This window comes from Microplitis mediator, chromosome 8, assembly GCF_029852145.1.
Source record: "Microplitis mediator isolate UGA2020A chromosome 8, iyMicMedi2.1, whole genome shotgun sequence".
Classification (NCBI taxonomy): domain Eukaryota; kingdom Metazoa; phylum Arthropoda; class Insecta; order Hymenoptera; family Braconidae; genus Microplitis; species Microplitis mediator.
The window spans coordinates 23,812,572-23,931,326 of record NC_079976.1 but is presented as its reverse complement, the minus strand read 5'-3'; the positions used below and the strand labels follow the sequence as shown (position 1 = coordinate 23,931,326).

General features: G+C 30.8%; 7 protein-coding genes across 7 annotated transcripts; 3 read left to right on the top strand and 4 right to left on the bottom strand.

Moving 5' to 3' along the window:
- The first annotated feature begins 17,948 nt into the window (after nt 1–17,948).
- Nucleotides 17,949–24,603, top strand: LOC130673525 (uncharacterized). The gene is made up of 2 exons (XM_057478547.1): nt 17,949–18,011; nt 23,383–24,603. Exons 1-2 carry the CDS (start codon nt 17,981–17,983, stop codon nt 24,279–24,281), a joined length of 930 nt encoding a protein of 309 aa, XP_057334530.1. The 5' UTR covers nt 17,949–17,980; the 3' UTR covers nt 24,282–24,603.
- A 1,726-nt stretch (nt 24,604–26,329) lies between these two features.
- On the bottom strand, nt 26,330–35,630 carry LOC130673956 (probable multidrug resistance-associated protein lethal(2)03659). The gene is made up of 5 exons (XM_057479167.1): nt 35,600–35,630; nt 33,583–33,845; nt 30,529–30,968; nt 29,554–29,683; nt 26,330–26,509 (listed from the first exon to the last, which is right to left on the bottom strand). Exons 1-5 carry the CDS (start codon nt 35,628–35,630, stop codon nt 26,330–26,332), a joined length of 1,044 nt encoding a protein of 347 aa, XP_057335150.1.
- A 472-nt stretch (nt 35,631–36,102) lies between these two features.
- Nucleotides 36,103–42,533, bottom strand: LOC130673954 (ATP-binding cassette sub-family C member 4-like). Its single transcript, XM_057479166.1, has 5 exons — nt 42,432–42,533; nt 42,056–42,361; nt 39,614–39,808; nt 39,022–39,535; nt 36,103–36,233 (listed from the first exon to the last, which is right to left on the bottom strand). The coding sequence occupies exons 1-5, from the start codon at nt 42,531–42,533 to the stop codon at nt 36,103–36,105; spliced, it is 1,248 nt and encodes a 415-aa protein (XP_057335149.1).
- Nucleotides 42,534–49,804: 7,271 nt separating this feature from the next.
- On the bottom strand, nt 49,805–77,579 carry LOC130673192 (ATP-binding cassette sub-family C member 4-like). The gene is made up of 16 exons (XM_057478133.1): nt 77,321–77,579; nt 75,689–75,799; nt 75,240–75,621; nt 72,130–72,261; nt 68,174–68,365; nt 67,785–68,093; nt 65,588–66,064; nt 62,528–62,833; nt 61,275–61,493; nt 60,681–61,200; nt 57,867–58,097; nt 57,540–57,776; nt 55,581–55,843; nt 55,037–55,476; nt 52,714–52,843; nt 49,805–52,649 (listed from the first exon to the last, which is right to left on the bottom strand). Exons 1-16 carry the CDS (start codon nt 77,392–77,394, stop codon nt 52,434–52,436), a joined length of 4,239 nt encoding a protein of 1,412 aa, XP_057334116.1. The 5' UTR covers nt 77,395–77,579; the 3' UTR covers nt 49,805–52,433.
- Nucleotides 77,580–86,796: 9,217 nt separating this feature from the next.
- Nucleotides 86,797–93,795, top strand: LOC130673487 (uncharacterized). The gene is made up of 4 exons (XM_057478506.1): nt 86,797–87,007; nt 88,199–88,378; nt 89,521–89,683; nt 93,542–93,795. Exons 1-4 carry the CDS (start codon nt 86,936–86,938, stop codon nt 93,643–93,645), a joined length of 519 nt encoding a protein of 172 aa, XP_057334489.1. The 5' UTR covers nt 86,797–86,935; the 3' UTR covers nt 93,646–93,795.
- Nucleotides 93,796–95,882: 2,087 nt separating this feature from the next.
- On the bottom strand, nt 95,883–98,634 carry LOC130673486 (uncharacterized). The gene is made up of 2 exons (XM_057478505.1): nt 98,313–98,634; nt 95,883–98,215 (listed from the first exon to the last, which is right to left on the bottom strand). The coding sequence occupies exons 1-2, from the start codon at nt 98,409–98,411 to the stop codon at nt 96,935–96,937; spliced, it is 1,380 nt and encodes a 459-aa protein (XP_057334488.1). The 5' UTR covers nt 98,412–98,634; the 3' UTR covers nt 95,883–96,934.
- Nucleotides 98,635–99,837: 1,203 nt separating this feature from the next.
- On the top strand, nt 99,838–102,351 carry LOC130673465 (uncharacterized). The gene is given in 2 exon segments (XM_057478482.1): nt 99,838–100,033; nt 100,128–102,351. Coding segments are annotated over 2 exon segments (2,031 nt in total). The 5' UTR covers nt 99,838–99,940; the 3' UTR covers nt 102,066–102,351.
- Nucleotides 102,352–118,755: the final 16,404 nt, after the last annotated feature.

Here is a 118,755-nt window from a genome sequence, read left to right as displayed (position 1 = left end):
TTTAACTATTTATGAATTTCTTTTAACTGTAAAAACGGGTGAGGCAGACAATATAGGGCGGCAATGTAGGTTACTTAAAATTTACGAAATTAAAAAATTTGAAATCAGCCTGACAAATTTTTATCAAAATAATTTTATTAGAATTTCTTTGTATAATTTATAGTCAAGGTTACCTTGATAAATAGCTTTGAAAAATAATTATTAGTTCAATTATTTTTCAATTAAAATCTTATTCAGTAGGACAGGACATTCAAAATAATAGCGTACAGGCCTATTTATTATTTTCTTTATTTTCTTCAACATCTTAAGTCATTAATATATTAATATAATTTTTAGAATATGTAAAACTTTAGAAAATTTACTTCTACATTATAATACAAATAAAAGGATCTGACAAAAAAAAAATGAAATTTCATAGCTCATTAACTTTCTACCCAATCCGTTTTGTTTGGGGACTAAAAAAGTAGAATTAGAAAAAGAAACTCACACTATTGACTTTTTTCTTTGAGGGATAATTTTTTTCTCCTTTTTTCCTTTTATGACAATATATCCGGGACTATTTTTTTATCGTCAAATTGGGTATCATTAGGAACCTAAACCTTCCATTGACTCTATACACAAAGAAAAAAATTATTCAAGTCATTACTCAATGTTATTTTTTGGGTGAACAATATTACCTTGACAGAATAAAGTCACTCATGTTGACTGTATATTTGTTTATTCTATAAAGTAAGATAATCTATAATAGTTTTTTTAACTTCCCGCTAAAAATATTGAAAATTTTCAAAAATTATTTATTATATTTTGGAAATAACTTATATAAGTTATTGGTTTCGGTTCGATTTTTGGAAACCCAGCTTTCATCAGATGTCGACGTTTTGAGGTCCTAGGAAGCAAGTCTGACTATCTTTAGGATGATGCCTCAGTGTCTGTATGCGCGCGCGCGCGCGTGTGTGTATGTGTGTGTGTGTGTATAAAGGCCCATAAACATTCGCAGAATCCCTAGCTTTGGTGTAAGCCAACGTGTCAAAGCAGTGATAGAGGGAGTCTTCCACCACCAACGTTGCCCTTGGATAACAGGCATCTTCCATTGTATAAGTGCCTTATCCTACACAGTGGGCTCTGAAGGATGGACCATAATAACACCCACATTAACTTCTTAGGAGACATAATTTCGGATGACAAGACCCCCCGATGACAAGGACACGACGTATGATTAGCTAACGCCAGGTCCCAGTTCTTCCTGAACTAGTGGGGACTGCTGACAGCGACTGTGTCCCGCGTCGTGTTTTCTTGGACTCGGGGCGGGGAATCAGCGAAATAAAAACTATGTCTCCTCCACCTATAAACTCACAAACAATAGTATCTACAGTAGTCAAGTTATAAATAGCTGTCGGAAGGACAGTGGGCTTAGCAAGTTCGTTGTTAGGCGGACTGGCAATAAAGCAAGACCTAATGACAATGATCACCAGGACCACGATCCTCTCCAATAACTATAAAATTGTCCTCAATGGGCCCGGGCACAATAACTAACACAAGCTGAGTGTCCGGTTAAACCAACTAAATTCAAATTCAAACTAAATTCAATCAGCAAAAAAATTAAATAAAGACAGTTTTTAACGATTTTCTCGGAGATTTTATATATTAGCGCTCTGATCCGAGCTTAGAACTCATCCAAATCCTTTTTTTGAACATGTACATTGATTTCTGTCTGATTAAATTTATTTTATTGAATATCATTGTGAATAAAAATTTATAAAACACTTGCTCATTAATTATTTTTGATTCTAAAATTTTCAAGCTTTATCATAAAACGTAACTTGTTTTAGCTTGAAATTTTATAAAAAAAACCGGATTCAAAAGCATTTTTGAGCTCAAGTAGTTCGAAAACAGCAGGAAGTTTTAGGGCTGGCCAGGGCCGTCGCCCAGATTTATTTTATCTATTATACATAATGGTCCATCATACACCCAATACGTTGTTGGGATATTATATTCTATTACTCAGAAGAGTATTTTAGTATAATGATCATGTATGTTGTAGTTGTGCTGACAATCTGTATGAAAAATAAAAAAAAAATAATAATTATTATAATAAGTTATTGAGACGGAAAGTATTCAAGCTGACCCAACGCTACTCTTTTAATTACGTAATCGATTTAATTTGATATTAATCAGTTTATTAAATTTTTTAAGAACTACATTGATATGGACTGTGTTTTTTTTTTTTTTTTTTTTTTTTTTAAGGTAGCTCAGACGATTTTTATGCAACAAATTAGCTAAGTAACATGAATCGGCAGAGGTGTACTGCACTTTCAAACTTGTCCGAAAGAAATATTATTTTAACCCTTCGTCACTCGCTCAATGAGCGCGGCGCCGCTTTTTTTACAATTATGCAATTTTCTCATAATTACGGTGACGGATGACGTCGAAAAAATTAGAATGCTTGAATTAGACATTCTAAAAGAATTTCTAGCATTAGCCGCTCCTAAGAAATAAATTATTTTGTTAAAAAAAAATATTTTCATGCGAAAGAAATTGAAAAGCGGCGCGACGCCGCCCAGTGCGAGTTAGTAACCGATAAATGTCCGCCGCGCGCTGCTGCCAACTTGTGTGTGGTAATATTTTCTTGTACGATATAGATATATAAATATTTAGGTTTGACATTTAGGTATTCTCTCTTAATAGAGATACATTATTTATTAATAATTAAGAATAATTCTACGCGTAATAAGTATTTTGTCACAAACAAAAATATGTTATTTAAGTATTAATTATTATATGTACAAATATATGTTTATATTATATGTAATTTGTGTATAATATTTAAGAAGAATTTCGAGGTTATAACTACAACAGGTAATTGAATTTTAGTTTGTTTTTAATTAATTTTGAGTTAAAATAATGAAAAAATTCTAGTAACAATAGAAGCATTATTAATAATTATAGAATTAATAATATTAACAATAATAATAATAATAATATCAACAATAAATAATTTATTAAAATACATTTGAGTAATAATTTTATGAGCAAGCGATTTTTTAAATAAAATTGTTGTTAAAAAAAATTTAATTTTAATTGAAACGGAGTAATTCCTAATAAAAAAAAAATTAAAAACAAAATGGAAAATCTATCTTTTACTTTTTAATTTCGATAAATTAATTATTAAAAAAAATTTCATTTAGATTATTTTTTATATAGATTTAGCAATCTGAAAAATGTGGCAACAGCGCGCTTGATTTAACACGGCGGCGCAGCGCTCACCGCGCGAGTGACGAAGGATGAAAAAGTGATGCGGGTGACGAAGGGTTAATTAGATATTTGTTGACATGCAATGATAAAAAATCACAATGAAAATTGATCACGTAAATTAGCATTAAGTCACTTAAATAAAAATACTAAAAAATCATACAGATATCAAAAGTCGAGTATCAATTGAAAAAAAATGACAAGCAGTGAACATTGTATGTTGCCTATGTAATAGTTCCATAGAAAATTGTTCCATCTGTAAAATTTTTTTTTAATCGTACAATACATTATTTTTATAACACAATGTTAAAACAATTATAATACTGTAGGAAATATGTATACTTCAGATTTGATTCGTGGATATCGGAAGTATGAAAGTTTAACTTTGTGAACAATGGTTTCTGTTCTTTTCATCTGTAATAAATAAATAAATATTTAAGTTAAGTAACTACCCTAGTAGACCTGAGTTACCGTAAATTTACGGTATTTTTACCGTAAATCTACCGTAGAATACCGTAAAATTCGAGTAGATTTACCGTAAATTACGGTAAATTCACCGTAAATTACGGTAAATCCTCCGTAAATTACGGTAAATTCACCGTAAATTAAAGTAAACCCACCGTAAATTACGGTAAACCCACCGTAATTTACGGTAAATCGGTACTTTACGATGGATTACCGTAAATTACGGCGGGTATACCGTAAATTGACCGTCGAATACGATAAATCTACCGTAAAAAAATCGGGTGGATTACCGAATTATTGTAATTTACGGTGGATTACCGTATTTCCGTATTTTACGGTAAATCCACCGTATTTTACGGTAAATCCACCGTAAATTACGGTAAATTCACCGTAAATTACAGTAAACCCACCGCAAATTACGGTAAACCCACCGTAAATTACGGTAAATCGGTACTTTACGATGGATTACCGTAAATTACGGCGGGTATACCGTAAATTTACCATCGAATACGATAAATCTACCGTAAAAAAATCGGGTGGATTACCGTATTTCCGTATTTTACGGTAAATCCACCGTAAATTACGGTAAATTCACCGTAATTTATGGTAAATCGGTATTTTACGGTGGATTACCGTAATTTACCGTAATTTGGGTCTGTTAGGGATACAGTTGAATTCCATTAACTCAGAAGTTAGTCTACGGAGGAGCAGTAATTTTCTGGAAATTTTGGCTTATCAAATGCCCCTTCTCCTTAAAAGAGTAAACTACAACGCAAGTGCTCTAACATCGACATGAATAAGGCATATATTAGTACATTGTGTGACAAGGGATGAAACAAGACGACTTCAGACTAGGGTGAGGTATATTTTTAATTACGTATATTTTTGAATTACGAATTTGCTAGCAGTTGTTCGCAGCATCGGCTTGAAATACGCTTATTTCGACGGGCTGTAGAGACACTGAAACTTCAAGTTTCGATGCTGCTATCATGAAAAAATATATACAAATGTATAGCATTGGGTGGGAGACAACGTAGCTCGTAATGGGGATCAAGATCGAGGGAAAGTTCTAAATTAATGGAATCTGAGTTAATGAATCTTGACTGTAATAAGATTTTATGACAATTATTTATGGATACTTACTTCAGCGATAGTTTTTGTTATATAACTCGTTACAATTACAATAGGAATAATGTTTCTTAAGATCCACAATAATTCGACACATATATTAAATATTAACAACCAAAAATGATCATGGTCTTCTGGATTTTGTATTTTCTGTTTACAGTTTAAGATTGATAAATATACACTCAATATTATGTTGGCGCATTGAAAAAGAATTGCAAGCAGAATGGGTAAAGAATAAAAATCTGATAACTCCCAAGCTACTTCATAGACCGAACGATGAGTTTTACGAATAAAAACAATTTTTTTGATATTGTCAGTGTACAAACTATTATTAGAATGTAAAAATTCAACGGGGAGTTCATCAGTTTTGTTGGCTAATAACAGAAGTGATTCATTCAACTTATGAATTTTTGTTCTTAGAAAGTGAATGAAAAGTGCATATTGAATTACAAGACTTTCGATGGTAAATCCTAAAGTGATATAGTAGCTTACATATATAGTATAATCATCCGCGTTAACAGACCTCAAATTAAGTAGAAAAGGTATAATAATATGAATTAAAACTACTAATATTTGATATTTGTAATCTCGCCATTGATTAAATTGGTTTAGATTTTTCTGAATTTCACTGTCGACACTAATTATTTTATTGACAATCGATACTATAATTTTTTGTTTGAAGCAAAAAATAATTACAATAGTTGTTGAAATACAGTGAACACCTATTTCAATTAATATCAAATACAACGTTTGTATATAAGCTGTTTTGAAGTTTAACACGTTTTGTTTTTTTGTGTATCGAACATAGATCACTGTTATAACAGAAACAAATGAAATAAAAATATTGTATAACGATCCCGTAATTGAATAAGCAGTATGTACTGTAGATTTATTATTTTTCTCAGTATTTGATGTCCGTGGAAAAATGAATGTGAATGGAGCCAACCCGAGCATTTTCAAAATTATTATAAGAACTCGCAGGAAAAAAAGATTTTGTTGAAAATGTCGGTTTAAACAATTCATTTTTTGTCATAAGTTTTTTTTTTATTATCAATAGAAACTATTACTGACTAAACCACTTACGTACTAATGTAAGTTTTTGATGTTAATATACACGTGTATACAGATCGAAAATTATGTTGTTTTGTTATACTTTCTTGTAAATCATAATCAGTTTAATGTATCGAAACCATGCTAATGTAGATAATTTATGGACATAGGAAGAAATAATAATATTCCATTCAATTTCTGGAGACCGTGGAAGCTCAATTTTTCTAAGTGGTTATCGAATAACTACTGAGAATAAATAATTTTATTTATTTTATAAGATTCGAAGTACTCGGGTAAAATATGGCAGATAAATAATCAAGTTAACAAAAATATTTTACTACTTTTGACGAATTCTATAGTTATTAATAATTAGATCATATTTTTTACATAAATCACAAGTCGTTTTTTTACGAGTCAGTGACATAATAATAAAGTTACACTGAAAAAAAAGTTTTTTTCCTCCCAGGATACAAAATATTTTTATCCGAGTATTTTAATATCCAGTATAAGTTTCTCAATATTAAAAAACTGGTATTTTTCCCCTGAGAATACCTAAGTTTTTTCTAGAGCTAAAACTTAATGCTGCGTTACCATAGCAACCGCAGTAATTATAATTACATCCTAATCACTACATTTTATAGAAATTAAATTTTCCAGTAATTTTATTATAAATACAACTTTTAAAATTAGTAGTTAATTTAATATTATTAAAAAAAGGCTCGTAGTAAAATAATCATTACTTAAATATATGTCAACTGAGTGAGGTTAAGTCAGCCATATTTTTTAATTTGGTATTTTGCTGAGAAGGAAACCGAGTTTTTTAGCAATCAGAATACTTATTAGTGTGGGAAAAAAACTTTGGTATTTTAAAAACTAGAATACCAGGTTCTTTACGGGAGGGAAAAATTTTCTAGGTGGAAAAAAACTTTTTTTTCAGTGTATACTTTCATGTAACAAAAGTTAGTCATTTTTTTATGTACGTGCTGTGTCACTGTAATGACATGCAAATGACACAAAATTTGTTGTAGGGGAGCGTAAGACAAAAAGTCCTCCCCACAATTTTTTTAAAGTAACTTGTATTTTAAAAATTAATTATCCTTTTTGTTTGAAGTAATAAATAAATTTTTTTTACCAAATGGACCAATTTTTCAATATATACCCGGGAAAAAATGATCAGACCTGACCATGCCTGTTCATGTATGATCAGGCCTGAAATTAGACCTGATCATGCCTGTTCATGTATGATTAGACCTGAAATTAGACATGATCAGGCCTGATCATACCTGTCCATGCCTGTTCATGCCTGGTCATGTCTGAAGCGTTAAATACGCTCATGCCTGATCATACCTGTCCATGCCTGTTCATGCCTGGTCATGTCTGAAGCATTAAATACGCTCATGCCTGATCATACCTGTCCATGCCTGGTCATGTCTGATCATGCCTGTTCATGTCTGAAGCGTTAAATACGCTCAGGCCTGATCATACCTGTCCATGCCTGTTCATGCCTGGTCATGTCTGAAGCGTTAAATACGCTCATGCCTGATCATACCTGTTCATGCCTGGTCATGTCTGAAGCGTTAAATACGCTCATGCCTGATCATACCTGTCCATGCCTGTTCATGCCTGGTCATGTCTGAAGCATTAAATACGCTCATGCCTGATCATACCTGTCCATGCCTGGTCATGTCTGATCATGCCTGTTCATGTCTGAAGCGTTAAATACGCTCAGGCCTGATCATACCTGTCCATGCCTGTTCATGCCTGTTCATGTCTGAAGCGTTAAATACAGTCAGGTCTGATCATGCCTGTTCATGTCTGATCAGGTCTGATCATTTTTTCCCGGGTTTTTTTATCCTCAAACTTCCGAATGTTTCGGACATCAATAACCAGATTTGGGAGCTTCAATGCAATTAGGACTGCAGAAGAGATCTTCGGAAGTGACAGTTTTCCAGCAACCAAATCTGGAACTCCAGAGATCACTAACTCAGATGTGACTCTGGGTGTGATTGATTTCGCAGGAATAGCAGAGTGATTGTCTGGGCGAACTAATTCGCTCAGATCAGATATCTTTCGATTTAAAAGATTCATATCATTCTTACGAGCTTCCTTTACGTTCTCCAGGCCCATGTTTAGTTGAGCAGTAGATTCCGCTTGAATTTTTACATTATTCTTTACATCAGACAGTTCCTCTGCTGCAGATTTTTTCGACTCTTGTAGGTCGGCATCTTGGTGCCTAAATCTTCAAGTGCTTTATTTACAATACTATCTGATGTTAAGAACTTGAGCATTGATGCCGTCATCTTTTCATAAAGTGGTAATAATAAAATATTAATATACTATTAATTAAAAAAAAACATAAAATATTAATTCACTCCCGATTGTTTGAGTGTAATTATTATGATTTAGTTAATTACCTACACTGATAGAAAATTTATATTGACTCAAGAAATATTTTCTTGAGCCAAGAATTTATTTCTGAAGAAAACCAATTGTCTTGCTTCAAGAAATTCTTGTCTTGATTTAGATTTTCTTGGCTCTATAGATTTTGTATCTTTGATGGATAACTGTCGTGTCTTGATCCGAAACTATATTATCTTCAATCGATACTATCGAATTCTTCAAGCAAGACCACTTGTCTTCAATTAAAAATGTCGTATTATTATTTTAAGAACTTTAAATTTTTGGTTCAAGTAATAATTCCTTGATAGAAGATGTTTTTAAAGTAATGAAAAAAAAAATTTTTTTTTAAATAAATTTCTACTTTAACATATCTGAAGTAAATGAATGTAGTCCTAAAAAATCACTTTAAAACTTTTTATTTTTAAAATAAAAAAAAAAAGTTTTTTTTCAAGCTGAGTAAATTGATATCTTGATTTAAAAACCGCGCCATTCTCGAAACGAGTCGGTAATGTCTTAAACCTAGATTTTGCCTATCTTAATCCAAGAGCAAGAAATTCTTGAGCGAAATATGTCAGAATTTTGTTTCAAAACAAAAAAGGCTTTATCGAAAAATCAAATTCTCAAACAAAGAATTTTTTTTCTCTATCCGAGAATTTCAATTTTTTGGTTCAAGGACTTATTTCTTGAATTAAAACAATTAAAAATTTTGAAACAAGAACCACATTTTGAAGAAAAAATTTTTCTTGAATCAAGATAGTTTTTCTATCAGTGTATAAAATAATTAAAATTTAATGAAGTCATGAAACATTAATGTCTAGTTTACAAAAAAATAAATGTAATTAATTTTAATTATTATAAAATACATTTGATGACCATAATTAATATCATAATTATATTTTCAACTTTATTGACGTCATCTATTTCTTTAATTAAATAAAAAACACAAAACAATAACATCAATACTTTGTTTTTGTTTATGTACGTTATTATTTTATATGAAAGTAAAACTTTTAACTTTTCTTTATCAATATATATATATATATATATATATATATATATATATATATATATATATATATATATATATATATATATATATATATATATATATATATATATATATATATATATATATATATATATATATATATATATATATATATATATATATACACGGAAAAAAGCGCAGCTCAAAATTAGCTAATAATTATAGTCGTCAAATAAAAATTACTTTCTTAAGAGAAATTTCCAATCTCAAACCAAAAATTACTATTATCAATGGAAAATTACATTTTTTTGTTGATTCTTACAATCAGTATTGTAAATTTTACGATTTGTAAAAGTTATAATACAAATTAGCAAAAATTGGATAAAGAATGGTAGTAATCCATAATTATTTTACAACAATCATTCTGGAAATAACAAAATTCAAAAATCTCTTTGATAATATTACAATTCTGCGTTAAAAACATTTGTAAGAGTATAAATTGAATATTACAAATCATTAAGAATAAATTACTATAAAACTTATATGTATTTTTATCTATTCTATAAAATTCAGTAGATAAAATAAAAAATATTAGTATAGAGTAGATAGTGATTTTCATTTGAAAACAACAGAAAAGTCACTCATGACTCAAGTTATGTTTACATGAATTTCGCAAAAATTATTCATTTATATCCTGATTATTACAATTTGTAAGATTATTAATTTTATTTTATAACATTTTAAAACTATTACTGAAAACATTGTAAAAAGAACTCTGGTATTCTAAAAATTATAATATCAAATAAATTTTGTTGAGGTATTGCATTTTTTAAAACATCGATAACGTGAATTGCTACTTAGCGGGTAAAAATTGCTATTTGTCTGTAACTTTTAACACGAGAAATATAATATCGACTGCGTTGTATTTTATTCATATTTGGCATATACCTCGAGAAATTAGAAGGGTACCTGTAGCCGAGTGGTTAGCATGCTTGCACTTTAACTGGAATATTCGCAAGGCGTAGGTTCGAATCCCACAGTGGTAAAAATAAAAAAAGATGGTGGATTTTAAATAGGTATTGAGATATATACATAAATATATATACAGATAAATTCCGACGATATGTATATATATATATATATATATATATATATATATATATATATATATATATTAGGGTGGCGCAAAAAAACCGACTATTTTTTTTTTTTCAATCTCGCATGAAAATTTGTTGGTTTACGATGTTTTAAGAAGCCTCTCCACAAATCAGCTCGATAAAAAATTTTTAAGAGGTCGCTCACGAATTTTGAAAATATCGAAAATGATCGAAAGTAGGATTTTTATTAAAAAAATTTTTTTTTTCTCGTGGCAGCAATAGTTTATATTTGTAAAATCATGACTATGCTGAAAATTTCAGCCCAAAATTTAAATATTTAAACGGCGCTCAAGAATTTCGAATATTAACTGATAATATGTAATTAATAGTTTGAATTAGTTTTTATAACTCAATTGTAGTCATTTCACTTCAATATAACTTTTGCATACCCAAAAATATACAGAACAGTCTTAAACAATGAAATTCGGTCAGTTTTGAATAAGCGAAAAAACCTACAAATTGAATTAAAAAATAAAAAAGTATGTAAATAACTTATTATTTCTATTTCTCGGGTTATATTTCCATTCATTGTCATGCAAATTGATGGTGAAAAAATCGAGAAGCTTTATTATTAATATTTAAGGGTCGCTCAAAAACGTCCAAGAGACTGCGCTCGGAAACATTCAAAATTCTTGAGCGCCGTTTAAATATTTAAATTTTGGGCTGAAATTTTCAGCATAGTCATGATTTTACAAATATAAACTATTGCTGCCACGAGAAAAAAAAAATTTTTTTAATAAAAATCCTACTTTCGATCATTTTCGATATTTTCAAAATTCGTGAGCGACCTCTTAAAAATTTTTTATCGAGCTGATTTGTGGAGAGGCTTCTTAAAACATCGTAAACCAACAAATTTTCATGCGAGATTGAAAAAAAAAAAATAGTCGGTTTTTTTGCGCCACCCTAATATATATATGTTGGAAAAAAAATTTATTATTACACACAAGGAGACGATTTTTACTATCTGGATTAGTAAAAATTCAATAGCAGTCTCAGTGAAAGTTTTATTCTTAGATAGATTTTTTATTGAATCAAATGGTAAATTTTATTGAATGCTTTAGTTTTGTACTCTAAAACTCAAAGTAATTTTACTTATAATTTAGTAATTCATAGGATTAAGCGATTATAATTTTTACTCATTTAAAAGGAAAATTTCCACATTATTGGACCGTTTCAAGTTTGCCTCGAGGAAATAGTAATTTTTATTTGAAAATTACCGAACATTACCAAATTTTTTTCTCCGTGTATATATGGGTCATTCCATCTCAATTCAACGACATTGCGACGGTGACCCTTTTCGATTTTTTTTAATTTTCTAATATGTTTTCATACATGTAGAAAGAAGTCTTGAGCTAAATTTTTTAGCTCTTTATCTCCACCCCTTCCGGAGTTAAAATTTTTGCTTAAAAAGGATATAACTTTGACTATAGTTATGATAATCTCCCGTCATGGGGGGTCATTTTGTTGGATTTTTATTAGTAATTTCAAGGTGGATTTGCATATTCATGAGCTCATAAGTGAATTAAAAAAAACATCGGTAATATTAGTATTTTCTATGTATGTTCGACTGCAGATGAAATTCATTAAATGTGAGAATTATAAAGCAATAAACCACATGAAAAATATTCAAATAAAAGTTTTAAAAGTTTCAAATTAGTTCTAAAATTAAGTGATTTAATATTTTTGCATTGACTAAACTTTGTCAATAAAATTTATTTTTTGCAAAATAAAAATTTCAATACTTGAGTAAAAGATAAAAAAAAATAACAATCGTGGCATAAAATAGAGTTTTTAATATAATACGTAAATAATACAATTAATTATTGAGTATAAAATAAATAAAAATATTGAAATTTCAAATTATTTTTAAAAAGAAAACGCATTTTCCTTGAGCTCGAAAACAACGGGAAGTTTCGGGCTGACCCGCAGAGTCAACCGTTTTTCAATTTTTTTTTTTACATTTCATGAAGGTAAAAAAAAATACAGAAATATTTATCTAATGTAATATTAAAATTAATGAGTATCCGTGTGGAATAAATATTTTTATTACATACTCACGAATCGATCGTTTTGTATTTTTCCTGGATTGAATTTTATTTCACCATTACTGAGTGTTCGTGAAGATTAAATATTTTTTTAGTACTTATGAATCATTGGTAATCGTAAAGCTTATTACTTTTTAACGGAAATTTTTTACATACGTCAAAATTACGTGACTTGTAAATGACAAAATAAATATAAATTTACAATATTAATGATATAAAAGAAGCGTATTTTATTTAACTTCGCTATGAAAATTATAAATTTTTTAAAATTTGGGGAGTTTTTTTCACCCCGATTTTCGAACATCAAGTTTCCATCAGGTATTTCGGGTTTTGAGGTTCTAGAAAACTACTTTCATCATTTTCAGAATGATGTCCGATTGTCTCTATGTATGTATGTGGATGTGTGCGTGTGTATTTATGGATGTAAACTCTTCATATCTTTTTAATGAATTAACCGATTAAGATGATTATTGCGGCAATCGAAAGAGTTTATTGGTTGTCCACTTTCCTGAAACTTTCAGATCGATCTATCGAATAGATGTTAGAATATAGAAGAAATACGAAAAAGAAAATTTTTTTCAATTTTTTTTCAATTTTTCGACGAATTTTCTCCTTTTGAGTAGCAGTTTGGGTTCTGCGATTTGCTTTCGATATGCTCCTAACAAATTCGAAAAATTGTGCTTCTACACGGAAAAAAAATTCTAGTTAAATTTACAATGCTAACATCGCAATTTGTCCTATTAATTATTGTATTGGTGGACTAGACTTTTCACATCGTAATTTTTACGATGTAGGGTTGGAAATTTCATTTAAGAAATAATACTTCAGACAAACAATACGAAGTCTTAAGCTCTTTAATATAAATTACGATGTAACATCGTAAAATTTGAAGAGAAATTTTAAATAAAAGATTAAAATAATAATCGTTCGGCAGTTGGATTCGAACCCGAGTCCTTTCGAGTGCGAAGTGTCCGACGCCTTGGACCACTCGGCCACTGAAGGACCTACACTATAAGTTATTTTTAAGATCCATATAAACGACCTGCGGAGGACCCAGTTACTATTTAAAAAGTACGATGTAACATCGTACTTTTTATAGCTTCCATCGTATTATAACAGAGGCAGCACTGTAATATTTATTTTGTTAAAAAGTAAATAGAAATATTAAATGTACGAATAAATATAGTTTTTAAAGTGTAATTTTTATTTATTTTTTTTTACGATGTTAAATTGTAATTTTTGCAGTAATTTTTAATCCTAAAAGTCTTTGTTAAAATTACGATGTTAAATAGTAAAAAATATAACCCACATAATAAATTTTGAAATAAAACATTTAAAAATTGACGTTAATAAAAGTCTAGTCCGAGATTACGATGTTAACATCGTAAATTTTGGTAGAATTTTTTTTCCGTGTAATGACTTCAAATTTTCTGACAACGTTTCTCATAAGCTATAGTATCAAAAAAAAATTTTTTTAAAAATCGGTTTTCCAACCCTTCCCTCTCCCCCGTAATAGTGCAAACCTTATGTTAAGCTGATAAGGTCTTCGCGGTGCTTCAGATAAATCAGGAAAAAAATCTAGTCGGGTTTGCTTAATACCAAGTTTTCTGTATTGATTTGATATCTATATTCCTTCCAATTATTTTTAAATTATTTCCATTAAAATTATCACTTGTAAGTACGTCATGATTGCTATTCAATGCATTGTTAAACGTATTATCTATTTCGTGCACGATGTCTATAATTGGCTTCATGTTATCAAATTTCGAAACATAGTTTGTTATTCTAATCTTTATCAAATTTTTTTTAATCTATCATTTTATAGATTACTAGACAGTAGAGAAGCTTCTAAGTGTCTTAATAATTAATTAAACAGCCAACTAAATCGATAAAAATTCTTTACTTATAATATCTAAATCTGTTGGCCACAAACGATAATTTAATATCGGTATTTTTTTTTTAAATTAGGTTACATAAATATGTATGGGGCATTCCACGCCAAATCGACAACTTTTGAACCCGACCCCTTTAGATTTGGCTGAAAATTTTTTCCAATCAGTCGAATTTTGAAAAAGTTATAGCTATTTAAAAAAAAAAAGCCATTTTTTCAAAAATTTATAACTTTTTTTTGGTTGGGTGAAAAAATTTGAAAAAATTATAAGAAACGTGTTTGATGAGGTAGAAAGAGAGATAAAATTTTCAGCCAAATCTAAAGGGGTCGGGTTCAAAAGTTGTCGATTTGGCGTGGAATGCCCCGTATAGATACATGTTTATTCATTTATTATTTAAATAATGTAACAAAATTCGAGTAACTTTATTAAATTAAAAAAAAAAAAATCAGAAATAGTCGTATATGTGTACGTTTTATTTTTAAAATTAGTAGATTCGAGCACGTTACACCTTACTATAATAAGCTCGGATGGCTTACATTGAAAACGCGAAGAAATTATTTTCTCTCTTGCATACTGTACAAAGCTATTAACTTAGATCAATGTCAATTATTCCGTGATGAACTAATTTTTCTGCAACCTATGTTGCGTAGAGGAGATGTAAGACAAGATTATTTAAGACTTCCAACTAGCCATCTTGCTTTTTACGATAAGTCATTTATCGTATCAGCAATACGCATCTGGAATACATTACCACCGAATCTTACAAATCTTGATACTTTTAATGAATTTCGTAACGCTGCATTCAACTATTTTCGTAGTCAAGAATCGATTAATTAAGAAATTATATAGTTATTTCTAACCTGGAACTGATTAGATTAAATTAATCTAATTTAACTTAGCCCTAATTAAAAATATTCATTTCAATCCTTCTGAATGAGTATTTTTAATCAGGAAAATTTAAATTCATATTTTATATTTATATTAATATTAATATTATGTACTAAACCAATGTAAAAATGTATCTATTCTTATGTATGGCCACAAGGGATTATGATCTCATGGCCAAATAAATAATATATCTATCTATCTATAAAATTTCTTAACTAACACTGGTCAATTATGATTGTTATTAATGATGCAGTGCAAAAAAATATGCCGATATTTGCCGTCTATGCATATCAACCCATGACGTTATGGAAATAATTTGGCATTATCGGATATACGCCTATAGTTTTTCAATGTTATGGCAAAAGTCACCATAATACTATGGTGATGATTACTACTATTCTTAAAAAATTCAGAAATTTTTCGTGTTATGGGAATTCACTATTACCATTCAATTATAGTAATCTTTACCATATTATTATGGTAACCATAACCATGGTGTATGGTAATGTACATTATGGGAATCGTTACCAGAGTATATTGTAACGATTATCATAGTAGCATGGGAACGATTACCATAATGACCCCGTATGAAAAAGCAATATATGAGCTTCAGTATAATTCGAAATATATGATAAATTATATGGAATTATAAGAAGTCATATATGGAGCCATATACAAAATTTTGCCGAAATATTATATGATTTTATAATTTGCAACATATATATCGGTAATATATTTTTTTTTACATGCTAACTTATAAATATTGCTTATAATATTTTATACTATACTTTAAGTTATATGATAAGATATATGATTTAAATATATGACTGACTTATAATATTTATACATGTAAATTTATAATTATATAAATATATGTTCACATATATTTGTATAAATGTATGTAAATATATATTTATATAGATATATGTTTATATATATTTGCACAAATATAAAACTAGAGTTTTCAAGCTATAAAATGTTTTTTTTTAAATCACGATACGATTATTTTTCATGAAGTTACAGTCTTGCAAAAATCATTAAAAAATTTCTAAAATTTTTTTGTTCCTTTAATTTTTGGTATGAGTGTATTTTTTAAATTATTTATGAATAATAATATCGAAATTATTATAATATTGAAATTATAAGTTTATATATAAAACGAGAATATAATTTGAGATGTAATATCATATGTATACAATTACATATATTATAAATTATATGGATGATAATAATATTGAAATTATAAATTAATTTATAAGATGAAACATATATTTTACGTTATAAATTAATATATAAAGCGGACATATAATTTTTGATACAATATCACATGTATATAATTACATATACTATAAATGATATGGATTATTATAATATTAAACGTATAAATTATTATATATGATAAATCATATATTAATCAATATTAATTATTTTGCCGCCATATATGTTCAGTTATTTACCATATATTTTTTTATATATTATCGACAGTATATGGTTTTTTCATACGGGACGTGAGAAGTATTACCATAATGTTATAGGAACTATTCCGATATTATTTTGCAATGAAATCTATATAGATAGGAATGGTTACCATAATTAGTTTGGATGTTATTCCCACATAGGGGAGGGTGGGGCAGAGCGGCCCCCCTAAGCCAATTATTATTTTTTGTGGCTTTCAACCATAAGATCACTTTACTTTTGTCCTATTTCGAACAAATTTATGGACATTTTGCCAAAATTCTAAAATTTTTTTTTTTTTTTGTGGGGCAGAGCGGCCCCCCTTCAAAAAGTGATAAAAAAATTTTTTTTTTCGTTTTTTTTTTTTTTAAATTGTTTTCATCATTAAGAATGTATTTCTTTCTCTTGACAACTATTTTTGGTTTTATATTACTGGAAAAAAATTTTTTAAAGCGTAAAAAATCGTTCACTCTCGATTATCTTAATTACTAATTGTTATTTAATAAAAAAAAAAATTAATTCTATAATTTTACTTTATTTCAAAAATTTATCAACTAAAAAAAAAATTTAATTTTTATAAATTTTTAGTGACCAAATTTGCCTCTTACATCGAGAAACGGCCGAAAAATATGAAAAAATAATTTTTTCGGAAGTTTCGGCTGGTCCATTTTGCCCCAGGTGTTATGCGTAGGGCTAGAAATGTGGAATTATAATAATTTTTTTTTAATTTGACGATAAAAATATGAAAAAATCACTTTTTCAAAATTTTGGGCTTGTCCATTTTGCCCCAAATGTCATGCGTAGGGGTAAAAATGCGCAAACATATCGGATTTATAGTAATTAGTCGAAAAAAAAAAAAATTTTTTTTTGGTCAAAATTTCAGGGGGGCCGCTCTGCCCCACCCTTCCCTAGTCAATATTTGAAAAAAAACCTACTACCATACAAAATGGGAACCATTCCCATAATATATGGTAATTGTTACCGTAAATTTCTTTCCGTTTTGAGTGATTTTTTTTGAATAATAATATTTTTAAAAAAATATATGTTCCTTTGATTGTTAAATTTTTCAAATTGTATTTGTATATTTATCTATCAACATACACATGTATACTAGAGTTATCTCTGACGATATTGTTAATAGTTTTTTCTTTCGATTGTCATTGGATGTATTCGGTTCCCCCCTCCAAGAATAAAAAAGAAGGCATTTGTGTAAAATGACTATAAAAACGAACTCGATGATGGCTCATACATCATTCTGTCAAAATGGGTCCTCGCAAAAGCTTCATTATTGCTGGTAAGAAAATCCATTCTTTTTAATATTGTTTTTATCTATGAGCTGTAATAAAAGAAAAAAAGATCTGAAAAACGCCTGAACCTGCAGGACAGCTCTGGTGGAAATTTTTCGGAATTTTCTATGAAAAACTCAGTTCTAAAGTTCTAAAGACTTTTTCCGAGTTTTTCAGAGAAAAGTCCGAAAAATTTTTCATTAGGAAGGCCAAAAACTTTTCGCTATTTTCGACCTCTTAAACTTGAAAATACTATAGTTAATAGACTGATTCAAAAAAATCGACTAATTTTTTTTTTCTTCATTATATCGAAAATATTGTTGGAAATGACGAAAAAAAAATACTGTGAAAGTTTGAGCTCTTAATATTAATATTAACAACTGCCGCATCGCAATTTTCTATTTCCCGTTTAAATAACATGGGAAAATTTATTTTTTAAGCTTTGGAATTTCGTAGCTCTCGGTGGGACCAATACTTTTGAATGTTCAAGACATATTCTTATGGGAAATTTGACGCTCTACAAAAAAGGTCTCTTATAATTTTTCGATATTTTTATTTCTTCAAAAGTTATTCGAAGTTAAAGTTAGATTGACGATAAATTTTCACATTTTTTAAATTTTTTGACGCAACCATCAACTTTATCCGAAAATTTTAAAGGACATTTTTTGTAGAGCATTTTATTTCCTCCAACTTATCTCAGAGAAAATTTTCGATATTCCTCATAAGTCGTAAGTTATTTGCAATCAACTGAAAATTTAATATAATTAATTTTAAGCAACAAAATTTAGATTATTTAAGAAAATTTTCAGTTAATTGCGAATAACTTTCGACTTATGAGAAATATCGAAAATTTTTTCTGAGATAAGTTGTAGGAAATAAAATGCTCTACAAAAAATGTCCTTTAAAATTTTCGGATAAAATTGATGGTTGCGTCAAAAAATTTAAAAAATGTAAAAATGTATCGTTAATCTAACTTTAACTTTGAATTACTTTGGAAGAAATAAAAATATTGAAAAATTATAAGAGACCTTTTTTGTAGAGCGTCAAATTTCCCATAAGAATATGTCTTGAACATTCAAAAGTATTGGTCCCACCGAGAGCTACGAAATTCCAAAGCTTAAAAAATAAATTTTCCCATGTTATTTAAACGGGAAATAGAAAATTGCGATGCGGCAGTTGTTAATATTAATATTAAGAGCTCAAACTTTCACAGTATTTTTTTTTTGTCATTTCCAACAATATTTTCGATAAAATGAAGAAAAAAAAAATTAGTCGATTTTTTTGAATCAGTCTAATAGTTAACACATTTTTGGGCTCACACAGCTTGAAAATAGTAAAGTCGAACTTTCCATTGCGACAATCAAAGTATTAGACAATAACAAAAAAAAAAAAAAAAAACAATGAATAATAACAATAGAATCGACTATTTTTTTTTCGCCGACACGCCTAAATAATTGTGTACACAATTCAAGGTTGAAGTTGAGTCAAAACGGTTTTAATAACCTGAATAACTTTCGAAGGAGTGAATTTAGCAAAAAATTTTAAGAGACCTTTTTTGTAGAGCATTAAATTTCCTTCAAGAATCTGTCGTGGTCTTTTTTAGAAATTTATTGATTCCTCAGTTACAAAATTCAAAAGTTTAAATGTTAAATCGAAAAAATATATATTAATTTATTAAGCTTAATTAATCGAAAACGGCTTGTCTGACGAAAATTTTCAATCAGACCTTTTTTGTAGGGAATATAATTTTACATGAGAATAAGTGGAAATGAATTATTTTTACTTCAATGTTTTAGCAGTTCTGATATAAAACATCAAATTATGAATTAAAATTAAAAATAGCGATGATAGATCTTTTAAAATTAATATTTAAGGCGCAAACTTTTATGAAATTTTTTTTTTGTGATTCTGAATAACATTCTCGATATAGCTAAGAAAAAAAAAATACTCAATTTTTTGGCCCAGTCTAATGTAGATTGTATCAGCTTCTAAAGTCAATTTTTTTACCTTTTTCATAAATTTTTGTTAATAGTGAAAAAACGGTTTATCTTGCAAAAAACATGCATAGAACCAATCTTTTAGGAAATTTTATCCTCTATTAAATTTTTTATTGCTCTTATATTGCTGAAGTATATTGGTCATAAGATACGCGCAGTTGAACATTTTACAATAAAATAGTACACGGAAAAAAAAATATTGTGTTTATCGCTCACCAACGGAGAGCGACAAGTGTATCGTGACTAGTTCTAAATTGTATTGCTACTACCACAATATATATATCGATATGAATGAAACACTAGATACTTATAATAATGATCCTACGGATTGTGCATATACTTAAATGTATAGTGATCGTCAGTTAACGTATCCATATCGTACCAAAACGGATCGTGATTATCGCGATCTACTCAAGCGCCACCACTCATAACCAAATTATTAAACTTTATAATGCATATCTTGCAAATTATACAGTGTTTATTTATAAAATTATTAATTATTTAAAGTGCACAACGACAATGAAAAAACACTAATTATATATCTAATGCAAGAATTGCTGTTTTTTATCGATTAATTTTTTAATTTATCTTTGAAACAAAAAAAAGACTGTAAAATTTACATCAATTAATTACGTATATTCTATTACTTAACATTTCTTGATATTAAATAATAATTTTTTATTGCACCTATTAGAATTATTAATATGTGATTATTAATGCCAGCTAAAAATAAAATTGTAATGAAGTTAAAGTTGTAAATTTATCTATTTTAACCTCAAATTAGTTTTAATAACAAAACGGATCGTTACTATAGCGAAACGATCTTATGATTTCGGGATCCGCCTGGATCGTGATAATCACGATCCGATAGACCAGCACTTTCCGTATACAACGGATACCCAACCGAGGAGAGTGAATATCACGATACCGTTGAGTGGTGAGCGCAATATTTTTTTCTCCGTGTAGTTTATCTATCGAGTGCGAGCGTCTTAGACTCGATTGTACTAGATAAATACATTAGTTTTTGTGACAGATATTTGAAATTTACTACATTTAGTGCCTATAAATGGCAGGTTATAAATCCGCGTTTATTTATTTGGTAAGATTGTTTTGAGTATTTGTTGAAAATTAGAGAGAAGTCGGTAAGTGGACGAATTAAAATGATGATACATTTTGTCACAAGATGGCTCGTTGAGTTACTTCAATATTTTTTGGTCGTTTGCTATCGCACATGTAAGCAAAAAATATTTTTTGATCCATGATGACGTCACTATTAGAACGGTAAGGTATCTTTTTTACCAGCTGTATCTTATCTAATATTTTTAGCTGCCGGCTATAGGCGCTAAATGTCGTAGATTTCAAGTATCTGTCACAAAAATGAAAATATTACAAGTTCATGGTTTAATCTAGTTTCGTCCCTGCACATTTTCAGAACTAAAACTTTTTAAAGTTAAAGAATTAATTTAGTTTTGTCTGCCCGTAATGCAATTGCTTTTTAAAACAACAGATCAAAAACAGCTTGAAATTTTTACAAAAGATCAGAAACAGCTCAAATAGTTCAATCAGACTAAAATCATATCAAATTTTTCAACTCGGGTTATGTAGGGGAGAGTGGGGTCAATTGAACCAAAAATACTTTAACATTTTTTTTTTAGATGAATAAAAGCAACATGATAACTTTTTTTTTTTACGAAATTATACTTTATTATATAGACGATCATTTCTCATATGCACATAACTTAAAAAGTGATGAAAATTTTTAATAAATACGAAATTGTACAACTGCATCAAATGGTTCAATCGTCCCCTTTGCGGGGGCAATTGAACCAAGAGTATTAGAACCACAAACGAATGACTTTAATAATAATTTACTATTAATTACAGCTTAAAACTGAAATTACAATACTTTTAATAATATTGATCATTTTATATAACATTATATGTTATAACAATCACTTTTACAACTTCTGGCAATATAATTATTTTTTTTCTTGGTTAGTTTAGCTTTTTTTTCACATTCAGTTAAGATGCGCGCGCATGTCTGATGCTCACAGTGTGATTCGTGTGGTTCAACCGACCCCGAGAGTACTGGTTCAATTGACCCCATATGATTTTATTGAAATAATTAGTTTAAAAAAAAATATTCAAGAACTATTTTACTAGATGTAGAGTTAGAAATTTATGACTAATATATGAAAGAAGGTATTACAAAAAAAATTTTAAGATTACATTTGAAAATTAAAAACTTATTAAACAATTTGTCAAGAGCTGAAAAAAAAGTTCAGATGCCTAAAAACACAAAAACTTGAATTTTTTAAAATTAAATTATCATATTGGTTCCAAATTTTGGTCAGACTAAAGTTTAGTGTATTAAAATATAATTCCAAGAGGACGACTCATTTTTCTATTTTTTTCGATTTTTTAAGCTTACTGGTTCAATTGCCCCTTGGTTCAATTGACCCCATTCTCCCCTATGTTTTTCGTAAGATAAGCCATTCTTTCAGTGTTGGCAAAAATATATAAAAAAGTGCAAAAATTGTCTTTTGGAGCTGCTCTCTAAAACTAAATTAGTGAAAAACCACTAATTACTTGTGAATATTCACTAATCTAAATTGTCCAAAGTATACGACTATGAATTAGTGACTATTCACTTTTTGAATTAGTAAAAAAAACAACATATAGAATTAGTGAAAATTTCACTGATTGAATTAGTCAAAAATGTACTAATTCACTTGTTGACGAGGATTTATTTGGAAAAATATTGTATCGTTGCTAATAATATTGTATCAAAATATTATTATTAGTATGATTATTATTTGTAATTGATTATAAAATTTTTTTAGCAACTTGATTGACTAAATTAACAATTAAAATTACTTTCATACAGTAAATATTTATATCATAATTATAACTCATAACCTGAATCTATTGTCAATGATGGTTTTGATTCAGGTTCGGTAGAAAAAGTTGGAGTAAAAATATAAAGCTATTAAAAAATAACAAGATGTATTATTTAGCAACTAAATTAGGTTTTATTTAATTAACTTACTTGAATTAATACTGTTCAGTTGTATTTAAAAATTATCGTAATTAATTTTGCCCTGAATTTGATAATTCAACGATAGAATAAAAAGTCCTTAAGCGAGGCGCCACTAGTAATCATTGTAGAATCCGGGGAATCACTAATGAATTAGTGAATCTAATTCAAAATCACTAATTTTGTCGTGAATTTTAAGATCACTATTTCAATTAGTGAAATTTTCACTTATTTAATTTTAGAGAGTGATACAATCATTTAGGTGTGTCATTAAAAAAAAGAATAGTCGATTTTTTTTTAAAACATCCTAGTAAAACATTATAATAATTTTTTATTATTATTAAGATTTCATATTGGGCGTCATCTGCATTATCGCTGTCATCGGAGAATCACAGCAACTTCCAACAGCAACCTCCAACAGTTCAGGACAATATAACAACGTTACTTTTGAATATAATCATAACGATAAAGTTATAAATACAAAAACTGTAAATGGAAAACCTGTGGACGTTGTTATTTTGCCGATCAATAAAATGGTACCGGTTGATTTCATGCCATCAAAAAATTTGGATAAGTTACATCAATTCCCGGCAATCGCATCTAGTATAACGTTATTTCCTCCCTCTCATAATCAACTCATTGAAATATTAACAATTAAGAAAAATCAAGCCGCAGCTTCCGGCGATGGTGATGAAATGACAACATACAAAACTCGCATTTACTCTAATGCCAGTAGCGATAGAATCATGTACCACGGGTACGATGGACGTTTAGTATGGAGTCAACTTATGAGTCTTGTACTCAAGAAAGAGGTTGCGGACACGATCTACAAAGGCGCGCCGATATTCTCGTCTGATACAAAAAAAATTATATCCTTTGTAACTGCTCGTGAAGAATACACATCTGCGGATGGTGAGAAACTTGTTCTTTTTCCACTGACTGGAATCAAACCTCAAGGTTATTCTTCAGGACAAAGCCTACACGAATCCACAGGAGATATTTTACAATACGACACTCAGGGTAAATTTTCTGTATACGGTAGGCGTATGATGCCGTATCGCGAATTAAAAGCTTACATTGAAACGGTCGTGACTCCGGAAAATATCCAAAACAGTCGATCGAAAAAACACGAATCTGTCGTATTTTATGGTAAGAATGATGTTACTCTCACATGTGTTCAGGGTGACGTTGAAATTGCAAGAACTCGAATCGGATGCAATTTAATAAAACCCTCTGTGCAGTAGTTTTTTTAAAAAAAGGAAAAAAATTATCTGGATCTTTATCGCAATAAAATTTCGTTTCACTTAAAAAATATTAAATATTCTTGAGAAAATTTAGAAAAGGATTAAAACCCTATAAACTATATAGGAATTTGAAAATACCCGATATACATTTCAATTCAATATTATATCCGATTGTAATCTATGAAATAACAAGATAAAAAAATTGAGCAACTTTTACTTAAAAGTATAAGTTAAAACTACAAAAATCATATTGTAATCGTAAAACGTTATGGAAACTGTGTAATTGTTACTATCTTGAGAATAAAATTTGTGTTTACATTTAGTAATTTTTATTATTTAAATATGAGAAAAAAAATATAAACGGCATTAGTAAACTTGACTATATATTTAGTAAATTTTACTATCCCGAAATAAAAAATTAAATTTTTATTGGTTTTTCAACTTTTTATTATTACTACTGTTATTATTTTGATTATTATTATTACTTATGTTATCTATTTTGATGTTGGAGTCAATTCATATTTTTAAAAAATCATTTGTTTTAACCGAGATGCGAACCCTATCATCTCTCGCGCCCGAGTCCTTTCCTATGTCTGACGCCCGATTTTTCCTTTGAATGAAGGTCTCTCAACTTGTAATACATATTCCTATACGCTATCCCTACCAACTTTCAATCGTTTCGAGCTGCTTTGGAAAAATTACAAACTATTTAGTAATTTTTAGTTGCTGTAATAAATAGTAATCCAGAGAGGAAAGTACGACAGGCCCAGACTTAGCCCAAGTACACGGAAAAAAAATTCTAGTTAAATTTACAATGCTAACATCGTAATTTGTCCTATTAATTATTGTATTGGTGGACTAGACTTTTCACATCGTAATTTTTACGATGTAGGGTTGGAAATTTCATTTAAGAAATAATACTTCAGACAAACAATACGAAGTCTTAAGCTCTTTAATATAAATTACGATGTAACATCGTAAAATTTGAAGAGAAATTTTAAATAAAAGATTAAAATAATAATCGTTCGGCAGTTGGATTCGAACCCGAGTCCTTTCGAGTGCGAAGTGTCCGACGCCTTGGACCACTCGGCCACTGAAGGGCCTACACTATATGTTGTTTTTAAGATCCATATAAACGACTTGCGGAGGACCCAGTTACTATTTAAAAAGTACGATGTAACATCGTACTTTTTATAGCTTCCATCGTATTATAACAGAGGCAGCACTGTAATATTTATTTTGTTAAAAAGTAAATAGAAATATTATATGTACGAATAAATATAGTTTTTAAAGTGTAATTTTTATTTATTTTTTTTTACGATGTTAAATCGTAATTTTCGCAGTAATTTTTAATCCTAAAAGCCTTTGTTAAAATTACGATGTTAAATAGTAAAAAATAAAACCCACATGATAAATTTTGAAATAAAACATTTAAAAATTGACGTTAATAGAAGTCTAGTCCGAGATTACGATGTTAACATCGTAAATTTTGGTAGAATTTTTTTTCCGTGTATGTAGAACCTTGGGCCAAGCTTGTAAACCTAATAAATAGCCTAATTTGCGACTTGTAGCACAAGAAGTATTGTCCTAGCACATGCATGTGAAATGTAGCCTAATTTGCGATAAGTAGCACAATCTGGCAACCCTGAAGGAACACAAAGTTACGCTACTACTCTTACATTACACGCATACGAATCCACGACGCTTTCTGATTCACGCTCTCCCCAGTCAATACACACCGAGACGTTTCAGGACTTTCAAACGCTACAGGGCTTAGCTAGATACCTTAATTGAGGCCTACTAGAAGAGCCGAAATGAAATCAGTATTCTTTTGACATTGAAGGCCATCACACTTCAAGGTTTAGTGTTTACTATGTTTATTATTTGTAACAACAATATTGATAAATATATATTCTATAGTTACTCATATATATAATGAACATTTTGCTCATTAATATTTTCATTTAAAGTTTTTTTATTATTAAAGTTTAAAAACAAATACTTGATAACAAAAATAATTTTCAGTAAATCGATAACATCCATCTATTTTATACATTATTTAGTCTTGATAAATTATTTTTTCTTAAATTGTAACGCCTTTGCTGATGGTGATATTTTATAACTTCTTGAAATATTTTTTCAATCACTACTTTATCATATTTATTAATCATCTGACCAAAAATACTTTTGGTTTTTATAATTAATAATTCATATGGACTTCCGAACTCCTAAATAATAATAATAATTAAAATTGTAAATCTTTTGAAGCTTGCTGTCAAAATAAACGAAGAATAGTATTTATTACCGTACCTGCATCGAAAGTCTAAATTCATGCCCTGTTTGAAGGGAAGAAAGTCGTTCTATTCTTTTATGAGAAAACAAATGATAAAAATTAGTGCATGCACCATTCTTCCTCCAAACATAGAACACAAATTCGACTTTCAGGTGCAGATCAGGTGAAAAATAGTATACACACCATGGAGGAAGGTATCCAAGTAAAAATTTTCAGTACAATTTGCTTGTCAAGGCACTGATGCTAAGAATTTTTTGATACAGATACCCTAGTAGCAATGGAATTGGGCAAGATTCTTCGGCAAGATACTTGGAGAAGCACTTTGTAAAGAATTGTTCAATTCTCGACCAAGACACTTGATCAAGAATCTTTATCCGGACTGGCTGCAGACTTGGGCCAGTCTGTGACCAGAATTTGACCAGATTCTTGACCCAGAGTTTTGACATAGACTTGCGCGAGAAACGCAAAAGACGACGAGCGCGCACCTATTTCCCTCCTTTTCACTTGAATGTAAAAAGTATAGTATTGCAGTGGTTCTCATTTATAGTTGAGTCAACAAGTTTAAAAATGTTATTTTTTTAAATTACGCATTGAGTTTGTAGTAATGCCTAGAAAAATTGATTTCCAGAATTTTCTAGCACTTAAAAAATTTCGGAAGTTTTTGAATAGATTAAGATGAATAATTAAAATTATAAAAAATGGGAATAGAATTCCGAAAGTTGTGACAAATAGAAAATTGCTTCTTCTTTAATAATCGTTTTTTAATTTTACGCTTCCTCTATTAATTTTTGAGTTATTGCTAATAATCAGAGTCTCTCGTTTTTTCTACTTGATTTTGACTTATAAAAATTGCTATTTTTATTTGTAAAAAAAAATGTCTTGTCAAATTTAATGACGAATTCAATAAGCTGTCGCTCGCATTTTTAAAAAAACTAGATTCATTTTCTACAGAGAACTCAATTCTCGACTACAGTATTATAAATGAAACTAATGTAGAATGAGAACCTCTACTCTATGAGATAGTCCCAAAGTTTAGCAATAGACAGCTCCAGATTTCTGGTCAAATTCTTGACAAATTCTGACTACAGTCTGGCTCAAGTCTTGACCAATAATCTTGGTCAAGAATCTGGACCAATTCTTGATCGAAAATCTTTTTAAAGTATCTTGATCCAGGCTGGTACAAGGCTTTGACAAAATTGCTACTAGGGTACTACATGAACTTGCCCAATATAACGTACACGAGACAATCTTGTATACGGAAAAAATTTTTTGTTACCATAAGATAAGGTAACTTAAGGTAACAACATTCTGCCTTAATATACGGATAACGAAGCATTAGTTGTGATTACAATGTTTTTATAATGCTAGCAAATTATTTCTTGGGTCAAGCAATGGTTTGTTACTGGAATAAAACTGTTGTGTTCCAATAAAAAAACTGATTTGTTAAAGTAACAGAATGATTCTGTAGCATTAAAAAAAATTTTTGTAATCATAAGCTAAGATTACACATGGTAACAAAAGAGGTCTGCTTTGAAATACGACTACATTGTTATAAAATAAACATCATGTGTTCTCATAACAAATCGACTTCTTAATTACTATAAGACGAATTCATTTGTTACCGTAAGCTAATCATGTTTGTCATTACAACAAAATCTTTCGTTATCCCGTCTTGTTATGATGGTGAAACTCTTTTTTCCGTGTAGTAGTCTTGTACTATTTTTATGAAAATATCTTCCGAAAGACTCCTAGGTGTCTATGTCTTTATATACCTATCAATCTGTCACAAGAAATTAATGCAAGACTCTAAGACAAGATTGTTGCAGGACTTGCACATAAATTGCAAAAGAACATTGAAGATGTCTTGCTCAAGATGTGTTACACTGTAAAAAATAACCGGGGTAAGTCCAAGCGGGGTAGGCACTGCTGCCAGAACGCGGACGAAAAGTTCCCTTCCCAAACATCGTTTAGGCTGTATGTGATGCTAAAGTGATGCTTGGGAAGGGGTAGTTTTCGTCCGCGTTCTGGCAGAAGTAGGTGTAGGTGTTAAAATTTGCGGTGTTAAATTTCAATACCGAAGGCGTTCAATAGAATTTCCGGGTGTTAAAATATATGACTTTCGGAATATTTTTACTTACTCGATCACTAGAGTTAAACAGTGTGTGCGTGTGTGTGTGTGTGTGTGTGAAGATATTTTTTGCGTTTTATAAGCTTTCCAAAGTTAATACTCTGAGTGGACGCAGTCTACCCGGCTTTTACACCGGTTTAACACCGCACGGAATGAGTCCATTTTTAACACCACTCTTTTTACAGTATAGTAAAACTACTTATGCGTATCTTGAGCGAATCTTGCAACAGAAATTACTTGCAGACACTAACGCATATCTTGCGCTAGATCTGCGCAGGAAGTGACATATTACACTATCTAAATATCCTACTCCTATCTCTGTCACTTTATCCCAAGATCTTGTATCGTATGCCAATCGAGGAGATAAAGTAACAAAGACAAAAGTGGGATAGATTGGGTAACATGACACTTATTGCGCAGATCTGGCGCAAGATATGCGTTAGTATATGCAAGTAATTTCTGGTGCAAATTTGCTCAAGCCATTGTACCAATGCACCGTGAACAAGATATCTTCAATATTCTTCCACAATTCTCGAAGTAGGAACAATATAACGTAAAGTTCTCTTTTACTCTTTGTACAAGTCACGCAATCTAAGACTTTGTACGAGTGTCTGCAGGAAGATCCATAATTATGTAAGGACGTAGACATCTAGAGTACTGGTGACTAGGTTCAGGCAAGATTACAATCAGATTGTTATATGAATAGGACGTCCCAACCGGCATATTTGCAACCCTCGTCTCGGGTTGGCAATTACGCACGCGGATTGAGATGTCTTACTTTTCTCCTTTGGTGTGTATTATACTATTTCATAATTACCTGCATTACCTCAAAAAAATTAATAAATATTTACCACTAAGCATCCATTGTCCATCACAAGAATAATATCACTGTTTATTATTGAGTCCAAATGATCCGTTATAGTGATTATCGTACAATATTTAAAATATGATTGGATGACTCTTTGGATTATTACTTTTGTACTAAAAAAATTAAATTAAAATGTAATAGTACACTGATAGAAAAACTATCTTGATTCAAGATAAATTTTTTCTTCAAAATGTGGTTCTTGTTTTAAAATTTTTAATTGTTTTAATTCAAGAAATAAGTCCTTGAACCAAAAAATTGAAATTCTCGGATAGAGAAAAAAAATTCTTTGTTTGAGAATTTGATTTTTCGATGAAGCCTTTTTTGTTTTGAAACAAAATTCTGACATATTTCGCTCAAGAATTTCTTGCTCTTGGATTAAGATAGGCAAAATCTAGGTTTAAGACATTACCGACTCGTTTCGAGGATGGCGCGGTTTTTAAATCAAGATATCAATTTACTCAGCTTGAAAAAAAACTTTTTTTTTTATTTTAAAAATAAAAAGTTTTAAAGTGATTTTTTAGGACTACATTCATTTACTTCAGATATGTTAAAGTAGAAATTTATTTTAAAAAAAATTTTTTTTTTCATTACTTTAAAAACATCTTCTATCAAGGAATTATTACTTGAACCAAAAATTTAAAGTTCTTAAAATAATAATACGACATTTTTAGTTGAAGACAAGTGGTCTTGCTTGAAGAATTCGATAGTATCGATTGAAGATAATATAGTTTCGGGTCAAGACACGAGAGTTATCCATCGAAGATACAAAATCTATAGAGCCAAGAAAATCTAAATCAAGACAAGAATTTCTTGAAGCAAGACAACTGGTTTTCTTCAGAAATAAATTCTTGGCTCAAGAAAATATTTCTTGAGTCAATATAAATTTTCTATCAGTGTATTCTTTTGCACATTATCAATAATAACATTGATATTTTTAATCACTAAGAACAATACTAACTTTAAATCGAGATCATTAGTGATGTGGTCAAGGACAAGTATTCGATTACTCCGTAGCAATGCTCGGGCAAAACAAATAAGTTTGCGTTCACTACTACTGAAGTTGGTACCACCATCAGAAATCCATTGATCGAGTGTCATATCGTTTAGTTCAACTTCTCCCAATACCCCCCACATAGCTTTATCTGTATACTCTTGAAAAGGGTCAAGATTATATCGTAGTGTCCCAGTGAATAGATAAGGGTCTTTTGGAATAATCGATATATTCGATCGTAAATCCTGAAGACCAACGCTCTTTGTATCCAAACCGTCAATTATTATATCTCCATGTAAATCATTATCAACTAGACGAAAGAGCGTTGATATTAATGAAGATTTTTCAGTTCCAGCTCTTTCAACAACTCCTACTTTCCAACATGGTTCTATCATTAGATCTATATTCTAATTGTGCATAAAAATATAATTTTATTTGGTCAATAAATTTTTTTTCATTATATTATAGAGTAGGCAGCGCAAAAGTTGCAGTTTAAAAAATCAGTGAAAAAAATTTATGTTATCTTTGAAGAATTTTTTTATGTTCATTCAACCTCACACTGAATCAACACTTACTAAATTTAGTCTAAAAGAATTTGGAAAGTTGTAAATTGTGTCATTTAAATGCTCATAAAATAATCGCTATCCAAAAATTCCCATAGAATCCACTCAAATGCGACAAAAACCGCATAGGATCCTATAGGCTGTACCCGCATGAAAAAACTTTATATGTGAAAACATATATGAAAGAATATATGAATATTGTAATGTGATGTATTGTACAATATATAAAATAATATTTATATTTTTGCCGTATTAATATATGATAACATATTGAAAAAAAATATATTGCTAGGATATATTATCAATATATTTATCAATATATGACTTTTTATGTATGTTTTACATATATATTTTAATATATCTTTTTTATATTGACATATTATATTGAAAGTAGTATATTAATCAATATATAGTATTTTTTATATTTTTTATATATATTTTCCAATATATTGCGAAATATATGGTTTCCAATATATTGTAAAATATATGGCACTTTTTTTACTTTTCTTACACGGACAGAAAATTATGGCAGCGGTTCCCATAATTTTGTGAAATTTTTTCCTATACCATCATAAGAATTACGACCATAAATTATGGGAGCGGTTCCTATAATTATAGGAATGTTTCCCATAATTATAGGAATAGTTCCTATAATTATGGGAATGATACCCACAACACTATAGGAATGGTTCCTATAATTTATAGGAATACTTCCTATAATATTATGGGAATCATTCCCATAATATTATGGGAATGGTTCCTATAATAGTATGGGAACTATTCCCATGATATTATGGGAATTATTCCCATAATGCAATTAGAATGGTTCGTATACCATTATGGGAATCATTCCCATAATATTATGGGAAGAGTTCTCATACTATTATAGGAACCATTCCTATAACATTATGGGAATGGTTTCCATATTATCATGAAAAAAATGATTTAAAGAAGTGTGGTAATCACTTCTACAATATACAGAAATATTATTAAACATAAAAACAAAAATTCAAACATTGAAAAAAAAATCGTATTTGGCAAAAAAACAATAACATTTTTAACAAGAATTTTTTGTCAGCACAAAACATTCAAGAAAATTCAAATTTTGGGAAATTTCTACACTATTGTGCAAAAAAAAAAATTTATGATATTATAGGGATGGTTTCCATAACATTATGGGAATAGTTCCCGTAATATTATAAGAATAGTTCCTCTACTAATATGGGAACCATTCCCATAATAGTATGGGAATGATTCCCATACCATTATGGGAATGGTTCCCATATTGGTATAGGAACTATGCCTATAATATTATGGTAACCATTCCCATAATGGTTTGGGAACCATTCCCATATCATTATGGGAACCATTCCCATATCATTATGGGAACCATTCCCATAATGGTATGGGAACTATTCTCATACTATTATGGGAATGGTTCCCATAATATATGGAAATTATCCCTATAGTAGTATAGGTACTATTCCCATACCCTTATGGAAACCATTCCCATAATGCATACCAAAACTTCCCATAATTTTCTTTCCGTGTAGGTTATTACCAGTAAATATAAGGTCAATGAAAAGAAGGAGAAAAAAGAATAAATTTGACTTTTTTTTTGTGGAATTGTGTAAAAATTGAAAAAGTATATTAAAAAATAAAGTTTTCAATATATTGCGAAAAATATAAGTTTTAATATACTGGAAAAATATAATTCCAATATACCGCGAACCATATATTTAATCATATAAATTCTTTCATATATAATCAATTATATAGAGACCATATACCACTAATTATATGAGTCAAAATATATGGATATATATATCAAGTTTATTATATTATACTTATAAATTATATATATACTATCCATATATGATAAGAATATATTGAGCATTATATGAGATAATATATATAGAAAAATACAAAACATTATATACAAGTAAATATATTATGATAAATATATAATCCAATATATGTAAAAAAACATATATTTTTCAATATAGATATTTTTGCCGCTATATATTTATCACATATTCACCATATATTTTTTATATACTTTTAACAATATATAGCTTTTCCATGCGGGTATTGGTTTCTATTCGGTTTTTGTCGCATTTGAGTAGATTCTATGAGAATTTTGGGATAAGGATAAAAATAATTTATTGAATTTTATGAACTATCATAGACAAAATTGAAACTTCGATTTTTAGATGAAAACTTAAAATTTATTAAACTTTAAAATAAAACGAAGTTGTTTGAACTTGGGGTACAGTCATACCGATGGTCTGAGGATGAAAAGGTCAAAGATTTTTTCTAAACTTAAGTGGAAAATGAGACCAAGAAAAACAATTATCAGTGAAAAGTAATAAAATGATACCGATCGTAAATTTTTTTTTAACATGCCTATTTTGCTCTGGCCTACCTTATAGCGGTTTGATAAATATATCGATTGTACTTTGAAAACCGGTAAACCATTTTTTATATAGTTTATGGAAATATTTTCCCATCTTATTTGTCCACTTGACGGCCAATTGGCTGGTGGTGGGTTCGATGACTCAACTGGTCCTTCCTTAGGAACATCAACATACTGAAAAATTCTGCTCATTGATTTCAAGTGACACGGTACTTCAATGATTTGTTTGACACTATTTTGGAGTATACTAAACAAAATCAACGATTGAGATAAAGCAAAACCAACAGATTCATTAAAAGTTTTTTCTAAAAAATAAAAGGACTAATTAACATAACTATAACACCTCAGAAATTGTAAATGAAATTCAATGACTGCCCGGGTCAAAAAATTAGATCTGTTTTAAAATAAATGATAAGTTCAAATATTTTTCCTTTAATTCAAGTATATAAATCGTATTTATTTTATATAAGAATTTAATCTGTTTTTGCCCGTACTATTCCTTATCCAGGCCAATATCAGACTTATTTTCGTATGATATTTAGTCTGTTTTAAATCGCGCTTAGACTAAAAACAGACTTTTTTATTATAATTATTAGGTCTGTGTTCAATTGTTTTTAAGGACAAATACAGAACTTTTTATAAATATAAATAATAATAATAATAATCTAGATTTATTAATTTATTTTAATTTTCTTGGTATTTAAAACATGCTAATGCGCTTCCATAATAAGATGTCACAGAGAGAAAATGTTGGCTCGAAACCTACCAATTTTTACAATGCTGTCGACTAAACTTGAAACAGGGAGTAAAGCATCCAAAAAATTATCGTGCTCTTACAAAAAATGATTATACTGTATCACATTACTTATTACGCGCGAGAAACTTATCGATGAGCTTCAATATCAATTACTTCCATACATTATAATAATTTTGATGCAGCATAATAATTTTTTATAAGAGCATAGTATTTTTTTGGATACTTTACTTTCTGTTTCAAGTTTGGTCGACAGCATAATAAAAATTGGTAGATTTCGAGCCAACATTTTTCTCCGTAGCACAAGAATTTTGATGTTTTCTTATGCCAAAATATTTTCAATTTTATTCAGTAAATGAGAGAAAATTCTTGACATTTTAAGAGTTATTTTATCACTTTTATTCAATGATATAAATATTCAATGAAGACAACTAAAAAATTAAGCTGTCAAATTTTCATTAACTGCCGACATTTTTAAACAAATGATAGTAAATAAATAGAAAATAAAACATAATCAATTCTGCAACTTAATATTTTTTCATAAATATTGCCCATAAATAAAAATTTTATAAGTCCATGATTTAATCTAGTTTTGTCCTTGTAAATTTTCAGAACTAAAATTTTTTAAAGTTCACGAATTAATCTAATTTAGTCTGCTCGTAACGCGTTTGTTTTTTAAAGTAGCAGGTCGAAAACAGCTTAAAATTTTCATAAAAGATCAAAATCATATCAAATAGTCCAATCAGACTAAAATCAGGTCAAATTTTTCAGTCCAGGTAGATCAAAAACAGATTAAAATTTTTATCGAAGTTCAATAATAGACCAAGTAGTCCAAATACAGTCCAGTTAGACTAAAATCAGATCAAATTTTTCGACCCGGGAGTTTAATATATGATTGTACCCTGATGCATAATAATTAGTAAAAAGTAAACAAAACTGACGAAAATACAAAAAATCAACTCGATTACGAGGCTATACGCTGACATCATAGATACTAGTAAATATCGTGCTCCAGAATTTATTTCCTGATAATAATTAAAATTTTTACGTAACATTAACAGTCCGTCTTTATTGTGACTCCTGATAGTTGTCAAGCCATTCAGTGTTGCACTGGTATACAAAACAATAGGTTTTTTTGCTAAAACAATTAAAAAATCGTTATTCACATGAACTGTGGATTGTTTTTAATCAAGTACACACACAAAAATGGATTCCTTGGCACAAAAAATTTTTACTTGGGGCGAGAAAGCAATTCTTGTGCCAAGAAATTTTTTTTTTCTGTGTACATTGAAGTTTATTACTTACTCATATTTTCTAATTGCTGTACATTTTGCATTATTTTCAAAAAATGTAACGTGAGAATATACAAAATTGGTCCTATTATTATAACTAGTATCATTATCCAAGGAATAACAGTAATAATGTTTATTATAATTCCGATAATTTGAACAATTATAATCATAATTTGTATAGTTGTTGGTATGAATAAATCATCCATTATTTTGATATCTTTCAATAAAGTAGTTGAAATTTTCTCTGAAAAAAGTTATTTAATTATAGTCTATGAGATAACAATTATTTTCCCTGTCATTATAAAAATAACCACTTTGTCCACATTAAAGTAATCTATATGTGAACGTAAAACCCTGATCTTAAATTCCGATTGGATCTGATGGAAAAATTATAATTAGAAAATAATTGAAAAAAAATTATTATTATTCGATAATTTCCAATGGTGTTCCGATATAGGAATCTATGGTATATTTTGAGTAACCTACCCCGGGAAAAAAAATTTAGATCTATTCAGATCAAATTAGATCTGATGTTTCAGATCTGAACAGATCTGATGTTTCAGATCTGAACAGAGCTGATGTTTCAGATCTGAACAGATCTGATGTTTCAGATCTAAACAGATCTGATGTTTCAGATCTGAACAGATCTGCATTTTGGCCAGATCTGTTTAGATCAAATTAGATCTACTCTGATCAGAATAGATCTGCTTGGATCTAAACAGATCAAGGTGAATAAAAAACACTCTTAGATCTGCTCAGATCAAATTTGATCTAATTCGCTAGATCTAAATCGATCTGTTTTTTTATCTCTATCCTAATAAAAATTGATATGTCTGATTAAAAATATATAAAATATATCACAATAATATAAAATATATAAGATTGAAGCCATTTATTTTAATTACGATAGACTTTTTAGAATTATCACCATTTAGGCGAATGTGTCAAAACTCTCAGCTAATTAATCTTATAATTATAATATAATGTGAAGAAATATTTCTTTATAATCTGTACAGATCTAATCTGATCAAAGCAGATCTGAACTTTTTGTCCCGAGAAAAAGTTATATTAGCTCAGATCTGGTTTGATCCGTACAGATCCAATTAGATCTATTTATATTTACTTCATAAATTGATCGTTTAATCAATGTTGATCTATTTTGATCTGACTAGATCTAGGTTGATCTGACTTGATTAGATTTGATCAGGGTAGATCTGGACTATTTTCCCCCAAAAAAAAATTTCATATCTGATCAGATCTAGTTTGATCTGAACAGATTAAATCAGATCTACTCTGATTTGGGTTCAATATAAATTATGATCAAATTTGATCTGAGCTGATCTAAATTGATCTAATTTGATCAGAACAGATCTAAATTGATCTAATTTGATTAGAACAGATCTAAATTTTTTTTCCCGGGACGTATATTTTCTATAAAAAAATTCAGAAACACCGAATTCAATATACGTTTTTTACATAGAAATCCAAATACTCAGATTCCCATATGGATTTCCTATATAGAAATCCAGATACCCATATTTTTGTACATGTATTCCTATATAAATCTATACATTTCTCCCGTATGAAAAAACCATATACTGTCGATAGTATATAAAAAAATATATGGTAAATAACTGAACATATATGGTGGCAAAATTATTAATATTGATTAATGATTTATCATATATAATAATTTATAAGTATAACATTATAATAATCCATATCATTTATAATATATGTGATTATATACATGTGATATTGTATCAAAAATTATATGTCCGCTTTATATATTAATTTATAACGTAAAATATATGTTTCACCTTATAAATTAATTTGTAATTTCAATATTATTATCATCCATATAATTTATAATATATGTAATTGTATATATATGATATTACATCTCAAATTATATTCTCGTTTTATATATAAACTTATAATTTCAATATTATAATAATTTCGATATTATTATACATAAATAATTTAAAAAATACACTCATACCAAAAATTAAAGGAACAAAAAAATTTTAGAAGTTTTTCAGTGATTTTTGCAAGACTGTAACTTCATGAAAAATAATCGTATCGAGATATAAAAAAAGCATTTCATAGCTTGAAATCTCTAGTTTTATATTTGTGCAAATATATATAAACATATATCTATGTAAATATATATTTATATACATTTATACAAATATATGTGAACACATATTTATATAATTATATATTTACATGTATAAATATTATATTTCAGTCATATATTTAAATCATATATCTTATCATATAACTTAAAGTATAGTATAAAATATTCCCGTATGAAAAAACAATATATGGTTAAAATATATAAAATCATATATGTTTGCAACAAAACAATATATGATATATTATATTGTATATTATAAAAAATTATATAGAGATTTTCGCCGATTTAGTATAAAATTATATACAGTAGTAAATATATGTATTCCATATATGAAACTTATATGCTTATTATATTTTAACCTATATATACATTTACATTTACACTATAATATATTGTATTGATATATTTTCTTTTATATTTAAAAAATATAAAATTTATATATGAAATGAAATATATGGTAGCATATAATTTATATTATATATGGCACCATATATTTTCTTTGTTATATTTAAGCATATATTTTATTCGGTGTATGTATATGTATATGGGGATACTATATATTCGCATCAAATTAACTAATTTCGAAAATTTAAACTGCAATTTAAAGAGTATATTAAAATTTAGATCTAATTTCATTGGAGTTAGTCATACGAATAAGAAATTTTTTTTTTTTTTCCATACACAATATAAATATATGTTTTTATATATGATCATAATATATTTTTCCTATATGATAGAAATATATATTTTTATGTATGATAAAAATATAGTTTTCGTATATGAAAAGAATATATATTTTCATATATGATAAAAATATATTTTTTGTATATGATTGACATATATATTTTTATACATGCTAAACATATACGGACTCGTATATGATGAGTATTATATTTTTTAATATAAAAAAAAATATATCAGAAAATATAGTTAAATTCGCTACATATATTTATCATATATTTATCATATATTTTTACATATATTTTGACCATATATGTTATTTTCATACGGGTTATAAGCAATATTTATAAGTTAGCATGTAAAAAAAATATATTATAGATATAATGTTGTAAATTATAAAATCATATAATATTTCGGCAAAATTTTGTATATCGCTCCATATATGACTTCTTATAATTCCATATAATTTATCATATATTTTGAATTATACTGAAGCTCATATATTGCTTTTTCATACGGGCTATATTGATTCCCATAGAATTCTGCATGTATTTTTTGATAGGGAATAAAAGTAACATCCCAAAGTAAACATAAATTTTGTTTCTCATATTTACCTGATAAATGCAAATTAAAAAAATGCATTCTGGCCTGGAGTAAGTTAGAAAATATCAAAAAATATAGTTTTTGTCCTGTGCTTATAAAAATATTTATTTTTAAATAAACTATTATCAAAAGTAATCCAATAAGACCCATAATAAATACTGTGTAAATATATATTGCGAAGTTGGCTGCTAATAATTTGTGCTCATTCAAAAGTGGTTTTATTATATTAATATTGACCATTGAGTTTAATTGATTTTCATAACCAATGCATATGTCTTTAGGAGCTTGAATGCAAGTTCTAATTGTCTCTACAGTTGTCCAGTAAGACATCCATTGGTCGGCAACAATAGTCGTTAATTGTAATAAAATATATAAAACCAATAGTAAAATAAATATGGAAATTTTTCTACATGAGTTTGAGTAGCGTCGGTTGATTCCTTTCAAATCATAGCTATCGCTCTTTTTTATTGGTCTATCATTGACGTGGTTTTGAATTTTCATTTCCACTAATTCTTCGCGTGGTATCTGAAGAAAAAAAAAAACAGATGATTTTATTTAATTGTTGCATAGTAAAATTTTATTAACTAATAAAATTTAACATACAAACTGACAACCATATCGAGATTGAACAAAAGTTGATTTTTTATCTTTACTAATTTCGTTTTCTTCACTTATATTATTTGTAAATATTTGAGTATAATCTTGTACCTCGTTGTGTCGTATTGTATTTAACATTTCATTAAATTCGAAACTTGTCTTTGTTAGAATGTCAAAAGTTCCTTGAGTTTTTATAAATCCCTGGAAAATAATAGTGATTCTGGTAAGTTGGTGAGAGGTGCTGCAATTGTAATAAGGGGCAATTGTAACACTCAATAAAAAATCTGTCCATCGGTTGACCCTGCGGGCCAGCCCCAAGACTTTCCGCTGTTTTCGAGCTCAAGGAGCTAGAAAACATTGTTGTAGAAACATTTCCGAGCTCTTCGAGCGAAATTCGAGTGAAAATTAAGAAAAACAAGCAAACACGATAAACTCATCGAGGCGCCATCCTGAAACTCCTTCAGTCGAGGAATAAATTCGTGAAGCAAAAAAATTGAATTTTTCAAAATAGTATTCTTGATTCAAGAATATTTCACTTGAATCAAGTCAATTTTTTTTTCTGTGTAGAACTGATTAGATTTTGAAGTTAATCGTATGAGTCGTTTCTGAGAAATCAATAAAAAACTAAAAAAAAAAAAATTTTTTTATCGTAATTCGCCAATATTATCGAGTCTACTTGATCGAATGATCTGAAATTTTCAGAAAAGTTGATGGCCAATAAGCTCTTTCGATTGCCGCCTTAACCATCCAAATCGGTTAATTAGTTGAAAAGTTATAGACCGGTCACACACATACACACACACACACACACACACACACCCCGGGTCGAAAAATTTGATCTGATTTTAGTCTAACTGGACTGTATTTGGACTACTTGGTCTGTTATTGAACTTCGATAAAAATTTTAATCTGTTTTTAATCTACCCGAACTGAAAAATTTGACCTGATTTTAGTCTGATTGGACTATTTGATCTGATTTTGATCTTTTATGAAAATTTTAAGCTGTTTTCGACCTGCTACTTTAAAAAACAAACGCGTTACGAGCAAACTAAATTAGATTAATTCGTGAACTTTAAAAAATTTTAGTTCTGAAAATTTACAAGGACAAAAATAGATTAAATCATGGACTTATAAAATTTTTATTTATGGGCAATATTTTTGAAAAAATATTATGTTGCAGAATTGATTATGTTTTATTTACTATTTATTTACTATCTTTTGTTTAAAAATGTCGGCAGTTAATGAAAATTTGACAGCTTAATTTTTTAGTTGTCTTCATTGAATATTTATATCATTGAATAAAAGTGATAAAACAACTCTTAAAATGTCAAGAATTTTCTTTTATTTACTGGATAAAATTGAAAATATTTTGGCATAAAAAAACATCAAAATTCTTGTGCTACGGAGAAAAATGTTGGCTCGAAATCTACCAATTTTTATTATGCTGTCGACCAAACTTGAAACAAAAAGTAAAGTATCCAAAAAATTACTATGCTCTTATGAAAAATTATTATGCTGCATCAAAATTATTATAATGTATGGAAGTAATTGATATTGAAGCTCATCGATAAGTTTCTCGCGCGTAATAAGTAATGTGATACAGTATAATCATTTTTTGTAAGAGCACGATAATTTTTTGGATGCTTTACTCCCTGTTTCAAGTTTAGTCGACAGCATTGTAAAAATTGATAGGTTTCGAGCCAACATTTTCTCTGTGTGACATCTTATTATGGAAGCGCATTAGCTTGTTTTAAATACCAAGAAAATTAAACTAAATTAATAAATCTAGATTATTATTATTATTTATATTTATAAAAAGTCCTGTATTTGTCCTTAAAAACAATTGAACACAGACTAATAATTATAATAAAAAAGTCTGTTTTTAGTCTAAGCGCGATTTAAAACAGACTAAATATCATACGAAAATAAGTCTGATATTGGCCTGGATAAGGAATAGTTCGGGCAAAAACAGATTAAATTCTTATATAAAATAAATACGATTTATAAACTTGAATTAAAGGAAAAATATTTGAATTTATCATTTATTTTAAAACAGATCTAATTTTTTGACCCGGGACACACACACATATGCATACATACAGTCACTCCGGTGTCTTCTTAGCGGGAAGTTAAAAAACTAAAAATTATTGTTATCCTTTTTTAAATATCCCGAAGTAAGAGTAGCTATCTACAAGTATATTAAGTAATTCTGCAGCAAATCTGACTTAATGGGTCTTACGACAGTATCTTAGCTAAATACTGCAACAGATTTATTTTAAACATCTTACGGAAACATCTTGCCTTAGACTTCCCCATGACTGATCGTGCAGACTTGCTTAAGACCTAAGATTCAGATTTACATAAAACTTCATCCTGAAGAATGATACTAGGGTATGATTTTTTCTGGGTAAGTTTTTGCAGAATTTAAATAATCGTTGATATTGTTACCTGTTCGAATAAAGCAATAGTGTTGGCATACTTGAGAGAGTAAAGTTGGTGAGTAACAAGGATTCGTGTTTTTCCTTGGAGGAACTTGACAATACATTCCTTGAAAATAATTCGCGCGACACTTGCATCGACCGCACTTAGAGGATCATCCAAAAGATATAAATCAGCTTGCCTATAAATAGCTCTCGCTAAATTAACTTTTGCTTTTTGACCACCCGAAAGTGGTTCTCCATGTTCTCCAATGGTTGTCATGTCACCATTGGGTAGCTGATTGAAGTCTCTTAAAAGTGAACATACTCTTGTTACCTATGATTATTATCTATCATTAAGTTACCATACATTAAGTTTAAAAAATAAAAAAATTTGATATTTCAACCTGTCGATATCGCATTGGATCATAATCAAGTCCAAAGAGAATATTTTCTCTAACAGTTCCTGAAAAGAGCCACGGATCTTGACTTGCGTATGATATTGTCATGTCGGGGTTGTCTTGTATAAATCTTGACTTGGATTTAGAGTCGATTGAGTTTTCAATTTTGAACTGAAAGAGTCCAACTGTTCCAGCACTAATTGGTATTTCTTGCAGCAGTAGATTTAACAGTGAAGATTTTCCAGAGTTAGTAGGACCAACCAAAGCACACAAGTCTCCGCCATTGATCTTCAACGTTACGCCACTTAATGTTTGAGGCAATTGATCAACTTTCCAACTAGCTGATACGTTATTCAACTCAACCTTCACTGCATGAGCTGTTTCGTTTTGACCAGCACAATGGAGATTGGTTTCATTCACAGGTTTTTTTAAATTGTTCAAAAAAAATTTGTTCGAAATTTGACAAATTTCATCAAGTAGAAGAAAATTCTTTAATAAAGTAATGATTCGAATTATTGGTATAAAATAGTACCTTGGATAACCAGTAGCTTCGAGGATAATACTCAAGTTCTGAGCTTGGAAACACAATCGTCAGCCAGAGTTACCAACTGAACAAGAGTATTTTACTCGATGTCACTAATTCTCTACGATATTTTACACTGATAGAAAATTTATATTGAGTCAAGAAATATTTTCTTGAGCCAAGAATTTATTTCTGAAGAAAACCAGTTGTCTTGCTTCAAGAAATTCTAGTCTTGATTTAGATTTTCTTGGCTCTATAGATTTTGTATCTTCGATGGGTAACTCTCGTGTCTTGACCCGAAACTATATTATCTTCAATCGATACTATCGAATTCTTCAAGCAAGACCACTTGTCTTCAACTAAAAATGTCGTATTATTATTTTAAGAACTTTAAATTTTTGGTTCAAGTAATAATTCCTTGATAGAAGATGTTTTTAAAGTAATGAAAAAAAAAATTTTTTTTTAAATAAATTTCTACTTTCACATATTTGAAGTAAATGAATGTAGTCCTAAAAAATCACTTTAAAACTTTTTATTTTTAAAATAAAAAAAAAAGTTTTTTTTCAAGCTGAGTAAATTGATATCTTGATTTAAAAACCGCGCCATTCTCGAAACGAGTCGGTAATGTCTTAAACCTAGATTTTGCCTATCTTAATCCAAGAGCAAGAAATTCTTGAGCGAAATATGTCAGAATTTTGTTTCAAAACAAAAAAGGCTTCATCGAAAAATCAAATTCTCAAACAAATAATTTTTTTTCTCTATCCGAGAATTTCAATTTTTTGGTTCAAGGACTTATTTCTTGAATTAAAACAATTAAAAATTTTAAAACAAGAACCACATTTTGAAGAAAAAATTTTTCTTGAATCAAGACAGTTTTTTTATCAGTGTACATGATGAATGCTTAAAGCTGAAACGCCGTTAAGTGCCTAAAATTGGTGTCATGCAATCGCAAAGGAAATAAGGTTATGAACTTAAGATGTTGCATGATGATCTACACTGCGATCATTTGGTGTTAAATTTAAAGTACATGTGCAATCTAGAGAACTTTTCTTTGTTAGTATTTGGCTCTGAGTAAAGGCGAGTTCCCTTCGGTAAACTATTTTGTACATTTCAGTAACTTGGATTATAGACTGGAAACGGGAAGGGAGGTATAAAGGATGTAGAGATGAAATATATCACGCCCATTTTTGTCAGGTTTCGAGGTAGAAGAGATGCATTAGTTTTAAAAAAATTTAACACACTGTATCCGACTGATCAGAAATGATCAGAGTTTAACCCTTCGTCACCCGCATCACTTTTTCATCCTTCGTCACTCGCGCAGTGAGCGCTGCGCCGCCGTGTTAAATCAAGCGCGCTGTTGCCACATTTTTCAGATTGCTAAATCTATATAAAAATAATCTAAATGAAATTTTTTTAAATAATTAATTTATCGAAATTAAAAAATAAAAGATAGATTTTCCATTTTGTTTTTAATTTTTTTTATTAGGAATTACTCCGTTTCAATTAAAATTAAATTTTTTTTAACAACAATTTTATTAAAAAAATCGCTTGCTCATAAAATTATTACTCAAATGTATTTTAATAAATTATTTATTGTTGATATTATTATTATTATTATTGTTAATATTATTAATTCTATAATTATTAATAATGCTTCTATTGTTACTAGAATTTTTTCATTATTTTAATTCAAAATTAATTAAAAACAAAATAAAATTCAATTACCTGTTGTGGTTATAACCTCGAAATTCTTCTTGAATATTATACACAAATTACATATAATATAAATATATATTTGTAAATATAATAATTAATATTTAAATAACATATTTTTGTTTGTGACAAAATACTTATTACGCGTAGAATTATTCTTAATTATTAATAAAAAATGTATCTCTATTAAGAGAGAATACCTAAATGTCAAACCTAAATATTTATATATCTATATCGTACAAGAGAATATTACCACACACAAGTTGGCAGCAGCGCGTGGCGGACATTTACCGGTTACTAACTCGCACTGGGCGGCATCGCGCCGCTTTTCAATTTCTTTCGCATGAAAATATTTTTTTTTAACAAAATAATTTATTTCTTAGGAGCGGCTAATGCTAGAAATTCTGTTAGAATGTCTAATTCAAGCATTCTAATTTTTTCGACGTCATCCGTCACCGTAATTATGAGAAAATTGCATAATTGTAAAAAAGGCGGCGCCGCGCTCATTGAGCGAGTGACGAAGGGTTAATGAAAAAGTTTCTAAGGACGATGTTAGGCATTTAAAGGCATTTCTTTTAAGCATGAACGATATAAGAAATTAAATGGTGGTAAAATACAATGAATAAAAATTATTACTTGAATTTTTTTAACCATAGTGTTGATTTCCATTACATGGTATATTGACAGCGGCAAATATATTACCGTGAGTAACTGAATAATATGATAATAAACGTAAATATTATACGTTACTTTAGATTGAAACATATTTCCATCTAAACTAAAGATAACAAGCGTCATAAAAACCATTATTTTATGAACAAAGCCTGGTAAGCATGAATAAAATACTCGAATATACAATGAACGTTGTAATTGTTTCACTTCTTCCAATCTTATTTCAGACATAATTTTATCAAAATATTTTTCCAATACATACATTTTAATTATCTAAGTAAAAAAAAGAAAATTATTATTAATTTAAATGAATAATTTAACGGCGTTTATTTTGAGCATGTATTATATAAAATAAATTATTAATTATAAAAGTTTGGTTCAAAGTACTTTAATTCCAACCGCTATTTCTTTTATTATTTGATTCCGTGTGTCAGTTAATTTAGTAATTCTTTTTCTGATTGCTTTGTCTAGCATTTGGATGCAGCTTTGCGTAGGAATAACGATAGTCAGAAGAGTTCCAAAACCTACTATAGTATACATACCGATACTTTGCCATACAATAGAAAAAATAATAACAATCTAATTGTCAAACATATTTATAGTTAGTAAATTGTTGATTTAGAACATTGTCATAACAAACAAAATACTTTACCTGGATTGGAGTTATCCATAGAAAATTGAGACTTGATGGCAACAAATCAAAAATGTAAATATCGTCGTTCAAAAGACTTATTATTGGATCAATTGTCGTTTTTTTGAATCCCGATTTATTGAGCTTCAAAATTTTTTTATAAATCAACGAACAACATGCTACTCTAATTTCAGTTCCCAGTATCTGACTGAGACAATTGATGTGATGAACTATGAAACTGATTGCAATTATTGTAATAATAAGAGCAGTTGCGTGAATTAAAACATCATTTTGGGTAATTTTATCTGCAGTTTCTATTTCAAAATATTCAATGATCCAGTCCATAATATATGGTTGTAAATTACGTAACATTACTTGCTCGAATATAACCAAAATTACGATGCAGAGATATTTGAACCAAAATGTCTGAATAATAGCTTTCATTAAATTGTGATCTAACGATTTCGCTTTTACGTTTTTCCACGCCCTAATATTTGTAAATAATCAGGATTTTTCAAAAACTGTTAAAAAAACGCAAGAGTGATTTTTCAAAAATATAATTACCGTTCTAGGTCATTAGCTACACTTTCAGACTCATCAGAAGCTAGCGGGACACAAAGATCTTCTGTAGTAAGTCCGTCTTGAAAACTTTTTTTGAATAATTTCACGGTCCACCTAGATATTGATATAAACACAACCTAGTAGCATTGTCTTAAGGGGGTATTCTGGTTTAGAAATTCGAAAAAATCGATTTTTTTTTTTGCATATTTTCATAGTATAACCCTTCAAGAAAATGTCCCTAAAAGGATTTTTCGAAATTCGAATTATTTTCGGAGTTACAGTTCAGTTTGTGACGCGCCGACAAAACCGTTTCGCAGCCGGGTCGAGCTACTGAGGCTTCCAAGGAAGCTGGAACTGCTAAATCATCTAAAAGAGCTTCACTAAACATGACATTTGAAGTCGAAGAAGGTACTTTGTACGGAGCAGGGATAGCTGATTAATAACAAGTGAGTATAAAACGTCAGTAAACGACTCCGACTGCGCGCGATTAGCCCTCAAACTTTAAACTCCTTTTTCTCGCAACTACTTTTCTGGAAACGGTGTGCATGATATCTTTAATTCTACTCAACCGATTCACTTGAAATTTTACACAGAGCTTCTTTATACATTATAGTATCGCACTACGAAGAGGTTTAAAAAAAATTTTTTTTTTTTGTATTTTTAAAAAATTCCGAACGACAAAAAAACAGGGAAAATACGAAACTTTTTTTTCAAACCACCGCCATTTTGTGAAAAAAAATTTTCTTTTTCAAAAACGTTTCGTAGTGCGATAACTACACCCTTCCTCATTACGAATTATTCATGGATTCCCATTTCAGGTCATGGGAAGGATTTATATCCTGCACACCAGGACAAGCCATTTTTCCATCAGTCCCCACTGCGCCGACCTGCAGTTTTTTGAAATTTAATTTTTTTTCTTATATTATTAATGTTTTGTATTCTTAAAATATCAATAAAAAGCTTATAAAAAAATGGATGGTAAAAATAATTTTTGTTTTTTTTTTATCGCGTCCGAAAAAATACCTAAAATTCGGGCTTCTAAACCAGAATACCCCCTTAACAGAGCTAAGTAAGGTTATATAATTCAGCCGACATTCTATTTATCTGCAATGTGCGTGCTGAGTAATTAAACGCGCATGCGCAGTTTAGATATTTTGGTCATGTTAATAACGTAGCTAAATACAAAATAACGTCGTAAAGAGAGAGGTGATGAATTAATGACTTGAATCATCGAGTAATAACATATTCCGCCCATTTTATCTATATTCTGTGATTTAAGATACAAATTACCCGTATGAAAAAACCATATACTGTGGATAATATATAAAAAAATATATGGTAAATAACTGAACATATATGGCGGCAAAAATATTAATATTGATTAATATATGATTAATCATATATAATAATTTATACGTTTAATATTATAATAATCCATATCATTTATAATATATGTGATTATATACATGCGATATTGTATCAAAAATTATACGTCCGCTTTATATATTAATTTATAACGTAAAATATATGTTTCATCTTATAAATTAATTTATAATTTCAATATTATTATCAACCATATAATTTATAATATATGTAATTGTATATATATGATATTACATCTCAAAATATATTCTCGTTTTATATATAAACTTATAATTTCAAAATTATAATAATTTCGATATTATTATTCATAAATAATTTAAAAAATACACTTCTACCAAAAATTAAAGGAACAAAAAAATTTTAGAAATTTTTTAGTGATTTTTGCAAGACCGTAGCTTTATGAAAAATAATCGTAGCGAGATTTAAAAAAAAGTATTTTATAGCTTGTAATCTCTAGTTTTATATTTGTGCAAATATATATAAACATATATCTATATAAATATATATTTACATACATTTATACAAGTATATGTTAACATATATTTATATAATTATATATTTACATGTATAAATATTATAGGTCAGTCATATATTTAAATCATATAACTTAAAGTATAGTATAAAATATTATAAGCAATATTTATAAGTTAGCATGTAAAAAAAATATATTACCGATAAATTTGTTGCAAATTATAAAATCATATAATATTTCGGCAAAATTTTGTATATGGCACAATATATGACTTATTATAATTCCACATAATTTATCATATATTTTAAATTATACTGAAGCTCATATATTGCTTTTTCATACGGGTAATGACTAACGACACATTAAATCACACTTTTGACCGATCGAAACCCTCGCGGTTTTGCGAATGCCGTAAAAATGCCGTAAATTTTCGGCATTTATACACATGCCGTAAATTTACCGTAATAATTTGGTAATAATATGGTTATATTGGCCAGTTTTTTTCCTGTACTTATACTGTAGAGTTACCAGATTATTATAGTAAAATAACTATAAAAATGCCGAACTTTTACCGAAAAAATGCTATATAAATACCGCAATAATGCGATAATTTTATAATAATAAAATCGTATTTTTTTGGTAATTATACCGTAGATATCCTGCGATTTTGCCAGATTTATCCTGATATAATGAAAAATTGTAAAAAATTTGGTTTTATTTTATATTTGCTTCTGCGGTTAAAATCATCGAAAATGTGCAAAGTGTAAAATTTTATATTTTATTCTATTAGTTCACACATTTCTTATTGAAACAAAAGAATGTAAGTGAAAATAAGAATCCGGGAAAATTGAGGTTTTCAATTTTCTTAAGTTTGTTTGTATAGATATAAATACAATTAGTATCAATTTTCGAATAAGCGATTTGGCATAATGGTTAACAGATCAGGCTTTAAATCATTAGGACTCGGGATCGAGCCCACGAGTTGGCGGGTTTTTTTTTTTTTTTTTTTTTTTTTTTTTTTTTTTTTTTCATGACAGTTATTGTACATATAACTTTATAATGTTATATATAATTATATATAATTAAATAAAATTTTATATAATTATATATAATTTTTGTTTCGGGTAGAACGGTTTAATGCTGCAAAAATGCCGAAAATATGCTGTATAATTACGGTTTTAATGCTGTTAAAATACCGATTTTTTCTGTTTTATTACCGTAAATATTCTGAATTTTTTTCGTAAATTTTTGGTAGTAATGCGGCAAAAAAACTGGCCAAAATAACTTGAATAATACCATATTTATGCAGTATTTATACCGTATAATTCCGGTATTATTTCGGTATTTCCAAAACCGCGAGGGAAAGAATTGTAATTTAACATAAGATTTTATCAACTGACTCTACTACTTAACTGCGTATTCTTCGGGCAATAATCACATAAACAAAATAAATCCATTGATATTAATTTAATTTAGTATTGATACAAAGTGTAATAATACACCACCAAGAGTTAATAAAAAAATTAAACAAACCAGAAAAATAATCGGCTGATGAAATTCGCGGGATTCTTTTTAGGCGTTTTTATTGCGTTTTTAAACATTGTATTAGAAATTATAACAATAAGTTTTATTTTATTGTCAAATAACACAATTTCAGTCAATTTATTAATAATAATAGTTTTTTTTTTATTATGTGTACTTTATATTTTTATGTCATATCTTAATACTCTGATTGATAAACTTGTAATTTTTTAAATTAAAGTATTTATCAAGTTTTTTAACTTTACTGTTCAACATTTTATAACATTTAATACTTTCAAACGTCATCGATTTCACAATATAAACTAAAATAGTTCATTATAGTTTTTATTCAGAATTTATCATTCGATAACAGGTAAATTGGTCATTTTACATTACAAATTTAGAACACTCGTATAATTTTTTAGAAGAATCACTACAAAGTTACTGCTATAACTAAAAATTTAATTGAATACACGTAAATTAAAAATCTGCACACAAAAACAACAAAACACAATTCACATCGTGATTTTTAAAATAATTTTGACTTTCACTATGTTATTGAACGACTGATATAAAAACAACTAAAAAAACTGATACTATTTCTCACATACCCTATTTATGATATCATTTGAGACTAATAGCTTTTTAATAACATTGATGATAACGTTTTATTATAATGGTATATCAAGGTCAGTTATTATTTTATTTATGACACATATTTTTAGGTAGTTTTTTTTTCAAAGTTTAGCTATTGCGTTTATCCTTATGATGGATTTTTCAAAAAATTTTTCGTGTACCCTGGCAGGTCTAATATTACGGTACTATTCCGGTAGGACTACCATAACTTACGGCAGATCTACTGTAAAATTACAGTAGTGTTACGGTAATATTCTGTAATGCTGCGGTAAACTGATCTTGGCCGCAATGGCAATATACCATAATTCAACAGTAAATTTACTGTAAAAATCAGGTAAAGTTACTTTAAGCGTTTACAATAAAGCTACCGTAAACATCTTATTGGTCCGTAAATTCCGTCATTCCCTAGCGGATCCGGATTACGGTAAATACAGTGATTTACCGTAATTTACGGTGCCTAGCAGAATTACCGTAAATTACGGTAATTTACCGTAAATGACAGTAATCTACGGTAAGTTAGGGTAATCTACGGCAAATTACGGTAAATTGCCGTAACTTACCGTAATTTACGGCGCCTAGCAGAATTACGTAATTTACGGTAATTTGCGGTAAATTACGGCAACCTCCGGCAAATTACGGTAAATTGCCGCAATTTAACGGCGCCTAGCAGAATTACCGTAAATTACGGCAATTTGCCGTAGATTACCGTAATTTACGGTCATTCTGCTAGGCACCGTAAATTACGGCAAATTACGGTAAATCAATGTATTTACCGTAATTCGGATCCGCTAGGGTAATCAATAGTTTCACCGTATTTAAAAATAGACTTACCGTAAAGTTACGATGCACCTACTCCTGGTGGCTTCCCTGGCAAATCTGAATAACGGTAAATTACGTCAATAACAGGAAAACAAGGTGTTTTTACAGCAAATTTACGATAATATACAGCACGGTATTTTACGGCGAATTGCAGTAAAATGCGGAAATGTACCGCAAATTGCGGTCTTTTTACGGTAAGCGCTGTATTATTTTTAGTTTTACAACCCTAGCGGATCCGAATTACGGTAAATACAGTGATTTACCGTAATTTACGGTGCCTAGCAGAATTACCGTAAATTACGGTAATTTACCGTAAACTACGGCAGGTTACGGTAATCTACGGTAAATTACGGTAGTCTATGGCAGATTACGGTAAATTGCCGTAATTTGCCGTAATTTTACGGCGCCTAGCAGAATTACCGTAAATTACGGTAAATCACTGTATTTATCGTAATTCGGATCTGCTAGGGAATGCAATATTTCACTTTAAGTAAAATACCGTAGGCTTGCCGAAATTTTACGGTAAAAGTACCGTACTTCTTCTGAATACCGTAACTTACGATAAATTACCGCAATTTACCGTAATTCAGATCCACCAGGGCTTAATATTATGGTAGATTTTACTGTAGCTTACGGTAACTCTCCTGTAAAATTACGATTCGTCGACTTAAAATATTTTAAATAGTCCTGACGGATGTGAACCAGAACTTTTCTGATAGTGGTACGTGTCCCAATATATTTAAATTTAATGTATAACATTTTATTGTATCCTATGTATTGTAAATATTTATTTTTGAGTGGCCGCAAGGAGTTTCAAGTCCATGGCCCAATATATAATAAATAATAATAATAATATTACAGTATATTGTTCTAGTACCGTAATATACGGTAATTTACCGTAATTCCACTGAAATATTGGATACGCCAGGGTATCATATCGATAAACATAAGATGATTTACAGTCTCGTTCCAACGCATGATTATTGAAAACTAACTTATAAATAGAAAATAAATTTATTGCTTACATGTTAATAATGATATCTAAGTAAATCTAACGCCGAAATGTCTTTTTAAAAACTAAAGCTTAGCACTATATAATATTGTACTGCTGTCGTCATAAAATTTCTGTTGATTGATATCATCAGTCGGAATAGAAGAATTCGTTTGTTGATTACGACATTTTATAACTTCTTCATAAAGTTTCTCAGCCATTATATTCCCAGTTTGATCAATCATTTCAGCAAATAAGCTGGTAGGTTTTTCAAAGAGTAACTCATATGGACTTCCGAACTCCTAAACATATATCAGATTAGCTTTTGATTTCATATGAAAATACAAACACGTGAATGATAAATACCGCAGCATATCCATTTTCCATGACTAAAACTGTGTCACTGTCAATGATCGTGTTCAACCGATGTGCTATTGTTATAACTGTACAATCTGCAAACTTTGTCCGAATTGCTCGTTGGATTAAAGCGTCAGTCCTATAATCATTATAAATAATGTTACCCATATAATAATTTTATGGCAATTTCACCCAAGCCTGGTTGCCAGTACGCTAGTTGTCTACGTCTTTATATAACTATGGATCTTGCTGTAAACCCTGGTACACAGTCTTAAATTTCCAGTCTTGTACAAGACTTGAAAAAAAACTTTGTATTATGTTGGGCTTCAAGAATTGTGAAAGAATATTGAAGATATCTTGCCCAAGGTACATTGGTACAGTGACTCGATCTAATCTTGCACCGGAAATGAGTTGCATATACTAACGCATATCTTGCGCCAGATCTGCGCACCCGGGTCAAAAAATTAGATCTGTTTTAAAATAAATGATAAATTCAAATATTTTTCCTTTAATTCAAGTTTATAAATCGTATTTATTTTATATAAGAATTTGATCTGTTTTTGTCCGTACTATTCCTCATCCAGGCTAATATCAGACTTATTTTCGTATGATATTCAGTCTGTTTTAAATCGCGTTTAGACTAAAAACAGACTTTTTTATTATAATTATTGCTCTGTGTTCAATTGTTTTTAAGGACAAATACAGGACTTTTTATAAATATAAATAATCATAATAATAATAATAATCTAGATTTATTAATTTATTTTAATTTTCTTGGTATTTAAAACATGCTAATGCGCTTCCATAATAAGATGTCACAGAGAGAAAATGTTGGCTCGAAACCTACCAATTTTTACAATGCTGTCGACTAAACTTGAAACAGGGAGTAAAGCATCCAAAAAATTATCGTGCTCTTACAAAAAATGATTATACTGTATCACATTACTTATTACGCGCGAGAAACTTATCGATGAGCTTCAATATCAATTACTTCCAAACATTATAATAATTTTGATGCAGCATAATAATTTTTTATAAGAGCATAGTAATTTTTTGGATACTTTACTTTCTGTTTCAAGTTTGGTCGACAGCATAATAAAAATTGGTAGATTTCGAGCCAACATTTTTCTCCGTAGCACAAGAATTTTGATGTTTTCTTATGCCAAAATATTTTCAATTTTATCCAGTTAATAAGAGAAAATTCTTGACATTTTAAGAGTTGTTTTATCACTTTTATTCAATGATATAAATATTCAATGAAGACAACTAAAAAATTAAGCTGTCAAATTTTCATTAACTGCCGACATTTTTAAACAAAAGATAGTAAATAAATAGTAAATAAAACATAATCAATTCTGCAACTTAATATTTTTTCATAAATATTGCCCATAAATAAAAATTTTATAAGTCCATGATTCAATCTAGTTTTGTCCTTGTAAATTTTCAGAACTAAAATTTTTTAAAGTTCACGAATTAATCTAATTTAGTCTGCTCGTAACGCGTTTGTTTTTTAAAGTAGCAGGTCGAAAACAGCTTAAAATTTTCATAAAAGATCAAAATCAGATCAAATAGTCCAATCAGACTAAAATCAGGTCAAATTTTTCGACCCGGGGCAAGAAGTGTCATATTACACTATCTATCTTACTTTTGTCTCTGTCACGTTATCCCCTCCGTTGGCATACGATACAGGGTCCTGGGGTAAAGTGACAGAGATATAAGTGAGATGTTTAAAGAGTGTAATGTCACACTACTTGAGCAAGATTGTGTTAGTGTCTGCAAGTTATTTCGGGTGCAAACCTCGCTCAAAAAATGCGTAAGTAACTTTACTTACACATCTCGAGCAAGACATCTTCAATGTTATTTGTACAATATCATGTGCAAGTCCTGCAACAATCTTGTTTTAGAATCTCGCATTAATATCTTGTGACAGATTGATAGATATACAAAGACGTAGACACCTAGGAGTCTTTCGGAAGATATTTTCATAAAAATAGTGCAAGACTACTACAAGATTGTCTTGTGTACGTCATATTGGACAAGTCCATGTGACATCTATCAAAAGATTCTTGTGATCTGTGCATTGATCAGCAACTTGTGATGGAAACTATTACATGTGTTCATCAACCTCGCTTGTTATTTGATAATTTCATAGTCCTATCAAAAAAATCAATGTGGGAGTCCAGCTCGAATCCCATCTGGATCCTCACATTGCATTTTTCGAGATTCTCATGGGAACCCTATATGGATTCCTATGGATTTCCACACAATCCATGAATTTTTTCATAAGGACTATGCATATTATATTCTAATAAAACATTCAAATGATACTTACTGAGAATCGATATTAGCTGTAGCCTCGTCGAGAACAAGAATCTTATTATTTCTCAACAATGCTCGCGCAAGGCATATCAATTGACGCTGACCAACACTAAAATTTGAACCGCTTTCAGTAACCCATTGATCGAGTGTTAAATCGTTCAATTCTACTTCTCTTAAAGCATCCAACATTGCGTTATCAGTATATTTGCCAAACGGATCAAGATTGTATCTCAAAGTTTCAGAGAAGAGAACAGGTTCTTGAGGAATTATTGATATACTGGCTCGTAAGTCTTGAAGACCAATACTCTTTGTATCTAAACCATCAATTATTATTTTTCCTTTCAGACCATCGTCTGCTAAACGAAACAGCGCTGATATCAATGAAGATTTTCCTGCTCCAGTTCTACCGACGACTCCAACTTTCCAACCCGATTTTACCGATAGCTCAATATTCTAATCAACAAAAGATAACACCAATTATCTTATATTAATAACAAATCAGATTTTTATGATATCGAGGTGCAGGTAATGGGTCAAGGATAAGTATGTTGTTATACCTTTAGAACTGGCGGGTCATCATTTCTGTAACTCATAGAAACATTTTCCCAATCAATTCGTCCACTCGATGGCCACGTTGCTGGCGGCGGATACAATGACTCTATCGGACCTTCTTTCGGTAAATCAGTGTACTGAATAATTCTTTCAACTGATGTCATTTGTGACTGTACTTCAGTAGCTTGTTTGACACCATACTGAAGCATACCAGTTAAAATCAATGACTGTGATATAGCTAAACCAACAGATCCACCAAACGTATTTTCTAAGGAATAAAAAAGAGTTATTTACTTCATAGTACTTTTAGTCACTAAGTTAAATTGGTCACATATCACAACGCTTATGCTTCATAGGCGTTCATTTGTAATAGATACCGTTAAAAATACATTAGTCCGTAAAAAAGTTTTAGCTATCCTAGTCGATTGAAATTTTCTTCGCGCGATTTTTTGAATTCAAATTTTATTCAATTAGAGGATATATTTGATTTTTTCCCTCATATGGGTCATCGATCAAAAAAAAAAATTTTTCCCAACTTTTTTGAGTTTTTCTGATTAGACGACATCTTAGGGGGGGTAGCGTATTAAGATCTTTTTTCGGTTGTTTTTTTATTATTTTAATTGAATGTATAATATCTCAAGAATATTGTGTCAAAATTTCAAGTTGATTGGAGCAAAACTGACGAAGTTATTAGTATTTTTATACCTGTCGGATTTTTATACCGACCCGACTCGACCGCTTGTTAAATGGCAAGAAGCGGACCAGAGCAAAAAGGTGCATTAGACATCACGGATGATAGCAACATCCTTTATAGACCTGGTATTGATGATTCAGTGTGATGCAAGCCGATAAAATTCACTTATAGATTGATACCAGAATTTTTAGTGTTCAAAACTTTAAAGCGATTTTCCCACAACTCACGTTTTCAAAGTCCGGTGACCATCATAACTTAAAAACTACTGCACCGATCCTTTCGAAGTTTTGAACACCATTTCTGTACATAATTAACGAGGTAATGCTGGAGAGCTTTTTTAAATTTTATGAATAATTCGTATTTTTTAATAACAAAATAAGTCAATTTTTGCACTAAAAAATCGTGTTTTTTCCCTTAAGTGTTCCAAAGAAGTGAAAAATTCAAATTTTAAAAAACCCTTCTAGCGTTACCTGGGGAGAACTATTATCTAATGAAAAAACTTTGAACCCTTGATTTCAGATGATCCAGCACTAAGTTATGATGGTCACCGCGATCCTACTTTTTTCTGAGGCACGTCCGAGTAATTGCTGCCATTGCCGTATTTTTCAATATTTCTTCGTGAAAATTTCACAAAATATTCTTCGAACACCATACTGTAATTTATCACTAGTTCGAATAAAGCGATTTTAACGGTGTCGTTACAAAAAATTCTCAAAAAGATGCCTTTTTTTGTTCGAATTAACGCTACCCTCCCCTTAAGGAACAAAAGATGTTCATATGGTTGGAAGTTATTCCAAGCAGGAGCAAAGTTGCGGGTTGCTCTCTAATAAATACATAGACATTGTCATCTGCCTCCATCTGCCCGTATCTACCCGCTATTGATTACGAAATAAATTACGTTCGTTCTAGAGATTTGTGAATTTTATTTACCAAATGCCATTATAAAGAACAAAAAACATCCGTATTATGTGCTCACTGGCTTATGCTGAACGAAATTCGATCGAAGCCGCGGTCTTAGCGAGGATTACCGTCGAAGAAAATCTATAGAGCTTACATAGAAAATCTATAGAATATCGGGACTCACTGGCTTTTGCCAAAAAGTATCCTATCGAGGCCATGGTTTGAGCCAGGATCACAATAATAATAAAAAAACGTACTTTTGCATTGTTCTACTTTTTGATGAAAAATACATGAATTAGCGAAAGAAAAATTTTGCACACCCTCATGTCATCTGTAACGCAATATAACAAAGACTATAAAAGATATTTACCAGGATCCATGAGAATTAAAGAAAAGCAAACACACATGACGAAGACACAAGAAATCAAATCAAGAATAAGTCCGAATGCTGATCCCGTAGCTATTGTCAGATACCATGCACCTGTATGAATATCTTGATATTGATCAAATTCTTTGCATAACATCAACTGTACGTCTTTACCACGGCTTCTAATCGTTGTTAAACCGTTTAATGTGGTGCTGACGTGGGAAAAAACTGGACTTTTTGCTGCAATAGAAAAAAATTTTTCTCAATAAATTTAGCATTTGATCTATTATTAGATAATGGCTGCGTGTTTATCGGATAGTTGATACATACCGATACCTTCTAGACGTTTTATGTCTTGAGCTGTATTCAAATAATAAATACGTATGAAATAAAATAATATTCCCATAATTACGATCGGGATAATCATCCAAGGATTGACGCTTATAATAATTATTAATATTCCCGCCATAACAAGAAATATTTGAAGAGCTTCGAGCATAGCCCGTGGTAACAATTCGTCCATGGCACCAACATCTTTCGAAAATCTATTCAAAATTCGTCCTAAAATAAAATTCAGTTTTCTATTCAATAATTGATCATTATAACTGATAGTTGATATTTATGTCATATGGTCGCAAAATGGCGATTTACTGACAATCTCGATGTTGCAATATGAGCTCAAGGTTTATGGCGCGAATTCATGAAAACGAGTGCAAATTTGACGTCCGAGGCTTCGAATCAGATGGTTATTACACTCGTGTTTTGTAAAGTAGCCCCGGGAAAAAAAGATCAGACCTGACCATGCCTGTTCATGTATGATCAGGCCTGAAATTAGACCTGATCATGCCTGTTCATGTATGATTAGGCCTGAAATTAGACATGATCAGGCCTGATCATACCTGTCCATGCCTGTTCATGCCTGTTCATGCCTGAAGCGTTAAATACGCTCAGGCCTGATCATACCTGTCCATGCCTGTTCATGCCTGGTCATATATGTTCATGTCTGTTCATGGCTGTTCATGTCTGCTCATAGATCTAAAATTTTGTTGAACAAGAATCTATCACGTATAAGATTTTTATTACTTGAAGTTCATACGAAACTTACTTTTCAACTAAATCTCTTAGGTCAGTGGGTAGCGAGTTACACTTTCGAGCGCAAGGTCCACGGTTCAAATCCTGCACACGCCCGAATTTTTTATTTTTTTTATTTTTATAGCAATAATTATATACATGTATAATTGAATATAGTTATACATAATTATATATAATTATATAGGGCCATTTTTTATATATAATTTTTTTACCCGGATGGGCATGAACAGACATGAACATACCTGATCAGACCTGAACATGCCTGATCAGGCCTGGTCAGGCATGGTCATTTTTCATGTCTGATCAGGTCTGATCATTTTTTCCCAGGGCATCACAAACATTAGGCGAATATCGTAAAATCGAGATTCTCTGAATCGCCATTGAGCGACCGTATGACGTACAATATTGTTTGTCATTATTGTTCAGAAAATTCAATTTTAGAAATTTTTAGCCTTAAAAATTGTATATTTACTTGTAATTTATACATGCGTAAGCGATTACTTAAGGGTTCAATAATAATTGATTACTTTCTATCTTTTACAGAAAAATATTAATTAATGATTCAATAAATGGTTGAAATATTGTAATAAAAGGCATATACTGATCACTGGAATGCAACGTGTGTTAGTTATTAGCGAAATGGCAAAGTTTTTATTCTCATAACATTTGGTCTTCTACGCAATAAACTGCAGGCGGAGAGAAAATTAGCGCTACTACCCTGATAGCACGAGCTGTTCGTCAAAAACTTTTGGCTACAAGTTACCGCCAACTTTCTGAGAAGATTGACGCCAGGGAAGAGCCGCGATTGGAAAACAGGTTTCTGAAAAAATTGAAGGCAACGTTCCGACAACTTATGGATTGCCAACTTTTGCCACCAAATTTCTCAGAAAGTGTCGATCAACTTTGGAAGTAGGGGAAGGGGGGCAAAATGGGCTCCTTAAGAAAAAAATTTTCAAATCCTCAGTTTTTTTTACTTGTATTACTTTTTTTTACTCCCTCGCCGAGATTTGCCGTTAATTTGTTCTGTTCATTAAAAATAAAAAATTAAAAAATGTGGGGCAAAATGGGCCCCCCTCAAAAAATTTTCATAATGCGAGTTTTTCAGCTTATTTCACTTTTTTTTCCTTCTGCTGAGTTTTTGGTGTTAATTTGCTGTGTCTATGAAAATTAAAAAATCCTGAAAAGTTGGGAAAACGGGGCCCCAACAAAACTCAATGTATGTTTGTCGCTTGTTTTGTGATTTGAAACTTTTTGCTGTGTGTTTAGTATAAAAAAGAGTTGATAGTGAAAATTTGGAGCTAAAAATAACTTAATTTCATTACTTGATTGCTTATATTTTAATTATTTTCGATTATATAGAATAAATTGTTTTTGAAAAAAATTATAGTTTGTAATGCTGTTGAACTCGTGCCCTAGTTTGCCCCTTATCATAATTCTTCAATCATATCTGTTAAAAAAATTTTAGGAACCCGTTTGGTTAAAAAATATTCGTAGGTTTTCAAAGTCTAGACAGCCCATTTTACCCCCTCCCCCCAACAATTTTCATGTTAAAAATTTTTAGGGGACCATTTTACCTCAGTGGCCCATTTTGCCTCAATGTCCCATTTTGCCCCTTCCCCGCTACAAACACTTTTCATGTCAAAAACTTTGGGGGGCCCATTTTGTCCCCTAATATTTCGAGGCATCCAAAATTTTAAGGGGCCCGTTTTGCCCCCAGCGGCCCATTTTACCCCCCCCCCCTTTCCCTACCAACTTTTGCGGCCAACTTCGCGTCTAGTTGCGGCTGTTAGTTTGACGCCAGTTTCTCGCCAACTAGGCTATCAGGGTACTCAATAGTAATTAAATTGTAAAATTAGTCAAAATCTTCGGTCGGTAACCTAGAATGTGATTCTTTTCTCTACAGCCTCTTTCTGGGCTAGGCCGCAAAATAGAGACGGTGAAGTAGGGTCTTCGAAAATCAGTTTCTTTGCGACGCTATCCATTTTTCCAAAACTAAATTTTCTGGACAAACATGACAAAAAATTGATCAATTGTTTATTATTTAAACATTACCCGAGGGATTTGTATTGAAAAAGATCATCTTTGCTTGTAGAACATTTGAAAACATATGATTATGAAGTTTTCGTCCAGCCTTCATACAAATGTGCATAAAGAAATAACTTCGTGAGATGGTTAATACAATACAACCAACGATACACGTTGTATAAATATAAGCTGCATCTACTGCAGGTAGAAAACCATCGGCATCAAGAATTGAAAGTGATTGAAAAAACGTGTTGTTAACCATAGATTTGTATTCATTTTCAGAAACTGAACAGTTCCCTTGAGAGTTTTCACAGGATGTCCTAATGGTTTCTAAGTTTGTCCAATAGCTAAGCCAGTAATCAGCACCACTCGTAGCTATTTGAGATATGATACAAATAATTATCAGTAGTATAAGTGTGCAAATATTTCCCCCTTCGCGAAAGTATCGATAATAAACTTTGTTTGACATTCGTCCAGATTCCATTGACTCTGACTCATCTTCTGCATTAGAATTTGCTTCCGCTATGGTGAATTCTTGATAAGGTATCTATCATTATGATATTACTAATAATAAGTGTCGACTGTATTTGAATACTTGAACATAATTTGAATGTTACTTACGAATTGATAACTATCGTGGGATCTAACTGACACTCGTGAAGTTCTGGACTTATCAAATCTCAGAAAACTATTTTTGTCATCAGTAAAATCGCAAGTGTCAATGACGGTCGCATCTTCAGGAGACTCATTATCATTTTTTTTCATAGCATTCAACAAATTATTGAATTCCGGACTCGTTTTTGTTAAAGTATCATAGCTGCCTTGATGTTTGATAAACCCCTGGTTAAATGTCAATACTTATTATTGATTTAAATTTATCCCTCGCGGTTTTGGGAATACCGAAATAATACCGGAATTATTCGGTATAAATACTGTATAAATATGGTATTATTCAAGTTATTTCGGCCAGTTTTTTTGCCGCATTACTACCAAAAATTTACGAAAAAAATTCAGAATATTTACGGTAATAAAACAGAAAAAAAAACGGTATTTTAACAGCATTAAAACCGTAATTATACAGCATATTTTCGGCATTTTTGCAGCATTAAACCGTTCTACCCGGAACAAAAATTATATATAATTATATAAAATTTTATTTAATTATATATAATTATATATAACATTATAAAGTTATATGTACAATAACTGTCATGAAAAAAAAAAAAAAAAAAACCCGCCAACTCGTGGGCTCGATCCCGAGTCCTGATGATTTAAAGCCTGATCTGTTAACCATTATGCCAAATCGCTTATTCGAAAGTTGATACTAATTGTATTTATATCTATACAAACAAACTTAAGAAAATTGAAAACCTCAATTTTCTCGGATTCTTATTTTCACTTACATTCTTTTGTTTCAATAAGAAATGTGTGAACTAATAGAATAAAATATAAAATTTTACACTTTGCACATTTTCGATGATTTTAACCGCAGAAGCAAATATAAAATAAAACCAAATTTTTTACAATTTTTCATTATATCAGGATAAATCTGGCAAAATCGCAAGATATCTGCGGTATAATTACCAAAAAATACGATTTTATTATTATAAAATTATCGCATTATTGCGGTATTTATATAGCATTTTTTCGGTAAAAGTTCGGCATTTTTATAGTTATTTTACTATAATAATCTGGTAACTCTACAGTATAAGTACAGGAAAAAAACTGGCCAATATAACCATATTATTACCAAATTATTACGGTAAATTTACGGCATGTGTATAAATGCCGAAAATTTACGGCATTTTTACGGCATTCGCAAAACCGCGAGGGATGTTATGTTTGTATTTATAATTAATAAATGAAATTCTTACACGTTCAATCATAGCAATAGTATCGGCTTGTTTTAGATAATTAAGCTGATGAGTAACGAGAATTCGTGTTTTTCCTCGAAGGTATTCGAGAATGCATTTCTTAAAAAGATGGCGCCCAACACGTGCATCAACCGCACTTAGGGGATCGTCCAGAAGATACAAATCGGCTTGTTTATAAATTGCTCTCGCTAAATTAACTCTAGCTCTCTGGCCTCCTGAAAGTGATGCTCCACGTTCTCCAACAGTAGTTAAGTCGCCATTAGGTAGTTGTTTAAAATCTTTTAAAAGTGAGCATACTCTTGTTACCTGTAATTATTATTGACCAATTTAGTGATCTCGTGTGAATATTGAATGCTGTGAAGCAGGAAAGTATGTGTACATGCAGAACATCATATGGGAAATCATACACGGAAAAAAAATTCTAATTAACTTTGCAATGCTAACATCGTAATTCGTCCTATTAATTATTGTATTGGTGGACTAGACTTTTCACATCGTAATTTTTACGATGTAGGGTTGGAAATTTCATTTAAGAAATAATACTTCAGACAAACAATACGAAGTCTTAAGCTCTTTAATATAAATTACGATGTAACATCGTAAAATTTGAAGAGAAATTTTAAATAAAAGATTAAAATAATAATCGTTCGGCAGTTGGATTCGAACCCGAGTCCTTTCGAGTGCGAAGTGTCCGACGCCTTGGACCACTCGGCCACTGAAGGGCCTACACTATATGTTGTTTTTAAGATCCACATAAACGACTTGCGGAGGACCCAGTTACTATTTAAAAAGTACAATGTAACATCGTACTTTTTATAGCTTCCATCGTATTATAACAGAGGCAGCACTGTAATATTTATTTTGTTAAAAAGTAAATAGAAATATTAAATGTACGAATAAATATAGTTTTTAAAGTGTAATTTTTATTTATTTTTTTTTACGATGTTAAATTCTAATTTTTGCGGTAATTTTTAATCCTAAAAGTCTTTGTTAAAATTACGATGTTAAATAGTAAAAAATATAACCCACATAATAAATTTTGAAATAAAACATTTAAAAATTGACATTAATAAAAGTCTAGTCCGAGATTACGATGTAAACATCGTAAATTTCGGTAGAATTTTTTTTCCGTGTACGTAAACCATTCCACACTTTTTTTTCAAGGAAATTTGGATTAGAAGGGAATTTGGAAGGCAACGATAAGAAAAGAACTTTTCCGATGTAGAGTTTATAGTCAATTTGAGACAAATAATCAGATAGTCCGAAGTAGGAATCAAACCTCGACCACTTCCGTAACGCACCGAGTGCTCTGCCAGTTTAGAAATTCAAGCATACACCGAATTCCGTTTCATTTACCTATATCAATTGAGCCACACCATCCATCTTACGGCAGCATTTTAAATTACATTAAATAATGCCGTAAGGCTGGAAAGTATGCGTTCACGTACACACGTACGGAAATGTATATCCGAAGCGTTTCGACATTCTCGTTTTAAAACAGGAGAATTAGAACAGCAGAGGGTTGGAAAGGATAAGGAAGAAACTTTCTCAAGAACAATTAATAGATAAATTGAGAAAACTATGGATAGTCCGAACTGTACCCGGGTCAAAAAATTAGATCTGTTTTAAAATAAATGATAAATTCAAATATTTTTCCTTTAATTCAAGTTTATAAATCGTATTTATTTTATATAAGAATTTAATCTGTTTTTGCCCGTACTATTCCTTATCCAGGCTAATATCAGACTTATTTTCGTATGATATTTAGTCTGTTTTAAATCGCGTTTAGACTAAAAACAGACTTTATTATTATAATTATTGGTCTGTGTTCAATTGTTTTTAAGGACAAATACAGGACTTTTTATAAATATAAATAATAATAATAATAATCTAGATTTATTAATTTATTTTCATTTTCTTGGTATTCAAAACATGCTAATGCGCTTCCATAATAAGATGTCACGGAGAGAAAATGTTGGCTCGAAACCTACCAATTTTTACAATGCTGTCGACTAAACTTGAAACAGGGAGTAAAGCATCCAAAAAATTATCGTGCTCTTACAAAAAATGATTATACTGTATCACATTACTTATTACGCGCGAGAAACTTATCGATGAGCTTCAATATCAATTACTTCCATTCATTATAATAATTTTGATGCAGCATAATAGTTTTTTATAAGAGTATAGTAATTTTTTGGATACTTTACTTTCTGTTTCAAGTTTGGTCGACAGCATAATAAAAATTGGTAGATTTCGAGCCAACATTTTTCTCCGTAGCACAAGAATTTTGATGTTTTCTTATGCCAAAATATTTTCAATTTTATCCAGTAAATAAGAGAAAATTCTTGACATTTTAAGAGTTGTTTTATCACTTTTATTCAATGATATAAATATTCAATGAAGACAACTAAAAAATTAAGCTGTCAAATTTTCATTAACTGCCGACATTTTTAAACAAAAGATAGTAAATAAATAGTAAATAAAACATAATCAATTCTGCAACTTAATATTTTTTCATAAATATTGCCTATAAATAAAAATTTTATAAGTCCATGATTTAATCTAGGTTTGTCCTTGTAAATTTTCAGAACTAAAATTTTTTAAAGTTCACGAATTAATCTAATTTAGTCTGCTCAGACGCGTTTGTCTTTTAAAGTAGCAGGTCGAAAACAGCTTAAAATTTTCATAAAAGATCAAAATCAGATCAAATAGTCCAATCAGACTAAAATCAGGTCAAATTTTTCAGACCGGGTAGATCAAAAACAGATTAAAATTTTTATCGAAGTTCAATAACAGACCAAGTAGTCCAAAAACAGTCCAGTTAGACTAAAATCAGATCAAATTTTTCGACCCGGGTAAGTCGAAGACAGACCATGTCGATTACACGCCGAGTGCTCTACCAGTTGAGTTTTCCGGGCCTATGCCGTATTTCGTTCAATTGAATCTATAATTATTGAGTCACACTGTCCATCTTACGGTAACATTTTCCAATTTTAAATTCTGTGAAGCAGAAAAATATGGATGTGGAAGTAAAAAAAAAACAGTAGATATGTTTACCTCTTGATATCGCGTATGATTGTAATCAAGTCCAAAGAGAATGTTTTCTCTAACAGTTCCTGAAAAGAGCCACGGATCTTGACTTGCGTATGATATCGTCATTTGAGGATTGTCTTGTATAAATCCACGCTTGGATTCAAAGCCAATTGAATTTTTATTTTTGTACTGATAAAGCCCAACTGTTCCAGCGCCAATAGGTAACTCTTGCAATAACAAATGTAGCAGCGAAGATTTGCCAGATCCAACAGGGCCGACTAGAGTGCATAGCTCTCCAGCTTCGATATTCAATGATACTTCACATAATGTTGGAGGCAACTGTCCAACGAGCCAATTAGCTGAAACTTTATCCAGTTCTATTCTCACCGCATTCAGTATTTTTACTGACGATGATTTAGTCGGACTAATTTTGTCTGTTGATTTAATTATTTTCGCTAAATCTTGCTGAGTTTTAGTTATTTCCTCGAGTAACAAAAATTCCTACAGAAAAATTCATAAATTATAATCGTAAAAAAATGTTAATATTTAATTATACACGGAAAGAAAATTATGGCAGCGGTTCCCATAATTTTGTGAAATTTTTTCCTATACCATCATAGAAATAACGACCATAAATTATGGGAGCGGTTCCTATAATTATAGGAATGTTTCCCATAATTATAGGAATAGTTCCTATAATTATGGGAATGATACCCATAACACTATAGGAATGGTTCCTATAATTATAGGAATGGTTCCTATAATTATAGGAATAGTTCCTATAATTATGGGAATGATACCCATAATACTATAGGAATGGTTCCTATAATTATAGGAATAGTTCCTATTATTATGGGAATGATACCCATAACACTATAGGAATGGTTCCTATAATTATAGAAATGGTTCCTATAATTATAGGAATAGTTCCTATTATTATGGGAATGATACCCATAACACTATAGGAATGGTTCCTATAATTATAGGAATGGTTCCTATAATTATAGGAATAGTTCCTATTATTATGGGAATGATACCCATAACACTATAGGAATGGTTCCTATAATTATAGAAATGGTTCCTATAATTATAGGAATAGTTCCTATTATTATGGGAATGATACCCATAACACTATAGGAATGGTTCCTATAATTATAGGAATGTTTCCCATAATTATAGGAATAGTTCCTATAATTATGGGAATGATACCCATAACACTATAGGAATGGTTCCTATAATTATAGAAATGGTTCCTATAATTATAGGAATAGTTCCTATTATTATGGGAATGATACCCATAACACTATAGGAATGGTTCCTATAATTATAGGAATGGTTCCTATAATTTATAGGAATACTTTCTATAATATTATGGGAATCATTCCTATAATTTATTGGAATGGTTCCTATAATTTATAGGAACCATTCCCATAAATTATAGGAACCATTCCCATAATATTATGGTAATGGTTCCTATAATAGTATGGGAACTATTCCCATAATATTATGGGAATGATTCCCATAATGCAATTGGAATGGTTCGTATACCATTATGGGAATCATCCCCATAATATTATGGGAATAGTTCCCATACTATTATAGGAACCATTCCTATAATATTATGGGAATGGTTCCCATATTATCATGAAATAATTAATTTAAAGAAATGTGGTAATTACTTTTACAATACACAGAAATATTATTAAACATAAAAACAAAAATTCAAACATTGAAAAAAAAAATCGTATTTGGCAAAAAAACATTAAAATTTTTAATAAGAACTTTTTGTCAGCACAAAACATTCAAGAAAATTAAATTTTGGGAAATTTCTACACTATTGTGCAAAAAAAAAATTTTATAATATTATAGGGATGGTTCCCATAACATTATGGGAATAGTTTCCATAATATTATAAGAATAGTTCCTATACCAATATGGGAACCATTCCAATAATAGTATGGGAATGATTCCCATACCATTATGGGAACGGTTCCCATAATGATATAGGAATGGTTCCTATAATATTATGGGGATGGTTCCCATAATGGTATGGGAACTATTCTCATACTATTATGGGGATGGTTCCCATAATATATGGGATCCATTCCTATAGTAGTATAGGTACTTTCCCATACCATTATGGGAACCATTCCCATAATGCATAGGAAAACTTCCCTTAATTTTCTTTCCGTGTATAGTCGGAATATTAATGAATCAATACTTCAATTCTTTTTGTTGAAATAACAGCTTCACTAAATAATATCAATGCTTGTGGGAAAAAAATAGCGACGACCATCTGCAATATATTGAAATAACTTGATAGTTGAAACGTAATTTCTGCTTTCATGGGATTTCCCATCAATACAAAAGTAACGAGTGTTACAAAAAGCGCCGTCCTTTCAGTGAAAACCATCAACGCGGTATATAATCCACGAACGTTTGACGAACTATGGATTTTTTTAATCTCAGCAAATCTTGTTTGAGAAACTATTTTATTGAATGGTTTTTCCCAAGCGTACATCTTGATTACCTATAGAATACAAATATTTTATCATTATAAAATTTCTATACCAAGATGAATGTTTAGTGTTTTGAATGAATCCACTATACTTGAATTCCAGCAACTAATTCACTCATTAGTTGAACTCTTCGGTCAGTAAGTCCTGCGATTGATTCCCGTAATTTTCCACTGAGTATTGAAGCATATCCTTGCATCGGAATTGTGAGTAATAGAAGCGTTGCAAAACCAACTAGAGTATAGATTCCGATACTTTGCCACATTATGTAGCCAACAATGATAATCTTGATTTCAAAAGAAAGAAAAAGAATTAGGATGTAACATATCTGGATTAGCATGATGCTAAATGAGCTACTCGACAGAAGTTCTTCAGCAAGTCTCTGACGGAAGATTTGAACACGACAAACAAGATCGATTTCATAACTATATTTTCTGAAGATCTTATCAAGTCTTGCTTAAGATTCATTATAGAGACTTACGGAAATCTGTAGCAAATATCTGCAGTGATTCTTAACCAAAATATTTGACCATAATAATGTTATGAGTGGCTATCAGATAGTGCAACTCATATCGGGCCGTATAAAAATGTTTTTTACCATCAAACCCAAAAACGAAAAGTTGATGCTGGGTCAACCCCTCAGAGGGACACTTTTGTGTTGTGAGATGCTGGAACTCACCTCGGGCCGCATAAAAACGTTTTTTCGCAGCGAATTAGATTAATTTAACTCATTTTTGAGCCCACGAGTGATTTAGAATCGATTTGGAGGAATTTGATCCCCAAGAAAGAAGTTAATGTTGGATCGACCCTTAGAGGGCTACTTCTGAGTTGTGAACTACTGTGAGATGCTGTAATTCACCGTAGGTTGCATGAAATAGTGAATTACTCAACAAGAGAGGTAAGTAGGAGATTCAATCCCTTGTGTGTCATTGCCTGCTCGAGTTAAAGGCGAGGGTAACAAACACGCGGATTGTGATGTCCTTCCTCCTCTTGTGATATGTATTCTATTTCATTACATCACCCGAGTTGTCCGTAACTATGATTTGGCTTGAATAATCAGAGCAGCTAAAGGCTCGAAAAGTAGAAAATTCATTAGGGACTAAACAAGTGGATAATAGCTCGTTTGAAACTAAATGGTAACAAGTGGAGGAAACCCTTTTTAGGGTATTGAGGAGAAGTTGCGTCCCTCCACTTATCTTGTCGCAACCCGATCACCAGCACAGGGAAACTGGTACCACGAGAGGCCTTTCCAAGTCCACTTCGACCAGAGTCTTTTTATTTCCTGAGATAGTAGTAGTCTTTTGTCCAAGAGAGGTACGGACTCGTGGTGGCTGTGGTTAGATACTAAACGCAATAAGGAGTTGTGAATATACCAGTTAAAGTCTACCTTAGTCGTCACTCAATTATATTTTTCGGCTAAGAGTTTTGTCTGGGGCGGGTGTTGGGATGGCCTCGCAACGTGTGTATGCCCAAAAGGACGCGAAAACGGTCTACTAGTTAATTAATGTAACGGGACCGAAGTCCACCTCCTTTTGACGAGAGGCCGATATCTCACCCTTTTGGGCATACTCGCGTTGCATAACCCGGGTCGAAAAATTTGATCTGATTTTAGTCTAACTGGACTGTATTTGGACTACTTGGTCTGTTATTGAACTTCGATAAAAATTTTAATCTGTTTTTGATCTACCCGGACTGAAAAATTTGACCTGATTATAGTCTGATTGAACTATTTGATCTGATTTTGATCTTGTATGAAAATGTTAAGCTGTTTTCGACCTGCTACTTTAAAAAACAAACGCGTTACGAGCAGACTAAATTAGATTAATTCGTGAACTTTAAAAAATTTTAGTTCTGAAAATTTACAAGGACAAAACTAGATTAAATCATGGACTTATAAAATTTTTATTTATGGGCAATATTTATGAAAAAATATTAAGTTGCAGAATTGATTATGTTTTATTTACTATTTATTTACTATCTTTTGTTTAAAAATGTCGGCAGTTAATGAAAATTTGACAGCTTAATTTTTAGTTGTCTTCATTGAATATTTATATCATTGAATAAAAGTGATAAAACAACTCTTAAAATGTCAAGAATTTTCTCTGATTTTCTGGATAAAATTGAAAATATTTTGGCATAAGAAAACATCAAAATTCTTGTGCTACGGAGAAAAATGTTGGCTCGAAATCTACCAATTTTTATTATGCTGTCGACCAAACTTGAAACAGAAAGTAAAGTATCCAAAAAATTACTATACTCTTATAAAAAATTATTATGCTGCATCAAAATTATTATAATGTATGGAAGTAATTGATATTGAAGCTCATCGATAAGTTTCTCGCGCGTAATAAGTAATGTGATACAGTATAATCATTTTTTGTAAGAGCACGATAATTTTTTGGATGCTTTACTCCGTGTTTCAAGTTTAGTCGACAGCATTGTAAAAATTGGTAGGTTTCGAGCCAACATTTTCTCTCTGTGACATCTTATTACATAAGCACATTAGCATGTTTCAAATACCAAGAAAATTAAAATAAATTAATAAATCTAGATTATTATTATTATTATTATTATTATTTGAATTTAGAAAAAGTCCTGTATTTGTACTTAAAAACAATTGAACACAGACTAAATATTATAGAAAATAAAGTCTGTTTTTGTCCTTAAAAACAATTGAACACAGACCAATAATTATAATAAAAAAGTCTGTTTTTAGTCTAAACGTGATTTAAAACAGACTAAATATCATACGAAAATAAGTCTGATATTAGCTTGGATAAGGAATAGTACGGGCAAAAACAGATTAAATTCTTATATAAAATAAATACGATTTATAAACTTGAATTAAAGGAAAAATATTTGAATTTATCATTTATTTTAAAACAGATCTAATTTTTTGACCCGGGAACATCCCCATCCTCTACCATAATATTATAAAAGCGAAATATAGGCATAAGCTCACATTAGCTTACCCTTGGATCAATGATTAGATCAGAGATCCTCATGCAATGCATGTAGGTGCCTCACCACCAGCCACCACGAGTCCTACCTCACTTGCCCTCATCCATCACTTAGCGATATCTTATCTACGAGTTTTTTTGGGCGCCATGATTTTTTAAGACAGATCACGGCAGGAAATGGCCCACTCGAGAGGAAACGGTCTACTGTAAAAAGGAGGCAGACCTCGGTCTCGTCGTATTAATTCATTTCTTTACATCTGCTCTGAAACTTTAACTTTCAATGTTTATTTAGCCAGTCGAAACAAATCAATTACAAGCTAATCCCGTGATAAATTATGACGTATGTTCAAATCACATATCCAATAAATTAGCGGGATGAAAGCAGCTTTGATTTCAACCTATTAAAGATTAACCGTTTAACGCTTCTGGGCATTTCCCCCTTTGTTTAGAAAAACACTCTGGTGATTGATAAATATTTATCCAAGTGATTAGTAAGCGGAAAGTCATGTGGTTTAATCAAAACCAGAGGAACGAAAGAATACCCGATTTCAAGAATTTATGAACGCATTATGGTAGAGTCGAATGGTTCTTCTGATTTAACCAGATAATATTTGAGAACGCGAAGTTGCATCTTTCTCTTCCAGAGTAAATTTCTGAACGTGCCCTCAAAGTGTCAAATAGATGTTATGAAAAATATAATGAGTGACCCAGGATGAAACATAAATTCATGCAAACAAAAAAATTAATATTTGAAACAATGAATAAGAAATTTATTACTTTCAAGTACAAAACTTGAACCATTTACTGAGAATGAATGAGGATAGAAGAGGATAATCATGGATTTTCCTTGTCTATTTCCACGATTATTTCTCGCTTTTTGAGGTCGGAAATCACAAATCTCAAATTTGACTCCACCGTCCATCTTACGGCATTAAATACTTGCAAGTACGAAAGAACTGCCCTTGCTTTCGGCTTTGGCAGACAACTTTATCTGTACCTGCATTTGAATTGATTTATCCCTTGCCACTCAATACATTAGAATTTGATCCTTTCACAGTTTATTTATGATATCATGATTTGAAAAACTTACTTGTATTGGCATAATCCATAAAAAATTAAAAAACATAGGTAAGAGGTCAAAACGGTTGACATCATTACTGAGAAGATTGATTATTTGACCACCAGCAGTGCTATCAAGTGCTGACTTACTCAAACGTAGACTCTATTTCATTAGAAAAGAGAAAAAGACAATCAATTATTTATATTCTATTCATTGCATAATAATTTATGCTTGATTATACATATATGACTTTTCATTCTTCATTATCTATAAATAACCAAGGACATATTTTTTCAAAGTCAATTCTTAACTATTAATAGCTGGTAATTGGAACGGTTCCATTTACAAACCTTGATAACCACTCCCATAATATAGGTGAAATATTCCTATAATATTTTGGTTATGATTCCTACTCTCTTAAAATGAACCAGTGAAATTCCACTGTTTCAACCAGTGAAGTTCACTGGTTTAACCAGTGACTAAAAGTTCACTGGTTGAACCAGTGAATTTCACTGGTTGAATCAGTGAACGTCCCGCTCACTGGTTTCAACCAGTGAACTAAAAATATGTAAGCGCGCGGGTACAGCAGCATTCTGTACATGAGTATATTTAAGTGTTTTATTATGTCAATAAATAAGTAATATTTATTGATTATCTTCATGTAATATTTTAACTAACTTTTATATAACAATAATAATTATATGCCACAATTTTTACAGAGTTTAAAAATAAATAACTTTGGAGTAATTTCAATAGCTTGGAGCTAACCTCAAAAATGAATGACATAATTTTAAAACTAAACAATATAAAAATCCCATTGAAAATGGAAACAAATTAAATATTTATAAATCCTAATAAATATTATTTATTTTATTACAGAATAATTTTTAATTAAATATAATTGTTATTAAGACTCTTTTTGTTTGACTTCACTTTGTTTTTGAATAAACGTTTATAATAAAATAAAATTAATCTAACCTATTGTGTTTATATTTATGTAGTACACCGGCGTATCACTGGTTTAACCAGTGAATTTCACTGGTTCAACCAGTGAGCCAAGCGATCATCTTAGTTCACTGGTTGAATCAGTGAATTTCACTGGTTGAACCAGTGACCGCTCGATTCACTGGTTGAATCAGTGGATTTCACTGGAAAATCAGTGAAATTTCACTGGTTCATTTTAAGAGAGTATATTACTGTGATAATACGTTACCATACATCAATATAATGATTCCCGTACATTGCGATAACCATTACCATGGTATTATAGTAATGGTTACTATGATAGTATGCTAATCATTACCACGATATTATTGTAATGATTACCATAGTATGAGGAATTCCCAAATGTGATGGTAATGATTACTATGACAGTATGATAATGGTATCATGGTAATGGTTACCATAGTAGTATAAAAATGATTACTATAATGACATAGTAATTATTACCCGAATTTTATAGGAACTATTCCGTTATCGTATAGGAATTAAACCCATACCCTCGCAGATTTGAATCACGGTGAAAACACCGTGGAAGTGTAAACACCGTGGATCCACCGTGGTTACACGGTAGGTTTGTTCCATTTTACCACCGTGTATACACAGTGTATCCACTGTGATTCCACGGTGTATCCACCGTGATTCCACGGTGTATCCACTAGGGTGGGCCGAAAATCCGCTTTTTTTTAATTTTCATTATTAATACCAAAAATATTTTTCTTTGTACAAAAATAAAATTTTTCGGAATACAAAAAAAATTTTAGGACGATATCTCAGGCTCGCCAAATCCCGCTAAAGTTAGAAGTTGTTTAAAATTTTTTTTCTAACACATTTTGATCGGAAATTTAATTCTCACAAAAAAGATCCTATAATAAAAATATGTTTAGTTGATAGTTACTGAGATAATTGCAATTTTGTTCTAAAAAATATAATTTTTCAAAATATTATCACTTTTTTAAGGTAAAATATGAATTTTATCAGATAAATTTCATGGAAAATCAAATTTCTTACAAAATTAGCCTTGTGGTAAAAACTTAAAATTTATAGTTATTCAGAAACTGACAGTTTTATGTTTAGATAGTCAATTTCTCGTTATTTGGTGGTTTCACCAAGAATCGCTATTATCTTTGTAACTATCAACTTTGAATAAATTTTTATTAAGTCTGTTTTGTAGAGAATTGAATTTCCTATGAAATTTTAATGATAAAATTTATTTTTTACCCTGAAAAAGTAATAACATCTTGAAAAATTTCATTTTTTAGAGCAAAATTGCAATTATCTCAGTAACTATCAACTAAACATATTTTTATTATAGGTCCTCTTTTGTAGAGAATTAAATTTCCGATCAAAGTGTTGGAAAAAAAATTTTAAACAACTTCTAACTTTAGCAGGATTTGGCAAGCCTAAGATATCGTCCTAAAATTTTTTTTGTTTTCCGAAAAATTTTTTTTTTGTACAATGAAATATATTTTTGGTATTAATAATGAAAATTTAAAAAAAGCAGATTTTCGGCCCACCCTAGTATCCACCGCGTAATCACAGTGGAGACACCGTGTATACACGGTGGTAAAGCCACCGTGGAATCACACCGGATACACCGCGTAATCACAGTGGTGAAATGGAACAAACCCACCATGTTTCCACCGTGATTCTAAACCGCCAGGGTATAGATAAGAAGGTTACGTAACAAATGATCCGAGGACAATTGATCCACGACAATTGATCCTTGCGACGATTGATCCGTCGATAAAATGCGTGTAACATGAAAAATTACGCCCTTTTTTCACTAATTTGTATGTGAGTATATTTTATATGTTACACGCACACAAAATTAGTGAAAAAAGGGCGTAATTTTTCATGTTACACGCATTTATCGACGGATCAATCGTCGCAAGGATAAATTGTCGCGGATCAATTGTCCTCGGATCATCGGTCGTGTCACCAGATAAGAATGGTTACCATAATTTGTATGGGCGCCATTCCTATAATCAATACATAAAAAGCCCCCATTGTCATACGATGTGGGAACTATTTCCATAATATATTGTAAATATTGTCATTAATTTCTTTTCGTGTATTGCATATTTTTTCAGGCATTAGAACTATTCTGTCACCAGTCTATATAAAAAATATCAACTTACTTTTCTGTAAATAAGTGAACAACACGCGACTCTAATTCTCATTCCAATTCGTTGACTCTCAACATTCATGTGGTGCATAACAAACGTAATTCCAAGTGTCGTAGTAATAAGAGCACTTGCATAACTCAAAGCCTCATTTTGTGTCGTAAAATCTTTATCTTGTGAATCGAAAAAACTGATTACACGTGCCTGAAAAATAGGCTGTACGCTACGTAAAACTACTGTCTGAAAAAGTAATAGCAATCCAACGTATAAATTTTTCAGCCAAAACGTTCGATAAATCGCATTAATGAAACTTGGCTTTGATAATTTCATTTCACTCCCGTCATAAATCTGGTGTTTTTCTTTGCTCCAACATTTTTCTAATTCATCATTCCATGCCCTGATAAAATATTTTATTATTATTTTTCTTTCAACTCTTAAAAATAATTTCAAAAATAAATTCATACTTTTCCAGCTCGTTTGTCACACCCTCAGACTCATCGCAAACTAACGGGGCATAAAGATCATCCATGTTAAGTCCATCTCGGTTGCCTTTTCTGAATAATTTAACTGACCACCTATAAATCAAAATAATGATATCAACTTTAACAATTCACATTTAACTGAACATTAGACTGGGCCAAAAAAATCGACTATTTTTTTTTTTTTTTAAAGATACTGTGGAAATATTATTTGGGATGACAAAAAAAAATTATTGTGAAAATTTGAGCCCTTAATTTTGATATTAAGAGGTGTATCATCGCAATTTTTTGTTTTTTTTTTAATGAGCGGGTTTTTGTCTCATAACTCTCAAACCATCGAGATAAACGAAATCGACTTGGATACATTTTTTTAAGGAAATTTAATGCTCTACAAAAAAGATCTGATTGAAATTTTTTGTCAGATGAACCGTTTCCTTATAATCATGCTTTGAACATTGGTATGATTTTAAAATTTGATTGTTCAACTTTGGAATTTTGTAATTCATGTAAAAATAAGTTTCTGGGAAAAGACAACCCTAGCAGATCTGAGTTACCGTAAATTTACGGTATTTTTACCGTAAATCTACCGTAGAATACCGTAAATCTACCGTAGAATACCGTAAAATTCGAGTAGATTTACCGCAAATTACGGTAAACCCACCGTAAATTGCGGTAAATCCACCGTAATTTACGGTAAATTGGTCCTTTACGGTGGATTACCGTAAATTACGGCGGGTGTACCGTAAATTTACCGTCGAATATGATAAATCTACCGTAAAAAAATTCGGGTGGATTACCGAATTACCGTAATTTACGGTGGATTACCGTATTTCCGTATTTTACGGTAAATTCACCGTAAATTACGGTAAATTCACCGTAAATTACGGTAAATCCGCCGTAATTTACGGTAAATCGGTATTTTACGGTGAATTACCGTAATTTACGGTGGGTTTACCGTAATTTACCGTAATTTGGGTCCGTTAGGGTATGAATATTCTTGAAGGAAATTGAATATTCTACAAAAAAAGTCTCTTAACAATTTTCGCTAAATTCACTCCTTCAAAAGTTATTCAAGGTTGAAGTTATGTAAAACGACTTCAATAATCTTGAATAACTTTTGAAGGAGTGAATTTAGCGAAAATTGTTAAGAGACTTTTTTTGTAGAGCATTCAATTTCCTTCAAGAATATTTATTGTCTTTTCCCAGAAACTTATTTTTACATGAATTACAAAATTCCAAAGTTGAACAATCAAATTTTAAAATCATACCAATGTTCAAAGCATGATTATAAGGAAACGGTTCATCTGACGAAAAATTTTAATCAGATCTTTTTTGTAGAGCATTAAATTTTCTTCAAAAAATGTATCTGAGTCGATTTCGTTTATCTCGATGGTTTGAGAGTTATGAGACAAAAACCCGCTCATTAAAAAAAAATAAAAAATTGCGATGATACACCTCTTAATATCAAAATTAAGGACTCAAATTTTCACAATAATTTTTTTTTGTCATCCCAATTAATATTTCCACAGTATCGTTAAAAAAAAAAAATAGTCGATTTTTTTGGTCCAGTCTACTGAACATGCAATAAACAAATTTTGGGAAAAAAATGAAACGAACCAAAAAAATAATCGACTAATGGGATTCGCAGTCTCAATAGGATTTCTTTTCAAATTTTCTTTACTTTTTCTCATTGTGGTGTAATTTTGAAAAAACTTTTCATGAATTTTTTCAAATTGAATTTAATCCTAACTATCAATAAAATCAACACTATAATTATGAATAAACGGTATCCATTTTTGAATTTGAAACCAAACTACAGAAACTGTTCAGTAGAAATCCGTCTAGCTCTCTGGCATTGACAATACTGATTACATTAATTAAATTTTAAACTCATAAGGTTGATATTTAAAAAGCGATAACAAAAATGTCTTGAGAGATAGGCTAAGTATATTCTGTCGGGATATTCAATTTCACATTACTTTTGAAGTAGAGACGTCAAATACAACATATTATAAAGATAACAATTACTCATAGTCATCGCATAATTACAATTTCATTAAGAAACGACATGAATATGTATTCGAGTGTACAGAATAAAAAGTTATAACATTGAAATACTTTGATAAAACAAAATAAAACAATTGTATGTACGCTAGTTTAAATATTTTCTTTTTTAAATTCGGGTTATCTATTGTAAATAATCATAAAATCATCAACTCTTTGTGGATATTGTTTTTCTCGCTGTTGTAAAATGTTATATTAATTTATAAATAGGAGTTAGGGGCTACTCATAAATTACTTAAGTAAATTTGAGGCAATTTTGATATACCCTTCCCCTAAAATAAGCAATAGTAAGATTTTTCATTTGGACAATAGTAAGATTTTTCATCATTAGAACTCATGAAATACTTCATACTAATTTTAAACACACATTTCTGCTCGTTGTTAAGTTTTTTTATTTGAAGATTTTTGTTTTGTTATATTGAAATATCACATCTAAAACGTGATATTACACGGAAAGAAAATTATGGCAGCGGTTCCCATAATTTTGTGAAATTTTTTCCTATACGATCATAGGAATTACGACCATAAATTATGGGAGCGGTTCCTATAATTATAGGAATGATTCCCATAATTATAGGAATAGTTCCTATAATTATGGGAATGATACCCATAACACTATAGGAATGGTTCCTATAATTTATAGGAATACTTTCTATAATATTATAGGAACCATTTCCATAATATTATGGGAATAGTTCCCATACTATTGTAGGAACAATTCCTATAATATTATGGGAATGGTTCCCATATTATCATGAAAAAATTAATTTAAAGAAGTGCGGTAATCACTTCTACGATACACAGAAATATTATTAAACATAAAAACAAAAATTCAAACATTGAAAAAAAAAATCGTATTTGGCAAAAAACATTAAAATTTTTAACAAGAATTTTTTGTCAGCACAAAACATTCAAGAAAATTCAAATTTTGGGAAATTTCTACACTATTGTGCAAAAAAAAAATTTAATGATATTATAGGGATGGTTCCCATAACATTATGGGAATAGTTCCCATAACATTATGGGAATAGTTCCCATAATATTATAGGAATAGTTCCTATACCAATATAGGAACCATTCCCATAATAGTATGGGAACGATTCCCATACCATTATGGGAATGGTTCCCATAATATTATGGGAACCATTTCCATAATGGTATGGGAATGATTCCTATATCAATATAGGAACCATTCCCATAATGGTATGGGAACTATTCTCATACTATTATGGGGATGGTTCCTATAATATTTGGGAACCATTCCTATAGTAGTATAGGTACTATTCCCATACCATTATGGGAACCATTCCCATAATGCATAGCAAAACTTCCCATAATTTTCTTTCCATGTATAGTATAACACATAACATTTAAAATGAATTTATATTTTTATATATATCTATGTCGAAACATCAGTACAGCTTGAACGTTATTCAAAGTATTGGTCTCATTATTAAATACTACTCATTTTTATTTCAGTTATAAACAAATAATAATTATGCAACACAGTGATTTAATATTAAAAGTATCGTTCACAAATAGCGATACTTAGACAAGTAATATAATAAAGTTAGTGTCGCACAAATATCAAAATACACTAAGTACTAACAAATCCCACACGAAAAAATGTATATCCCGGCAAAATAGTATATATCCAGCTTATATCTTTAGTACTGTCATATGTATACTATTTTGCCGGCATATATTCCCGGATATATCTTTTTCCGTGTGGGATGCAATAATTGTTACGCGGGAAATTATAATAAATTGTAATACACGACAGACCGATAATATTCAAATAAAACCTGATCGAATGGTTTACAAATACTACGGTAAACTCGGCTCGAGAACGTATCCACGGTCGACAGGAAAACTTGTATTCGCACAACGAATGATCGATTGGAACTAGTTCAACTAGCACCAAACTCGGTACTCTTACTTTAGAACCTTTTTGGTAAAATTATTCAAAGAAGGACAAACGTTCTATATTGTCTTGCAATCTTGTCCTCTGTATCTTACTATACCCATCCTGTGACCGTGGCTACGTTTGGTGATCAAATGTCACAGCAATAGCAAGGCTACTGCAATGAGCATAATCTGCTTAACTTGTAAACAACTAGAACTTGAATTTTATTATTTAATTACTACTATATAAACTAGTCTCGATTGAGTATTGAGAATTTCTCGTCCCATTAGAAAAACCCCATTTTATTCTTTTATCTTTGATGTATACTGCGTTACAGGTGCCAGTTCGGGCTATCTATATTTTTCTCAATTTATCTATAAATTGTCTTATTGAGAGGTTTGCATGTTTAGGTTTCCACTATATTTAAATGGTGTATTACCGTAAGAAGGACGGTGTGGCTTAATAAGTTATAGATCAAATTGAACGGAATATAGTATAGGGCCGGATAGCTCAACTGGTAGAGCACTCGGCGCGTTACCGAATTGGTCTGGGTTCGATTCCCAGTTCGGGCTATCTATATTTTTCTCAATTTATCTATAAATTGTCTTATTGAGAGGTTTGCATGTTTAGGTTTCCACTATATTTAAATGGTGTATTACCGTAAGAAGGACGGTGTGGCTTAATAAGTTATAGATCAAATTGAACGGAATATAGTATAGGGCCGGATAGCTCAACTGGTAGAGCACTCGGCGCGTTACCGAATTGGTCTGGGTTCGATTCCCAGTTCGGGCTATCTATATTTTTCTCAATTTATCTATAAATTGTCTTATTGAGAGGTTTGCATGTTTAGGTTTCCACTATATTTAACAGGTGCCATAAGGGCGTATAAAATATTTTTTTTTTCGGAAGTTACAATTTACATGTTCACATAGTAAAATTTACAATGCCAATAAAGGAATTTTCCCCAAGTAAAATTGGAAAAATTCCCATTGTTTTCTCTCTGTGTGGAAAAAATATTTTATAATTTTAATAAATAATTCCATAATTTTATTTGCATGAATATTTAAAATAATTTCAGTTAGTGGTGACTTGTTTATAGTTGCAAAAATTAGTACTGGAGACATTAAATTTTTGAATGTTTCTACTATGAGTGAAGATAAGTGTATCAATATTGATCGTTCTTATTCAGATTGTCTATGGTAAAAAAATTTTTCATTAACTAATTATGCTCTGAAGAAAATTTAAGGAGTTAACGTGAATTTAATCCGATGTGAATGGGGAGTAAATGATTTCTTATTTCCCAGAGAGGAAAGTACCACGGGCCCAGGCTTGGCCCAACTTTGTAGAACCTTGGGCCAAGCTTGTAAGCCAGTCTTGGCCCAGCCTTGGTAGAAGTCTGGAATGATAATCTCGGGCCAAGCCTGATTGCCAGACCTGGCCCATGCTTGGTTACCAGACCTAGCCCATGCTTGTTTGCCAGACCTGGCCCAGGCTTCCAGGAAACGAATAAATTTAATTTAAAAAAATTTATTATTATTAACCTCGTAGAATTCATGATCATTAACGTTTTAATTATCTAGGGGAGGTAAATGATGTGAAAAAAACTCGGTGGAAATTCTGCTGGACTCTGGGCGCGAACTGCCGTCCTTCTGATTACTGGGTCCGAACGGTAGCTACTGGACGAACCTACTAACGTTGAACTGGTACATTTATATGATCTACTTATATAAACCATAGGTATATCCACACTTGGGTAATTCTACCTTGGCCCAAGTCTGGGTTGCCATTGGACGGCCAAGGCTAGGTTACCCAGTCCTGGCCCAAGCCTGGCTTGCCATTGGATAGCCACGGCTAGGTTACCCAGTCCTGGCCCAAGCCTGGGCCAATATAGGTGTGCCAAAGCTAGGTTCCCCAGTGCTGGGCCAAGTAGGGGCCCGTTGTTCAACTCTGGCAGCTCCTGTATGGGACGAACTCAGTTAGATAATAAAGCTAAAAATTACATTTTTCCGAAAGAACAACTGAAGGATAAATAATCTGTTCTATTGCCACAAAAACTTCGGAGTTGGATGAGACCCAGGAAGAGGATAAAATATTTATAGTTCGGGAACAGACTCATAGTTGAATCAAAAAATTAAAAATGATATTTTTTCGAAAAAAGGTTGATGGATAAATGATCTTTATTCAACTCATGCGCGCTATTAACGTTTTATTATGTCTTAAATCCGAACCCTAAATGGCCGTTTACCGACTGGTAAAAAATCATTTGTCAAAACGCAATGAATATGTCTACAATGCCGGCCATTGTGACGTAATGAAAATAAACGTAACTATTTTTCGAGCTCTTACTAAATATTGGGAAATTACAACTCCCTGTTGTTACCCATTGAGTAGCCAAGATTGTGATGCCCAATGTTTGTTTCACCATGTCACTAAACAAATATTGGGACTTCGCTTTTTAGGCGATTAATAAAACGTGAATAGCGCAACATGAGTTGAATGAAATTATGGGCGCACCACCTAGGGTAAGTCATAATCCGTCGCCTCGCTTCGCTCGTGCCTGCGCACCTACGACTCGTACTAAACGCATAGTGCTGACACATTATGAATCACTTACCCTACTAGTTACCCCAATAACTATTTCGACTGTCACAAAGATGTGAAAATCATCCAATGTCTTTTTGTGCCCCGACTTTCCTAATTCAAATGTTTTTTTGTTCATTAAATTTATTACAGATAAAATATGTATCAAAGATCAACAGTGTCGATACTTTATCTAATTATCGAAATCAAATATTTGATGGAAATTCCTATATTATTGAAGAGGACCATCAAGAAATTCCTGGAGGGTCTAATTACGGTATATCTATGTTATTATAGGGTCCCCAATTTGTATTTCTTACTTCAAATGTCATACTGCAGCAATCAGGTTTGTTATAACTTTATTATAAAAATTTAATAAGTAAAATAATAAATTTTATAATAATGTGTAATGTCACGGAATTTTAGTTTTTTTTTAAGTTCCTGCTAAGAAAATCGACGATTTTCGAAAGTCGAGTTTTCATCAGACGTCGACGTTTTGAGGTCCTAGGAAGCTATTCTGACTATTTCCGGAATGATGTCCGAGTGTATGTATGTGTGTGTGTGTGTGTGTGTGTGTGTGTGTGTGTGTGTGTGTGTGTGTGTGTGTATGTGTGTGTGTATGTATGTGTAAACTCTTTGTAACTTATTAACTAATGAATCGATTTGGATGGTTGAGGTGACAATCGAAAGAGCTTGTTGGCCCTCAACTTTCCTGAAAATTTCAGATCATTCGATCAAGCAGACTTGAAAATATTGGCGAATTACGAAAAAAAAAAAATCTGTCTATCGGTTGACCCTGCGGACCAGCCCTAAAATTTCCCGCTGGTTTCGAGCTCCTTGAGCTCGAAAATTTAGTCGTAGCTACATTTTCGAGCTCTTCGAAAGATAGAATTATCGCCAGTTGAATTCTCTGGAAATCCCAGAGAAATCCCATAGAAATCCCATAGGAAATATAGACCTAGCACTCGGTGTTGTAAAAAAAAAATCTGTCTATCGGTTAACCCTGCGGGCCAGCCCCAAAACCTCCCGCTGTTTTCGAGCTTCTTGAGCTCGAAAACATTGTTGTGGATACATTTTCGAGCTCTTCGAGCTCGAAAATACTTTAGTCTGCCATTGATTTAAAAAAAAACCGATTTTAGCATTTCTTTCTTCCACGATATCTCAGGAATGAATTGACCGATTTTGATGGTTGCGGCGGCAATCGGCGTATTTTATTGAGTTCTAGAGCTGATAAAATTTTGAAGTTGATCGTATAAGTCGTTTCTGAGAAATCAATAAAAGACCAAAATAAAAAAAATTTTTAATTCTTATTCTTTGTATAACTTGTAAACTATATGACCAATTTACCCCAAAATCTAATCAAGAGTAAGTTTTGGTGAGCTCTTTCGATCGCCACCAAGTACGTTCAAATCGGTTCATCCGTTCACACACACACTTACACACATACACACACACACACGGACGTCCACCCGGGAATAGTCAGAATAGTTTCCTAGGATCTCAAAACGTCGACATCTGATGAAAACTCGATTTTCGAAAATCGGACCGAAACCAATAACTTCCTTTTTTTGAAAATTTGCAATTTTCTTAGCGGGAAGTTAAAAATACATTCGTCAAAAAGAACTTAGTTAAAAAAATAATGTGCCTAAAATAAGCGACACTTATGTGGGTATAAAAAAGTAGTAAAAATTAAAACGCGCCTCAGGCGTGAAATATGAACTACACAAAGTTATCGCTATATTTCCTGGTATGGGTCCATTATAATCCAGTGCTTACATAAATCAACATGAGTTCTCAACGAATGAAACACAAAGAATATTTTTTAAATAAAATGTCCAAAAGATTTTTAAAGCTAAATATATTTAATTTTTGAACACTTCTTATTGGATTAGAGAGTAATAAGTTTTAGTAACATTTAGGCTTAAACTTATTCGCCTCATTTCTGAAATAATTTTTGGTCTACACAGAAAAAAAGATTTCTAGTTGCAAGAAATTTTTTATGATACTGACGTAAGCCGACGTCTAATAATTTTTGTTTTTTTTTTCAAAATGATAAATTATAAAAAAAATATTTTTAAAAATCGCACCTATAGATTTTTAAATTTTCTACACCTGCTTATTTTTAGTTTTTTTTTTTCATCATTGATTTGTTGTAAAAAAAATCCAAAAATCGTTAATTGTCTCTTAACTTTAGTATCATAATATTTTGCATTATGAATTAAAGAAAAACATTTTTTTAGAACTAGAAAAAATTTCTCGACACAAAACTAAAAAATAGTGAATCAATTAATATCTTAATTTGTACACGGAAAGAATTTTCGTATGAATATTGCCATGTTATTTATTCTAAAAATTATTCTAAATCGAGTAATCTTGGGCCATTACGACTTTTTACTGTCGAATTACGAAATTTTACTCTTTCAGTGAGAAAAAATCAATCAGATTAATTTTTACTCACAATTGCGAGTAAAAATTACACCTAGCGGCTGTCTAAATAAATTCTCTCTAATTCAATTTTTACTCGTAGGTTATGATAAAAAGTTGATGATTCAATTTATAAAATTTATATTGAATTACAATAAAAATTACAATTAATAGGCTGAAATTTTCATAAAAAATCTAAAACCATCTAATTGCCTTAGAATATGACTTAAAATAAATATTTTGAAAAATAATAAAAAAAAAAATTACTCTTATTGTGGGGAAAAAGAAAAGATACAAATTTTTTTTTAATTTTAAAATAAATATTAAGTTATAGAGAGATACAGAGATCGTCTTTTTTTCCAAGCCTACGTTTGTGTGCGTAACATGTAAGTTGGCGCGAGCAAAATAAAAGACATTTAATTGAAGCCGATATTAACCGAAGATTAACGGAGACTACTGAAATATTACTCTGCAGTTTAGAGTAAAAATTACTTCCATAGATTAGAAAATTTATTCGAGTTATAGGCAGTTTTTCATCAAAAAGTTAATGGGTTTAAAAGAATGGTACACGGAAAGAAAATTATGGGAAGTTTTGCTATGCATTATGGGAATGGTGCCCATAATGGTATGGGAATAGTACCTATACTACTATAGGGATGGTTCCCATATATTATGGGAACCATCCCCATAATAGTATGAGAATAGTTCCCATACTATTATGGGAATAGTTCCCATAATGATATGGGAATGGTTCCCATACCATTACGAGAATGGTTCCCATAATATTATGGGAATGGTTCCCATATTGGTATAGGAACTATTCCTATAAAATTATGGGATCTATTCCCATAATGTTATGGGAACCATCCCTATAATATCATTAAATTTTTTTTTTTGCACAATAGTGTAGAAATTCTCCAAAATTTGAATTTTTTTGAATGTTTTGTGCTGACAAAAAATTCTTGTTAAAAATTTTAATGTTTTTTTGCCATATACGATTTTTTTTTCAATGTTTGAATTTTTGTTTTCATGTTTAATAATATTTCTGTGTATTGTAGAAGTGATTACCGCACTTCTTTAAATTAATTTTTTCATGATAATATGGGAACCATTCCCATAATATTATAGGAATGGTTCCTATAATAGTATGGGAACTATTCCCATAATATTATGGGAATGATTCCCATAATGGTATAGGAACCATTCCCATAATAATATGGGAATCATTCCCATATTATTATAGGAACCATTCCCATAATATTATAGGAACCATTCCCATAATATTATAGGAACCATTTCCATAATATTATGGGAATGGTTCCTATAATTTATGGGAATGGTTCCTATAAATTATAGGAACCATTCCCATAAATTATAGGAATGATTCCCATAATATTATAGAAAGTATTCCTATAAATTATAGGAACCATTCCTATATTTATAGGAACCATTCCTATAGTGTTATAGGTATCATTCCCATAATTATAGGAACTATTCCTATAATTATGGGAAACATTCCTATAATTATAGGAACCGCTCCCATAATTTATGGTCGTAATTCCTATTATGGTATAGGAAAAAATTTCACAAAATTATGGGAACCGCTGCCATAATTTTCTTTCCGTGTATATTGGGGAGTAAAAATTAACCGCATGGAGTAAAAATTAATAGATTAAGATGAGATATTCACAATAATCGATTAAATATAAGACTTTTAAAAAATTACTCAGTAGTAGAGTAAAACATGGTCTAGCAACGTTAATATTTGAACAAAAAATATTAAATTTAAAACAAAAAATACCAATTTTTTGCAACGGCCCAGGATTACTCGAAATTACAGAGTAATTTTTATCAAAAAATTCTTTCCGTGTATAATTGTTTTATTGGTAGTAGAAAGTTTTTACAGTTTAAATCGGCTCGGATATTTTTAAATAAGTGTTGATTTTTTTTTCTTTGTTGCAAACTTATTAGATATCCTCCCTATCGGATTGGTTGGGAGCCTGGTATGCCATTGTGAAGTTTTACTACCAATAACATATACACACATGAATATAACCGTAACAAACACCATACAAGAGAAGTGTTGAGTCTACAGAAAACTCAGTCACTTTATTAGTTAGTCATTCTCTTTTCTGCCAGCACTGCAGTATAACAGAAATTTAAATTGAAACACGATACATACTATTTTTTAATTTACTGATAGTAGACTCAGAAGTTGTGATTATTAAGCATCTTAATTTCATTTATAAATTTTGAAAATGAAAACCGTTAATCATTGTTGTTGTTTCGGTTTGTCTACAGCATCATTACTAATTGGAATACTCAATATTGTAAGTGATCAACGTTAATTATCAGAGTTCTAAGAAAATATTAGCGTATATATTAGACCGGTTCAAAAAAATCGACTATTTTTTTTTTTCAAAACCCGCAGTGAAATATCTTCCTAGTCACGAAAAAAGAAGCCTGTGGAAACGGGAGCTCTTAATATCAATTTTGAAAGGTCGCTCATCGTAAATTTCTATTTTACGTTTAAATAACATGGGAAAAAAAAAATTTTACTTTTTTATTTTTCTAGCTCGGCATTTGCACGTCATATAAATGAGTCCATAGCATATTCTTGTAGAGAATTTAACGCTCTACAAAAAAGGTCTCTTATCGTTTTTTGATAAATCGATCCATTCGAAAGTTATCGGAGCTGGAAGTCAAATCTATAATAAATTTCCAGATCTTTTTACTTTTCCAGCAAAACTATCAGACTTATCAAAAAATGTCATAAGATCTTTTTTATAGACAATTTTATTCCCTACAAATTATTTTTCATAAAATTTTTTGAAATACCGCATTGTTTTCTAGTTATTTTCATTTTAATGCCAAGCTCGTAAAAATAATAGTCTTCTACTCTATTCTAAGAACTTAAGATTAAAATGAAAATAACTAGAAAACAATGCGGAATTTCAAAGAACTTTATGAAAAATAATTTGTAGGAAATAAAATTGTCTATAAAAAAGATCTTATGACATTTTTTGATAAGTCTGATAGTTTTGCTGGAAAAGTAAAAAGATCTGAAAATTTATTATAGACTTGACTTCCAGCTCCGATAACTCCCGAATGGATCGATTTATCAAAAAATGATAGGAAACCTTTTTTGTAGAGCATTAAATTTTCTACAAGAATATGCTATGGACTCATTTATATGACGTGCAAATGCCGAGCTAGAAAAATAAAAAAATAAAAATTTTTTTTTCCCATGTTATTTAAACGTAAAATAGAAATTTACGATGAGCGACCTTTCAAAATTGATATTAAGAGCTCCTGCTTCCACAGGCTTCTTTTTTCATGACCAGGAAGATATTTCACTGGGTTTTGAAAAAAAAAAAATAGTCGATTTTTTTGAACCGGTCTAGTATATATTGATATAATAGTTCATTTTATTCCAAAAAGAGGATCAAGGATTTCACGTTTTGTTATTTATTTAAACAGTTGTAAACAAAATTACATAAATAAGATACAATAATTTTCAGATATTTTTGAAATTCGTACTTTATGTAGTTATTGCATATCGTCAACAGTTAGATTTCTGTGAACTATTCGACTCCATACTTCCATTTTGTGCTGACTATATCAACAGAATAAATAGCATATCTACATTCATTGTTATTAAATATGTAGCAGCAATAATCATGATGATTGGTTCAGATCGGGTAAGAAAAAGTTTTCTTTTTTTTTTTTACTTAAAATTTTATTTTTATTTTTAACTAACCAAGATTTGCAATAGTTTTTAAATGTATTTTTATTATAAGTGTGCGAATAGTTTGAAATCACGACTATTCGAGTATTTTGGAATTTTTTTAATTGGGATCGAACTAATTGATTAGAACTTCGACTTTTTCGATCGATTTGTAAATTTTCGAATTATTAGAAACTTAACGAATCATTAGGAACTTTAACAAATTATTAAAAGCTTAACGAATCATTCGTAAAATTTTTAATCATGTAATAAGTAAATAATACTTTGAAAACTTTCTTATGAACGACTTGAAAATGGTGGAATTTATTCCGGCAATCCAAATTTTTGCCAGAGATAAATAGAGTTCAGACACGAGTTTACGATACAATTAATTTTGTTTACTTTCGAATCGAAGCTCCCTATTAAACACAAATTGAATGTTTGAAAGCTGATTAAAATTTTCAGACTTAAATCGTATAATTGAAAAAGTCGTATAATTCAAATTTTTTTAAAATGACCGAAATTCGGACTTTTTTTTATTCAAATTACAAATCAAACAGTTATATGTTTCGAACACGATTCGCGACCCCTAATTTCATTAATTTATTCGTCCGTGACGGCCTCCGGCGAGGAATTAAAAAAAAATGCTGAAAATCTAAATGCTCTTTAATTTATATTTTTTTTTTTTTCATTAACTTTTTCATAAACTGATTGAAAGTTTCGATTGAATTCTATAGAGAACAATAAAGTCTCGATGGATTTCTGATTAAATGAGATTTTATGGGTAAAGAATAGAGATTCTATTGGTCTCAATCGGATCAGTAGGATTTCTAACGAGAAAAATGTAAAGGTTAGGAGCTGAAATAAGCAGTGCATAAAATATTTCATTGAAGATATAGTCATCCCGACGAACTGACGAAAGCTTGGGATTTTTTTCCCACCGTGATTTCTTCTCCCACCCTTTAAATGTTGGTTTTGGTGGCTTTGCACATGCGCACATTTAAACGTCGCATGCGCTCATTTTAATTTTATATTGGTGGGGGAAAGAACTGGTGGGAGAAAAATCCCAAGCCTTCATCGGGACGACTATAATATAAAATAATTTTTTACTTCCAGAAGATACATCAACTAATGTGGCCGCACTTAGTTGTCCATTTCATGGAAATTTCGATAACAATACTATTTTTGCTTTATTATGTGATGTCTTGCATTTTACATCCCGGAAAACACAATTTGAAACTTTTGTGGTATGGAGGATGGCTTGCTGGAGTATGGCTAAGTATGTTGCTGATTAACAGAATATATATTCACATACACGGAAAAAAAATTCTAGTTAAATTTACAATGCTAACATCGCAATTTGTCCTATTAATTATTGTATTGGTGGACTAGACTTTTCACATCGTAATTTTTACGATGTAGGGTTGGAAATTTTATTTAAGAAATAATACTTCAGACAAATAATACGAAGTCTTAAGCTCTTTAATATAAATTACGATGTAACATCGTAAAATTTGAAGAGAAATTTTAAATAAAAGATTAAAATAATAATCGTTCGGCAGTTGGATTCGAACCCGAGTCCTTTCGAGTGCGAAGTGTCCGACGCCTTGGACCACTCGGCCACTGAAGGGCCTACTCTATATGTAGTTTTTAAGATCCATATAAACGACTTGCGGAGGACCAAGTTACTATTTAAAAAGTACGATGTAACATCGTACTTTTTATAGCTTCCATCGTATTATAACAGAGGCAGCACTGTAATATTTATTTTGTTAAAAAGTAAATAGAAATATTAAATGTACGAATAACTATAGTTGTTAGTGTAATTTTTATTTATTTTTTTTTACGATGTTAAATTGTAATTTTTGCAGTAATTTTTAATCCTAAAAGTCTTTGTTAAAATTACGATGTTAAATAGTAAACAATATAACCCACACAATAAATTTTGAAATAAAACATCTAAAAATTGACATTAATAAAAGTCTAGTCCGAGATTGCGATGTTAACATCGTAAATTTTGGTAGAATTTTTTTTCCGTGTAGTTAGATTATTATTTCATAGATACAATACATATTAGGGTGGGCCAAAAAAATCGACTATTTTTTTTTTTTCATTTTGTACTCTGAAAAATAGGGTGGTAGACACCTCAAAAAAAGTCTCTCCAAGTATAAGCTCTTAATTTTAATAAAAAAGTCCTCCGCTTCTCAGTTTTTTATTTTTTCCTTATTATTAGAAAAAAAAATTTATATCTCGGTATTTACTATTTGGAAAAATATCTCGTCTCGTATATTAATAGGAAATTGAATTCTCTACAAGAAGGTCTCTTTCAATTTTTTTGTGAACCTCACCGTTCAAAAGTTATTAAAGGTTGAAGTTTGATTATTTTCAGGCAGATTTCTTTTTTCTTATGAATTTTATAACTCGTCAAAAAAAATTATTATGATACGCACACCTCATGGCTTTATAGGAAATTTACTGCTCTACAAAAATGATCTCTTATAATTAGTCGATTAAATTAACCATTTAAAAGATATTCATCGTCAAACTTCAATGCACACTAATTTTAACAGTTTTTGATTAATAATTCGAACAATTTCAATTTAATTTATGAGTTTCGGGGAAATTCGTACAAACTTGAGTTTCTGCCGTGGAAGTAACTACTATAGAAGTTCTCTGTTCGAAAATTTATTTGTAATTTATTATTCTTATAATATTTTCATAAATTTTATCTTTATTAATTAGAAATCCCGATGGTGTTGTTAAATATTTTTAAGGCGTTTGTTCAGAGTATATTTTAAAACTTTTTTCCACAAAATATAGATAAAATTATTTGTTCGAGGGGATTTTTGTTTTGAATCCCATCGCTTCTTTTGTTTGTCTTGTGAAACTAACGCCGCCTATGTTTCCTATTCTCAACTTATCTTTAGTATCTACTCGTTTTATACTGCATGTTCAGTGTTTCTAAATGTCATCATCTTGCATACCTGATTAAATAATTTATTATTTACATGGTGACTGTAAGACTTATTTGTGATAAATTATTAAATCACCTCCGAGAATTCGAGAAATTTAAAATAATCAATAATGATTGTTTTTTCAAATTTTGTTTACGATTATGCTTGATAAATTAAATGATTTTGAACAGTAATTTATAGCAATAATTGATAGGAAGAGTTACGAGAACTTTGAATTAAACTAGTAAGTTAATATATTAAACATTCAGAAAAAACGTCAGAAATAGTGATTATTTTAAAATTTTGATGATATTATTTAATCTAACGAACGGATTGCAATAATTCATGTATATGTCATCAAACATTATGAAGCCAAAAGGCTGGTATAAATTTTGGAACATATAAAGAATTACAATGTGCGTTATCCGAAAAAAATGAAGTAAATTGTTATTTCTAAAATGTTTCATTGTCGATATCCTTCGAACTAATCAACTGATTTTGATGTTTGAGGCGGCGTTCGAAGAAGTTTTTCAGCCTCTCACGCTAAAAAGTTATTAGAATCAATATTTTGCGATTTTTTAATTAATTAGAAAAAAAAAACACTTTTTTGAAATTCTTTCAACAGCGATATCTTTTGAACAATTACTCCGATTTTGATGGTTTAGGCCTGCTTAAAAAATCCGATAGATTCATATAGCCGTGTGTAAGGCCCATACTAAACTATAGCACTTCTCATAGTTCATTCACCCGGGTCGAAAAATTTGATCTGATTTTAGTCTAACTGGACTGTATTTGGACTACTTGGTCTGTTATTGAACTTCGATAAAAATTTTAATCTGTTTTTGATCCACCCGGACTTGAAAATTTGACCTGATTTTAGTCTGATTCGACTCTTTGATCTGATTTTGATCTTTTATGAAAATTTTAAGCTGTTTTTGACCTGCTACTTTAAAAAACAAACGCGTTACGAGCAGACTAAATTAGATTAATTCGTGAACTTTAAAAAATTTTAGTTCTGAAAATTTACAAGGACAAAACTAGATTAAATCATGGACTTATAAAATTTTTATTTATGGGCAATATTTATGAAAAAATATTAAGTTGCAGAATTGATTATGTTTTATTTACTATTGATTTACTATCTTTTGTTTTAAAATGTCGGCAGTTAATGAAAATTTGACAGCTTAATTTTTTAGTTGTCTTCATTGAATAATTTTTTTATTGAATAAAAGTGATAAATCAACTCTTAAAATGTCAAAAATTTTCTCTTATTTACTGGATAAAATTGAAAATATTTTGGCATAAGAAAACATCAAAATTCTTGTGCTACGGAGAAAAATGTTGGCTCGAAATCTACCAATTTTTATTATGCTGTCGACCAAACTTGAAACAGAAAGTAAAGTATCCAAAAAATTATTATGCTCTTATAAAAAACTATTATGCTGCATCAAAATTATTATAATGTATGGAAGTAATTGATATTGAAGCTCATCGATAAGTTTCTCGCGCGTAATAAGTAATGTGATACAGTATAATCATTTTTTGTAAGAGCACGATAATTTTTTGGATGCTTTACTCCCTGTTTCAAGTCTAGTCGAAAGCATTGTAAAAATTGGTAGGTTTCGAGCCAACATTTTTCTCCGTGTGACATCTAATTATGGAAGCGCATTAGCATGTTTTAAATACCAAGAAAATTAAAATAAATTAATAAATCTAGATTATTATTATTATTATTATTTATATTTATAAAAAGTCCTGTATTTGTCCTTAAAAACAATTGAACACAGACCAATAATTATAATAAAAAAGTCTGTTTTTAATCTAAACGCGATTTAAAACAGACTAAATATCATACGAAAATAAGTCTGATATTAGCCTGGATAAGGAATAGTACGGGCAAAAACAGATTAAATTCTTATATAAAATAAATACGATTTATAAACTTCAATTAAAGGAAAAACATTTGAATTTATCATTTATTTTAAAACAGATCTAATTTTTTGACCCGGGCATTCTTATAAAATCTGTATTGGAATTTATGAGAATATCCATTGGATTCCATGAGATTTTCTAAACTGGGGATATTTGACGCTGCTCAATTTCTCACTTTATTCAAAACTACTTGTTGGTTTGTTTAATTTCAATTATAGACAATCATATATTTTTATGTGACTTTTTTGTAGGTATCAATATTCATTTTTGGATTGTGATCAAAAGTCGTGTCGAGGAAATAAAAAGGCAGAAACAGTTTACCCTCATCGAAGTTATAGCGGATGCATCATCATGATGATACACAAATATTAAATGCGGAATTATCAACACATATTTATTAGTGGGACTTTCATTAACGTATTCTTATCATATATTTTAATTTTTTTAATTTCATCTTACCTAATAATATTATTTTTGTTCCACTGTAACTTAAATTTACTCGTAGTAATAATAATTTGTTTATCCATTTATTAATGTCACTACGAAACACATGTGTAGCGATAGAGTTGATCATCTTTACCATTGCTAAGTATATTATAAAATAACAATATATTCTTAGTTTGTGTCCATGTGGAAGAAAGAAATAAATTGCGACGAAAAATAAAATTTTTCAATAATTTCACTCCTGTTTTGATTTGTAAAAAGAATTAATAAAAAAAAGAAGCCAAAAGTTCATTATAAAACGTTTTTTTGTCTCTCCTGAAAAGTAGTAGTTTTTTAGATACAAAGTTGCGTCAGAAAACCTTCGGTATACGGAAACCATTCCTGTAATAGATTGTAATTTTTACTGTAAATTTTAATCTATGGAGTTACTCTCTTAGAATGAACCAGTGAAATTCCACTGATTCAACCAGTGAAGTTCACTGGTTGAATCAGTGAACGTCGCGCTCACTGGTTTCAACCAGTGAACTAAAAATGTGTAAGCGCGCGGGTACAGCAGCATTCTGTACATGAGTATATTTAAGTGTTTTATTATGTCAATAAATAAGTTATATTTATTGATTATCTTCATGTAATATTTTAACTAACTTTTACATAACAATAATAATTATATGACACAATTTTTACAGAGTTTAAAAATAAATAACTTTGGAGTAATTTCAATAGCTTGGAGCTAACCTCAAAAATGAATGACATAATTTTAAAATTGAACAATATAAAAAGCCCATTGAAAATGGAAACAAATTCAATTTTTATAAATCCTAATAAATTTTATTTATTTTATTACTAAATAATTTTTAATTAAATATAATTGTTATTAAGACTCTTTTTGTTTGACTTCACTTTGTTTATAAATAAACGTTTATAATAAAATAAAATTAATCTAACCTATTGTGTTTATATTTATGTAGTACACCGGCGTATCACTGGTTTAACCGGTGAGCCAAGCGATTATCTTAGTCCACTGGTTGAATCAGTGAATTTCACTGGAAAATCAGTGAAATTTCACTGGTTCATTTTAAGAGAGTAGATTTCTATAAAATCTAATTAAACTTATGATTGTAATGTTATGTAAAGTTTATTAAATATTTTTGTTGAAACTATTCTGATAAATTTTGGTGGATGCTTTTTTTGGATTCTTTACATTATTTTTTCATGTTTTATAAATAAACTGTTAATGAAAAGAAAAATAAAGATAAAAAAACAAAATTATAAAAATAGGTTGATAGATGTAATAAATTTTTATTTGTTATAAAGCAATAAAAAAAAAAAAAATAAATAAATTTATCGAGACTAATTTTGATTGAACCAATTTTTTTTCACTCTAGCCTAGTGATCAGTTTAAAAATACATTTTGTTTCTTTTATGGCAACGAAAAAATTTATTAAGTCTTCTCTCTCTCATCGTCAGCAATACAAAAATTTTAAATTAACCCCAAAAATAGTGACACAAAAGTGTTAAAAGAATATATAAAAATGTTCATATTAACTAATTATTTAATAAAAATAATTGTAATAAACATAATCGCTGTACTGGCATGTCCGAATTCGCCCGCAAAACCTCAATGTGAAGAATACAAGTATAAAAATTACGAAAAACGTACAAATGTATTATCAACTTTACCAGACACACGTTGTATTAATGAAATATCATTAATTGGAACCCATCAATCGATGACATATTCAACCGCAGACTTGAAGTTACGTAAGCAAGAGTTAAATATTACCGAACAATTGACGTACGGAGTCCGTGGCTTCGATATCACATTGAGGATTAACTTAAACTATTTTGATATCTATTCACGTGGTGTACCTTTGAATAGTACATTTACTGATTTGATGTATGACATTAATGCATTTTTAAAATTATATCCAGGAGAGTTCGTTGTTATGATAATAAATACGGATTATCATGGTAATAATGATTTTAATTATGATCCTCATAATAATTACTGTGGCTTATTAGACAATTATTGTACTGATTATGTTGGTGGACAACGTCTTGTTAAATATTGGTCATTAGATAGCACTCTTGGTGAATTACGCGGTAAAATATTATTACTAACGGACGATATACATTTTAAAAATTGTGTTAATTGGATTAAATCGAAATGTTTATTATCAAATGATATTACAGTACCATACAATGGATACGGAGGTTTTGATATCGACGGTGATATTGACTATAGATGGAAACGATTTAAAACAATTACAACATATGATGAACTTAATATGTATTCATGTTATGTGTATGATTTGAGTGTTTATGATCATAACTATTATTCACATGGTGTAGCTAAGTACGGTGGTTATTACCATGAAGATAAAAATGAATGTGTTAACCCAATGAATCATAGAATTGTAATTTATAATTTTTTTAATCACCAACGAAAAATGAACATTCTTATTGTTGATTATGTGATACAAGAAATTATTGATTTAATTAATGATCAGAATTGAAGTAACTTTAATTTTCAAGAAGATATTATGAATTATTCTAATTAATTAAGATGTATGACGAATAATAAATCAATAATAAAAGCACAAATTATAAAATTAAAATAGTGGCAAAATTTAGACAAAATCCTCCCCGAAAGTAAGTTACCGTCGGTTTTTGACCCCACTCTAAAAAAACGTGTCTAATCTCGAGCCGTTACTACACATTGACATTATAAACCGAAAATTTTCCCCGATTCTTGACGGTGACTTGCTCACTGGGAAGACTTCATATGCAAACGTAATATCATCAGACAGTCGTGCCACTATACTGGTATCGGATGTCTACTTCACACGGAAAGATTGGAACCTGACTGGTTATCCCGGGAAAAAATGATCAGACCTGACCATGCCTGTTCATGTATGATCAGGCCGAAATTAGACCTGATCATACCTGTTCATGTATGATTAGGCCGGAAATTAGACCTGATCATGCCTGTTCATGTATGATTAGGCCTGAAATTAGACATGATCAGGCCTGATGACACCTGTCCATGCCTGTTCATGTCTGTTCATGTCTGAAGCGTTGAATACTAATGAATGAAAATACGAATAAAATTTATTGTTTATTTTAGTGTGTATGAGAAAAAGACAAAATTTATGTACAATTTTTAATAAATATTGAATATAAATAAGTTTTCAATATAATTAGAATCTCCAGGTTCCTTGGATGCCAAAGTGAGGTTCAACATCTCTTCCAGGAAGTTTTTGCGCACCACCTGCAGCACTAATTTGACCATTTTTGCCTTCATAGATGTTATGCTGGTAGTCTAAATTCCAACTAGGACGACGTTCTGGTCCATCCAAAGGCTTCGTGTGTTGAAAGACAATAGATCCTTGAGGTTCTGGGGAACGACGGAATCTCCAGGTTCCTTGGATGCCAACGTGGGGTTGAACATCTCTTCCGGGAAGCTTTAGCGCACCACCTGCAGCACTTATTTGACCATTTTTACCTTCATAGATGTTATGCTGGTAGTCTAAATTCCAACTAGGACGACGTTCTGGTCCATCCAAAGGCTTCGTGTGTTGAAAGACAATAGATCCTTGAGGTTCTGGGGAACGACGGAATCTCCAGGTTCCTTGGATGCCAACGTGGGGTTGAACATCTCTTCCGGGAAGCTTTAGCGCACCACCTGCAGCACTTATTTGACCATTTTTACCTTCATAGATGTTATGCTGGTAGTCTAAATTCCAACTTGGACGACGTTCTGGTCCATCCAAAGGCTTTGTGTGTTGAAAGACAATAGATCCTTGAGGTTCTGGGGAACGACGGAATCTCCAGGTTCCTTGGATGCCAACGTGGGGTTGAACATCTCTTCCGGGAAGTTTTAACGCACCACCTGCAGCACTAATTTGACCATTTTTGCCTTCATAGATATTGTGCTGGTAGTCTAAATTCCAACTTGGACGACGCTCTGGTCCATCCAAAGGCTTTGTGTGTTGAAAGACAATAGATCCTTGAGGTTCTGGGGAACGACGGAATCTCCAGGTTCCTTGGATGCCAACGTGGGGTTGAACATCTCTTCCGGGAAGTTTTAACGCACCACCTGCAGCACTAATTTGACCATTTTTGCCTTCATAGATATTGTGCTGGTAGTCTAAATTCCAACTTGGACGACGCTCTGGTCCATCCAAAGGCTTTGTGTGTTGAAAGACAATAGATCCTTGAGGTTCTGGGGAACGACGGAATCTCCAGGTTCCTTGGATGCCAACGTGGGGTTGAACATCTCTTCCGGGAAGTTTTAACGCACCACCTGCAGCACTAATTTGACCATTTTTGCCTTCATAGATATTGTGCTGGTAGTCTAAATTCCAACTTGGACGACGCTCTGGTCCATCCAAAGGCTTTGTGTGTTGAAATACAATAGATCCTTGAGGATCAGCCGAGCGACTGTAGCGTGGAGGGTTCGATGGGAATTTAGGACGATTCTATAATTGAAATATCATTATTGTGTTATAAGTATTAGAGGTGATTCAAAGTATTCATCGCAGTAGTTTTTTCGGTAATCGTGAATTTATGACTTACTATGTATGGAGCGGGTTGATGACCATCCTTATTATGAATCCCAGGTTCACTTGAGACGATTGCCAAAGTAGCGGCCAGCCAAATAAAAGTAGTTTTCATCTTGAAAACTATATATTCACCGTTATTATAATAATTTAAGAGTTTCAAACGTTTTTAGAAGAAGTTGAAGAACTGTGATTGAACGATCCGAATGAATAGTTTATATACTCCATATCAAAGAATTGTTTGGTGTAAGGGGAATCACCTTACACTAGTTGAAATGTGAGATAGAACAAAAAATAGTAGGGGAGTGGGAACTCCGTCAATATAGCGCAGACAGTGAGGAATCCCCGATTCTGTGATGTCAGCTTCGTATCGTAGTTTTGTGCATGCGTATGTTCTTTTATTGGTATACTTCTTATCACAAACTGGTTGTCTGGAGATCCATAGTTTTTTTATGATATGTTTTGCATCTTCACTATACTTGATATATATTTATACTTTTTTTATGTTATTTGCAGTTTAAATTTACTTCTACATTACTAGGCAACTGACAGAATTATTTAAATGATACGTACATCTTATAAAAATAGTTAATAATATTGACAATTGTACAAAAATTAAACTTTTGGCTCGAAAACTTTTGAACCAATGGACTCGATGATAAATCATACAAGACCTTTTTTGTAGAGTGTTACATTCTCCGTACGAATATATGGATGTTTCATTATTGTAGATTTAGTTGTCCCCGAGTTATAAAACTTTAAAGAACAAAAGAAATTTTTTTCATGTTATTTCCATAAAATACTTTGATTGGAATGTGGACTATCATAGAGTTAATATTAAGAGCTCAAATTGTCAGAGAATTTTTTCTATCAATTTAGAAGCATTTGTGCCACTAGAAGCAAAGAAATTTGAAACAATTCCTGCTAAGGAGCACTCTAATATATACATATATATATATATATATATATATATCAACAACTATCAAATTTTAACTAAAATCGCTAAAAATTTAAGTAAAAAAAATCTTTCCACTCTATCACAAATTATTATCATCAGTCATTTTTTCGAAAATAGAAATATTTATATTCACACACAACCAAACATGTAAATATCATCTCGAAATAAAAAAAATATCAGAGATTAAAAGAATGAGAGAACCTGAAAAATAATAAGAACAACAACTTGAGAATTAAAATAGGTATTAGAATCGATTATACCCCAACACATTACGCATCAAGTTTTTTTTTAACGAAAAGTTTAAAAAATGTTAGTGTATGTAATAAAGATATCCGAGAGATGCATGACTTATAACTACGTATCATTGACCTACAGACAGTTGCTCTGCGATAAGTGAGTCATAAACAAGACAACGCACATACTCACTCACACGATACGAAACTGCAATAGAAGAAAAGGGGATTCCTTACTGTCAGCTCCTCAGCGGGGTTCCCACTCCACTATGATTTTTATAGAGCTTGACATCTGAACATGTTTAAAGTGATTCCCCTGATATAATTCAAAGTAATAAAATGAAGTATAAAAACAACCCGAGTCGATGGAAGGATCACAGTTTGTCAACGACTTCTTAGCTCATCTAATATTATTTGATTCGAAATAAGTATAATACAAATATAACTTCGAAAATGAAAGCTGTTTTAATTTGGTTTCTGGGTACTTTGGCACTTGTCCTAAGTCATCCTGGGATCAGAGACGGTCATCAACCTGCACCATACATAGTAAGTAACAAATTTGAAATTAGAAAAAAATGTATTAGAATGGATACTCTAAAAATCGAATAATGATAGTAACAAAAACTTTTTCTTATCAAAGAATCGTCCTAAATTGCCATCGAACCCTCCACGATACAGTCGCTCGGCTGATCCTCAAGGATCTATTGTCTTTCAACACACGAAGCCTTTGGATGGACCAGAACGTCGTCCAAGTTGGAATTTAGACTACCAGCATAACATCTATGAAGGTAAAAATGCCCAAATAAGTGCTTCAGGTGGTGCGCTAAAGCTTCCCGGAAGAGATGTTCAACCTCATGTTGGTATCCAAGGATCATGGAGATTCCGTCGATCACCTGAACCTCAAGGATCTATTGTCTTTCAACACACAAAGCCTTTGAATGGACCAGAACGTCGTCCAAGTTGGAATTTAGACTACCAGCATAACATCTATGAAGGCAAAAATGGCCAAATAAGCGCTGCAGGTGGTGCGCTAAAGCTTCCCGGAAGAGATGTTCAACCTCACGTTGGCATCCAAGGAACCTGGAGATTCCGTCGTTCCCCAGAACCTCAAGGATCTATTGTCTTTTAACACACGAAGCCTTTGGATGGACCAGAACGTCGTCCAAGTTGGAATTTAGACTACCAGCACAATATCTATGAAGGCAAAAATGGGCAAATAAGCGCTGCAGGTGGTGCGCTAAAGCTTCCCGGAAGAGATGTTCAACCCCACGTTGGCATCCAAGGAACCTGGAGATTCCGTCGTTCCCCAGAACCTCAAGGATCTATTGTCTTTCAACACACGAAGCCTTTGGATGGACCAGAACGTCGTCCAAGTTGGAATTTAGACTACCAGCATAACATCTATGAAGGCAAAAATGGCCAAATAAGCGCTTCAGGTGGTGCGCAAAAACTTCCCGGAAGAGGTGTTGAACCTCACGTTGGCATCCAAGGAACCTGGAGATTCCGTCGTTCCCCAGAACCTCAAGGATCTATTGTCTTTCAACACACGAAGCCTTTGGATGGACCAGAACGTCGTCCAAGTTGGAATTTAGACTACCAGCATAACATCTATGAAGGCAAAAATGGCCAAATAAGCGCTTCAGGTGGTGCGCAAAAACTTCCCGGAAGAGGTGTTGAACCTCACGTTGGCATCCAAGGAACCTGGAGATTCCGTCGTTCCCCAGAACCTCAAGGATCTATTGTCTTTCAACACACGAAGCCTTTGGATGGACCAGAACGTCGTCCAAGTTGGAATTTAGACTACCAGCATAACATCTATGAAGGCAAAAATGGGCAAATAAGCGCTTCAGGTGGTGCGCTAAAGGTTCCCGGAAGAGATGTTCAACCCCACGTTGGCATCCAAGGAACCTGGAGATTCCGTCGTTCCCCAGAACCTCAAGGATCTATTGTCTTTTAACACACGAAGCCTTTGGATGGACCAGAACGTCGTCCTAGTTGGAATTTAGACTACCAGCATAACATCTATGAAGGCAAAAATGGCCAAATAAGCGCTTCAGGTGGTGCGCAAAAACTTCCCGGAAGAGGTGTTGAACCTCACGTTGGCATCCAAGGAACCTGGAGATTCCGTCGTTCCCCAGAACCTCAAGGATCTATTGTCTTTCAACACACGAAGCCTTTGGATGGACCAGAACGTCGTCCAAGTTGGAATTTAGACTACCAGCATAACATCTATGAAGGCAAAAATGGCCAAATAAGCGCTTCAGGTGGTGCGCAAAAACTTCCCGGAAGAGGTGTTGAACCTCACGTTGGCATCCAAGGAACCTGGAGATTCCGTCGTTCCCCAGAACCTCAAGGATCTATTGTCTTTCAACACACGAAGCCTTTGGATGGACCAGAACGTCGTCCAAGTTGGAATTTAGACTACCAGCATAACATCTATGAAGGCAAAAATGGGCAAATAAGCGCTTCAGGTGGTGCGCTAAAGGTTCCCGGAAGAGATGTTCAACCCCACGTTGGCATCCAAGGAACCTGGAGATTCCGTCGTTCCCCAGAACCTCAAGGATCTATTGTCTTTTAACACACGAAGCCTTTGGATGGACCAGAACGTCGTCCTAGTTGGAATTTAGACTACCAGCATAACATCTATGAAGGCAAAAATGGGCAAATAAGCGCTTCAGGTGGTGCGCTAAAGGTTCCCGGAAGAGATGTCCAACCTCACGTTGGTATCCAAGGAACATGGAGATTCTGATATGTAAAGAATAGTCAATAAAATTAAGTATTTATCAAATATTGTAAATAAATTCTCGGTTTTTACTACATACCTGTAATGTTCTTATACTAAAATAAATCGTACATCAATATCAATTAAAGAATCCAGTTTTTTATTTTAACCTTATAAAGTTCTGTTCTTTGTTTTTATCCGTCACAACGATAAATAATAGTATAGTCACAACGTTTTGCTATTATTACTTATGATTTACATTCGTATCAAGTATTTATTCATCATCGAATTCTAGAATTAATTAATCCTATGAGCTAACTTAAAAACTCACTGTTGGTTCTTATTTCGAAAGGTTCAAATGCAAGACGGTAAAACTGACAATGTACATCAAGGCTTAATGTTAGGGTTATTATCTATAGCATATAATTGTTCTCATCATTAGTTTTTAGCATATATATATGGGGCATTTCACGCCAAGTCGACCACTTTTGAACCCAACCCTTTTAGATTCGGGTGAAAATTTTATCTCTTTTTCTACACAGAAAAAAAAATTGACTTGGCCCAAGATAATTTTTGCCTTCATTTTTTTATTCTTGGGCTGAGTAATTGGGTTTTTTAATCCGAGAACATTTTCTTCGACTAATATTATAAAAATATTGTGTCGAGAATAAATAAATTTTAATTCAAGTTAAATAATCTTGATTCAAGAATATTTACTTTAAGTCAAATTTATTGTGTTTCCAACCAAGTAAAAAAACTATCAAATCAAGATACTTTTCTGTCCTGGTTGGTGAGTATAGTAAATTGTCACAATATATATCAACATCTCAAACCAAGAACTTTTTTTGCGTGGCAGAAGAACATTTACTCTCAGTTTGAGAAAACTAAATTATCGACTCAAGACAACGGTCTATTGTAATGAGAAAATTTTAATTTTGATTTAAATAAATTATAATCTTAACTTAATAAAATAACTTTTCTTGAATCATGCAAATATTTACTTTACGGAAGACATAAAATTCTCCCATTGATGATTTTTTTTCTTGACTTAAAAAAAATGTAGTCTCGATTCAAAAAAATAAATGACTCTACTTGAAAAAACATATATCGTCCTATATTTTTAAGCGCTGCTGCTATTGGCACCATCCACGGAAGAAATCCGTGTCTCTAAGCGGCAATACGGAAATAGTTAGAAATACGGATAAAATTTCCGTGGATGTAATGGAGATACGGATAAAATTTCCGTGGATGTATTGGAGATACGGATGCATTTTCCTTCAATCGGAAAATTTCCGTGACTTTAAAAATATCCCTAGATATTTCCGTAAATAAATCCGTGCTGCTTTTGGCACCATCCACGGAAGGAATCCGTGTCTCTAAACGGCAATAGTTAGAAATACGGATAAAATTTCCGTGGGTGTAATAGAGATACGGATAAAATTTCCGTGGATGTAATGGAGATACGATTATTTTTTTCTTTTTTGATTATAATTTATCTTTTTTGATTATAATCATAATTAATTCTGTTTTATTGTAAATTTTGTTTTGTTATTAATTCGAAATAATGTTGAATTCAAAAATTTTTGATGAATTATGAAGTATATTGAGTTAATTAATTGATAATGTTATGTCCAAATAATTTTTTTTTTATTTTTATAATTATTTAAAATAATTATTTCTGAGCTCCTCTTTGCAAAGCGCGCGAAAACGCAGCGTCAGCTTTTTCACCTTTTTATGCGGCAAAGAATAGTGGGAAGACACCTGCAATAGGTTTAACGAATAAATAATAAACTGTCGTCACTTTCCACCAATGACAATGATTATAAATTCCCCATCAAATTACCAATCAAAGTTTATAAAAAGCCTGAGCACCCATAGCTCAGGGCTAGTCGGTTCATAAAACTTACGGTCCGCGAATATTCGAACGTCGAAATTTCGTGTACTCTTATTGCAGGAATCCGCCCTAGGCGTTGAAAAGTCAATAAGAAGATTTTTAATAATTTTTAACTTAAACCCTATTGCAGGAATCCGCATCTGCGTCGAAAAGTCAATAAGAAATAGTCAAAGATTGCTAAATTCTATTAACCTTACTGCAGGAATCCGCCCTAGGCGTCGAAAAGTCAGTAAGGGATTTAAATTTTTATATTACAAATCCTCAAATATTGATCTAAAATTCGATCTGACGCAACTGTAGTAATCGTTCGTCTAGTACAATATTTGTCGGATTATAAAAACCATCCGGTACGATCGAACCAGTGACGCAAATCACGTGAATTTGCGATTCCATCTCGTGCCGAGTTAATTTGCGCATAAAACCACTTTTCGGGTGTGAAAAAGGACGCATTAAAAATAAATTGAAATCTTATAAAAATATCTGTTAAGGATAAATAATCCTATAATATAAATTAAATATAAAGTTGTGAAAACTTAGAGTGAACAAGTGACGTTCAGTAAAAACGTTGTAATTTGAAATAATTAATAAAAGATCAAGTTCATCACTTCAACCTTGCGGTTTCATTCGAAAGTAGTACATAAGATATCATCCTACCAACCCAGCCGCACCCATTCTACCAACCCTCAGGAAGGTCGAGTGAGCTGTTTAGTCCTGGAGGGATAATAGCTGCCGCACTAGAAGAATTGACATCGAAAGGTAGGTGAAAGAACTATTTTTCTATCATCATAAAATACTTTGGCTTAAACAAGAGCACCAGTCTCTTTGGAGACGTTTGGGTTCTTAATTTTCGAAAAGATCCACTATAAATAATAAATTATAGGAAGATAATTTCTTCCTCGTATTCTTTATTGTTGTCCACACCCTCCAACTCGCTTGTCCAGAATTACTATCGCTACCAAAGGGAGAAATCCCGGATAAATAATTAAAAATTAAGCGGCGGACATAACAATAAGTTCAAATAATCAATTTTTTTCTGTTATTAATTCATTAATTATTTTATTCCTCCTATTCGGCCCACTGTAACTTCGTTTTTGTCGAGTTTAGAATAAAAATGGACATGGACAATTTCGTAGAGAATTAAATTTCCTCTAAGATAGTCGAGAGCAAAATTTAAAAAAAATTTCTTTGTGTAGTTATTTTAAAAATAAAAAATTTTACAGTTATTTAAATGGGAAAGGAGAGCCCCCATTGCGCCAGCTCAATTTTTGAGATATTGAGCTCAAACTTTAGGAGAATTTTTTTTTTTATATTGAAGAAACTTTTAAGATACGTTTAATTGAAAAAAAAAAAAAAATTATTTTGACATGGTCTAATATATATATATATATATATATATATATATATATATATATATATATAAGCGAAATACCACTGACTGACTCATCACGAGATCTCGAAAACTATAGGTCTCGTTGACTCGAAATTTGGCATACATATTCTTTTCTCAACGTAGACGCTCACTAAGAACGGTTTTTATGAAACTCTTATTCAAATATTACTTTTTAGCAATTTACCGAATCCTCTCTTCTCGTTGGGTAACTACCAAACGCGCTTCTCTGATTGGCTAATACCGGATGGCGTAGCAATCGTTACCATAGTAATCGTTGTCATAGCAAAATAAAAATTGCTGACGAACTGAGAAATTCGATGGTGTAATTTTTAACTTCCCGCTAAGAAAATTGAAAATTTTCAAAAATTCGGGGAGTTATTGGTTTCAGACCGATTTTCGAAAATCGAATTTTCATCAGATGTCGACGTTTTGAGGTCCTAGGAAGCTATTCTGACTAATTTCCAGATGATGTCCGAGTGTATGTATGTGTGTATGTACGTACGTACTTACGTGTGTAAATGTTCTATAACTTTTGAACGGATAAACCGATTTTGATCGTTAAGGTGTCATTCGACGCAGTTTTTCAGTCTCTGACGCTGGTTTTTTTTGGAACTGATCAATCGAACGTTTTTGAGTTTATTCGAAAAAAACACTTTTTTGAAAGTTTTTCATTAACGATATCTCTTGAACGAATGAACCGATTTTGATGGTTGAAGTGGCATTCAAAGCGGCTTATGAATTTTACGAGCTGATTAGATTTTTGAATCAATCCATACAGCATATTACAAGTTATCAAAAAAAAACATTTTTGAAAAAATTTTATTTTTGGAATATCTCCGAATGCACTGAACCGATCAAGGTCAATTTTTCACAGCTTGTAGGAACTAATAAGCTGCGTCGAATGCCACCTTGGAGATAAAAATCGGTTTATCCATTCAAAAGTTACAGAATATTTACATACAGACGTACATACGTACGTACACACATACATACACTCGGCCTAGCACCCTAAGACATCGAGATCTGGTCGAAACTCGTTTTTCGAAAATCAGACCAAAACTAATAATTTCTCTTTTTTGAAAATTTTCAATTAACAACGATATAATTAAAAATTTCCTATTAAAAATTTAGTCCTATCTATTTTACCACTTACAACTTTTTTTGCATAGAAAAGTGCGAGAGAATAAGTATATACCCGAGTCAAAATTAAAACACTAATTCGAGCCTCAAAAACCTCATTTCTTTTGATGTTGTACCTACCGCTGAATGTGAAATACTATTTTGACCCTCACTATACTCAAAATAGGGTATGGAGGCCGAAATTCGTGTTTTAGAATAATATTTTCAACCTCCAAAACCTAAGATCGCTTTAAAACCCTATTTTTCGGTACTTCAGCCTACTAAGAGTATAAGTAGGTTAATTTTACGATTTCATGGAACATAGAATTTCGTCAATCTACAATTGTTGATCAACAATGTAAGGAAAAACATATAAAAAATATGTTTTTTACATAAACTTTTTATATTTCTTTTTCTATGTTGTTGATTAACAGAAAAACATATTTTTATATAATTTTTTGATATTTTGATAATTATATTTTTTATAAATTTAAAATATATTACGAATATATTTTTTTATCTCACCATACCTATATTTTTGTTATATTTACAAATATATTTTTATACATGTATTTTTTATATATTCTAAGATATATTTTTAATACATTTTTGAATATGAAAAATATATTTTTTCTATAAATTTTTTTCATGGGGGTACATGGCCATATATAGAGCCTATATATTTTTTAAATAATTTTATACATAATTATATAACCAAAATTACACATATCACAATTACTTACACGCAGGATTATATAGCACACGAAAAAAAAAAGAAATTTTTTTGTTATTACTAATAATAGATTTTCAATTATATTTTGCTGTTTCAAAAGTGAGTTATTCTTACAATCTCATATAGCATAAGTAAACTTAGCAGTCACTGTCAGTAGCGTAGCCTAGTCGTTAAAGCGTCGGTCTTTCGTTCGTTAGGTCCCGGGTTCGAATCCCACTGAATCGTGTGCGTTCGGTTGATATTTATAGCGTTTTTTCCCTAAATTAAAAATTTCTACTCGGGTAGAAATTAATATGATCGAAAATCTGATGCATCATCAAAAAAAAAAAAAAAAAATACAGAAATGGCTCAATTTTCGCGTCTTCTCTTTCTAAAGTAATTTGATAATTTTAGTTATATTTTGTTCAAATTTCTGAAAATTATAATTAATAAATAAAAAAATAATTTTAAAATTTTAAATTTTTCCCGCTCCCGGCAGCCATTTTGATTTCCATTCCTTCTCCTTTCCCTTCTTTCCCCGCACCTGATTCAAATTGTAGGCTTTAGAGGGTCATTTTAGGGTTCTGTAATACTAATTTCAGCCTAAACTTGGTAAAAGCGGACAAAAATACCAAGTTTAGGCTGAAATTAAGGTTTCGTTGTACAGCTTGGGCTTATCTAAAAAACTAATTTCAGCCTCCTTACCCTCGAGTAGAATTTGGAGGCTGAATCTAGTTTTTTAATTTTGACTCGGGTATGGTAACGATTGCTACGCCATCCGGTATTAGCCAATCAGAGAAGCGCGTTTGGTAGTTACCCAACGAGAAGAGAGGATTCGGTAAATTGCTAAAAAGTAATATTTGAATAAGAGTTTCATAAAAACCGTTCTTAGTGAGCGTCTACGTTGAGAAAAGAATATGTATGCCAAATTTCGAGTCAACGAGACCTATAGTTTTCGAGATCTCGTGATGAGTCAGTCAGTGGTATTTCGCTTATATATACATATATATATATATATATATTAGGGTGCTCCGTTTGAAACGAAGATTTTTTTTTTTTTTCGTTCCCCATCGAAAATCTTGTTCTACATGTAAAAATAAAAATTCAGTGAAATTTTGAGCTCTTAATAACAATTTTAAGAACTGGAATAACGTCGTTGAAGTTTTCTCATGCTAAAAGCATGTAAATTTTGATTCTTTTCTTTTTATCGAATAAAACTCAGCCCCATATTCACGTATCTTATCGGTTCAAAGTTTTCTTGGAAAAGAATTGTATGCTCTTTAAAAAAGCCTGTATGTGCTTAGCAGTACCTTCAACTACAGCCCTCGTGGAAGCCTTGAAAGTCTAATTTCCTACGAAATTAGTGGTTTTTTGTTGTTAACTTGTAAACGGTTGACTTTTGGGAAAAAAAGTGCATGAAATTTTTTGTAGGAAATTTAGTCTTCGACAAAAAAGTTCTCATAAGTCAAATCTCTAAAATCAATATTTAAAAAGATATATGAACTTTAACGGAGTAAAATTCGAAATTTTAGCTAAATGTCGATGTTCTATACTATACAATATATTCAGTTATTAACTTATGGTAAGTATCAATAAATATATATTCGTATAAACTATAAAATGCCCGTAATTATTCATCGAAATTGTTCTTAAGTACCAACCTCATTTGCAATTCTTTTGAAAAATTGAATGATTAAAACACAGATTTGAAGAATCTCGTTCGAATTTTCGATGTCCTTGGGAGCTAACAGATGGATTATGTTAAAAAAACATGGTTTATGTAATGGTTTTGAATTATAAAACCGTTAATCTTGACATTTAGCTAAAATTTTGAATTTTACTTAGTTAAAGTTCATATATCTTTTTAAGTATTGATTTTAGAGATTTGACTTATGAGAAATTTTTTGTCGAATACTGAATTTCCTACAAAAAATTTCATGTCTTTTTTTTCCCAAAAGCCAACCGTTTACAAGTTAACAACAAACAACCACTAATTTCGTAGGAAATTAGACTTTCAAGGCTTTCACGAGGGCTGTAGTTGAAGGTACTGTCAAGCACATACAGGCTTTTTCAAAGAGCATACAATTCTCTTCCAAGAAAACTTTGAACCGATAAGATACGTGAATATGGGGCTGAGTTTTATTCGATAAAAAAAAAAGAATCAAAATTAATATGCTTTTAGCATGGGAAAACTTCAACGACGTTGTTCCAGTTCTTAAAATTGTTATTAAGAGCTCAAAATTTCACTGAATTTTTATTTTTACATGTAGCACAAGATTTTCGATGGGGAACGAAAAAAAAAAAATCTTCGTTTCAAACGAAGCACCCTAATATATATATATATATATATATATATATATATATATATATATATATATATATATATATATATATTAGACCATGTCAAAATAATTTTTTTTTTTTTTTCAATTAAACGTATCTTAAAAGTTTCTTCAATATAAAAAAAAAAATTCTCCTAAAGTTTGAGCTCAATATCTCAAAAATTGAGCTGGCGCAATGGGGGCTCTCCTTTCCCATTTAAATAACTGTAAAATTTTTTATTTTTAAAATAACTACACAAAGAAATTTTTTTTAAATTTTGCTCTCGACTATCTTAGAGGAAATTTAATTCTCTACGAAATTGTCCATGTCCATTTTTATTCTAAACTCGACAGAAACGAAGTTACAGTGGGCCGAATAGGAGGAATAAAATAATTAATGAATTAATAACAGAAAAAAATTGATTATTTGAACTTATCAATTAATTAACTCAATATACTTCATAATTCATCAAAAATTTTTGAATTCAACATTATTTCGAAATAATAACAAAACAAAATTTACAATAAAACAGAATTAATTATGATTATAATCAAAAAAGATAAATTATAATCAAAAAAGAAAAAAATAATCGTATCTCCATTACATCCACGGAAATTTTATCCGTGTCTCTATTACATCCACGGAGATTTTATCCGTATTTCTAACTATTGCCGTTTAGAGACACGGATTCCTTCCGTGGATAGTGCCAAAAGCAGCACGGATTTATTTACGGAAATATCTAGGGATATTTTTAAAGTCACGGAAATTTTCCGATTGAAGGAAAATGCATCCGTATCTCCAATACATCCACGGAAATTTTATCCGTATCTCCATTACATCCACGGAAATTTTATCCGTATTTCTAACTATTTCCGTATTGCCGCTTAGAGACACGGATTTCTTCCGTGGATGGTGCCAATAGCAGCACCGAACCCAAAAACCCATATTGAATTCGTATTCTTGGATGTTTGGGACCGTGGGACAGTCGAGACGGCCCTATGCGCGTCGATAACTCTAGAGACGTTAAATCGGACCCTGAATTAAAAGATCGACCACCTTAACATCGTCACTTAACATTAGAAATTAATTCATAACTTTGGAGAACCCAAAAATCCAAGTTATTTTCGTATTTTTGGATGTTTGGGTCCGTGGAACAGTCGAGACGGCCCTATACGCGTCGATAACTCTAGAGACGTTAAATCGGACCCTAAATTAAAAGATCGACCACCTGAACATCGTCACTTAACAATAGAAATTAATTTATAACTTTGGAGAACCCAAAAATCCAAGTTATTTTCGTATTTTTGGATGTTTGGGTCCGTGGAAACGTCGAGACGGCCCTATACGCGTCGATAACTCTAGAGACGTTAAATCGGACCCTAAAGTAAAAGATCGACCACCTTAACATCGTCACTTAACAATAGAAATTTATTTATGACTTTTGAGAACCCAAAAACCCATATTATTTTCGTATTCTTGGATGTTTTGGTCCGTGGAACAGTCGAGACGGCCCTATACGCGTCGATATCACTAGAGACGTCAAATCGGACCCTAATTCAAAAGATCGACCACCTTAGCATCGTCACTTAACAATAGAAATTAATTTATAACTTTTGAGAACCCAAAAATCCAAGTTATTCCCGTATTTTTGGATGTTTGGGTCCGTGGAACAGTCGAGACGGCCCTATACGCGTCGATAACTCTAGAGACGTTTATCTGGACCATAAATTAAAATATCGACAACCTTAACATCGTCACTTAACAATAGAAATTAATTTATAACTTTTGAGAACCCAAAAATCCAAGTTATTCCCGTATTTTTGGATGTTTGGGTCCGTGGAACAGTCGAGACGGCCCTATACGCGTCGATAACTCTAGAGACGTTAAATCGGACCCTAAATTAAAAAATCGACCTCCTTAACATCGTCACTTAACGATTGGAATTCATTTATGACTGTTGAGAACTTAAAAACCCATATTATTTCAGTATTCTTGGATGTTTTGGTCCGTGGGACAGTCGAGACGGCCCTATACGCGTCGATAACTCTAGAGACGTATATCCAGACCATAAATTAAAATATCGACAACCTTAACATCGTCACTTAACAATAGAAATTAATTTATAACTTTTGAGAACCCAAAAATCCAAGTTATTCCCGTATTATTGGATGTTTGGGTCCGTGGAACAGTCGAGACGGCCCTATACGCGTCGATAACTCTAGAGACGTTAAATCGGACCCTAAATTAAAAAATCGACCACCTTAACATCGTCACTTAACGATTGGAATTCATTTATGACTGTTGAGAACTTAAAAACCCATATTATTTCAGTATTCTTAGATGTTTTGGTCCGTGGGACAGTCGAGACGGCCCTATACGCGTCGATAACTCTAGAGACGTTAAATCCAACCGTAAATCAAAAGACCGACCACCTTAACATCGTCACTTAACAATAGAAATTTATTTATGACTTTTAAGAACCCGAAAATCAAGTAATTTTCGAATTTTTGAATGTTTGGGTCAGTGGAAAAGTCGAGACGGCCCTATACGCGTCGATAACTCTAGAGACGTTGAATCGGACCCTAAATTAAAATATCGACAACCTTAACATCGTCACTTAAGAATAGAAATTTATTTATGACTTTTGAGAACCCAAAAACCCATATTATTTTCGTATTCTTGGATGTTTTGGTCCGTGGAACAGTCGAGACGGCCCTATACGCGTCGATATCTCTAGAGACGTTAAATCCGACCCTAAATTAAAAGATCGACCACCTTAACATCGTCACTTAACAATAGAAATTAATTTATAACTTTGGAGAACCCAAAAATCCAAGCTATTTTCGTATTTTTGGATGTTTGGGTCCGTGGAACAGTCGAGATGGCCCTATACGCGTCGATAACTCCAGAGACGTTAAATCTGACCCTAAATTAAAAGATCGACAACCTTAACATCGTCACTTAAGAATAGAAATTTATTTATGACTTTTGAGAACCCAAAAACCCATATTATTTTCGTATTCTTGGATGTTTTGGTCCGTGGAACAGTCGAGACGGCCCTATACGCGTCGATAACTCTAGAGACGTTAAATCGTACCCTGAATTGAAAGATCGACCACCTTAACATTGTTATTTAACAATATAATTTTATTAATAACTTTCGAGAACCCAAAAATACAAATAATTCCAGTATTTTTAAATGTTTGGGTCCATGGAACAGTCGAGACGGCCGAATACGCGTCGATAACTCTAGAGACGTTATATCGGACCCTAATTTAACAGATCGACCTCCTTAACATCGTCACTTAACAATACAAATTAATTTTTAACTTTGGAGAACCCAAAAATCCAAGTTATTTTCGTATTTTTGGATGTTTGGGTCCGTGAGACAGTCGAGAAAACCCTATATGCGTCGATAACTCTAGAAACGTTTAATAGGACCCTAAATTAAAATATCGACCACCTTAACATCGTCACTTAAGAATAGAAATTCATTTATGACTTTTGAGAACCCAAAAACCCAAGTTATTTCCGTATTTTTGGAATTTTGGGTCCGTGGAACAGTCGAGACGGCCCTATACGGGTCGATAACTCTAGAGACGTTAAATCGGACCCTAAATCAAAAGATCGACAACCTTAACATCGTCACTTAACAATAGAAATTTATTTATGACTTTTGAGAACCTAAAAATACAAATAATTCCAGTATTTTTGGATGTTTGGGTCCATGGAACAGTCGAGACGGCCGAATACGCGTCGATAACTCTAGAGACGTTATATCAGACCCTAAATTAACAGATTGACCTCCTTAACATCGTCACTTAACCATAGAAATTTATTCATGACTTTTGAGAACCCGAAAACCCATATTATTTTCGTATTCTTGGATGTTTGGGTCCGTGGAACAGTCGAGACGGCCCTATACGCGTCGATAACTCTAGAGACGTTAAATCCGACCCTAAATTAAAAGATCGACCACCTTAACATCGTCACTTAACAATAGAAATTTATTTATTATTTTTGAGAACCCAAAATCCCATATTATTTCCGTATTCTTGGATGTTTTGGTCCGTGAGACAGTCGAGAAAACCCTATATGCGTCGATATCTCTAGAAACGTTCAATAGGACCCTAAATTAAAATATCGATCACCTTTACATCGTCACTTAAGAATAGAAATTTATTTATAACTTTTGAGAACCCAAAAATTCAAATTATTTCCGTATTTTTGAATGTTTGGGTCCGTGGGACAGTCGAGACGGCCCTATACGCGTCGATAACTTTAAAGACGTTAGATCGGACCCTAAATTGAAAGATCGACCACCTTAACATCGTCACTTAACGATAGAAATTTATTTATGACTTTTGAGAACCCAAAAACCCATATTATTTTCGTATTCTTGAATGTTTGGGTCCGTGGGACAGTCGCGACGGCCCTATACGCGTCGATAACTCTAGAGACGTTAAATCCGACCCTAAATTAGAAGATCGACAACCTTAACATCGTCACTTAACAATAGAAATTTATTTATGATTTCTGAGAACCCAAAACGAAGTGTCTATTGGCACCATACACGGATCAGTTCCGTATACGGTATAAAATCCACGGAAATATATACAGATACAAATGTCAAATTTTTCATATCCGTAGATGAAATCAACGGCAGAAAGAAAATTTCCATCTAGTGTGAAAAATTTCCGTGTCTTTAAAACTATCCCTAGATCAATCCGTGAATAACTAAATTAACCACTGCTTGATGTTCTGAATAAAGAAATCAAAGTGCAGATATTCCTTTTAAATATTTAATGAAAAAAATCTATAAAAAACAAAATATGTTAAACTATAAAAAAATTATATTTTTTATGTAAAAAATATATAAATATATATATAAAATATGTATAAAAAATATATTTTAAATAGCTAACTCTTGGCCGATTTTCGTATATATATTTTAGATATTTTAAATGGTATTTAAATATATTAAAAATATATCTTGGAGAACAAAAAACATATAAAAAATATATTTTTTTTCTAAATTTTATATATTTTTGTCCTAAGTTATTAGTTTAAATAAAATTATTTTTTTTATATATTTGAAATATATTCTTAATATATTTTTTTTATGTTTTTATACATATATTTTTCATATGTTCTAAGATATATTTTTAATATATTTAAAATACATTTAAAATATGGGTCATTCCATCTCAATTCAACGACATTGCGACGGTGAATCTTTTCGATTTTTTTGATTTTTTAATATGTTTTCATACATGTAGAAAGAAGTCTTGAGCTAAATTTTTAGCTCTTTATCTCCACCCCTTCCGGAGTTATAATTTTTGCTTAAAAAGGATATAACTTTGACTATAGTTGTGATAATATCTCACGTCATGGGGGGTCATTTTGTTTGATTTTTAACGCTTTTTCTGAAAAATAATTCAAAATCAGAAACAAAAAATTTTGTAAGGTTTTTTTAGCCATTTTTAGTTAAAAAATTATTTTTTCGTACAATGGGACACTTAATTTGTTTCAAAAAAATTCCTGAAATTCTATGTTGAAAAACAAAATTTTCGAGTCATAACCCAAGATAGGCATCAAATAACTTCTAGTAAAATAAATTAGAAACCAATTTTTTTTTAAGTTACTTTGATTGATTTTTCTTCTCAGATCACAGAATATTTTCAGATAGTCTCACAATACACAACAATACTTTTTTCTGAGTATTCTCAGTGGAAAATATAATATTTCACACGAAAATGTGTAATTTAAGTACTTTTTTTGTAATTTATTGTATCTTTTTAAATTTAAATTTAAATATATCAACCGTACGTACGTATGATGTACATCATATTATTCACATTTATTACTCTCAAATCTACTACGATATTATTGGTAGTACTTATCTGATATTAGTTTGAGATAACATTTTGAGACTATTTCGAGAAATTACGTGATTTTAAAAAAAAAATAAATTAAAATTACAGAATAACAATTGTTTTTTAATTTTTCTTACTAGAAGTTATTTGATGCCCATCTTGGGTTATGGCTCAAAAATTTTGCTTTTCAACATAGAGTTTTGGAAATTTTTTTGAAAACAATTAAAAGTGTCCCATTGAACGAAAAACTAATTTTTTAACTAAAAATAGCTAAAAAAGCATTACAAAATTTTTTGTTTCTGATTTTGAATTATTTTTCAGAAAGAGCGTTAAAAATCCGACAAAATGACCCCCCATGACGTGAGATTATCATAACTATAGTCAAAGTTATATCCTTTTTAAGCAAAAATTATAACTTCTGGAGATAAAGAGCTACAAATTTAGCTCAAGACTTCTTTCTACATGTACCTATAAAAACATATTAAAAAATCAAAAAAATCGAAAAGGGTCACCGTCGCAATGTCATTGAATTGAGATGGAATGACCCATATATATATATTAGGGGTGTGCGAATACTCGAAACTTCGAATTATTCGAGGCGAATCGAATCGAATTGTTCGATTCGATTCGCCTCGAAGATTCGAAATGTTCGAATAGTTCGAACTATTCGAATCTTCCGAACTATTCGAATCTCTCGAACTATTCAAATCTTTCGAACTATTTGATATTCGACTCGAATGAATTTAGCAAACAATGTTAAGCGACCTTTTTTTGTAGAGCATTAAACTTCCTTCAAGAATATATATTTTGACTAAAAAAAATTTTAATATTTCCGGTAGTTACAAAATCTAAAATAGAAATAAAGAATTTAAAAAACAAATCAAAGTTTAAGGCACGGTTACAAGGAAACGCCTCGTTGTACGTCAATTTACTAAGAGAGATTTTTTGTAGGTAATTCAATTTCCTTTAAAAACATGCATTGCTCAAATTTTTCAGATTGATGATTTACGAAATTTGGGTAAAAAATGGAATTTCTGTCAAAAAACTAATAGTCGTAACGATACACCTCTTAATATCAATATTAAGGGCTCAAACTTGCACAATAATTTTTTTTGGTCATCAGAAATAATATTTTCACAGTATCGAAAAAAGAAAAAAATAGTCGATTTTTTTGGCCCAGTCTAATATATATATATATATAATATATATGGGGCATTCCACGCCAAATCGACCACTTTTGACCCCGACCCCTTTCGATTTGGCTGAAAATTTTTTTTCCTTTTATATCCGATTAAAATCATTTTTCAGAAAATTTTCAAATTTTTTTACCCAACCCAAAAAAGGTATGAGTTTTTCAAAAATAAGGCTTTTATTTTATCAAATAGCTATAACTTCTTAAAGAATTGACTTATCGGGACGTTTTTTTTTTCAAAATTTTCGTCATTGAATGTACTTTTTTAAAAAAAAATACAAAAAAATTTTATGATGATAAACTCTATGAAATTTTCAGTTTTTTTGAAAAAAACCGTGATTTTCTTAAAGTACGTCATGTTTTATTTTTTTTTTTATTTTCTCAAAAAAAACTTCATTTAATGCTGCAATTTTTCCCGCCAATCCTAGAGTGGGCCGACTATTCCTTCTATTTTTTTTTATCAATTGAAAAAAAAATTTTTGCCCAGTTGGGCTTATTTTGCTAAACATCAGTCTGGAAATTTTTGAGGATTTATCGATGACATCCGGCTTTGAAGAATTGAGACGAAAAAATTCATTGATAGTGGTAATCCTTTTGAAATAGCGATGGACGTTAGACTTTTTTTTCGACAGCCTGTGGCATGGTCAAAAATGAACCAAACGGCAATTTTTTTTTTCATTTTCTTTGTTTTCACGTCTAGTTTTAAAAAAAAAGTTACAATAAAATTGTTTCTGTATCTACAATTTTTTTTTCACTTTTTTGAAAAAAATCCAAATTTTTTTAAGGATTACCACTATCAATGAATTTTTTCGTCTCAATTCTTCAAAGCCGGATGTCATCGATAAATCCTCAAAAATTTCCAGACTGATGTTTAGCAAAATAAGCCCAACTGGGCAAAAATTTTTTTTTCAATTGATAAAAAAAAATAGAAGGAATAGTCGGCCCACTCTAGGATTGGCGGGAAAAATTGCAGCATTAAATGAAGTTTTTTTTGAGAAAATAAAAAAAAAAATAAAACATGACGTACTTTAAGAAAATCACGGTTTTTTTCAAAAAAAACTGAAAATTTCATAGAGTTTATCATCATAAAATTTTTTTGTATTTTTTTTTTAAAAGTACATTCAATGACAAAAATTTTGAAAAAAAAAACGTCCCGATTAGTCAATTCTTGAAGAAGTTATAGCTATTTGATAAAATAAAAGCCTTATTTTTGAAAAACTCATAACTTTTTTTGGGTTGGGTAAAAAAATTTGAAAATTTTCTGAAAAATGATTTTAATCGGGTATAAAAGGAAAAAAAATTTTCAGCCAAATCGAAAGGGGTCGGGGTCAAAAGTGGTCGATTTGGCGTGGAATGCCCCATATATATGTATTAGACTCAAAACTTACTTAAAATATATTTTTTATACATATTTTATATATATATTTATATATTTTTTACATGAAAAATATATTTTTTTTATATTTTAACATATTTTGTTTTTTATAGATTTTTTTCATTAAATATTTGAAAGGAATATCTGCACTTTGATTTCTTTATTCAGAACATCAAGCAGTGGTTAATTTAGTCATTCACGGATTGATCTAGGGATAGTTTTAAAGACACGGAAATTTTTCACACTAGATGGAAATTTTCTTTCTTCCGTTGATTTCATCTACGGATATGAAAAATTTGACATTTGTATCTGTATATATTTCCGTGGATTTTATACCGTATACGGAACTGATCCGTGTATGGTGCCAATAGACACTTCGATTTTTAAGTGAATATAACCTAGTATAAATATTAAATGTTGTGAAGCAGAAAATTATATGTGTATATTCAGAATATCACAATTCGGCAGTAGAGGGAATACGAAATAAACTCCCTCGACTAATGGTTCATGAATAACGAGAAAATCAAATGGTTTGCTCATGATAGGAATCGAACCCAGACCGATTTGGTATCACGCGAGAGCTTTACCAGTTATGCTATCCGATCATTCCCTGAACGTTCGTTTACTTTACCTATATCCAGTAAGCACACTGTACAATGTAGAGTC

What these genes read in the sequence shown, in the direction of transcription:
- LOC130673525 (XM_057478547.1), top strand. Translation starts at nt 17,981, where the DNA reads ATGGGTCCTCGCAAAAGCTTCATTATTGCTG. An exon ending in CAAAAGCTTCATTATTGCTG is followed by an intron (nt 18,012 to 23,382) that starts GTAAGAAAATCC and finishes ATTATTATTAAG; the next exon opens with ATTTCATATTGGGCGTCATC.
- LOC130673956 (XM_057479167.1), bottom strand. Translation starts at nt 35,630, where the DNA reads ATGCAAAATGTACAGCAATTAGAAAATATGA. An exon ending in ACTAATGATCTCGATTTAAA is followed by an intron (nt 29,684 to 30,528) that starts GTTAGTATTGTT and finishes TAATTTTTTTAG; the next exon opens with TACAAAAGTAATAATCCAAA. An exon ending in TGGACAATGGATGCTTAGTG is followed by an intron (nt 26,510 to 29,553) that starts GTAAATATTTAT and finishes ATTATTATTTAG; the next exon opens with GAGTTCGGAAGTCCATATGA.
- LOC130673954 (XM_057479166.1), bottom strand. Translation starts at nt 42,533, where the DNA reads ATGACAATATCATACGCAAGTCAAGATCCGTGGCTCTTTTCAGGAACT. An exon ending in ATCCAATGCGATATCGACAG is followed by an intron (nt 42,362 to 42,431) that starts GTTGAAATATCA and finishes TAATAATCATAG; the next exon opens with GTAACAAGAGTATGTTCACT. An exon ending in TTTTAATTTGCATTTATCAG is followed by an intron (nt 36,234 to 39,021) that starts GTAAATATGAGA and finishes GCCAAAATGCAG; the next exon opens with ATCTGTTCAGATCTGAAACA.
- LOC130673192 (XM_057478133.1), bottom strand. Translation starts at nt 77,394, where the DNA reads ATGAGAAAAAGTAAAGAAAATTTGAAAAGAAATCCTATTGAGACTGCG. An exon ending in TTTCAATACAAATCCCTCGG is followed by an intron (nt 58,098 to 60,680) that starts GTAATGTTTAAA and finishes ATTTTATTTTAG; the next exon opens with GACGAATTTTGAATAGATTT. An exon ending in TTTAATTCTCATGGATCCTG is followed by an intron (nt 55,844 to 57,539) that starts GTAAATATCTTT and finishes TTTATTCCTTAG; the next exon opens with AAAATACGTTTGGTGGATCT.
- LOC130673487 (XM_057478506.1), top strand. Translation starts at nt 86,936, where the DNA reads ATGAAAACCGTTAATCATTGTTGTTGTTTCGGTTTGTCTACAGCATCA. An exon ending in TAATTGGAATACTCAATATT is followed by an intron (nt 87,008 to 88,198) that starts GTAAGTGATCAA and finishes AATAATTTTCAG; the next exon opens with ATATTTTTGAAATTCGTACT. An exon ending in GCTTGCTGGAGTATGGCTAA is followed by an intron (nt 89,684 to 93,541) that starts GTATGTTGCTGA and finishes ACTTTTTTGTAG; the next exon opens with GTATCAATATTCATTTTTGG.
- LOC130673486 (XM_057478505.1), bottom strand. Translation starts at nt 98,411, where the DNA reads ATGAAAACTACTTTTATTTGGCTGGCCGCTACTTTGGCAATCGTCTCA. An exon ending in ATCAACCCGCTCCATACATA is followed by an intron (nt 98,216 to 98,312) that starts GTAAGTCATAAA and finishes TTTCAATTATAG; the next exon opens with AATCGTCCTAAATTCCCATC.